Source organism: Pistacia vera, unplaced genomic scaffold, assembly GCF_008641045.1.
Source record: "Pistacia vera cultivar Batoury unplaced genomic scaffold, PisVer_v2 Contig430, whole genome shotgun sequence".
In the NCBI taxonomy this organism is placed as follows: domain Eukaryota; kingdom Viridiplantae; phylum Streptophyta; class Magnoliopsida; order Sapindales; family Anacardiaceae; genus Pistacia; species Pistacia vera.
Genome location: NW_022196258.1, coordinates 693,696 through 837,874, shown reverse-complemented (window position 1 = coordinate 837,874; position 144,179 = coordinate 693,696). Strand labels below are relative to the sequence as shown.

Sequence of the window (144,179 nt, the reverse complement as noted above, 5' to 3'; positions counted from 1 at the left end):
AAATATTAGCAAAGAAAATTGTGGCAAAAGTAGTAATGGTGTTGTTAATAAAGAAGAACATAAAGATATTCAGAATGATAAAGCAGAGGAAGTAGCAGAGGCAAAAGGGAAGCTTGTGCAAGAAGAAGAGAAAGGTAGAGTTGGGCTTTGGGTGTACTGGAAGTACATCACCACAGCATATGGAGGAGCCCTTGTACCATTTATATTGTTGGCACAGATTTTCTTTCAGGCCCTTCAAATAGGCAGCAATTATTGGATGGCTTTGACAACTCCTGTGTCTGAGGATGCAAAACAACCTGTTGGGGGCTTTACACTAATTACTGTCTATGTAGCTTTGGCTATTGGGAGTTCCTTTTGCATACTTTGTAGAGCCACACTTCTTGCAATGGCGGGATACAAAACTGCCAGTATTCTCTTTAATAAAATGCATCTGTGTATCTTCCGTGCCCCCATGTCCGTCTTTGATGCGACCCCGAGTGGACGAATACTAAACAGAGTAAGTTGATATATATCTATCTTTGTGACATCAGGTGACTTAACATGGGAATATTTGCTATTCAAGTTCTCTTCTCTGTTGTTAATAGAGGAACATTTTTCTGCGTTCTCTTACTGAATGTTGTTAATTCCAATATTATACCAAATATAATTTGTATGCTTTTGCTTGTATAGGCTTCTACCGATCAAAGTGCTGTTGATTTGAAAATTCCATCTCTAGTTGGGTCTCTTGCATTCTCGATTATCCAGCTTCTAGGAATCATTATTGTGATGTCTCAGGTTGCTTGGCAGGTGTTTCTTGTTTTTATCCCTGTGATTGCCAGCAGCATTTGGTATCAGGTAATCCGTGTCCACGGCTACTCTTCTAAGTTACACCAAATTATGGCTTCACATCAAATCTCCTATATAATCTTTAGTATTACCTCAGGTTTTTTGTATTGTCTTTTGTTTTGTTTTAGTTTTTCCACGAGAATTTTAGATGTTCTAGATCTTGCATCAAGTGGTACTTGCTTGTAAAGTTACTTTATAAGTTACAGAATTTTCGACATTCTATAGAAGAGTTAATATAATGTGATTATGTCAACTACACTCATTATCATATTGTTTAACATTTTCTGAAGGGTGATTTCTGACAGTGTTATAATTTTGCAGCAATANAATTTTCCAGCAAATTATCAATGCTTCAACAAAAACATCTTAACCTTTCCTACTCCAGCTTCTCTGGCCTATTTCCAACTGAAATCTTTCACCTATCTGAACTTGTTTCCATTGATCTTTCCAGTAATCTTGATCTTTTGGTAGTGATTCCCTTCAGTTTCCAGAACTAAGCCAACAGGTTTTTGGTAAACACTTGCAGAATCAAACAAAATTAAGTTATCTTCATCTTTCTGGTGTCAATATGTCTTCAGTTGCAGCCGACTCCTTTGCAAATATGTCTTCTACTCTCATATCTCTTGATCTCTAACACTTCTATGCAAGGCAGTTCCCAGAAGATGTTTTCCACCGTCCATTCCTCCAGCGACTAATTTTATCCCGCAATGAGTATCTCACAGGTAATTTACCGAAGTCAAATTGGAGCTGCACGAAACTCACTTACTTGGACTTGTCAGGCAATAATTTCATTGGCCAAATTTAAGCCTCACTAAACTTAGTGAGCTCACAAGTTTAGATGTCAGTCACAACAATTTTTCAAAGTAAATTCCGGGTGTTTTTGGTAACCACAGCAAATGAACTTGTCTAGATCTTTCATTCAATAATTTCAGTGGTCAGTTGCCATCTTCAGCATTCAACCTCAATCAACTTTCTTTTTTTAGACTTCTTCAGCAATCAAATTGAAGGCCATATTCCTTGTCAAGTGGCCTTTCACTTCTTTCTGATCTCTACATGTCTGATAACTTTGGCAGAGTACCATCTTGATTGTTTACTTTACCATCTTTGGTGTCATTAGACCTTAGCAACAACAAACTCACAGGTCCAATTGAGGAGTTCCATCAGGTTGTAGGTTCATTGGAGATATTTCTTTTGGGGAATAACAAGATTCATGGTCAAATTCCAAATTCCTTGTTTGATCTTAATACACCTTACAGAACTTGACCTTTCATCCAACAATTTGAGTGGCATTGTGAAGTAATCTCTCTTACAATTTTTTGACAAGTGTTAATTGTCTTGGAAACTTTTCAATGATGAATCTAATAGCTCTGGTGATGGCGGTTCATCGTTGAAAAGTTTAATGGGTTCATCATTGAAAAGTTTCCAAGACAATTAACACTTCATCGTCTCCTTCATGGTAGATGGCGTGGCTGTGACTTATGGACGGTATTGGTGATGGTGGTTCGTCATTGAAAAGTTGCCAAGACAATTAACACTTATCAAAAAATTGTAAGAGAGATTCAAATAGTTCATCTACCATGAAGGAGACGATGGTTCGAGCTGGTTTGATTGGAAAATCACTTTAATAGGTTACGGATGCGGATTGGTAATAGACTTATCTATGGAATACATTGTATTCACAATAGGAAAACCTCTATAGTTTATAATAATGTTTGAAAGATTAAGCCTCAGAATCATAACAAGAGTGAAGAGAACCCATCCAAGAAGAAGAAACTAGTAACTTCAAGAGTTGCTCTTAAGAGATGAGTGCTTTGGTTTTTACAGCCTATATTTTTATGCTTCTTCAAGAATCTGAATATAAACTCCACTATTAGTTTTCAACCTTCTCTTTCTTTTCAAAGCTAAGCACTTAACAAGAACAACCATTGAATCAGCATGGTCTATCTATTATCTTTAGCAATATGTTATTTTGCAAGTTTTATTTGTTCTAATTGGGCATCTCTATTTTTCTCAATAGATTTGGCTTTCCCTTGTTTATTCCCCAACCTCATGGTTAATGTCGTTCTGTAGGTTTTCCATGCTTTGCTGATGTTACTGTCTGAGCTCCATTTGACTTTGCAATGCTTCTAAGTCAGGCCAGTGGCATGGCTTTCCTTGGTACTTTACCCTGTGGGAAGAGTTGTTACATATCTATCAATGGGAATGCTAAAAGCTCTTGGTCTAAAAGGAAGAAGGTATGTCCTATCATGATCCTTTATTTTTTGGTGAAAAGATAATCATTGCTATATTTTTAATCTTTTTGTATCTTCAACATCATACTTCATTTGTTAACCATTTCCATGTGTTTGACCTTAGACAGCTCATTTGAATGAGCCCAACAGTTTTCAATTGTATTCAAGAAAGTATTTCTTGGCTAGCAAGAGAACAGGACACAAGGTTATGATATGATAATAAATTTGCTTTTTATCAAGTTAAATTTGTATGAAGTTATTCATATCATGTTTAAGGCTATGTAGAGAAGGAAGTTTCACTGAGAATGGGGCTGTAGGTTACTAGCAGTGAACCAGAGGTTTAAGTGGTAGTTATATATGTAATAAAAATAAAGTTTAATCCTTGATGTTTTATTAAATCACCTAATAACTAGAAGAGGAATTTCATTTGACTTTATTATGTTATTAAAACGGATTTAGGATTTTGTTTGAATGTTGCCCCTTAAGTATTGATCAGGCTATGCCCCAATGTCCTTTATATGAGGCAAATATTTTTATTAGTGAGGACATATTAATTGAAAGCGTCATTACTTAGTTTGTCGTAAATAATGTTCTATAACTATTTTTTCCCCATTATGTTATCTTTATCAGTGAGCTATAGTTATTGAAGATGAGTTGAAGTGATGTTGCCGGAGCAGAGTTGAGTGGGGCAATAGAGGAGGAAGCACGGTAATGAAAATGATGAATTAAATTTTCTTATATTTTCACGTTTTGATGTTAAATATGAGTCATTTGTTTTTTTCTGTAAGTCGTATACACAAACTGGAGTTTCACATGGAATTTTTCTTCACCTTGTGCCATATTGCCAATTTCTGGCAAATAGATGCTGACTAGTTAAATGTGATGATCGCAATGAATGACTCATTTTGATTATTTCACATTTTCTTGAAACTAACAAAAGGGGAATTTATTAAAACGAACTTAAACGTACAAACTAGTACCATCTTTGTGAATTTTTAACTACTCATTACCTCAAGAAATCATGTAAAACTTTCAAGAATTTTTTTTGTTTGTTTATGGTTCAAATGCTCTTTTCTTAAGAATTTTTTTGCAGGACAGATTGAAAATGTGTTAGAGATAAAGGATACACATGTTAAGAGTGATGACACCTCTTGTTGATGTAGTTGCATTGATGCCGGCATCTTGTTGATTTCATAGTTTGTGGGTGACTCTCATATTCAAGGTAAATAATTCTTGGTACTTTCACTTCAGCGAGTGCTATTCAAAAAGCTAAGAAGTTTGAGGATGTGTGTTTAGGGTGCCTGTGTTTGAGCAACATGTTGACAATATAGTGTCATTGCTTATGCATGGATCGCTGGATATGTTCAGAAGGTCAGGGGATTTCTATTCCTCTTCCTCCCTCTCTGAGGTTAATACCACTTTTTTAATTGATTTATGTGACAATCGAATTAGGATCTTTCTATGTTGAAGGTGGATCTCCTAGAAAGTACTAAAGTGGTAGACATGGCCCACAAACCTGCATACTTCATCCCTGGTAATCCTTAGAGCCAATTTCAAGTTGATGCTGTGTTTTTTTAATGAAATTTGTTGTATTATTTATTTTTCTGTGAATCTGTTGTTTATATTATCTGTCTGAATAAATAGGGTTTTGTTATTGGTTTGCAGATTCAATGACAGTTTGGAATCTTCTCAGACAGTTCCACATTAGGAAGGTTCCCATGGCTGTTGTTCTAAATGAGTATGGTGGAACTGTGGGGGTATATACACACTCATGTCTGAACCAAACTAAGTTAGAACTAGTTTTTCATTAAACATTTTGATGTTAAAGGGTTGCTTGGGTAACTCAATAAGTACCTTTGACCTTCAGTTTTGATGGCCTAATAATCTTTTTTTTTTTCCCCTAGATGAAGCAGGTTGTGAACCAAACTAAGAAATTGTTGGTGAAATCTTTGACGAAAATGATTCAAAAGTAAATCTCAATGTTAAATTTGTCTTTGTAATAGCATTGCTAAATGATATACATAATACAGGTTGTCAGTATGTTTTCATCATTATATTGATTTATTTGGATTGTCTGCCCTTTATCACTCATTAACAGGAGGAGATCCAGAAGAAAACTGGCTACATTGTGGTGCGAGCAGAGGGAATATATGATGTGGATGCAAATACATCTATTGATCAGCTCTCTGAAGACTTAAATATCAAAATGCCAGAGGTATGATGTTTCTTCAAGTAATGCTGTGTTGATGCCGTTGTTAATGCCACTGTGATGTTTATGTGGAAATGCATATTGATTAGCTAGCATGTGTAGTACTTACCGTGGCAGGATTACCTTGTCAGATTTACAATTGTGAAGTATAGTCAATTCCCTTTCCTATGTAGAGACCTGTTGATGGATAGAACCTTATTGAGAACACCCCGTTATCCCTATTAGTGGGGTTTTTTTTTTTTTGGGCCAGGGGGGGGTTGGTGTTGGTAGTTTAGTAATATTTCATTATGACTGAAAAGAATTTGATTAAGCACAGTAATACATGATATTTTTTGCTATGATTTGTGGACTGATCTGGGACTATTTAACTGCTCAGTTATGCATTGTTGTCAATGGGTAAAAGCTGTATTGCGACAGTCTTTGTCATGCATATTAGGGCTCCTAACTTATGCTTCAACTGAAGAAAGACTTGATTATATGTTGTTTTAAGTGCCCATGACTGCTTAATTTCACATATCTAATTACCTTTTCTTTCCTATTATTTTATAGGGTCATCAGTATGAGACGGCATCAGGTTTTATATGTGAGGCATTTGGATACATCCCAAGGACCGGTGAGCGTATGAAAGTGGTCCTTGAAAAGGAAAACCAGGAAGAAAACGAAGAACATTATGAGTCTGGATCTGACCGCCAAGAATTGAAGGAAAAGCATCTGATTTACAAAATTGAGGTATGGTCTTGATCCTTTTGTGCTACATTTACCCTTGTGGAAGCTCCATCACATTAAGTTGTGGTTATAAGTTCTCAAGGATAATTTCTAGAACCTTTACATTCTTACTTCTCTATCTGGCCTACTTCCCACCATAGATGTAGCCAGGAATATTATCTATTAAATCTTTAATATTCATTTATAATATTTTATTTAATCTATTTGTAGTTGTTTTTGATGCATTTTTGTATTTTAAAAATATACTATGATATACAACTTTTTATCAGTACCAAAAGAATCAACTATAGTTGTTACAAATTTGCAAAATTAAAATTTTGAGTAATAATTGTTTATGGTACGTACTAATTCAATTGGGAATATTATAATGCATTTACAAATTTACAAATGTTGTAAGTTGTGATATTTATTCAAAATAATAATTTATGGGGCATCTGGCTCTTGGGCTTTGCCCTGTTTCTTCAATGCGGGTAACTTCAGTTTTATAACAATTTTAAGTCATGAACCATGCCATGAGTAATTTAATTTGCCATCTTCAAAACATAACACCATTTCTTTATCATTCATCAGCATTTCTCTGTTTAGATTCGTGTGATGGAGAAGCACTCAAATCTTTGTAATTATGAGAATTTTAATAATTAATGAATTAAAATTGCTATAATATATGCCTATTTTTTCTCCATTTAAGGACCCATTTTATTCGGACGAAGGCAATTGCTTCTGTAAATTTTAGTTTTTATCATAAAGAAATAGGGGTTTAATAGATAAAACCAACTTGATCTCTTATAACATAGTTCGCCTATAATTAATGGATAAGCAAATAAAAGCACAATGCTCTTCTCTTGTAACAGAATGCCCTGTTTCTTGCTATGCAGGGGGCCGCAACATCCATCAGACTATCACCAAGGTGAAATTTCATATGTTTGTTCTTTCTATTGTGAACTTTTTAAGTTTTATGAAATGTTATAGCTTGTTAGAAAAATTCTGTGACGGTTGGCAAATTTAAATTTTCTCACAGTGCTAGACTTGTCTCAAAACCAACTCATGGGGCCCATTCCATAGGCAGTGTGCTTTGATACCTTCAGAAATACTTTATACACCGGAAACTTGGGTTGTGCGGATTTCCACTGTCAAAAGAATACAGAAGAGATGAGACAATACAACCAACCTCAAAATTGTAAGATGATACACTCCATACAAATGGATTTGATTGGAAATTGATGTTGATAGGCTATGGATGTGAAATGGTGTTTGGAATGATCATAGGATATGTTGTGTTCTCAACAGGAAAGCCTCGGTGGCTTGTAAGGATCGTTGAAGGAGGACACCGTCAAAAGGGGAGAAGGCCAAACAAGAGATAATGTGGAAGAAAAGAATAGTTCTTACAAGTTCTCCAGTGTAAGTATTGTTTCAAAATTGTAGAGGAATGTTTGTTATCATCAAATGCAAACTTTGTTATAGTGTTGACGAAATATGTGTTGTACCAATAGTTTTGAAATTTAATTTAGCTACTCTATTGCGAAACTCACTCCTGTTATTTTCCATTTTGCAGACTCCTAGGGATTTGATTCCATGGAATTGAAGAATCTGGGAGAGAGCGTTAACTTGGTATATGGTGAGCCCTGGTTTCCCACAATTTGGCAAAGTAAAATTAACTTGGTACTTACTGCATTTTGGTTTGAGATTATTGGAATATTATATCTTATACCAAAAAGAAAAGAAAATACCAGGATTAAAAAGTTAGAGCCACCAAAAAGAGGTTTAGTCAGAGTGTCGATTTGTGAGGCTTGTGAAAGACTTTTGTAATTTTTGTTCTTCTTCATAGTGAAATTCTGTAACAAAGTGGACGTAGCTCTCATACAGAGAGTAAACCACTATAAATCTTGTGTTTGTGTGTAGTTTATTTATTTGTTATTTGTTCGTTTTATTTTCATTTTCATAGGGATTTAGGATTTGTTAGCATCCAATTAAATCCCCACAAGAACGGCCTCAGGCCTTCAACGCATGATTGTTGGTGAACTCGAAGCTAGATAATATGTGTGTTAGCTACCATTTGTAGAAAAATAATAATAATAATGGCGCAAAACAGTCGGCCATTGCGTGAACCCTTGCCTTGTTTATTTCAGTACAGATAATTTTTTGTTCCAAATAGGGAATCTGATCTTAAACTAAGTCCTGGTTTATGAGGTGTAAGACTAATTTTATTCCCATTTTTTATTTTCCAACTTTTATTTGAGGGGAATAGTTGCAGAACAATAGAACACAAGAAGCTCTCTACGGATCTTTTATGAATTCGGATATTAATGTGCTTAGAATTTTACTTCTGAATTCATAATAATTTGAGAGCTAAACTATGAATGATACTGGTTTGATTTGAATATTTTATTTTGAGCAATTTTAGTTAGTCATTGCATGAGCCCTGTCATGTTTCTAAATCTTTGCTTAACATCTAAGAACACAGTTAACTTTCTCATTTCAAGCAAAAATCTATCTCATTCATTCAGTCATCAATAGTTTGGCCAAATGGTTACAATAATAAGATTTATTTCGCCTTTCACAAATTATATTCATAAACATCTCCAATCTGGAGAAAGTGGAATGGATAAAGCATCACGACTAGAGATTATAGTCAAGAAACTAGGAAAGTGAGCAATTATAGTAATACAAAACTTTCCAAATTGTATTAAATATGAACCATATATATATATATTCTAGTTTTCTAGACAACTTATCAACCAAGAAAGTGAGTTCTAGCTATAAATATCTATTTTTTCTTTTCCTATGATGACTTACCGAAATCGAAGAGAAAAAAAATAGAATAATGCATTTTAAAGTGATATTTTTTTTCTTCATATGGAACAATCTTTATATTAATATATTATAATTAATGTGAGTGTTGGAAAATAGACACATTAAATTATTGGAAAATAGACATTAGTGCTGAATAAATGATTGAAATAATCAATCCTCTACCCCCTTCCTCACTGCATGAGCTAAAAGGATTGTATGATTGTCAAATCAAAAGATCTATATATATTATTAGATGTACAAAATTTGTGATTGATTGTCAATAAATAAAATTGTAATAGAAGAGTAGGTCTTGACCATGCCTGAGTTAAAATACACATGTAATAAGATATTTTGAAGCTTATCCATGTAAATTCATATTGGAATATGATTCAAATTATCTCGAATATGACTTAGACAGTACGTTACATGTTTTCTTTTTTCCATGCATGGTAATTTGGTGATTTTCTATTTCAAACTTGCTTATTCTACACGGCGCATAAAATATATGTATTTCTGCTTTTTAACTTTTAATCGAAGGCATGTGGAAAATGAAAACATATGATCAAGACTTTTGTGTAAATTGGAGACCATTTTAGCACCAAAAATGACAATTTCAACTTCTACAGTGCAAGTGATGTTAAATTGTCAAACTGTTCATGTTCGAATAATGCAAAATTTAGTACCAAAAATTGAAATGAGACTAGACAGAGTGGAATTCATGTAATTTTAACATCATGTAATTTAGTATCGAAAATTGTCATATATTAATTTCCACGGCTACTTTCTTAAAGTAGAAATTATTCTGGCATAGTTAGTCAGTCTTGTGCAACTTGTAATTTTCTTTTGAATTGATTATGAAATGGTTGATTTAGGTAGAATTGTTTTGTCGAATATTTAATTTTATGGTCTCAAATGTACTTAGATGGGAATTAGTCAATACTCAAGTCTCTTTAGATACATTAACCTTACGTTTGTCATTAATTTCAGCAGAAAAATTACAAAATTATTTTTCTGTATAAAAATAAACAATATATTCCATAGAGAATGTGAGATTGGAAATTTGGACATTGTTGTTTTCTGGTTAGTAGACCAAGACTTCCTACATGGTGGTTAAATCACTAGGGAAGTCATATAGGCCTTTTTTCCACTGCATCAGCCAATTAATAAGCTATAATTTTCAAAATGCATGAGAAAATAAATTTAAACTAAAGAACATTAAACTTCATAAATTCCTACAGAAGATATATCTCCAGCAGCCTCACTTCACTCTAGTTAATGATAAGATTCCATATTTAAACTTTGATCTCCATTTTTTCTTGATTCTAGAGAGTTTGATTGCAGGGCAGCGTCGAGAGAGAGCAAAAGAACCTAACACATGTATCTTTAAACTTGATTTTAAGAGTTAAAATTTTCAAATTAAAGTTTTGAATTTTGAGGTTGAATAATTATGAGTTACAATTCCATAACACTCTCTAAAATTTTTAGAATTTCAGTTTATAGAAGTTGAAAATTTAGATATTTCTGTTAGATTAGAAGACTCTTCTGACAGAATTCCCTTCTTGCATATGCAAATAAAAGCATAATATCATTCTCTTGTGACAGAATGCTCGGTTTCTAGCAATGCAGAGGCCATAACATCCATCAGTTACCTTTGTTACGATTAAGATGGCTTATAATTTATATGTCAATAGTCAGATCATGTTCAACAGATTAACTTGAAAATTTTAATAAGAATTTGCAGTCACAGGAGTATGATCTATGACTCAGAAAATAGTTGCAAACAGGGGAAATATAGAAAAGATCTATAAAATCAGGAATGTCCACTGAATTTCAAGAAATAACAATAACCATATATATATCAACCTTTTCAAAACTGTTTATGTTCGAATGATACAAGTGGCCTTTCAGATCTAACTAAATTCAACTTATTTGATAATTTTCTAACTGGTAGGATATCAGATTGGTTGTTTACGCTATCGTCTTTGCAGTCAATAGACCTTTCTTCTAACTTAGCTCAATTCCCGAGTTTCTTAAGGACTGCCAAAAATTTGCAAATTTTGGACATTTCTAGCAACAAAATTTTTGGCCAAATTACCCAAATAGAATCAAAATTGTGGCAGAATTTGTATATCCTAAATCTTATCTCGCAATAACCTTACAGATAATACTCCATCATTATTTGAATACTCATAAGCCACTCCGTTGCAATAGCAGTGGCATCCATTTCTTGATAGAAATTCTCTGCTGATGAAATTTATCAAGAAAATTTCCTTACATTGTTTTTGAGGGAGAAGTTTTGCCAACCTTAACATTACTGTTAGCTCCTGAATCCAATCCATGTAAGACATTTGTGGTATTTTCTTATTAGAACGTAGAAAAAGAGCCCTTGGATGGTCAGGACTAAATCCAGTAGTGCCTCGTTAGTGCTTGACCAAAGACTTGATGGGGTAGACATCAATGCATGACCAAGACTTGGTGGTATGACAGATGTCTCTTTACAATAGCGAATCCCAGTTTGAATTTTGTTTCCAATTTATGCCAATCATGATATATGAATCATCTAATTCAAAGTCAATCATAATAAAATTCTACGTCCATGTACTAATTTGTTTGAACAATCTGGTTACATTTTTCTCTTTTTATTTATCTATATATACATAGACATTTCATCTTCATTTCTCATCTTTCTCATCAATTTTATGCAATTTCTTCTGTTTCCTGTGAAAAACAAGTGGAGACTATCATGGCACTCTCTACTCCCCTGCCTCTTCCTGCTGGACTTGAGTTTTCAAGCCATTTGCTCATCTCCTTATAACTCTTCTTCTCGTTCAATCAAACTTTGCTCCCCTGAACAAAGCTTTGCCTTACTCCATTTCAAGAGCACCTTAAAAATTGATAGTTCTTCTTCCTATCCTTGCAAAGAATATAATTATCCTAAGACAGATTCTTGGAAAGAGGGAAGTGATTGCTACTTATGGGATGGGGTCACTTGTGATAGCTACATAGGTCATGTCATTGGCCTTGAACTTTCTTCTAGTTTGATCCATGGCACTATCAAAGACAATAGTAGTCTCTTCCTCCTTCACAATCTCTAGAAGCTCAAGCTTGCTTGTAATGATTTCAGTGAATCCACAATCTCATCCAAGTTTGGTCAATTCACAAAATTAACACATCTTAAACTTTCTTTCTCCGAATTCCATGGCATAGTTCCAACTGAAATCTTTCACCTATCTAAACTTGTTGCGCTTGACCTCTCTGGTGCTACTTTTGCCCTTTGGTTACCTGAATTAAGCCAACATGTTTTTAATAAGCACTTACAGAATCTTACAAAATTAAGATATCTTCATCTTAATGGTGTGGATTTGTCTTCAGTTGCACCTGGCTCCTTGCTGAACTTGTCTTCTATTTTGATATCTCTTTTAGTTGGCGGTACTGGTCTTCAAGGCAGGTTGCCAAATGATGTTTTCCGCCTTCCATTCCTCCAGAAGTTGAGTTTCACTGGACATGAAGATCTTAGAGGTAATTTACCAAACTCTAACTGGAGCAGTTCCCTTAGATTTTTTGATCTCTCTATGACAAATTTCTCAGGACAATTACCTGACGCAATCAGCGATCTTATATACTTGAATGTATTGGATCTCTCTTTCACAAGTTTCTCTAGAAAATTGCCTAACAAAATTGGCAATCTTAGATACTTGAATGTATTGGGTCTTCGTTCGATTGGATTCACAGGTTCAATTCCAACATCACTTTGGAATTGCACGAATATCACTTCTTTGGATTTGGCAGGCAATTATTTTACAGGCGAAGTTGTAATGTCATTATCTAAACTCAGTCAGCTCAGAAGTTTATATCTCAGTTACAACAATTTTGCAAAACAGATTCTAGATGTTTTTGGCAACCTTAGTAAATTAACCGATCTAGATCATTCATTCAACAATTTTAGTGGTCAGTTTGAAAAGGAAACACAAAAACAGAGCAGAAAGTGCAGAGTATCGCAGAGAAAGAAAAATGTGAATGTACTGTTTTCGTTATTAAAGAGTAAAGTTGAGAGTACAGCTTTATATTAAGATGCTGCACAAACTGATTTCACAGTAATCAGTTTTTACAAGAAACGGCAGCGTATTGTCTTTTCACTTTTATAGTCAACATGCTCCCTCAAACGTGACTGTATACAATTTTATGATACTNCGGTTCAAAACCGATTGTATGAAGCCGGTGGGATTGCTTCAGCCGCTACCCATCCCTACTCAAATGTGGACTGATGTCTCGATGGACTTTATTGAGGGGTTACCATCTTCTAATGGATACACTGCCATCATGGTCGTCGCGATCGATTGACAAAATATGCTCACTTCGTAGCCTTGAAACACCCATTTACTATTGTAATTGTCGCCAAGGCATTTGTTGCCAACGTGGTTTGCCTGCACGGTATTCTGACATCAATCGTTAGTGACCGAGACAAGGTGTTCATCAACTCCTTTTGGTGCACATTGTTCTAGCTGCAAGGAACCAAGTTGTGTATGAGCTCAAGTTACCATCCCCAATCCAACGGCCAAACGGAAGTTATCAATCAAACCTTGGAGCAATATTTATGATGTTTTGCAGGGGACCAGCTGCGAAAATGGCTCGAATGGATTCCTTGGGCTGAGTTTAGCTACAACACTTCTACTCACTCCTCTACCAAGATGACACCCTTCGAAGCCGTTTACGGCATTCCGCCTCCAAGTCTACTAGCTTATGTACTGGGCACTTCCTGCATCCAAGTAGTCGATGAGTACTTGCGTGACCGAGATGCTATCCTACGTGAGCTGCGACATAACCTTTTGCTGGCTCAGGATCGGATGAAATATCAAGCGGACCAACACCAACGCAAGGTAGCATTCTTGGTGGGAGATTATGTGTATTTGAAACTCCAGCCATATAGACAGACTTCTGTGGCTTTCCGAGCATCCATGAAGCTCGCCCCACATTTCTTTGGTCCATACAAAGTCATTGAGAAGGTTGGTCCGGTGGCTTATAAATTGGCTTTGCCCCCTTGTTCTCAAATTCATGATGTGTTTCATGTCAGTTTGTTAAGAAAGCATTTGGGTCCAGTTACTCCAACCTCTACCCAACTTCCCCTTGTCTCAGATACTTTGATTGTCCTTCCACAACCTGAAGTTGTCTTAGATCGACGTGTGATCTGCAAGGGTAAATATCGCCCAAAATATGAAATCCTAGTGAAATGGGTCGATGCACCAGCAAAAGACGCATCCTGGGAGAATGAGTGGCGTTTCACCAAGTCATATCCTGATTTCATCCTTGTGGACAAGGATCCTTAAGCGGTGGGGAATGATATGTGCCACTTTACACTCACCAAACCAGTCCAAGAAGTCACAAAGTGTAGTGGCAAGATCATGAAGTCATGGAAGATCGCGAAGTCGCGAAGTCACGAAGTGTAGTGGCAAAATGGAACACGTGGTGGAAGACTTAGTCTAATTTGTGTTAGTCTTAAGTATTGTTGAGTCTGTTACATGGGTGCTATTCTTTAGCATTTAGTTGTTTGTGGAGTCTGTTACGTGGGTACTATTCTTTAGCATTTAGTTGTTTGTGGAGTCTGTTACGTGGGTACTATTCTTTAGCATTGTTGTTATTTTCCCTACTAGTTGTATGGCTATATATAGCCTGAGTGAGTCAATAAAGTTATGCAGTTTTATTCTCAAACAGTCCTTTCCTTCTTCTAATCCTTTCTCTTTTTAAATTTCTTTGTATCACAATTGGAATTGTTTCACAATTTATACCATTTGAATCTCTCTCACAATTTTCTAACAAGTTTTGTCCCTTTTGGAAAAGTTTCCATGATGGTTCTAGTTGTTCTTGACCTTCAATCCAACTTGCTCCAAGGCCCACTTGTGATGCTAGATGCACCTAATATGCACACCTTATTAGTTTCCAACAATATGTTGATGGGAGAGATCCCTCATTTCAACTTGAGCTTTATTCAATATCTTGATCTGTTTTACAATGGCTTGAGTGGAACAATTCCACAATCATTAGCTAATAACTTCATTCAATACCTTAACCTTAATGGTAATAAGTTGGAAGGGTCATTACCACGTACTTTGGTTAATTGTAGTAACTTGGAAGTTCTAAATGTTGGAAACGACATGATCAATGATACTTTCCCTTATTGGTTAGCAAACCTTCCAGAATTGCAAGTTCTGATATTGAGATCTAATAGATTCCATGGTTTCATTGGCGAACCCAAGACAAGATTAGCATTTCCTAAGTTGCGAATACTTGACCTCTCTCACAATCAATTCATAGGTATTTTGCCAACAAGATATTTTGAGAAATTTAATATGATGTGTGGTAAGAAGCATGAAGGTGAATTGGAATATATGAGAGAAGAGCTAGATACATTTAATGCACTCATTTGGAATATCCCGATTTATGCTCAAGACTATTCCGTTAGTTTGATGGTAAAAGGCGTTGATAGAAAAATAGACAAGATTCTAACCATTTTCGTAATGATGGATTTGTCAAGTAATCAATTTCAAGGGCAAATACCAACAGTCATTGGAAAGCTTAATTTCCTCCAAATCCTCAACCTTTCTCATAATAACCTTATAGGTCATATTCCACCATTATTGGAAAATTTGACAAGTCTTGAATCATTAGACCTTTCCTTCAACAAGCTTGTTGGAGAGAATCCTAGTCAGTTGGCAAGTCTGACATTTCTTTCTGTGTTGAACCTTTCATACAACCGACTTATAGGCCCTATACCTCAAGGAAATCAATTGAATACATTTCAAAATGATTCCTATATTGAAAACTTTGGGTTGTGTGGACTTCCGTTGTTAAAGAAATGTGTTGATGATGAGCCACCATCACCAATACCGTCCATCTACCATGAAGGAGACGATGATTCGAGCTGGTTTGATTGGAAAATCGTTTTGATGGGTTACGGATCTGGACTAGTGATAGGCTTGTCTATGGGCCTTTATGGTTTGTATTAATGGTTGAAAGAGTGAGGCTTAGAATCATAGCAAGAGTGAAGAGAACCCATCCAAGAAGAAGAAATTAGTGATTTCAAGCGCTACTCTTAACAAGGTGAGTGGTTCAATTTTTACAACGTATATTTGTATGCTTCTGTGAGAACTTGAATATAAACTCCACCATTAATTTTTCAGCATTCTCTTTCTTTTCAAAGCTAAGTACTTGACAAAAGCAAAGAGCATAACTGATTGAATCAGTATTGTCTATTTATTATATTTCAGCACTGTTATCAACATTTTCCAGAAAATCATAAATGAAAAATGCTTCAATTGTTACTGGGAAGAATAATTTGTTTATTATTATTTGTGTTGTAAAGTACTTCGAGTTGATGGTAAGCTTATATTTTTTCTACTCAACAAAATGCACTTTCTGCCAAATTTACTCATCCTATTGTAAGTGTTTTATTTTTAAGCTTTTGTATGTGGAGAACTTTTTGCCAGCTTGAACATTTGACTATTAAGCTCTTGAATTTTAATCTTTGCATTCATGGGAGTTTTTAGTCAATGAGTTGTACGAAGAAACTTTGTACTTTACATATTTATCTCTAAATCTTTAGTCCTCTTATGTTATGTTAATCCTGGTTTTTTTTTTTTTTAATTTAAAAAAGTAAGGTTATAGTTGTAATTTTAGAACTTACTCAGGGCAATCTTAGTAATTTATCACCCCCACTTGTCATTGCAATTTGTTACACAACACACTAAAACCCGTCCTTCAAAGTTCAAAATACCAAACCAAATAAATGGCAGTCTCTCCACTTACACTTTTGGGGTTGGCTGTGTTCTTTTCAATGGCTGAGATGTCTATCAACACGCTTTGGCCTTGGAAGGTATAAAATTCTTGAGCTACTCTGTGTTTGTATAATGTTTATGTAATTGTGTTGTCACAAATTATGCATTTAAGTGTTTGTTATCGTTCTGGTCTTGGAAGTGTATTAGCTTAGTTTGGTGTCATTTTGATGTTGGGGGTTTATGGAGTCTAGAATAATTTATTGCACATTGTGTTATTATTGTGAAGAGCAAATTATTTAATTTTATTTATTCTAGTGCTGCTTTATCATATGTAGTTATAAAAGTCCAATTATACTATATTGGGTATAACATTAGACTGTTCCATTGAGGTGTTGTGAATGCTCTTTCTTTTTTTGGGTTTTAGTTGTTTGAAGTTGAGGGATAGCCGAATGAGAATTCTAAACCATATTACCATCATATGGTATTTTTTGGTGCAAGTAGATGATTGCCATCTCTTCAAATAGTTTTATTTGTTCTAATTGACCATTTGATATTATTCTGATGCAGATGTGGGAATCGGCAGAAAAAGAGGCTGATAATGGTGACTTTAAAATGCTTTGCAGTGATGTTACTCGGTTTTTGACGACCATTTTCATTGGCACAACGTTCTACCCTCCCCTTTAATGTAAGTATAACTAATTCTTTTGTTTTCATATTGAGTTTGAAAATTAATTCTTTTATAGATTCTAGTTACGAATTCAGTGTGGCAAATATTGGAGCCACTACGTTAGTCACAGAGGCAGCAGCAGCTTTATTTGGTGAGGCTGGGGTCCTTGCAGCAGCAGGAGTAATGACTGTAAGTATAACTTTCTCTCTCTTTTAAGGACATGCATATATATCGACTTTGGATTCCCCCAATTTGTACCATTTGAATCTATCTTACAATTTTTTGACAAGTTTTGTCCCTTCTGGAAAAATTTCAGTGATGAATATGAATGTTCTTGACCTTTGTTCCCTTGCTCCAAGGCCCACTTACTATGCTAGATGCACCTCTTATGGAAATCTTATTACTTATCATATAGATTGACCGGAGAGATCCCTTCATACATTTGCAACATGAGCTTTATTATAATTATTGACTTCTAACAATAGCTTGAGTTGAACAATTCCTCATGCTAGGGAACTGTCGTAAGTTTTTATGTACACTTTCATTCTTGAATCTAAAAATAATTTCCATGGCAACAAATTAGAGGGTTCATTGCCACCTACTTTGGTTAATTGTAGTCGTTTGAAACTTCTAGATGTTGGGAACAATATGATTGAAGATACTTTTCCTCATTGGTTAGCGACCCTTCCCGAATTACAAGTTCTAATATTGAGATCTAATAGATTTATGGTCCCTTGGAAATCCCAAGACAAAAGTTATGTTTCCTAATCGCTAATACTTGACCTCTCTCACAATCATTTTCATTTTCTTGCCAAATGGTATTTTGAGAAATTTAATATGAGTGTGGGGATAATCATGAGATTATTCGGATTATATATGGGACAGTGACTTATGGGATGAAGGTTTTGTAGGTATGCTCAATATTATTCAATATTGACTGTAAACGGTGTTGATAGAGAAATAGATAGAATTATAAACATTTTCAAAATGATAGATTTGTCAAACAACCAATTCAAGGGGACATTCCAAAGTAATTGGAAAGCTTAATTCCCTCCAAGTCCTCAACTTTTCATGATACCTCACGGTGTCATATTCCACCAATATTGGAAAATTTGATACGATTTGAATCATTAGACCTCTCTTTCAATACCTTTTTAGAGATCCTAATCAATTGACAAGTCTGTCATTTCTTTTTGTATTGAACCTTTCATACAACCGACTCGTAGGTTTTATAACTCAAGGAAATCAATTGAATACATTTCAAAATGATTCCTATTGGAAACTTTGGGTTTTGTGGATTCCTTTTATCAAAGAGATGTGTTGATGATGAACCACATCACCAATACCATCCATCTACCATGAAGGAGACAATGATTCGAGCTGGTTCAATTGGAAAATCGTTTTGAAGGGTATATAGATCTGGATTGATAATAGGCTTGTCTATGAGATTATGTATTCCAACAAAAACCTTTATGGTTTGTATTGATGGTTGAAAGAGTGAGGCTCAGAATCAACAAGAGTGAAGAGAACCCATCCAAGAAGATGAAATTAGTGACTTCAAGCGCTGCTCTTAACAAGCTGAGTGCTTCGATTTTTACAGCATTTTTTTATGCTCCTTCAAGAATCTGAATATAAACTCCACCATTAATTTTTCAATATTCTCTTCTTTTCACAGCTAGTACTTGACAAAAGCAAGAACATACGATTGAATCAACATGGTCTATCTATTATCTTTCAATAGTTTTTATTAAATAAAAATGCTTCAAGTGTTGTTGGAAAGAACAATTTGTTTGTTATATTTGGATTGCGAAGTACTTCAAGTTGATGGTAAGCTCAACAAAAGCACTTTCTACTACATTTACTAGTCCTATTGTAAGTGTTTATTTCTAAGCTTTCACATGAGGAGAACTTTTGCATTCATAAGCATCTCCAATCTGCAGAAAGGGGAATGCATAAAGCATAGTGCACAGATTTGGTGCCTCCCAATTTAAATTATATACTAGAGAGACTACAATACATTGATTTCCAACTTCTTGTCTAATTCACAAATTTGACAGCTACAGATAGAACTTTGTACAGCAATCATAAATCCAGAAAAAAAGAAACCAATGGAGGAACCTTTTTGCAAAACTGTATCATCCATTAGCTAGTGCATGGCCAAGACTTTGATGGAGAAGTTTCTCACTAGTGCATTGAGACAAGAGTTATGTATAGTATCTCCACCGAAATGAGACAAGATTCAGTGGAATTCGCCTAAATTCGACCAAATGCAACATTCTAATGCAAGTTTCACAGTGCTTGAGAGAAAGCAAGTTAGGAACAAACTTTTTGTTCCTCATTGCATTATACCTAAGAACACATGACCATAATAAAAAATGAACACGGTAGAATTACACTGGACTTGGTCTAAATAAAAATTAAAAACTAAGAATATAAAACAACGTTATATTCTGAATCAAATATATCCTCCCTAGTAACATGAATTCCACTTTTCATTTCATCTGATGAAATTTAAAAAATGATATCTCGAAACAATAAGTCTACGGTGACAAAGAGTTCTTAGATTTTGCCCTCAACAGTGAAAACACAAAAGCAAAAATTAAAAAAATTAAGATATGAAAGGAGGACTAAATAATTGTTGAAGGGTATACAGAAATAGCGAAGAATGAGGCTGTTGACTCGGTAATTGTGTCATTTCTTGAATAGTTGTGTGGAAATGATGGTGGTTAAACATTTAGAATTCTATGGCTGCACAATTGTACGGCCAGGATGACTCACGGCGGTAAAGTTGTGATCTCATAAGGAAAGATGAGGTTCCTCAGACGGGCTTATTAGCTGCTCTCTGCAACACTCTGTTCTCATGACCAAGTTCTGCGCTGCGCCACTTTAGCAACAATATTCTTTCATTGATGATCCTCTTTCTATTTTGACTTGACTTTATGCAAAAAAATACTTTCTCCAAAAATGAAACCCACCATATTGTTATGGAAGATGTCCTTCTTATCCAAAAGCAATGTCTTGGAAAGAGGATACTGATTGCTGCTCATGGGACGGTGTCACCTGCTATACTTCAACTGGTTGTCATTGCCCTCACCCTCTTCAGGGAAACATTCCTTCGAACAGTAGTCTCTTCTCCTTCGTCACCTGCAAAAGCTAACCTTGCTCTCAATGATTTCAAACTCTCTCAAATTTCTTTTGATTTCAGTCAATTACGTAGTTTCTCTAACTCAAACTTCACTGTTCTAGTTCTATATGAGATATCCCACTTGTCTGACACGGTTTCTCTTGACCTCCAGTATCTGATTTATTTGAACAAATTTTTCCCATGAAAATTGAAAAAAACTTGTCTGGGAAGGGCTAGTTCAAAATTTGACTTACCTAACATAACTCTTCTTATTATGTGGACATGTCTGTCATAGTACCCAGTTCCATGGCCAGTCTATCTTATTCTCTGACTTCTCTAAGTCTTAGTTTTTGTGAGTTAACACATTTTCGTCTCATGGTTTTGGTCCACTACAGTCAAGGACAAACTGATTTTTCACTAACAGAGTAGTCCCTAAGACTGTAAGACATATGGATGTTTGTCTTAAACATGATGGGAAACATGGGGTTGTCTGGATCGCCATTGTCAAACAAATGTGCTAATGATGTACCACCATAGCCAATAACATCAATATTCCACGAAGAAGACAATGCTTCAGGCTGGCTCGATTGGAGTATCACTTTGATGGGTTACGGATGTGGATTGGTAATAGGCTTGTCTACGGGATATATTGCATTCGCAACGGAAAAACCACTATGGACCGATGGTTGAAAGTGTAAGGTTCAGAATCATGAGCAGAGTCAAAGAGTAAGCCAATTTTTTAGCTTTACATAATGCGCTTCAGTTGGAGCTACTGGTCATTATTGTAAGTGCTTTGTTTTTTTATAAATATATAAATGAATCGTGAAAAATAAAATCACTATTAAATTTTTGTTTGTTATTTTGGGGTCTGTTCAAGTTGATGACAAGGTAGTAAATTTTGCTCCATAAAATGGCCTTGCTGAATTTCCTAGTCCTATGCAGTGTTCTGTTTCTTATGATTGAATCTTGAATACTCATAAATCACCTCTTTGCAATAGCAGTGATATCCATTTCTTGATAAAAATACTCATAAATCACTCCTTTACATTTCTTGACAAGCTATGGGATATATTTATTGTATTAATATGCGCAAGAAAACAACAAACGAAGGTAAATGAGAAATAGAACAGAGGATGCAGAGAAGAAATAAGTATGCCGCAAGTGGTGCTCCTAATTAGGTGTCTTCCACTTTCCTGTTAACTTTGACTGTGTACCTCATAGATCTCATTAGTGGGATTTAATGATATTTATATGTCTAAAAATCTATTAACTAGTAAATTCATATCGTTGACTACAAGGACCTTCATACTAACTGCTTTTCTTTACCCTTTTCATCCGGCTCCGCAGCTAAAAGTATCAGGATAGAGGACACAAAGTTTATTACAGAAGTTGGGATATAGAAATGGTGGCTTAAGTAGCGTTTAAATAGTGCAAGATTATGTTCACTTTAACTCATGGCTCATAAATGCCATGCAATTTGTCTGCACATTCTTCACATTTTAAATGCTTAAGTTGAACTTCTTTGATGACATTTAATGCCACCGAATTGGAAGAACAATTTGTTCTTCATGCTTCTGAAACAATATCAACATTCTCAAGCAAAACTGTTGGCTGCAAGGTCTTAATCCCAGATTTAATTTCGTCCCTCAATTTCTGACATGCAATGGCCTCCAACACTATGACTATGAGCGCCACTTGCAAGAGAAACACAAGTGACTCACCTGTCTCTCAAACCATTCGAGAATACTAATTTTGAGAGTATTTTAAAGTGTGAGAGACCATTGGGTGTATGGGATTTCGGGTTTGTGACTATTTTAGACATTTGTGTTATTTTTTATTAGAAAGTAGGAAAAGAGCCCTGGATGACCAAGACTAAACTCCAGTAGTCCCTCGTTAGTGCTTGACCAAAGACTTGATGGAGTAGACCTCAGTGCATGATATTTGTATAGAAAATTTGTTCGAATGGATTCTAACTTGGAAATTGGCTCACTTTCCTTTTTTATTTATCTATACATACATAGACATTTCATCTTCACTTCTCATCTCTCTCAACAATTTTATGCAATTTCTTCCGTTTCCTGTGAAAAACATGTGGAGGCTATCATGGCACTATCAACTCCCCTGCCTCTTCCTGTTGGACTTGAATTTTCAAGCCATTTCCTCATCTCCTTATAACTCTTCTTCTCGTTCAATCAACTTTGCTCCCTGAACAAGGCTCTGCCTTACCCATTTCAAGAGCACCTTAAAAATTGATAGTTCTTCTTACTATCCTTGCGAAGATATCATTATCCTAAGACAGATTCTTGAAAGAGGGAAGTGATTGCTGCTTATGGGATGGGGTCACTTTGATAGCTACACAGCTCATATGATTGGCCTTGACCTTTCTATAGTTGGATCCATGGCATTGTCAATGACAATAGTATCTCTTCCTCCTTCACAATCTCCAGAAGCTCAAGCTCGCTTGTATTGATTCTGAATCAACAATCTCATCCAAGTTTGGTCAATTCATGAAATTAACGCATCTAACCTTTTCTTCTCCAGTTTCTATGGCTAATTCCACTGAAATTTTTCACCTATCTAAACGTTTTCGCTTGACCTCTCTGGTGTACTTATTCCCTTAAATTACCTGAATTGAGCCAACAGTGTTTTTAGTAACACTTACATCTTTTTCCAAAAAAGCGTAAATGAAAAGTGCTCCAGTCTTGCTGGAAAGAATAATTTATTTATTATTATTTGTGTTGTGAAGTACTTCAAGTTGATGATAAACTTATATCTTTTTTTTTATCAAGAAAATGCACTTTCTACTACATTTACTAGTCCTATTGTAAGTATTTTATTTCTAAGCTTTTGCATAAGGAGAACTTATGGCAGCCAGAACATTTGACTATTAGGCTCTTGAATTTTAATCCTTGTATTCATCAATGGATATATTAGGAACTTTGTGTGTTTACTATTTATCTCCAAGTCTGTTTACTCATTATTGTTTTATATAATCATGGTATTCATGGGAGTTTTTAGTCAATGAGTTATATTTGAAGAAACTTTGTTCTTTATATATTTATCTCTAAACTGTTAGTCCTATGTTATATTTTGTTAAAAAATGCACAAATCATTAAATTAATTAAGGAGCCTCCAATCCAAAATATTTTCCTTATTGTGTTATATTATCTTGATATTCATGGGAGTTTTTTATTACTGTATTTAAAAAATGTAAGGATATAGTTGTAATTTTAGAACTTACAGTCAGGGCAATCCTAGTAATTTACGACTCCCACAGTCCCAAAATCTTCCATTGAGAATGGAAGAGTAGAAGACTACACTTCTCAAAATCTTCCATTTCAACTATACCCAAAATCTTCTCCCTTTTTACCCTCTGAAAAACCATATTCCTTTTAACCCTTCTCCATTTTTCACTTCACTAATAAACTCAATCCAAAACCCATAAATTCTGTACATATCTCAATCTTCTTCATTTCTCAAATTTTGACCGAATTTCCTTTTATTCTGGGTTTTTTTTTTTTCTGTAGTTATTTTTGCTGGGATTTGCCAAAGTTTCAATTTTTATTCATTTTTGTTCATATTTATGGATTTTGCTCTTGAATCTTTGGTTTTCAATCGACCCACATTCGTTTCACAATAAAAAACTCGTTTTTCCTCCAGCAAATCGATGTTCGAAATTTTCTGTCAAGATTTCACCCAGAATTCATCGCTATCCAAGTGTCACGTTTTAGGGGCGATTGTTTATGGGGTTTGGTGTTTGGTTGCAAAAGAGTTTTTTTCCGTGGAGAGTGCAGTAAATGCAGGGTATGGAGATATTGGGCAGAGCATATTGTGTTGAAGAATGCTTGGATTAAGTTTCTCAGGTTTTGAGAGTATTCAAAGATTAAGGTTTGGTTTTGGTCGCGCTTTGGGTTTGTCTGCGTTCTCGTCAATGGCTGAGACGTCTATCACAATGCTTTGGCCTTGGAAGGTATAAAATTCTTGAGCTAGTCTGTTTTGTTTGGTGTTTATGTAATTTTATTGTCACAATCTATGCATTTAAGCGTTTGTTATTATTCTGGTCTTGGAAGTGTATTAGCTTAGTTTGGTGTCATTTTGATGTTAGTGGTTTATGGAGTCTGTAACTTTTATTGCACATTGTGCACTTATAAAGTCCGATTATTATGTTGGGTATGATATTAGACTGTGTTCAGTTGTGGTGTTGTGAATGCTTTTTCTTTTTTGGGTTTTAGTTTGCTGAAGTTGAGGGATAGCTGAATGAGAATATATGGACTAATCAAATAGCACAAGCTCTTTGAATTCTAAACCACTTACCTGTTTCAGTATAAAAGATGTTAACTGAAACTTCATATGGTAGTTTTTGTGTAAGTAGATGATTGCCATCTCTTCAAATAGTTTTATTTGTTCTAATTGGCCATTTGATATTTCTGAATCAGGTGCGGGAATTACAGATAAAGAGCCTGATAGTGGTGTCTTTAAAATGCTTCACTGTGATGTTACTCGGTTTTTGACGACTCTTCTCGTTGGCACAATGTACTACCCTCCCCTAATATTAGAGTAACTAATCTTTTCTTTCGTATTGATTGAAAATTAATTTTTTATACATTCTATTTACATATTCAGTGTGGCAAATATTGGAGCCACTGCGTTAGTCACAGAGGCAGCAACAACTTTATTTGGTGAGGCTGGTGTCAGTGCAGCAACAGGAATAATGACTGTAGGTTGCACAGGATATAGGTTGCCATCAAACTGAGTATTTGTCCTCATGAAACGAAGTTCATGTTGTCTATGGATTAAAAACTCATGTGGTTATGCACTAAGATGTCTATAACTTATTTCAATTGCTTTATCCAGTTTTCCATTTCTGAATGATATTAGGTGGCTGTATTTCTTTACACTGAAAGTACTCCAAAATATGTGCAGTTCATAATGCGACAGAGGTTGCTAGGTTTGTGGTAAGTTTAAAAATTATATTTTGATTTTTGTCAATTTAAATAAGGGAGTCTCTATTAATGCTTAATAGATGGCTTTCCCTTGTTTTTTCCCCAACCTCATGCTTAATGTAGTTCTGAGGTTTTCGTGCTCTGCTGATGTTACTGTCTGAGCTCTATTTGACTTTGCAGTGTTTCTAGGTCAGGCCAGTGGCATGTTTTCCATGATACTTTACGCTGTGGAAGAGTTGTTACATATCTATCAATGGGAATTCTAAAGGCTCTTGGTTTGAAAGGAAGAAGGTATGTTTGATCATGACTTTTTATTTTTTGGTGAAAAGATAATCATTGCTATTTGTATCTTCCATCATACTTCATTTGTTGGCTATTTCACCAAATGGTTTCAGTTGTATTCAAGAATATTCTTGGCTAGCAAAAGAACGCACAAGGTTATGATAATAAGTTTTTCTATTATGAAGTTATATTTGTATGAAGCTATCATATCATGTTTAAGGCTATGTAGAGAAGGAAGTTAGGGTTAGAATGGCGCAGTAGGTTACTAGTAACTAAGCAAGGTTCAAGTGGTTGTTATAGATGCAATAAAATAAGAGTCTAATCCTTGATGTTTTATTCAATCATCTAATATTCAAGAGGAATTTCATTTGACTGTATTATGTTATTTAACGGATTAGGATTTTGTAAGAATGTTGCCACTTAAGTATTGACAGGCTGTGCCCAATGTCCTTATGAGGCAAATATTCTTATTAATGAAGACATATTCATTATCTGTATCTAAAATGTTTTATTCGTTATCTGTATCTTAATATTAGTCATGTTTAGTTTCTGAAGGCTAGTGGTCAAAGAAATCTGTAAAGCCATTTACACATAACCGAAGTTTCACAATGAATTTTATTCTTCATCCTATGCCACATTGCCAATTTCTTGGCAGAAGAGATTGCTGACTAGGCAATGATATTGGCCCATTTTGATTATTTCACATTTTCTTGATAGTAACAAAAGGGGAATTTTATTAAACAGGCTTATGATGTACAAACTAGTACATCTCTTGTTGATTTCCACAGTTTGTGGGTAACCTCACAATTCAAGCAATAATTCTGGTACTTCACTCGGATCGCGGTGCATATTCAAAAAGCTAAGAAGTTTGAAAATGTGTGTTAAGGTGCCTGTTGTTGAGCAACGTGTTGACATATAATGAATATGCTTATGCAATGGATCTGCTGGATTATGTTCAAAGGTCAGGGGATTTCTTTCCCTTCCTCCCTTGTGAGGTTAATACCACGTTTTTTATTGATTTTATGTGACAATCTCATAGTGTGCAGAATTATGATCTTTCCTTTGAAGGTGGATCTCCTAGAAAGTACTCAGTGGGAGACATGGCCCACAAACCTGCATACTTCATCCCTGGTAATCCTTAGAGCCAATTTCAAGTTGATGCAGTGTTTTTTTAATGAAATTTGTTGATTTTTATTTTTCTGTTAATCTGTTGTTTATTTTATCTGTCTGAATAAATAGGGTTTTGTTATTGGTTTGCAGATTCAATGACAGTTTGGAATCTTCTCAGAGAGTTCCACTTAGGAAGGTTACATGGCTGTTGTTCTAAATGAGTATGGTGGAACTGTGGGGTATATCACACTCATATCGACCAAACTAAGTTAGAACTAGTTTTTCATTAAACATTTTGATGTTGCAGATTTGCTTGGGTAACTCAATAAGTACCTCTGACCTCAGTTTTGATGGCCTAATAATCATTTTTTTTTTCTGGATGAAGCAGGTAGTGACCCAGAAGATGTGGTTGAGGAAATGTTTGTGAAATCTTTGACACAAATGATTCAAAAGTAAATCTCACTGTTAATTTTGTCTTTGTAGTAGCATTGATAAATGATGGACATAATACAGGTTATCAGTAAGTTTTCATCATATATTGATGTATTTGCATTATCTGCCCTCCATCACTCAATAACAGGAGGAGACCAGGAGAAAACTAGCTACATTATGATGCAAGCAGAGAGAATATGTGATGGGATGCTATACTCTATTGATCAGCTCTCGAAGACTTAAATATCAAAATGCTAGAGGTAATCGTGTTGATGCTGTTGTTAATGCCACTGGTGATGTGTTGTTATAATGCATTTGATAGCTAGCATTGAAGTACTACCATGGCAGATTACCCTGTCACATTTATAATTGTGAAGTTATCATCAATTCCATTCATGTAGAAACCTGTTGGCGGATAGAACTTTATGAGAACAGCCCTTATCCCTATTGGGGGAGACCAGCACTGGTAAAGGCAAACATGTCTTATTATGATAGTTTAGTAATATTTCATGACTGAAAAGAGTTTGATTAACAGTAAGACACTTGATATTTTTTACCATGATTTGTGGCTGATCTGAGAGTATTTAACTGCTCAGTTATGCATTGCTGTCAATGGGTAAAAGCTATTTCCGACAGTCTTTGTCATGCATGTTAGGGCTCCTACTTATGCTTCAACTGAAGAAGTTAAGACTTTGTATATGTTGTTTAAGTGTCCATGATTGCTTAATTTCACATATCTATTTACCTTTCCTTTCCTATATTTTATAGGGTCATCAGTATGAGACAGTATCAGGTTTTATATGTAGGCCTTTGGATACATCCCAAGGACCAATGAGAGTAGTAAAGTATCCTTGGAAAGGAAAACCAGAAGAAAACGAAGAACATATGAATCGGATCTGACCGCCAAGAATTGAAGGAAAACCATCTGATCTACAAACTCGAGGTATGGTCTTGATCCTTTTGCGCTACTTTACTCTTGTGGAAGCTCCATCACATTAAGTTGTGGTTTAAGTTCTCAGGATCATTTCTGAACCTTTACATTCTTACTTCTCTATCTGGCCTACTTCCCACCATAGATGTAGCCAGGAATATGATCTATTAATCTTTAATATTCATTCAATATTTTATTTGTCCATTTATAGTTGTTTCTGATGCATTTTTGTATTTTAAAATACACTATGTATACAACTGTTATCAGTACCAAGAATCAACTATAGTTGTTACAAATTTACAAATTAAAATTTTGAGTAATAATTGTTTGTGGTACGTACTAATTCTGGGAATATTATAATGCATTTAGAAATGTTGTAAGTTGTGATAATATTCAAAATAATAATAATAGTTGGGCTTTGCCCTGTTTCTCAATGGCGTAGCTTCATTTATACATAGCCAGATTATTAACGCTTTATTATAACAATATTAAGTCATGAACCCTTGTAAGGATTGTTGAAGGACACCGTCAAAAGGGGAGAAGGCCAAACAAGAGACATGTGTAAGAAAAGTAAGTTTCTACAAGTTCTCATCAAATGCAAACTTGTTATAGTGTTGATGATGTGTTTGACCAATAGTTTTGAAATTTAATTCAGCTACTCTTATCATTTCCATTTGCAGACTTCTAGGGATTTGATTCCATGGAATGTGAGAATTTAACTTGGTATATATGACCCTGTCCCTTTCCCGCAATTTGGCGAAGTAAAATTAACTTGGCAGTTACTGCATTTTGGTTGTAGATAATTGGAATGTTATTTGGAAATTAAATTTTTGGAGTAGCTCATTGGGTAATCTTACTCAAATTAAATTAGCAATTTTCTTTTAATTAACTTTATTGTTTATTTCAAGTAAATTACCATAAAAAATAGATTTACAAAGAAATCGTTATAATTCTATAACAGTGATCGTAATACCAACACCATAAATGTTCTCATCTACTAACACTAACATTGCGGTTAATATTATTCAGTTAGAGTTATCAATCGGCTGACGTAACTGTTACTAACAGCCAAAGTCGTTACAGTCACTTGACATGTTTTCATTCACAATTAAATATGAGATAACACCGTACACCTAACTAGAATGTGACTAACTAAATAATTTAATTTGCCATCTTCAAAACATATCACCATTTCTTTATCAGATCTGCATAGAACTTCATCATTCATCAGCTTTTAATCATGTTTCTTCACTACACTTGAAGTTCCCATCTTTTTGCCATATTAATGGAAAATTTTCATCTTCTAAAATTGAGTATCTATACGCATGTATGAATAGCAAACTACTTGGTATTTTTTTTGTATAGAAAAACATCATTGGTGTGGTGACATCCGTGAGATCATAGAAAATTCTCCAACATTTCTGGAATATTCAAAGCAAGGACCAAGACTTGGTGCTATATTAATGATCCAGTAGTCTTCTGAATGAGATGAAAACAATCTATCACATAGGTAGTCCTTAAAACTTACGGTCTAATATTACAGCCTATATTAATTTCCACGCCTACTTCTCCTCCTATAAGGCCCCATGTTTGTTGAATTAGAAATTTCGTGGCATAATATTATAAGTCATCCTGTGCTTCACGGTGTCCAATGAACTTAGATGAGAATTAGTCAATACTCAAGTCTCTTTAGATACATATCCTTACGTTTGTCATTAATTGATGTAGAAAATGCCATAAAGACTCCTACGCTGTAGTTAAATTATTGGGAAGTCGTGTAGGCTGTTGCCCACTGCATCAACACATTAAGAAGCTATATTTTCAAACGCGTAAGAGACGAAGAATGATGCAGAAGATGAATAAACCGGTTTTACAAATGGGCTTGGACCACTTTGGCCTAATTCCATCCTCCCTCCACTTTGGTCCAATTCCATCCGTCCCTGTACTTTGGCCTAGGCCACTTTGGTCAGTTTTTCGATCATTCGGTTTTCGAGTTTTTTTTTCCACCCTAGTCATTTGGGCTTTTGCTTCAGCATGCGACTTCTGTTCAATTAAAAGTATCTCAATGTTGACCATACAATAGGAAAAGAAAATTTAAGTAAGAAAGTGATTCAAGCATTGCAAGATTTTTCCTATGTATGTGAGATTGGAAATTAATGTAGACATATAATTTCTAGTTAATAGACCAAGACTTTAATTAACTTGACATGTGTTGTTGCCCATTCCTCACTCAAGGCCCATGAAAGAAGCTAGAGTCTCCAAATACGTAAACAATAGTTGACTTCTCATAACAGAAGACGATGACTCCAGTAAGAATGAACATGCTAAATCAATAGCAGAGTGGAAGCGAAAACAACGACATTTTTGTTTCAAGCCAGTAGACCAAGACTTTATACACATTTTTGACGTGCATTAGCCCGGATTCAAGTCCCTTACATAGTTTACCATTGATTTCTACATCGTTCTCAAAACTACAAGGGAGATTAGCGAAAAAAAATAGTTATTTACTAAAATTTATCTTAGTGTTCACACATCAAAAGATTTATATATATTATTAGATGTGCAAAATTTGTGATTGATTGTTAATAAATAAAATGTAATGGAAGAGTAGGTCATGACCATGAATCAGTTAAAATACACATATAATAAGATACTTTGAAGTTTGCATGTAAATTCATATGGAACAGGATATAATAATCTTAATATGATTTAGATATGTGTTACACGTTTTCTCTTTCCATGAAAATTTGGTGATTTTCTATTTCAAACTTGCTACTCTACAACGTGTATAAAATATATCTCTACTTCTTTACTTATAATCGAAGGCATGTGGAAAACTACTTATAATCACGGCATTGAAAACTAAACTAGAATCAAGACTTTGTGGAATGGAGACAATTTTGCACCAAAAATGACAATTTCAACTTTACAGTGCAAGTGATGTTAAATTTTCAAACTGTTCATGTTCAATGATGCAACTTTCGGTACCAAAAGTGCAATGAGACAAGATTGATTGGAATATATCATGTAATTAAAAGTCTCTGAACGAGAGGAAAACAATATGTGACATAGATAGTCCTTAAAACTTATGGTCATAACATCATTGTTCATATATTTTTTCACACCTATTTTCTCTCCATATAAGGCCCCATGTTAGTGGATGTGGAAATTTTGATGGTATAATAAGTCAGTCATTTGCTACTTGCTAATTTCTTTGAATTTATCATAAAATGATTGATTTAGGTAGAATTGTTTTGTCGAATATTTAATTTTATGGTGTCAAATGAACTTAGATGAATTAGTCAATACTCAAGTTTCTTTAGATACTTAACCTTACTTTTTCATTAATTTCTGTAGAAAAAATGTTATGAAGACTTCCTACGTGGTAGTTAAGTTATTGAGAAGTCATGTAGGCCTTTCCCCACTATCAACCAATTAAGAAGATATAATTTTCAAAACATGTAAGAAGACGAAGACTGAAGCGAAGATGTATATCTGAGGTCAAAACCCAGCACTAGATTCGTATTTTTTTTGCACAAACCAAGTAACCAACATAGTGTGGCGTCAGGCTTATTTATATTTATAAATTTATGGGTTGAGAAAATAAATTTAAACTAAAGACACTTAAACTTCTATAATTCCTGCAGAATATCTCCCAGCGCCTCCTCACTCTAGTGATGTTAAATTTCAAATTGTTCATGTTCGATATGATGCAACTTTAGTATCAAAAAGGTGAAATGAGACAAGATTAAGTGAATTCACGCAATTTTAAGTCTTCTGAATGAGAGTGAAAACAATATGTGACATAGATAGTCCTTTAAAACTTAGGTCATAACATCATAGTCATATATTAATTTCCACGCCTACTTTCTCTCCTATAAGGCCCCATGTTAGTTGAAGTAGAAATTTGTTGGTTAATAAGTCTCTTATTCTACTTGCTAATTTTGCTTTGAATTTTTCATGAAATAATGGATTTAGGTTTTTGTCAAATATTTATTTGTGGTGTCCAAATACTAGATGGAAGTAGTCAATACTCAAGTCTCTTTAGATACATTAACCTTACGTTTGTCATTATTTCTGCAGAAAAATGTCATGAAGACTTCCTACGCAGTGTTAAATTATGGGGAAGTCATGTAGGCCTTTCCCCACTGCATCAGCCAATTAAGATGCTATAATTTTCAAAATGCGTAGAAGACGAAGGAGCTGAAGCAAAAGATGAATATACCGACAATCACAACACAGGCATGGATTCAGTAATTTTGTTGCATTTAACCAAGTAACCAACTATGGTGTGGCTCCAAGCTTATTTATATTTAATAAATTTATGCATTTGAGAAAAGATTTAACAAAGAATATTAAACTTCCTAATTCTACAAAGATATATCTCCAGCAGCCTCAATTCAGTCTGTCAATGATAAGATTCATATTTAAACTTTGATCTTCATTTTTTCCGTATTCCAACAGCCTCAATTCTCTATCCCGATATATCTATGTGATCTCAAAATAGATAGATCAGTACGGGAAATTTAAAAAAATCCACATTTTGAGTCACATTTTGCAGTCCCTAATGTCCACTAAATTTCAAGAACTAACAATACTCATATATCAGCATTTTCATCTTAATCATCCAAACTCCCCATTGCAACATTTGTGGTCATTGTGCTTTTCACTTCAGTGTGTGACTTACTACTCAAATTAGGTATCTAAATATGACCATACAATAGGAAGAAAAAAATTTAAGTAAGAAAGTGACTTCAAGCCTACAAGTTTTTTTTTTCTTTTTTTTAATATAATGTGAGATTGGAAATTATGTAGACAATATTATTTCTAGCTAATCCACAGACTTCTAATTAATTGACAAGTCTGTACCCATTCCTCACTTCAAGTCCAAGAACAAAGCTATAACTCTCCAAATACGTAAACAATAAGTTTGTCTTCTCTATACAAGAATGATAAATTATTTTTCAAAAGGTCATAGTAAAGATCACTTGATAAACACGTAAGGACCTCTTTTATTTGGACAAGGCAATTGCTTTCGTAATTTTCGCCATAAGAAAAAGGGTATTACTAGATAAAACCAATTGACTCTCTACACAGAATTCCCCTATCAAAGCAAACGAAGCACAATGTCTCTCTCTTGTAACTGAATGCCGTTACTATGCAGGGGCAACAACACCCATTAGACTATCACCAGGGTGAACTTTCATTGGTTCATTTTTTTTTTTTTTTATTGACTCAAGATTTGTAATTCTCACCGACCATACGAAAAGTTTAGATCATTCATTTTTAAAAAAAAATGGGGAAAAGAATAATGCTATGTTTTCTGCATAACCCTATCCTGTGTTTTGCCATCGAGACTTTACTTTTTGACGTGCATTAATCACGGTTCAAGTCTCCTTACATATGTAAACTTCACTTAAGTTTACATTGGATTTCTTTCAATTATAATAGGATTTATTATTTGCTTAATAATATCAGAATTTGTTGTATTTAAAAGGTATCATATAAATATAACTTTATATCGTTTCATGGTAATATTTTTTTTTTTTATTATTTGTATAATTTATTCATTTCGCTTGTTATTTTTAAACTTCAGTTTTCAAAGCATCAAACTTATATTCTACCTTGCAGCCAAAGCATTGGTTTAACGGCTATTCGATCATTTACCATAAATATTCCATTGATCCACCAGTCATTATATTCCTTTTCTTAATCTTCATTCATTAAATTTCTCCTTCTAATTACAACTAAATCAACCAAATCGAGCAATAAAATTAAAATAATTGCCTTTCGTTAACATCCATCAGCATAGTTAATTTTTTTAATTAAAATAAATTTTCATTCATTCAATAATTTAGATGTAGTTTTTTTTTTTTTTTCTTTTTTTTCTTTTTGGATAGGATTGTCCTGAGTCCTTGAATGATATTTTCTTGGAATCATACATAGCGAAGACCAAGTTTTGATCAATATTCATGAACTGTCCTCACGGTATGATTGAGAAAAGCATTTACTTTCTTACACGCATTAGCCACGATTCAAGTCTCATTACATGTTTTTATTGGATTCCTTCAATTTATAACAGAATATAAGTATTCATAAATATATAAGAATTATTGTTTTATTTATGTTGCTAATTAAACAACTACCGACACTACATATTAAGATGACTCAAAAAACATTTTTTATGTTATTAAAACTTTTAATATGATTTTTATAATTTCTATACATACTTTAGCAATTTTCTATGTATTTTCCAATAATCCCGTTGTATGCCTTGATTAATAATCTTGTTCAAAGTTTATATACTTCCTTACAAATTATTGTGATATACGAACTAAAAAAAAAAATCATTATTCATATGTATTCTTTCTTCAATTTTGAGATAAAATGTTATTAAAAATTCATTAGCTAGTGCATGACCAACTTTGATGTAGTAGTGGATGACCAAGACTTTGTTTTTACTGAGTCATTACGGATTTGACAAGGTAATTATTTAATTTAATTTACTGATTCCCTTTATAATTGTTCATCTATATATATAGATTGATATCATCTTCACTTCTCATCTGTCCCAACAATTTGAATTGCAGTTTTTTTGTTTCCACTGAAAAAATGTGGAGGTTATTATGCCACAATCTCCTACTCCCCTTCCTCCCTTCTTCAACTGAATTTTCAAGTTTTTTTCTCATCCCCTTTTAACGCTTCTTCTCCTTCCCAAAACTTTGCTCTCCTGAACAAAGCTTTGCCTTACTCCATTTCAAGGATAGCTTTACAATTGATGCTTCTCTCTGTCCATGTGACTTGTGACCATCTCTTATTACTAGCAGACTCCTGGGAAGAGGGTAGTGATTGCTGCTCATGGAAGGCGTCACTTGTGATCGCTTCACAGGCCAAGTAATTGAACTTGACCTAGCTTCAAGTGGACTGATGGCTCAATATCTGACAAAGTAGTCTCTTCCTCCTTCACCATCTCCATAAGCTAAATCTAGCTTGCAATGATTTCAGCCATCCTCAATGTCATCCAAGTTTGGTCAATTCATGAAATTAACACATCTTAACCTTTGTATTCCAATTCTCTAGCCATTACCAACTGAAATCTTTCACCTATCTGAACTTGTTTCCATTGATCTTTCTGTTATCTTCATTTCCCTCCAATTCCAGAACTGAGCCACAGGTTAGTAAACACTGCAGAAATCAAACAAAATAAGTTATCTTGATCTTTCTGGTGTGAAATGTCTCAGTTGCAGCCGTCGCCTTTGCAAACTGTCTGCTACTCTCATATCTCTTGATCTCAGTACACTGCTCTGCAAGGCAAGTTCCCAGAAGATGTTTCCCACCTCTTCCTCCAGCGGTCAATATTTTATCCGCACATGTGATACTCACAGGTATATACCGAAGTTCAAATTGGAGCTGCATGAAACTCACTCACTTGGACTTGTCAGCAATAACTTCATTGGCCATTGATGCCTCACTATCTAAACTAGTGAGCTCACAATTTAGATCTCAGACAACAATTTTCAAAGCAGATTCCGGATGTTTTTGGCAACTCAGCAAATTAACTCATCTAGATTCTTCATCAAAGTTTCAGTGGTCAGTTGCCATCTTCAGCATTCAACCTCATACAACTTTCTCTTTTAGACTTCTCCAGCATCAACTTGAAGGCCATATTCCTTGTCAAGTAAGTGGTCTTTCACTTCTTACTCATCTCTACATGCTGATAACTTTCTAAGTGGCAAGTACCATCTTGGTTGTTTACTTTACATCCTTGGAGTCATTACACCTTACAAAACAACAAACTCACGGTCATTGAGGAGTTCCATCAGGATATAGGTCCATTAGAAGCAATTTTTTAAGAATAATAAATTCATGGTCAATTCCAAATTCCATGTTGATCTTTTACACCTTACAGATCTTGACCTTTCATCCAACAATTTGAGTGGCACGTGAAGTTAGACATGTTGTCCAACCTCAAAAATCTCAGTTATATTAGCCTTTCCCTAACCCCTGTATTATCTTATCTCAAAAAGCCAACTTTACCTTGCCCAATCTTTTCAGGTCAATTTCTCTTCTTGCAACATAACCCAATTTCCAATTTTCTTAAGAACTCAAAAAGTTGACACTTCTAGACCTTCAAACAATAGAATTTCTGGCAAGCTTCTCAACACAATTGGAATTGCTTCAACATTTGAACATGAATCTCTCTTAAATTTTTGACAAGATTATTTGTCCTGTAAATTTTCGATGGGAATCTAGCGATTTTTGATCTTCATCCAACTTGCTCCAAGGCCATACCTGTGATGCCAGATGCACTTTATCTGCGAATTTTATCACTTTCCAATATATTTTACGAGAGATCTCTTCATCATTGCAATTCATTTATTAAGTTCTGACTTGTCTAACAATAGCTTGAGTGGAACATTCCTAAATGTCTAGGGAACATGTATGATCTATCAGATCTTGAATCTGAGAAACACAATTTCCATGGTAGCATCCCCCAAACCATCCCAATTGGATCTATCATACCTAACCTTAATGCAACATGTTAGAGGGTTGCTGCCACCTACTTTGGTTAATTGTAGTTATTTGAAAGTTTCTAGATGTTGGGACAATATTAAAGATACTTTTCCCATTGGTTAGCGACCCTTCCAATTACAAGTTCTAATATTGAGATCTAATAGATTTCATGGTCCATTGGAAATCCCAAGACAAGAGTATCGTTTCCTAAGTACGAATACTTGACCTCTCTCACAATCAATTCACTGGTTTTTGCCAACCAGATATTTTGAAAATTTTAATATGAGCGTTGGGATAATCATAAGGTTATTTGGATATATGATGAAGTGATAGTATTGAGGACTTGGGTATTTTGTTTATTTCATCAATATTATTCAATTATTGACAGTAAAAGGTGTTGATAGAGAAATAGATGAACTAACCATTTTCATGATGATGGATTTGTCAAACAATCAATTTCAAGGGCGAATTCCGGAGTAATTGGAAAGCTTAATTCCCTCCAAGTCCTCAACTTTCTCACAATAACCTTACAGGTCTATTCCACCAATATTGGAAATTTGACAGGACTTGAATTAGACCTCTCTTAATAGCTTTGTTGGAGAGATCCCCAATTGGCAAGTCTATCATTTTCTTTCTGTTGAATCTCTATAAACCGATTGGTAGCTCTATACCTCAAGAAGTCATTTAATACATTTCAAAATGATCATACATTGGAAACTTTGGGTTGTGTGACTCCGTTGTCAAAGAAATGTGGGGATGATGAACCGCCATCACCAATACCGCCCATCTACCTGAAGGAGCATGGTTCAAGCTGGTTCGATTGGAAAATCGCTTTGATGGGTTACGGATGCGGATTGGTAATAGGCTTGTCTATGGGATACATTGTATTCACAATAGGAAAACCTCTATGGTGTTTAATAATGGTCGAAAGATTGAGGCTCAGATCTTAACAAGTGAAGAGAAACACATCAAGAAGAAGAAATTAGTGACTTCAACGTTGCTCTAAGAGGTGAGTGCTCGTTTTTACATCATATTTTTATGCTTCTTCAGAATCTGATATAAACTCCACTATTAATTTTCAACACTTTTCTTTCTTTCAGAGCTAGGCACTTGACAAGAGCAATCGATTGAATCAGCATGGTCTACTATATCTTCAGCAGTATGTTATTTGCAAGTTTCATGGTAAAGCCACATTTTCCAGAAAAAAGCATAAATCAAAAGTGCTTCAAGTGTTGTTGGAAAAAAAAAAAAAATGTTTGTTATTTATGTTGTGAAGTACTTCAATTGATGGTAATCTTATGTTTTCCTGATACATTTATTAGTTCTATCTAGTGTTTATTTTTTAAGCTTTGCATGAGAACTTTTGCCAGCCTGAATATTGACTAAGGCTCTTGAATTTAATCCTTGCATTCATGGGTTTTTAGTGAATAAGTTATGTATTGAAGAAACTTGTGCTTTAATATTATCTCTAATTCTGTTTAATCCTATTGTTTTTATAATCGGTGATTCAGAGAAGTTTTTTATATTATTTAAAATAAGTAGGATATAGTTGTAATTTTAGAAATACTCAGGGCAATCCTAGTAATTTATCGCAACACACTTGCCATGGTTATGGAAGCGAGTTCCCATTTCACTTCTCTAAATCTCCCATTTCAGCAGATATACCAAAAGGCCCAAAATCTTCTCCCTCTCTTACCTCAGCAAAACCCTATATTCCTTTATATCCTTCTTCATTTTCACTTCACTAATAACTCATCCAAAAGGGCCAAACCCATAAATTCTTGTACATATCTCAATCTTTTCATTTCTCAATTTTGACCGAATTTCCCATTAATTCTTGACTTTTAATTCTGGGTTTCTTTTTCCTTAATTATTTTGCTGGATTTATCAAAGTTTCAATTTTTATTCGTTTTTGTTCATATTTCATGGATTTTGCTCTTGAATCTCGTTTTCAATCGACCCACGTTCGTTCCAACAATAAAAAACTCTTTTTCTCCCAAAATCGATTTTCTAAATCTCCTGTCAAGATTTCACCCAGATTCATCACTATCCAAAGTTTCACATTTCTAGATTGCCCAAAAACAAAATTTTCGACACTAGAACCCACGTGAAACCAAAAACAAAGTCATGCAAACTGGGTCGTGAAAAAAATGAAGTTTTGGATTCAAATGTAGAGAAAATTAAGATTTTGATAAGGAGGGAGTCGTTTTAGGGGCGCTTGCTTGTGGGGTTTGTGGTGTTTGGTTGCAGAGAGTTTTTGCTTGAGAGTGCAGTAAATGCAGGGTATGGAGTTATTGGACAGAGCATATGTTGTTGAAGAGTGCTTGGCCTAAAGTTTCTCAGGTTTTGAGAGTGTTTAAGAACAAGGTTTGTTGTTGGCTGCGTGATGATATATGCGTTGTACAAGCTAGTTTTGTAATTTAATTCAGCTAGATTTGAGATCATGGCTACTCTATTGAAAACTCACTCCTTTTATTTCCATTTTGCAGACTTTTAAGGATTTGATTCCATGGTATTGAAGAGTTTGGGAAAGAGCGTGCAGTAGAAATCAATCTGTAGAATCTTTTGAATAAGTTGGGATATTCAACATCTTGGAGTCTTTACATGGTCTTATCATAGGATTTCTGAATATTATTGGAGTTAGAATTAGCAGCTATAATGTAGGCTTTAATATCCTATTTTGTTGAATTTCAGTTTAACAAATGTTGTAAGTTGTGATATTTATTCAGAATAGTAATTTATGGGGCCTCTGGCTCTTCAGCCCTGCTCTGTTTCTTCAGTGCAGATAACTTGTGTTTAATAATATAGCCAGATTATTAACTGCTTTATTATAACAATATTAAGTCATGAATCATGGCATGAGTAATTTAATTTGCCATCTTCAAAACATAACACCATTTGTTTATCAGATATATAACTTCATCATTCATCAGCTCTTATAACATACTTCTCAGTTTTATTAGAAAGATAGCGTTGGTTGACCACCACAAGATAAAAGAAAGTTGTCAATTACATTTTCTAGAATATTAAAAGCTATTCTTCTCAACAGGAAACCCTTAGTTCCCTTTTTGTGTTAGAAGAATGCAGCTATAGTTACTTGGTCTTGATGAGCAGTCAGTAGCCTAATTACTCATCAGTTTCAATTGTAATGTACTTTATCAAATGATTATTTATGTTATTAAGTAGATTGGCTCTTTATTGAATCTTCCTCTTTTCTGTTTTTATTTTTAATCTTCGATAATATAAGAAACCTCTACTCTGGGAATTCTTTGTTCTTATTCATCGCTCGAGTGCAGCAAATGATGTATGGGTCTGTGAATGGGACATTCAATTTGTGTTATTGAGAAATATCAAATATGATGATTTTGTTTGTTGTTAGGCATTGAAGTATGAATGTTTATATATATGATTTTATAACCCTGCTAATAGGAATACAAATGCTCTTTTGTCTATTATTAGTCTCTGTTAGATTTGGGCTGCTTTGGTTCCCTGCACCCTTTGATTTTATTCTGAAATTACACTTGTTCTTAGGTTCAACGAATCTCTTCATACGAAAGATGGTTTTGCAGTGTTCATTCTTAGGGAGAGCATTTTTTATTTTTTTATTTCCTCTTTTTCTCTCCTTTATGTTTGGTGTTGAGGGTTTACTAGAGACTACAACCAACAATGTTACTTTAAGCCATACAGTGATTTCCAGCTTCTTCTCTGATTCACAAATTTGACAGCCAGGGAGAGAAAGGAGAATAGTTGAATAACAAATGTTTGTGTTAAAAGACAAATTGTAAAGGAATCTTTAAATTCAGGAAAAAAAAGTAATTGAGGAATTGTTATGCATAACTACTGTGTTCTCCATTAGCAAGTGCATGACCAAGAGTAATTTAATGGAGTAATTCTCACTACTGGATGACCAAGGCTTGATTTTCTAACTGTGTCATTATTTTACATCATTCTGGCTTTGAATTCGTTACTTCAACTGGTTAGGAAAATTCATAGCAGTTGACAAGATTAAACATTCTTCCAAGTAAATGTGGCTTTGTGTAAATTTCCTTTGTCAAATAAATGTGGCTTTACGTGATAGGACACTGCAAACCACCATCATCAATAGTGGACGATGATGCAGAGTCCTTAAATGGATTTGGATGGAAAGGTTTAGTCATAGGATATGGAAGTGAAGTGGTGTTAGGAGTGATGATGGGACTCATTTAATTTCCATATATACCAATTTTTTTCTCCATTTAAGAACTCATTATTTGGACAAAGGCAATTGTTTCTGTAATTTTCGCCATCTTCAGCATTCAACCTCATAAAATTTCTTTTTTAGAATTCTCCAGCAATCAACTTGAAGGCCATATTCCTTGTCAAGTATGTGGTCTTTCACTCCTTACTCTTCTCTACATGCTTGATAACTTTATAAATGGCAGAGTACCATCTTGGTTATTTCCTCTATCACCTTCGGAGTCATTAGACCTTGGTAACAACAAACTCACAGGTACTGTTGATGAGTTCCATCAGGTTGTAGGTTCATTGGAAGAAATTTATTTATGGTAACAAGATTCATGGTCAAATTCCAAATTCCATGTTTGATCTTTAAAACCTTTTAACACTTGACCTTTCATCTAACAATTTGAGTGGCATTGTGAAGTCAGACATGTTGTCCAACCTCAAGAATATCGGTTACATTAACCTTTCCCATAACCCCTTGTTGTCATTAGTTACTCACAAACCCAACTTTACCTTGCCCAATTTTGAGATGTTTGATTTCTCTTCTTGTAACATAGCCGAATTCCCAATTTTCCTAGAAATTCAAGAAAATTTGAGGTATCTAGACCTTTCAAACAATAGAATTCCTGGCCAGATTTCTCAACGACTATTGGAATTCCCCAATTTGTACCATTTGAATCTATCTTACAATTTTTTGACAAGTTTTGTCCCTTCTGGAAAAATTTCAGTGATGAATATGAATGTTCTTGACCTTTGTTCCAACTTGCTCCAAGGCCCACTTACTATGCTAGATGCACCTCTTATGGAAATCTTATTACTTTCCAATAATAGATTGACCGGAGAGATCCCTTCATACATTTGCAACATGAGCTTTATTATAATTATTGACTTGTCTAACAATAGCTTGAGTTGAACAATTCCTCATGTCTAGGGAACTGTCGTAAGTTTTTATGTACACTTTCATTCTTGAATCTAAAAAATAATTTCCATGGCAACAAATTAGAGGGTTCATTGCCACCTACTTTGGTTAATTGTAGTCGTTTGAAACTTCTAGATGTTGGGAACAATATGATTGAAGATACTTTTCCTCATTGGTTAGCGACCCTTCCCGAATTACAAGTTCTAATATTGAGATCTAATAGATTTTATGGTCCCATTGGAAATCCCAAGACAAAAGTATTGTTTCCTAATCTGCTAATACTTGACCTCTCTCACAATCAATTCATTGGTTTCTTGCCAAATGGGTATTTTGAGAAATTTAATATGATGTGTGGGGATAATCATGAAGATTATTCGGATTATATGGGACAAGTGACTTATGGGGATGAGGGTTTTGTTAGGTATGCTCAATATTATTCAATTATATTGACAGTAAAAGGTGTTGATAGAGAAATAGATAGAATTATAAACATTTTCAAAATGATAGAATTGTCAAACAACCAATTTCAAGGGGACATTCCAAAAGTAATTGGAAAGCTTAATTCCCTCCAAGTCCTCAACTTTTCTCATGATAACCTCACGGGTCATATTCCACCAATATTGGAAAATTTGATACGATTTGAATCATTAGACCTCTCTTTCAATACCTTTGTTAGAGATTCCTAATCAATTGACAAGTCTGTCATTTCTTTTTGTATTGAACCTTTCATACAACTGACTCGTAGGTTTTATAACTCAAGGAAATCAATTGAATACATTTCAAAATGATTCCTACATTGGAAACTTTGGGTTTTGTGGATTCCTGTTATCAAAGAGATGTGTTGATGATGAACCACCATCACCAATACCATCCATCTACCATGAAGGAGACAATGATTCGAGCTGGTTCAATTGGAAAATCGTTTTGAAGGGTATATAGATCTGGATTGATAATAGGCTTGTCTATGAGATATATTGTATTCACAACAGGAAAACCTTTATGGTTTGTATTGATGGTTGAAAGAGTGAGGCTCAGAATCATAACAAGAGTGAAGAGAACCCATCCAAGAAGATGAAATTAGTGACTTCAAGCGCTGCTCTTAACAAGCTGAGTGCTTCGATTTTTACAGCATTTATTTTATGCTCCTTCAAGAATCTGAATATAAACTCCACCATTAATTTTTCAACATTCGCTTTCTTTTCACAGCTAGGTACTTGACAAAGCAAGGAACATAACCGATTGAATCAACATGGTATATCTATTATCTTTCAATAGTTTGTTATTAAATAAAAAATGCTTCAAGTGTTGTTGGAAAGAACAATTTGTTTGTTATTATTTGGATTGCGAAGTACTTCAAGTTGATGGTAAGCTCAACAAAATGCACTTTCTACTACATTTACTAGTCCTATTGTAAGTGTTTTATTTCTAAGCTTTCACATGAGGAGAACTTTTGCATTCATAAGCATCTCCAATCTGCAGAAAGGGGAATGCATAAAGCATAGTGCACAGATTTGGTGCCTCCCAATTTAAATTATATACTAGAGAGACTACAATACATTGATTTCCAACTTCTTGTCTAATTCACAAATTTGACAGCTACAGATAGAACTTTGTACAGCAATCATAAATCCAGAAAAAAAGAAACTAATGGAAGAACCTTTTTGCAAAACTGTATCATCCATTAGCTAGTGCATCACCAAGACTTTGATGGAGTAGTTCTCACTAGTGCATTGACCACTAGTGAGACAAGAGATTATGTATAGTTATCTCCACCGAAATGAGACAAGATTCAGTGGAATTCGCCTAAATTCGACCAAATGCAACATTCTAATGCAAGTTTCACAGTGCTTGAGAGAAAAGCAAGTTATAGGAACAAACTTTTTGTTCCTCATTGCATTATACCTAAGAACACATGACCATAATAAAAAATGAACACGGTAGAATTACACTGGACTTGGTCTAAATAAAAATTAAAAACTAAGAATATAAAACAACGTTATATTCTGAATCAAATATATCCTCCATCTAGTAACATGAATTCCACTTTTCATTTCATCTAATGAAATTTAAAAAATGATATCTCGAAACAATAAGTCTATGGTGACAAAGAGTTCTTAAATTTTCCCCTCAACAGTGAAAACACAAAAGCAAAAAATTAAAAAAAATTAAGATATGAAAGGAGGACTAAATAATTGTTGAAGGGTATACAGAAATAGCGAAGAATGAGGCTGTTGACTCGGTAATTGTGTTCATTTTCTTGAATAGTTGTGTGAAATGAATGGTGGTTAAACATTTAGAATTCTATGGCTGCACAATTGTACGGCCAGGATGACTCACGGCGGTAAAGTTGTGATCTCATAAGGAAAGATGAGGTTCCTTAGACGTGCTTATCAGCTTCTTTGTCTACAATTATTTTGTTTTAATATTTTCAAAATTCTGCAACACTCTCTTCTCATGACCAGAGTTCTGCACTGCTCCACTTTAAGCAACAATATTCTTTCATTGAAGATCCCTCTTTCTATTTTGACTGTGACTTTATGCAAAAAAATTCTATCTCTGAAAATGAAACCCGACCATATTGTTATGGAAGATGTCCTTCTTATCCAAAAGCAATGTCTTGGAAAGAGGATACTGATTGCTGCTCATGGGACGGTGTCACCTGCTATACTTCAACTGGTCATGTCATTGCCCTCAACCATTCTTCAGGGAAACATTCCTTCGAACAGTAGTCTCTTTCTCCTTCGTCACCTGCAAAAGCTAAAACTTGCTCTCAATGATTTCAAACTCTCTCAAATTTCTTTTGATTTCAGTCAATTACGTAGTTTCTCTAACTCAAACTTCACTGTTCTAGTTCTATATGAGATATCCCACTTGTCTGACACGGTTTCTCTTGACCTCTCAGTATCTGATTAATTATTTGAACAAATTTTTCCCATGAAAATTGAAAAAACTTGTCTGGGAAGGGCTAGTTCAAAATTTGACTTACCTAACATAACTTCTTCTTTATTATGTGGACATGTCTGTCATAGTACCTAGTTCCATGGCCAGTCTATCTTATTCTCTGACTTCTGTAAGTCTTAGTTTTTGTGAGTTTAACACATTTTCGTCTCTATGGTTTTGGTCCGCTACAGTCAAGGACAAACTGATTTTTCACTAACAGAGTAGTCCCTAAGACTGGAAGACATATGGATGTTTGTCTTAAACATGATGGGAAACATGGGGTTGTCTGGATCGCCATTGTCAAACAAATTTGCTAATGATGTACCACCAAAGCCAATAACATCAATATTCCACGAAGAAGACAATGCTTCAAGCTAGCTCGATTGGAGTATCACTTTGATGGGTTACGGATGTGGATTGGTAATAGGCTTGTCTACGGGATATATTGCATTCGCAACGGAAAAACCACTATGGACCGATGGTTGAAAGTGTAAGGTTCAGAATCATGAGCAGAGTCAAAGAGTAAGCCAATTTTTTTAGCTTTACATAATGTGCTTCAGTTGGAGTTACTGGTTATTATTGTAAGTGCTTTGTTTTTTTATAAGTATATAAATGAATCGTGAAAAATAAAATCACTATTATAAATTTTTGTTTGTTATTTTTGGGTCTGTTCAAGTAGATGACAAGGTAGTAAATTTTTGCTCCATAAAATGGCCTTGCTGAATTTCCTAGTCCTATTGCAGTGTTCTGTTTCTTATGATTGAATCTTGAATACTCATAAATCACCTCTTTGCAATAGCAGTGATATCCATTTCTTGATAAAAATACTCATAAATCACTCCTTTACATTTTTTGACAAGCTATGGGATATATTTATTGTATTAATATGCGCAAGAAAACCACAAACGAATGTAAATGAGAATATAGAACGGAGGATGCAGAGAAGAAATAAGTATGCCGCAAGTGGTGCTCCTAATTAGGTGTCTTCCACTTTCCTGTTAACTTTGACTGTGTACCTCATTAGATCTCATTAGTGGGAGTTAATGATATTTATATGTCTAAAAATCTATTAACTAGTAAATTCATATTCGTTGACTACAAGGACCTTCATACTAACTGCTTTTCTTTACCCTTTTCATCCGGCTCCGCAGCTAAAAGTATCAGGATAGAGGACACAAAGTTTATTTACAGAAGTTGGGATATAGAAATGGTGGCTTAAGTAGCGTTTAAATAGTGCAAGATTATGTTCACTTTAACTCATGGCTCATAAATGCCATGCAATTTGTCTGCACATTCTTCACATTTTAAATGCTTAAAGTTGAACTTCTTTGATGACATTTAATGCCACCGAATTGGAAGAACAATTTGTTCTTCATGCTTCTGAAACAATATCAACATTCTCAAGCAAAACTGTTGGCTGCAAGGTCTTAATCCCAGATTTAATTTCGTCCCTCAATTTCTGACATGCAATGGCCTCCAAAACACTATGACTATGAGCGCCACTTGCAAGAGAAACACAAGTGACTCACCTGTCTCTCAAACCATTCGAGAATACTAATTTTAGAGAGTATTTTAAAGTGTGAGAGACCATTGGGTGTATTGGGATTTCGGGTTTGTGACTATTTTAGACATTTGTGTTATTTTTTTATTAGAAAGTAGGAAAAGAGCCCCTGGATGACCAAGACTAAATCCAGTAGTCCCTCGTTAGTGCTTGACCAAAGACTTGATGGAGTAGACCTCAGTGCATGATATTTGTATAGAAAATTTGTTCGAATGGATTCTAACTTGGAAATTGGCTCACTTTCTCTTTTTATTTATCTATACATACATAGACATTTCATCTTCACTTCTCATCTCTCTCAACAATTTTATGCAATTTCTTCCGTTTCCTGTGAAAAACATGTGGAGGCTATCATGGCACTATCAACTCCCCTGCCTCTTCCTGTTGGACTTGAATTTTCAAGCCATTTCCTCATCTCCTTATAACTCTTCTTCTCGTTCAATCAAACTTTGCTCCCCTGAACAAGGCTCTGCCTTACTCCATTTCAAGAGCACCTTAAAAATTGATAGTTCTTCTTACTATCCTTGCGAAGAATATCATTATCCTAAGACAGATTCTTGGAAAGAGGGAAGTGATTGCTGCTTATGGGATGGGGTCACTTGTGATAGCTACACAGCTCATATGATTGGCCTTGACCTTTCTTATAGTTGGATCCATGGCATTGTCAATGACAATAGTAGTCTCTTCTTCCTTCACAATCTCCAGAAGCTCAAGCTCGCTTGAAATGATTTCAGTGAATCAACAATCTCATCCAAGTTTGGTCAATTCATGAAATTAACGCATCTTAATCTTTCTTTCTCCAGTTTCTATGGCGTAATTCCAACTGAAATTTTTCACCTATCTAAACTTGTTTCGCTTGACCTCTCTGGTGTTACTTATTCCCTTAGATTACCTAAATTGAGCCAACATGTTTTTAATAAGCACTCACAGAATCTTACAAAATTAAGATATCTTCATCTCGATGAGGTGGATTTGTCTTCAGTTGCACCTGGCTCCTCGCTGAACTTGTCTTCTACTCTGATATCTCTTTCAGTTGGAGATACTGGTCTGCAAGGCAGGTTTCCAAATGATGTTTTCCGCCTTCCGTTCCTCCAGAAGTTGAGTTTGACCACAAATATACAGCTTAGAGGTAATTTACCAAACTCTAACTGGAGCAGTTCCCTTAGATTCTTGGATCTCTCTTTGACAAATTTCTCAGGACAATTACCTGACGCAGTCAGTGATCTTAGATGCTTGAATGTATTGGATCTCTCTTTCACAAGTTTCTCTGGAAAATTGCCTGACAAAATTGGCAATCTTAGATACTTGAATGTGTTGGATCTCTCTATGACATATTTCACAAGTTCAATTCCAACATCACTTCGGAATTGCACGAATATCACTTCTTTGGATTTGGCAGGCAATTATTTTACAGGCGAAGTTGTAATGTCATTATCTAAACTCAATCAGCTTAGAAGTTTAGATCTCAGTTACAACAATCAAAACAGATTCCAGATATTTTTGACAACCTTAGCAAATTAACCGATCTAGATCATTCATTCAACAATTTTAGTGGTCAGTTGCCATCTTCAGCATTCAACCTCCCACAGCTTTCAGCTTTAGACTTTTCCGAAAACCAATTTGAAGGTCTTATTCCATATCAAGTAAGTGGTCTTTCAAATCTGCTTTCTCTCGACCTATGTGATAATTTTCTCGATGGAAGAGTTCCATCTTGGTTGTTTACTCTACCATCTTCGGCATCATTGGACCTTAGCAATAACAAACTCACAGGTCCGATTGAGGAGTTCCATCAGCCTGGTTCTGTGACATTTGTTTCTTTACTGAATAACCAAATTCAAGGTTCAATTCTGAATTCCATGTTTGAACTTTTAAACCTTACAGACCTTGACCTTTCTTTCAACAATTTGAGTGGCATTGTGAAACCAGAAACGTGTCCAAGCTCAAAAATATAGTAACAATTGACCTTTCCCACAACACTACTATCTTTAGTTACCTCCAAAAAGGCCAACATTACTTGCATACCTTTTGGTGTTCAGTTCTCTTCTTGCAGCATAACTGAATTCCCTATCTTCTTAAGAACCTCAGAAGACTTAAGTATTATAGACCTTTCAGACAACAGAATTCCGGCCAGATTTCTCAACAACAATTGGAATTGTTTCAAAATTTACACTATTTGAATCTCTCTCACAATGTTTTGACAAGTTTTGTCCCTTTTGAAAAGTTTCCGTGATGAATCTAGCTGTTCTTGACCTATCCAACTTGCTCCAAGGCCACTTGTGATCTAGATGCACCTAAGATGGTTGCCTTATTAGTTTCTGACAATATGTTGATTGGAGAGATCTCCATTCATTTGCAACTTGAGCTTATTCAATATCTTGATCTGTCTTCAATAGCTTGAGTGGAACCATCCCGCAATCATTAGCTAATAACTTCATCAATACCTTGACCTTCTGGCAATAAGTGGAAGGGTCATTACCACATACTTGGTTAATTGTAGTCGCTTGGAACTTCTAAATGTTGGAAACAACATGATCAACGATACTTTTCCTTATGGTTAGCAAACCTTCCGGAATTGCAAGTTTTGATACTGAGATCTAATAGATTTCATGGTTTCATTGGCGAACCCAAGACAAGATTAGCATTTCCTAAGTTGCGAATACTTGACCTCTCCACAATCAATTCACAGGTATTTTGCCAACAAGATACTTTGAGAAATTTAATATGATGGGTGGTAAGAATCATAAAGGTGTATTGGAATATATGAGCAAAGGTATAGAGGGATATGTTTCACAGTATTGGAAAATGCCGATCTATGTTCGATACTATTCCAGTTTGACGGTAAAAGGCGGTTGATAGAAAAATAGACAAGATTCTAACCATTTTCGTAATGGTGGATTTGTCAAGCAACCAATTTCAAGGGCAAATACCAACAGTAATCGGAAAGCTTAATTTCCTCCAAATCCTCAACTTTCTCATATAACCTTAGAGGTCATATTCCACCATTATTGGGAAATTTGACAAGTCTTGAATCATTAGACCTCTCCTTCAACAAGCTTGTTGGAGAGATTCCTAATCAATTGGCAAGTTTGACATTTCTTTCTGTGTTGAATTTTCATACAACCAGCTTGTGGGATCTATACCTCAAGGAAATCAACTCAATACATTTCAAAATGACTCCTACAAAGGAAACTTGGGGTTGTGTGGATCCCCATTGTCAAAGAAATGTGGCAATGATGTACCATCATCACCAATACCGTCCTACATGAAGAAGTCGATAATTTGAGCTGGTTTGATTGAAAATCGTTTTGAGGGGTACGGATCTGGATTGGTAATAGGCTTGTCTATGGGATACATTGGTTCACAATAGGAAAACCTTTATGGTTTGTATTAATTGTGAAAGAGTGAGGCTCAGAATCATAGCAAGAGTGAAGAGAACCATCCAAGAAGAAGAAATAATGACTCAAGCGTTGCTCTTAACAAGGTCAGTGGTTCGTTTTTACAACTATATTGTATTCTTTTATGAGAATCTGAATATAAACTCCACCATTAATTTTTCAATCTTGTCTTTCTTTTCAGAGTTAGGTACTTGACAACAGCAAAAAGTATAATGATTGAATCAACATGGTCTATATATATCTTTCAGCACTCTGTTATTTACAAGTTTTCATGGTAAAGCGCATTTTCCAAAAAGCATAAATGAAGTGCTTCAAGTCTTGCTGGAAAGAATAAATGTTTATTATTTTTGTGTTGTGAAGTGCTTCAAGTTGATGGTAATCAACAAAATGCACTTTCTGCTACATTACTAGTCCTATTGTAAGTATTTATTTCCAAGCTTTGCATGAGGAGAACTTATGGCAGCTTTTACATATATTTATCTCCAGTCTGTTACTCATTATTGTTTTTATAATCATGGTATTATGGGAGTTTTAGTCAATGAGTTATATTGAAGAAACTTTGTTCTTTACATATTGATCTCAAATCTGTTTAGTCCTATGTGTTATATTTGTTAAAAAATGCACAAATCATTAAATTAATCAAGGAGCCTCCAATCCACAAAATATTTTCCTTATTGTGTTTATTAATCTTGATATTCATGGGAGTTTTTTATTACTGTATCTAAAAAATGTAAGGATATAGTTGTAATTTCGGAACTTACAGTCAGGGCAATCCTAGTAATTTATGACTCCCACAGTCCCGCTTGCCATTGAAAATGGAAGAGTAGAAGACTTCCAGTCTCCACTTTCACTTCGTCAATCTTCCATTTCAACTATATCCCAAAATTCTCCTCTCTTTTACCCTCTGAAAAACCCTATATTCCCTTATATCCCTTCTCCATTTTTCACTTTCACTAATAAACTCAATCCCGAAACCCATAAATTCTTGTACGTATCTCAATCTCTTCATTTCTCATATTTTGACCGAATTCCTTTTAATTCTGGGTTTTTTTTTTTTTTTTTCTCTAGTTATTTTGCTGGGATTTGCCAAAGTTTCAATTTTTATTCATTTTGTTCATATTTCATGGATTTTGCTCTTGAATCTTCGTTTTCAATCGACCCACGTTCGTTTCAACAATAAAAAACTCGTTTTTCCTCCAGCAAAATCGATGTTCGAAATTTTTGTCAACATTTCACCCAGAATTCATCGCTATCCAAAGTGTCACGTTTAGGGGCGCTTGCTTGTGGGGTTTGGTGTTTGGTTGCATGAGAGTTTTGCCGTGGGAGAGTGCAGTAAATGCAGGGTATGGAGATATTGGGGCGGGGCATATGTTGTTGAAGAATGCTGGATTAAAGTTTCTCAGGTTTTGAGAGTATTAAAGAGCAAGGTTTGGTTTTGCTGCGCTTTGGGTTTGTCTGCGTTCTGTCAATGGCTGAGACGTCTGTCACAACGCTTTGGCCTTGAAAGGTATAAAATTCTTGAGCTAGTCTGTTTTTGTTTAGTGTGTAATTGTATTGTCACAAACTATGCATTTAAGCGTTTGTCAATTCTGGTCTTGGAAGTGTATTAGCTTAGTTTGGTGTCATTTTGATGTTAGTGGTTTATGGAGTCTGTAACCTTTTATTGCACATTATGCACTTATAAAGTCCGATTATTATGTTGGGCATGATATTAGACCGTGTTCAGTTGTGGTGTTGTGAATGCTTTTCTTTTTTTTGGTTTTAGTTCGCTAAAGTTGAGGGATAGCGAATGAGAATATATGGACTAATAAAATAAGCACAAGCTCTTTGAATTCAAACCACATTACCTTGTTTCAGCATAAAAGATGTTAACTGAAAAATGTATGGTACTTTTGGTGTAAGTGATGATTGCCATCTCTATTTGACTTTGCAATGTTTTAGGTCAGGCCACTGGCATGGTTTTCCATGATACTTTACCTGTGGGAAGGTTGTTACATATCTATCAATGGGAATGCTAAAAGCTCTTGGTTTGAAAGGAAGAAGGTATGTTTGATCATGATTTTTTATTTTTTTTGGTAAAAGATAGTCATTGCTATTTGTATACACATCATACTTCATTTGTTGGCTATTTCCAAAAGGTTTTCAGTTGTATTCAAGAAAGTATTTCTGTCTAGCAAAAGAACACGGCACATGGTTATGATAATAAATTGCTATTTATGAAGTTATTGTATGAAGCTATTCATATCATGTTTAGGCTATGTAGAGAAGGAAGTTAGGGTTGAATGGGGCAGTAGGTCACTATAACAAAGCAGAGGTTCAAGTGGTTGCTATAATGTAGTGAAAATAAGTGTTCATCCTGATGTTTTATTCAGTCATCTAATAATTGCAAAAGGAATTTCATTTGACTGTATTATGTTATTTTAACGGATTTAGGATTTTGTTTGAATGTTGCCACTTAAGTATTGACAGGCATGCCACAATGTCCTGTATATTAGGCAAATATTCTTATTAATGAAGACATATCGTTATCTGTAATTAATATGTCTATGTCTTTAGTTTCGAATGCTAGTAGTCAAAGAAATCTGTAACGCATTTACACATAACCAGAAGTTTCACAATGAATTTTATCTTCATCCTATTGCCTCATTGCCAATTTCTTGGCAGAATAGATTGCGACTAGTTAAATGTGATGGTTGCAATGATATGGGCCATTTTGATTATTTCACATTTTCGATAACTAACAAAAGGGGAATTTTATTAAAACAGGCTTACGATGTACAAATTGTACCATCTCTTGTTGATTTCCACAGTTGTGGGTAAATCATCAATATTCAAGGCAAATTAATTCTTGGTACTTTTGCTTCAGCGAGTGCATATTCAAAAAGCTAATAAGTTGAGAAATGTGTGTTTAGGGTGCCTGTGTTTGAGCAATGTGTGTGACAATATAGTGGGCATTGCTTATGCAATGTATCTGTTGGATAATGTTCAGAAGGTCAGGGGATTTCTATTCCTCTTCCTCCCTCTTGAGGTTAATACCAGGTTTTTTATTGATTTATGCGACAGTCTCATAGTGGCAGGATTATGATCTTTCTATTTTAAGGGGGATCTCCTAGAAAGTACTACAGTGGGAGACATGGCCACAAACCTGCATACTTCGTCCCGGGTAATCCTATAGCCAATTTCAAGTTGATGCTGTATTTTATAATGAAATTATTGTATTATTTATTTTTCGTGAATCTGTTGTTTATATTATCTGCCTGATTAAATAGGGTTTGTTATTGGTTTGCAGATTCAATGTCAGTTTGGAATCTTCTCGGAGAGTTCTGCATTAGGAAGGTTAACATGGTTGTTGTTCTAAAAGAGTATGGTGGAACTGTGGGGGTATATACACACTCATGTCTGAACCAAACTAAGTTGAACTAGTTTTTCGTTAAACATTTGATCTTAGAAGGGTTGCTTGGGTAACTCAATAAGTACCTTTGACCTTCAGTTTTGATGGCCTAATAGTCATTTTTATTTTACTGGATGAAACAATAGTGACCGGAAGATGTGATTGAGGAAATTGTTGGTGAAATCTTTGACGAAATGATTCAAAGTAAATCTCACATTAATTTTGTCTTGTAATAGCATTGCTAAATGATAACATAGTACAGGTTGTCAGTATGTTTCATCACTTATTGATTTATTTGGATTGTCTGCCCTTTATCACTCAATAACAGGAGGAGATCCAGAAGAAAACTGGCTACATGTGATGCAAGCAGAGGGATATATGATGTGGATGCTAATACATGTATTGATCAGCTCTCTGAAGACTTAAATATCAAAATGCCAGAGGTTTGATGTTCTTCTAGTATGCTGTGTTGATGCTGTGTTAATGCCACTGTGATGTTTATGTTAAAATGCATATTGATTAGTCTAGCATGCGAACTACTTCCGTGGCAGGATTACCCTGTAACATTTATAATTGTGAAGTATCCTCAATTCCCCTTAACTGTAGAAAACTTGTTGATGGATAGAACTTTATTGAGAACACACCTTTATCCCTATTGGGGGGACCAGTTCTGGTGAAGGCAGAAGTGTCATTATATGATAGTTTAGTAATATTTCAATGACTGAAAAGAATTTGACTAAGCACAGAATAACTTGATATTTTTTACCATGATTTGTAGACTGATCTGGGACTTTAATAGCTCAGTTATGCATTGCCGTCAATTGGTAAAGGCTGTATTGCGACAGTCTTTGTCGTGCATATTAGGGCTCCAACATTGCTTCGACTGGAGAAGTTAGACTTGTTAATGTGTTTTTAAGTGTCCATGATTGCTTAATTTTGCATATCTAGTTACCTTTCCTTTCCTATTTTTTATAGGGTCATCAGTATGAGATGGTATCAGGTTTATATGAGAGGCCTTGGATACACCCAAGGAACGGTGAGAGTACGAAAGTGATCCTTAAAGAAAAACAGGAAGAAAAGAAGAACATGATGATCTGGATCTGACCACCAGGAATTGAGGGAAAAGTATCTAATTTAAAAACGAGGTATGGTCTCGATCCTTTTGAGCTACATTTACTCTGTGGAAGCTATACATTAGTTGTGGTTACAAGTTTATTATATTTTCTAGGAATAGCTTAGTTTCTGAATCATTGTGTCCTAGTTCTCAAGGATCATTTCTAGACTTATACATTCTTACTTCTCCATCTGGCCTACTTTCGATCATAGACGTAGCCAGGAATATGTTTAGGAGAGGCCAATTTAAACGATCATAAAATTTTACAAATATAACATTATTAAATCTTAAATATTCATTTATAATATTTTATTTAATGTATTTGTAGTTGTTTTGATCCATTTTCGTATTTTAAAAATTTACAAGCTAGTTTTTATAGCATTTTATTATCAAATGCAAACTTTTTTTTATCGTATTGATGATATATGCGTTGTACAAGCTAGTTTTGTAATTTAATTCAGCTAGATTGAGATCATGGCTACTTATTGAAAAATCACTCTTTTATTTCCATTTGCAGACTTTTAAGGATTTGATTCCATGGTATTGAAGAGTTTGGAAAGAGGTGCGTAGAAATCAATCTGTAGAATCTTTGAATAAGTTGGGATATCAACATCTTGGAGTCTTTACATGGTCTATCATAGGATTTCTGAAATTATTGGAGTTAGAATTAGCAGCTATAATAGGCTTTAATATCCTATTTTGTTGAATTTCAGTTTAACAAATGTTGTAAGTTGTGAATATTATTCAGAATAGTAATTTATGGGGCCTCGGCTCTTCAGCCCTGCTCTGTTTCTTCAGTGCAGATAACTTGTGTTAATAATATAGCCAGATTATAACTGCTTTATTATAACAATATTAAGTCATGAATCATGAAATGAGAAATTTAATTTGCCATCTTCAAAACATAACACCATTTGTGTTATCAGATATATAACTTCATCATTCTCAGCTCTTATAACATACTTCTCAGTTTTTAGAAAGATAGCGTTGGTTGACCACCACAAGATAAAAGAAAGTTGTCAATTACATTTTCTAGAATATTTAAAGCTATTCTTCTCAACAGGAAACCCTTAGTTCCCTTTTTGTGTTAGAAGAATGCAGCTATAGTTACTTGGTCTTGATGAGCAGTCAGTAGCCTAATTACTCATCAGTTTCAATTGTAATGTACTTTATCAAATGATTATTTAGTTATTAAGTAGTTGGCTCTTTATTGAATCTTCCTCTTTTTCTGTTTATTTTTAATTGATAATATAAGAAACCTCTACTCTGGGAATTCTTGTTCTTTTCATCGCTCGAGTGCAGCAAAGTGTATGGGTCTGTGAATGGGACATTCAATTTGTGTATGAGAAATATCAAATATGATGATTGTTTGTTGTTAGGCATTGAAGTATGAATTTATATATATGATTTTATAACCCTGCTAATAGGAATACAAATGCTCTTTTGTCTGTATTAGTCTTATTAGATTTGGGCTGCCTTGGTTCCTGCACCCTTTGATTTTATTCTGTGTCTTAGGTTCAACAAATCTCTTCATACGAAAGATGGTTTTGCAGTGTTCATTCTTAGGGAGAGCATTTTTATTTTTTTATTTCCTCTTTTTCTCTCCTTTATGTTTGGTGTTGAGGGTTTACTAGAGACTACAACCAACAATGTTACTTTAAGCCATGCAGTTATTTCCAGCTTCTTCTCTGATTCACAAATTTGACAGCAGGAAGAGAAGGAGAATAGTTGAATGACAAATGTTTGTGTTAAAAGACAAATTGTAAAGGAATCTTTAAATTCAGAAAGAAAAAAAAAAAAAAAAAAAAAAATGTAATTGGCGAATTGTTATGCATAACTACTGTGTTCTCCATTAGCAAGTGCATGACCAAGAGTAAGTTAATGGAGTAATTCTCACTAATGGATGACCAAGGCTTGTTTCTAACTGTGTCATTATTTTACATCATTCTGGCTTTGAATTCGTTACTTCAAATGGTTAGGAAAATTCATAGCAGTTGACAAGATTAAACATTCTTCAAGTAAATGTGGTTTGTGTAAATTTCCTTTGTCAAATAAATGTGGCTTTACGTGATAGGACACTGCAAACCACCATCATCAATAGTGGACGATGATGCAGAGTCCTTAAATGGATTTGGATGGAAAGGTTTAGTCATAGGATATGGAAGTGAAGTGGTGTTAGGAGTGATGATGGGACTCATTTATTTCCATATATACCAATTTTTTCTCCATTAAGAACTCATTATTTGGACAAAGGCAATTGTTTCTGTAATTTTCGCCATCTTCAGCATTCAACCTCATAAAATTTCTTTTTAGAATTCTCCAGCAATCAACTGAAGGCCATATTCCTTGTCAAGTATGTGGTCTTTCACTCCTTACTCTTCTCTACATGCTTGAAACTTTATAAATGGCAGAGTACCATCTTGGTTATTTCCTCTATCACCTTCGGAGTCATTAGACCTTGGTAACAACAAACAATCACAGGTACTGTTGATGAGTTCCATCAGGTTGTAGGTTCATTGGAAGAAATTTATTTATGGTAACAAGATTCATGGTCAAATTCCAAATTCCATGTTTGATCTTTAAAACCTTTAACACTTGACCTTTCATCTAACAATTTGAGTGGCTTGTGAAGTCAGACATGTTGTCCAACCTCAAGAATATCGGTTACATTAACCTTTCCATAACCCTTGTTGTCATTAGTTACTCACAAACCCAACTTTACCTTGCCCAATTTTGAGATGTTTGATTTCTCTTCTTGTAACATAGCCGAATTCCCAATTTTCCTAGAAATTCAAAAAATTGAGGTATCTAGACCTTTCAAACAATAGAATTCCTGGCCAGATTTCTCAACGACTATTGGAATTCCCAATTTGTACATTTGAATATCTTACAATTTTTTGACAAGTTTTGTCCCTTCTGGAAAAATTTCAGTGATGAATATGAATGTTCTTGACCTTGTTCCAACTTGCTCCAAGGCCCACTTACTATGCTAGATGCACTCTTATGGAAACTTATTACTTTCCATAATAGATTGACCGGAGAGATCCCTTCATACATTTGCAACATGAGCTTTATTATAATTATGACTTGTCTAACAATAGCTTGAGTTGAACAATTCCTCATGTCTAGGGAACTGTCGTAAGTTTTTATGTACACTTTCATTCTGAATCTAAAAAATAATTTCCATGGCAACAAATTAGAGGGTTCATTCCACCTACTTTGGTTAATTGTAGTCGTTTGAAACTTCTAGATGTTGGGAACAATATGATTGAAGATACTTTCCTATTGGTTAGCGACCCTTCCCGAATTACAAGTTCTAATATTGAGATTAATAGATTTTAGGTCCCATTGGAAATCCCAAGACAAAAGTATTGTTTCCTAATCTGCAATACTTGACCTCTCTCACAATCAATTCATTGGTTCTTGCCAAAGGGTATTTTGAGAAATTTAATATGATGTGTGGGATAATCATGAAGATTATTCGGATTTATATGGGACAAGTGACTTTGGGGATGAAGGTTTTGTTAGGTAGCTCAATATTATTCAATTATATTGACGTAAACGGTGTTGATAGAGAAATAGAAGAATTATAAACATTTTCAAAATGATAGATTGTCAAACAACCAATTTCAAGGGGACATTCCAAAAGTAATTGGAAAGCTTAATTCCCTCCAAGTCCTAACTTTTCTCATGATAACCTCACGGGTCATATTCCACAATTTGGAAAATTTGATACGATTTGAATCATTAGACCTCTCTTTCAATACTTTGTTAGAGATCCTAATCAATTGACAAGTCTGTCATTTCTTTTGTATTGAACCTTTCATACAACCGACTCGTAGGTTTTATAACTCAAGGAAATCAATTGAATACATTTCAAAATGATTCCTACATTGGAAACTTTGGGTTTTGTGGATTCTGTTATCAAGAGATGTGGATGATGAACCACCATCACCAATACCATCCATCTACCATGAAGGAGACAATGATTCGAGCTGGTTCAATTGGAAAATCGTTTTGAAGGGTATATAGATCTGGATTGATAATGGCTTGTCTATGAGATATATTGTATTCACAACAGGAAAACCTTTATGGTTTGTATTGATGGTTGAAAGAGTGAGGCTCAGATCAAAACAAGAGTGAAGAAACCCATCCAGAAGATGAAATTAGTGACTTCAAGCGCTGCTCTTAACAAGCTGAGTGTCGATTTTTACAGCATTATTTTTATGCTCCTCAAATCTGAATATAAACCCACCATTAATTTTTCAATATTCTCTTTCTTTTCACAGCTAGTACTTGACAAAAGCAAGGAACATAACCGATTGAATCAACATGGTCTATTATCTTTCAATAGTTTGTTATTAATAAAAAATGCTTCAAGTGTGTTGGAAAGAACAATTGTTTGTTATTATTTGGATTGCGAAGTACTTCAAGTTGATGGTAAGCTCAACAAAATGCACCTTCTACTACATTTACTAGTCCTATTGTAAGTGTGTTTTTCTAAGTTTCACATGAGGAGAAATTTGCATTCAAAGCATCTCCAATCTGCAGAAAGGGGAATGCATAAAGCATAGTGCACAGATTGGTGGCTCCCAATTTAAATTATATACTAGAGAGACTACAATACATTGATTTCAACTTCTTGTCTAATTCACAAATTGACAGCTACAGATAGAGAATTTGTAGCAATCATAAATCCAGAAAAAAAGAAACCAATGGAGGAACCTTTTTGCAAAACTGTATCATCCATTAGCTAGTGCATGCCAAGACTTTGATGGAGAGTTCTCACTAGTGCATTGAGACAAGAGATTATGTATAGTATTCCACCGAAATGAGACAAGATTCAGTGGAATTCGCCTAAAATCGACCAAGCACATTCTAATGCAAGTTCACGTGCTTGAGAGAAAAGCAAGTTATAGGAACAAACTTTTGTTCCTCATTGCATTATACCTAAGAACACGACCATAATAAAAAATGAACACGGTAGAATTACACTGGACTTGGTCTAAATAAAAATAAAAACTAAGAATATAAAACAACGTTATATTCTGAATCATATATCCTCCATCTAGTAACATGAATTCACTTTTCATTTCCTCTATGAAATTTAAAAAATGATATCTCGAAACAATAAGTCTACGGTGACAAAGAGTTCTTAGATTTTGCCCTCAACAGTGAAAACACAAAAGCAAAAAATTAAAAAAAATTAAGATTGAAAGGAGGACTAAATAATTGTTGAAGGGTATACGAAATAGCGAGAATGAGGCTGTTGACTCGGTAATTGTGTTCATTTTCTTGAATAGTTGTGTGAAATGAATGGTGGTTAAACATTTAGAATTCTATGGCTGCACAATTGTACGGCCAGGATGACTCACGGCGGTAAAGTTGTGATCTCATAAGGAAAGATGAGGTTCCTCAGACGGGCTTATTAGCTGCTCTCTGCAACACTCTGTTCTCATGACCAAAGTTCGCGCTGCGCCACTTTAAGCAACAATATTCTTTCATGATGATCCTCTTTCATTTTGACTGACTTTATGCAAAAAAATACTTTCTCCAAAATGAAACCCGCCATATTGTTATGGAAGATGTCCTTCTTATCCAAAGCAATGTCTTGGAAAGAGGATACTGATTGCTGCTCATGGGACGGTGTCACCTGCTATACTCAACTGGTCATGTCATTGCCCTCACCATTCTTCAGGGAAACATTCCTTCGAACAGTAGTCTCTTTCTCCTTCGTCACCTGCAAAAGTAACTTGCTCTCAATGATTTCAAACTCTCTCAAATTTCTTTTGATTTCAGTCAATTACGTAGTTTCTCTAACTCAAACTTCACTGTTCTAGTTCTATATGAGATATCCCACTGTTGACACGGTTTCTCTTGACCTCTCAGTATCTGATTAATTATTTGAACAAATTTTTCCCATGAAAATTGAAAAAACTTGTCTGGGAAGGGCTAGTTCAAAATTTGACTTACCTAACATAACTTCTTCTTTATTATGTGGACATGTCTGTCATAGTACCAGTTCCATGGCCAGTCATCTTATTCTCTGACTTCTCTAAGTCTTAGTTTTTGTGAGTTTAACACATTTTCGTCTCCATGGTTTTGGTCTACAGTCAAGGACAAAACTGATTTTTCACTAACAGAGTAGTCCCTAAGACTGTAAGACTATGGATGTTGTCTTAAAAATGATGGGAAACATGGGGTTGTCTGGATCGCCATTGTCAAACAAATGTGCAATGATGTACCACCATAGCCAATAACATCAATATTCCACGAAGAAGACAATGCTTCAGCTGGCTCGATTGGAGTATCACTTTGATGGGTACGGATGTGGATGGTAAAGGCTTGTCTACGGGTATATGCATTCGCAACGGAAAAACCACTATGGACGATGGTTGAAAGTGTAAGGTTCAGAATCATGAGCAGAGTCAAAGAGTAAGCCAATTTTTTTAGCTTTACATAATGCGCTTCAGTTGGAGTAATGGTATTGTAAGTGCTTTGTTTTATAAATATATAAATGATGTGAAAAATAAAATCACTATTATAATTTTTGTTTGTTATTTTGGGGTCTGTTCAAGTTGATGACAAGGTAGTAAATTTTTGCTCCATAAAAGGCCTTGCTGAATTTCCTAGTCCTTTGCAGTGTTCTGTTTCTTATGATTGAATCTTGAATACTCATAAATCACCTCTTTGCAATAGCAGTGATATCCATTTCTTGAAAAAATACTCATAAATCACTCCTTTACATTTCTTGACAAGCTATGGGATATATTTATTGTATTAATATGCGCAAGAACAAACAAACGAAGGTAAATGAGAATATAGAACAGAGGAGCAGAGAAGAAATAAGTATGCCGCCAGTGGTGCTCCTAATAGGTGTCTTCCACTTCCTGTTAACTTTGACTGTGTACCTCATTAGATCTCATTAGTGGGATTTAATGATATTTATATGTCTAAAAATCTATTACTAGTAAATTCATATTCGTTGAACAAGGACCTTCTATAACTGCTTTTCTTTACCCTTTCATCCGGCTCCGCAGCTAAAAGTATCAGGATAGAGGACACAAAGTTTATTTACAGAAGTTGGGATATAGAAATGGTGGCTTAAGTAGCGTTTAAATAGTGCAAGATATGTTCACTTAACTCATGGTCATAAATGCCATGCAATTTGTCTGCACATTCTTCACATTTAATGCTTAAAGTGAACTTCTTTGATGACATTTAGCCACCGAATTGAGAACAATTGTTTCTGCTTCTGAACAATATCAACATTCTCAAGCAAACTGTTGGTGCAAGGTCTTAATCCCAGATTTATTTCGTCCCTCAATTTTGACATGCAATGGCCTCCAAAACACTATGACTATGAGCGCCACTTGCAAGAGAAACACAAGTGACTCACCTGTTCTCTCAAACCATTCGAGAATACTAATTTTAGAGAGGTATTTTAAGTGTGAGAGACCATTGGGTGTATTGGGATTTCGGGTTTGTGACTATTTTAGACATTTGTGTTATTTTTTATTAGAAAGTAGAAAAAGAGCCCCTGGATGACCAAGACTAAATCCAGTAGTCCCTCGTTAGTGCTTGACCAAAGACTTGATGGAGTAGACCTCAGTGCATGATATTTGTATAGAAAATTTGTTCGAATGGATTCTAACTTGGAAATTGGCTCACTTTCTCTTTATTTATCTATACATACATAGACATTTCATCTTCACTTCTCTCTCTTCAACAATTTTATGCAATTTCTTCGTTTCCTGTGAAAAACATGTGGAGGCTATCATGGCACTATCAACTCCCTGCCTCTTCCTGTGGACTTGAATTTTCAAGCCATTTCCTCATCTCCTTATAACTCTTCTTCTCGTTCAATCAAACTTTGCTCCCCTGAACAAGCTCTGCCTTACTCCATTTCAAGAGCACCTTAAAAATTGATAGTTTTCTACTATCCTTGCGAAAGATATCATTATCCTAAGACAGATTCTTGGAAAGAGGGAAGTGATGTGCTGCTTATGGATGGGGCACTTTGATAGTACCAGCTAAATATGATTGGCCTTGACCTTTCTTATAGTTGGATCCATGGCATTGTCAATGACAATAGTAGTCTCTTCCTCCTTCACAATCTCCAGAAGCTCAAGCTCGCTTGTATTGATTTCAGTGAATCAACAATCTCATCCAAGTTTGGTCAATTCATGAAATTAACGCATCTTAACCTTTCTTTCTCCAGTTTCTATGGCGTAATTCCAACTGAAATTTTTCACCTATCTAAACTTGTTTCGCTTGACCTCTCTGGTGTTACTTATTCCCTTAAATTACCTGAATTGAGCCAACATGTTTTTAGTAAGCACTTACATCTTTTTCCAAAAAAGCGTAAATGAAAAGTGCTCCAGTCTTGCTGGAAAGAATAATTTATTTATTATTATTTGTGTTGTGAAGTACTTCAAGTTGATGATAAACTTATATCTTTTTTTTTTATCAAGAAAATGCACTTTCTACTACATTTACTAGTCCTATTGTAAGTATTTTATTTCTAAGCTTTTGCATAAGGAGAACTTATGGCAGCCAGAACATTTGACTATTAGGCTCTTGAATTTTAATCCTTGTATTCATCAATGGATTATATTGAAGGAACTTTGTGTGTTTACATATTTATCTCCAAGTCTGTTTACTCATTATTGTTTTATATTAATCATGGTATTCATGGGAGTTTTTAGTCAATGAGTTATATTTGAAGAAACTTTGTTCTTTATATATTTATCTCTAAATCTGTTTAGTCCTATTATGTTATATTTTGTTAAAAAATGCACAAATCATTAAATTAATCAAGGAGCCTCCAATCCACAAAATATTTTTCCTTATTGTGTTATATTAATCTTGATATTCATGGGAGTTTTTTATTACTGTATCTAAAAAATGTAAGGATATAGTTGTAATTTTAGAACTTACAGTCAGGGCAATCCTAGTAATTTACGACTCCCACAGTCCCAAAATCTTCCATTGAGAATGGAAGAGTAGAAGACTACACTTCTCAAAATCTTCCATTTCAACTATATCCCAAAATCTTCTCCCTCTTTTACCCTCTGAAAAACCCTATATTCCCTTTATAACCCTTCTCCATTTTTCACTTTCACTAATAAACTCAATCCCAAAACCCATAAATTCTTGTACATATCTCAATCTTCTTCATTTCTCAAATTTTGACCGAATTTCCTTTTAATTCTGGGTTTTTTTTTTTTTCTGTAGTTATTTTTGCTGGGATTTGCCAAAGTTTCAATTTTTTATTCATTTTTGTTCATATTTCATGGATTTTGCTCTTGAATCTTTGGTTTTCAATCGACCCACATTCGTTTCAACAATAAAAAACTCGTTTTTCCTCCAGCAAAATCGATGTTCGAAATTTTCTGTCAAGATTTCACCCAGAATTCATCGCTATCCAAAGTGTCACGTTTTAGGGGCGATTGTTTATGGGGTTTTGGTGTTTGGTTGCAAAAGAGTTTTTTTCCGTGGAGAGTGCAGTAAATGCAGGGTATGGAGATATTGGGCAGAGCATATTGTTGTTGAAGAATGCTTGGATTAAAGTTTCTCAGGTTTTGAGAGTATTCAAAGATTAAGGTTTGGTTTTGGTCGCGCTTTTGGGTTTGTCTGCGTTCTCGTCAATGGCTGAGACGTCTATCACAATGCTTTGGCCTTGGAAGGTATAAAATTCTTGAGCTAGTCTGTTTTTGTTTGGTGTTTATGTAATTTTATTGTCACAATCTATGCATTTAAGCGTTTGTTATTATTCTGGTCTTGGAAGTGTATTAGCTTAGTTTGGTGTCATTTTGATGTTAGTGGTTTATGGAGTCTGTAACCTTTTATTGCACATTGTGCACTTATAAAGTCCGATTATTATGTTGGGTATGATATTAGACTGTGTTCAGTTGTGGTGTTGTGAATGCTTTTTCTTTTTTTGGGTTTTAGTTTGCTGAAGTTGAGGGATAGCTGAATGAGAATATATGGACTAATCAAATAAGCACAAGCTCTTTGAATTCTAAACCACATTACCTGTTTCAGTATAAAAGATGTTAACTGAAACTTCATATGGTAGTTTTTGGTGTAAGTAGATGATTGCCATCTCTTCAAATAGTTTTATTTGTTCTAATTGGCCATTTGATATTATTCTGAATCAGGTGCGGGAATTAACAGATAAAGAGCCTGATAGTGGTGTCTTTAAAATGCTTCACTGTGATGTTACTCGGTTTTTGACGACTCTTCTCGTTGGCACAATGTACTACCCTCCCCCTTAATATTAGAGTAACTAATTCTTTTCTTTTCGTATTGAGTTTGAAAATTAATTCTTTTATACATTCTATTTACATATTCAGTGTGGCAAATATTGGAGCCACTGCGTTAGTCACAGAGGCAGCAACAACTTTATTTGGTGAGGCTGGTGTCAGTGCAGCAACAGGAATAATGACTGTAGGTTGCACAGGATATAGGTTGCCATCAAACTGAGTATTTGTCCTCATTGAAACGAAGTTCATGTTGTCTATGGATTAAAAACTCATGTGGTTATGCACTAAGATGTCTATAACTTATTTCAATTGCTTTATCCAGTTTTCCATTTTCTGAATGATATTAGGTGGCTGTATTTCTTTACACTGAAAGTACTCCAAAAAATATTGCAGTTCATAATGCGACAGAGGTTGCTAGGTTTGTGGTAAGTTTAAAAATTATATATTTGATTTTTGTCAATTTAAATAAGGGAGTCTCTATTAATGCTTAATAGATTGGCTTTCCCTTGTTTTTTCCCCAACCTCATGCTTAATGTAGTTCTGTAGGTTTTCCGTGCTCTGCTGATGTTACTGTCTGAGCTCTATTTGACTTTGCAGTGTTTCTAGGTCAGGCCAGTGGCATGGTTTTCCATGATACTTTACGCTGTGGGAAGAGTTGTTACATATCTATCAATGGGAATTCTAAAGGCTCTTGGTTTGAAAGGAAGAAGGTATGTTTGATCATGACTTTTTATTTTTTTGGTGAAAAGATAATCATTGCTATTTGTATCTTCCACATCATACTTCATTTGTTGGCTATTTCCACCAAATGGTTTTCAGTTGTATTCAAGAAAGTATTTCTTGGCTAGCAAAAGAACGGCACAAGGTTATGATAATAAGTTTTCTATTTATGAAGTTATATTTGTATGAAGCTATTCATATCATGTTTAAGGCTATGTAGAGAAGGAAGTTAGGGTTAGAATGGCGCAGTAGGTTACTAGTAACTAAGCAGAGGTTCAAGTGGTTGTTATAGATGCAGTAAAAATAAGAGTCTAATCCTTGATGTTTTATTCAATCATCTAATAATTGCAAGAGGAATTTCATTTGACTGTATTATGTTATTTTAACGGATTTAGGATTTTGTAAGAATGTTGCCACTTAAGTATTGACAGGCTGTGCCACAATGTCCTGTATATGAGGCAAATATTCTTATTAATGAAGACATATTCATTATCTGTATCTAAAATGTTTTATTCGTTATCTGTATCTTAATATTAGTCATGTTTTTAGTTTCTGAAGGCTAGTGGTCAAAGAAATCTGTAAAGCCATTTACACATAACCGGAAGTTTCACAATGAATTTTATTCTTCATCCTATTGCCACATTGCCAATTTCTTGGCAGAATAGATTGCTGACTAGGCAATGATATGGCCCATTTTGATTATTTCACATTTTCTTGATAAGTAACAAAAGGGGAATTTTATTAAAACAGGCTTATGATGTACAAACTAGTACCATCTCTTGTTGATTTCCACAGTTTGTGGGTAACTCATCAATATTCAAGGCAAATTAATTCTTGGTACTTTCACTTCAGCGAGTGCATATTCAAAAAGCTAAGAAGTTTGAAAATGTGTGTTAAGGGTGCCTGTGTTTGAGCAACGTGTTGACAATATAATGTAAATTGCTTATGCAATGGATCTGCTGGATTATGTTCAGAAGGTCAGGGGATTTCTATTCCTCTTCCTCCCCTTGTGAGGTTAATACCACGTTTTTTATTGATTTTATGTGACAATCTCATAGTGTGCAGAATTATGATCTTTCTATTTTGAAGGTGGATCTCCTAGAAAGTACTACAGTGGGAGACATGGCCCACAAACCTGCATACTTCATCCCTGGTAATCCTTAGAGCCAATTTCAAGTTGATGCAGTGTTTTTTTAATGAAATTACTTGTATTATTTATTTTTCTATAAATCTGTTGTTTATATTATCTGTCTGAATAAATAGGGTTTTGTTATTGGTTTGCAGATTCAATGACAGTTTGGAATCTTCTCAGAGAGTTCCACATTAGGAAGGTTCACATGGCTGTTGTTCTAAATGAGTATGGTGGAACTGTGGGGGTATATACACACTCATATCTGAACCAAACTAAGTTAGAACTAGTTTTTCATTAAACATTTTGATGTTGCAGATTTGCTTGGGTAACTCAATAAGTACCTCTGACCTTCAGTTTTGATGGCCTAATAATCATTTTTTTTTTCTGGATGAAGCAGGTAGTGACCCAGAAGATGTGGTTGAGGAAATTGTTTGTGAAATCTTTGACACAAATGATTCAAAAGTAAATCTCACTGTTAATTTTGTCTTTGTAGTAGCATTGATAAATGATGGACATAATACAGGTTATCAGTAAGTTTTCATCATTATATTGATGTATTTGCATTATCTGCCCTCCATCACTCAATAACAGGAGGAGATCCAGGAGAAAACTAGCTACATTATGATGCAAGCAGAGAGAATATGTGATGTGGATGCTAATACATCTATTGATCAGCTCTCTGAAGACTTAAATATCAAAATGCTAGAGGTAATGCTGTGTTGATGCTGTTGTTAATGCCACTGTGATGTGTATGTTAAAATGCATATTGATTAGCTAGCATTGAAGTACTTACCATGGCAGGATTACCCTGTCACATTTATAATTGTGAAGTATCATCAATTCACCTTCATCTGTAGAAACCTGTTGGCGGATAGAACTTTATTGAGAACAGCCCTTTATCCCTATTGGGGGAGACCAGCACTGGTAAAGGCAAACATGTCATTATTATGATAGTTTAGTAATATTTCATTGACTGAAAAGAGTTTGATTAATCACAGTAAGACACTTGATATTTTTTACCATGATTTGTGGACTGATCTGAGAGTATTTAACTGCTCAGTTATGCATTGCTGTCAATGGGTAAAAGCTATATTCCGACAGTCTTTGTCATGCATGTTAGGGCTCCTATCTTATGCTTCAACTGAAGAAGTTAAGACTTGATTATATGTTGTTTTAAGTGTCCATGATTGCTTAATTTATATATCACATATATAAACTTGTTTCGCTTGACCTCTCTGATGATTTTATTTCCATCATTACCTGAATTGAGCCAACATGTTTTAATAAGCACTTACCGAATTTACAAAATTAGAGATATTCATTCGATGGTGTGAATTTGTCTTCAGTTGCACCTGGTCCTTGCTGAACTTGTCTTCTACTCGATATCTCTTTCAGTTGGCGGTACTGGTCTGCAAGGCAGGTTTCCAAATGATGTTTTCGCCTCATCCTTCAGAAGTTGAGTTTGACCAAAATATAGATCTTAGAGGTAATTTACCAAGTCTAATTGGAGCAGTTCCCTTAGATTTTGGATCTCTCTGCTACAAGTTTTTCAGACAATTACCTGACGCAATCAGAGCTCTTATATATTGAATGTATTGGATCTTCTTCCTCAAATTTCTCTGGAAAATTGCTGACAAAATTGGCAATCTTAGATACTTGAATGTGTTGGATCTTCATTCCAATCATTCACAGGTTCAATTCCAACATCACTTTGGAAGTCACGAATATCACTTCTTTGGATTTGTCATCCAATAATTTACAGGCGAAGTTGCAAGTCATTATCTAAACTTAGTCAACTCAGAAGTTTAGATCTCAGTTTCAACAATTTTTCAAGGAGATTCCAGATGTTTTGGCAACCTAGCAAATTAACCGATCTAGATCTTCATCAACAATTTCAGTGGTCAGTTGCCACCTTCAGCATTCAACCTCCCACAACTTCGTTTTAGACTTTCCGATAACCAATTTGAAGGTCATATTCCATATCAAGTGGGCTTTCAAATCTATTTTCTCTAGCCTATGTGATAATTTGCTAGATGGAAGAGTTCCATCTTGGTTGTTTACTCTACATCTTTGGTGACAATAGAACCTTAGCTACAACAAACTCACAGGTCCGATTGAGGAGTTCCATCAACCTGCCTCTGTGAATTTGTTTCTTTAATGAATAACCAATCAGGTTCAATACAAATTCCATGTTTGAGCTTTTAAACCTTACAGACTTGACCTTTCTTTAACAATTTGAGTGGCATTGTGAAACCAGAAACGTTGTCCAAGCTCAAAAATATAGTAACAAGACCTTTCCAAACACCTTACTATCTTTAGTTACCCCCAAAGGCCAACATTACCTTGCCTAACTTGGGTGTTCAGTTTCTTTCTTGCAGCATAACCGAATTCCTTTCTTCTTAAGAACCTCAGAAGACTTAAGATTATAGACCTTTCAGACAATAGAATTCACGGCCAGATTTCTCAACAACAATTGAATTGTTTCAAAATTTATACTATTTGAATCTCTCTCACACAATGTTTTGACAAGTTTTGTCCCTTTTGGAAAAGTTTCCATGATGAATCTAGCTGTTCTTGACCTTCAATCCAACTTGCTCCAAGGCCCACTGTGAGTGCTAGATGCACCTAAGATGGTGCCTTATTAGTTTCTGACAATATTGATTGGAGAGATCCCTCCATTCATTTGCAACTTGAGCTTATCAATATCTTGATCTGTTTCCAATAGCTTGAGTGGAACCATCCCACAATCATTAGCTAATAACTTCATTCAATACTTGACCTTCAGCGAATAAGTTGGAAGGGTCATTACCACATACTTTGGTTAATTGTAGTCGCTTGGAAGTTCTAAATGTTGGAAACAACATGATCAACGATACTTTCCTATGGTTAGCAAACCTTCCGGAATTGCAAGTTTGATATTGAGATCTAATAGATTCATGGTTCATTGGCGAACCCAGACAAGATTAGCATTTCCTAAGTTGCGAATACTTGACCTCCACAATCAATTCACAGGTATTTTGCCGACAAGATACTTTGAGAAATTTAATATGAGTGGTGGTAAGAATCATAAAGTTGAATGGAATATATGAGCAAAGGTATAGAGGGATATGTTTCACAATATTGGAAAACAGGGAGCTATGTTCAATACTATTCCATTAGTTTGACAGTAAAAGGCGTTGATAGAAAATAGATAAGATTCAACCATTTTCGTAATGGTGGATGTTCAAGCAACCAATTTCAAGGGCAAATACCAACGTAATCGGAAAGCTTAATTTCCTCAAATCCTCAACTTTTCATAATAACCTTAGAGGTCATATTCCACCATTATTGGGAAATTTGACAAGTCTTGAATCATTAGACCTCTCCTTCAACAAGCTTGTTGAGAGATTCCTAATCAGTTGGCAGTCTGACATTTCTTTCTGTGTTGAATCTTTCATACAACCAGCTTGTGGGATCTATACCTCAAGGAAATCAACTCAATACATTTCAAAATGACTCCTACAAAGGAAACTTGGGGTTGTGTGGATCCCCATTGTCAAAGAAATGTGGCAATGATGTACCATCATCACCAATACCGTCCTACCATGAAGAAGTCGATAATTTGAGTGGTTTGATTGGAAAATCGTTTTGATGGGTTACGGATCTGGTTGGTAATAGGCTTGTCTATGGGATATATTGTATTCACAATAGGAAAACCTTATGGTTTGTATTAATTGTTGAAAGAGTGAGGCTCAGAATCATAGCAGAGTGAAGAGAACCCATCCAAGAAGAAGAATTAATGACTTCAAGCGTTGCTTAAAAGGTAGTGGTTCGATTTTTACAACATATATTTGTATCTTTTATGAGAATCTGAATATAAACTCCACCATTAATTTTTCAATCTGCTTTTTTTCAGAGTTAGGTACTTGACAACAGCAAAAAGTATAATGATTGAACAACATGGTCTATATATTACTTTCAGCATCTGTTATTACAAGTTTTCATGGTAAAGCCGCATTTTCCAAAAAAGCATAAATGAAAAGTGCTTCAAGTCTTGCTGGAAAGAATAATTTGTTTATTATTATGTGTGTGTGAAGTGCTTCAAGTTGATGTAATCAACAAAATGCACTTTCTGCTACATTTACTAGTCCTATTGTAAGTATTTATTTCCAAGCTTTGCATGAGGAGAACTTATGGCAGTTTTACCTATTTATCTCCAAGTCTGTTACTATTATTGTTTTTATTAACATGGTATTATGGGAGTTTATGTCAATGAGTTATATTGAAGAAACTTTGTTCTTTACATTTTATCTCAAATGTTTAGTCTATTGTGTTATATTTTGTTAAAAAATGCACAAATCATTAAATTAATCAAGGAGCCTCCAATCCACAAAAATTTTCCTTATTGTGTTATATTAATCTTGATATTCATGGGAGTTTTTTATTACTGTATCTAAAAATGTAAGGTATAGTTGTAATTTCAGAACTTACAGTCAGGGCAATCTAGTAATTTTACTCCCACAGTCCCACTTGCCATTGAAGGAAGAGTAGAAGACTTCCAGTCTCCACTTTCATCTCTCAATCTTCCATTTCAAAACTTCCCAAAATCTTCTCCTCTCTTTACCCTCTGAAAAACCCTATATTCCTTATAACCCTTCTCCATTTTCATCATAATAAACTCATACCCAAAACCCTAAATTCTTGTACGTATCTCAATCTTCTCATTTCTCAAATTTTGACCGAATTTCCTTTTAATTCTGGGTTTTTTTTTCTCATTATTTTTGCTGGGATTTGCCAAAGTTTCAATTTTTTATTCATTTTTGTTCATATTTCATGGATTTTGCTCTTGAATCTTCGGTTTTCAATCGACCCACGTTCGTTTCAACAATAAAAAACTCGTTTTTCCCCAGCAAAATCGATGTTCGAAATTTTCTGTCAAGATTTCACCAGAATTCATCGCTATCCAAAGTGTCACGTTTTAGGGGCGCTTGTTTGTGGGGTTTTGGGTGTGTTGCATGAGAGTTTTTCCGTGGAGAGTGCAGTAAATGCAGGGTATGGAGATATTGGGCAGGATATTGTTGTTGAAGAATGCTTGGATTTAGTTCTCAGGTTTTGAGAGTACAAAGAGCAAGGTTTGGTTTTGGCTGCGCTTTTGGGTTTGTCTGCTTTCTCGTCAATGGCTGAGACGTCTGTCACAACGCTTTGGCCTTGAAAGGTATAAAATTCTTGAGCTAGTCTGTTTTTGTTTAGTGGTTATGTAATTGTATGTCACAAACTATGCATTTAAGCGTTTGTCATTATTCTGGTCTTGGAAGTGTATTAGCTTAGTTTGGTGTCATTTTGATGTTAGGTGTTTGGAGTCTGTAACCTTTATTGCACATGTGCACTTAAAAGTCCGATTATTATGTGGGCATGATATTAGAATGTGTTCAGTTGTGGTGTTGTGAATGCTTTTCTTTTTTTGGGTTTTAGTTTGCTAAGTTGAGGGATAGCCGAATGAGAATATATGGACTAATAAATAAGCACAAGCTCTTTGAATTCTAAACCACATTACCTGTTTCAGATAAAAGATGTTAACTGAAACATCGTATGGTACTTTTGGTGTAAGTAGATGATTGCCATCTCTATTTGACTTTGCAATGGTTCTATGCTTATTCTACACGGTGCATAAAATATATCTATGCTTTTTTACCTTTAATCGAAGGCATGTTTAAAACTAAAACATAGAATCAAGTCTTTTTGTGTGAATTGGAGACCATTTTAGCACCAAAAATGACAACTTTAACTTCTACAGTGCAAGTGATAATAGATTTTCAAACTGTTTATGTTCAAATGATGCAAGTGGCCTTTCAGATCTAACTTAATTCAGCTTATCTGATAATTTTCTAACTGGTAAAATACCAGATTGGTTGTTTACGGCTTTACGCTACCGTTTCTGCAATCATTAGAACTTACCAACAAAAAACTCAATGGTTCTCTTTACCAGTTCAAGTTCTCAGCTCCATTGCGTTATCTATCTCTGGAGAATAATCAAATTCAAGGTCCATTTCCTGATGCCATTTTTGAACTTCTGAATCTTACTGTTCTTGACCTGTCAATAAACAACTTCAGTGGCACTGAAACTTAAACATCTTGAAGCACTTCAATTTTCCTATAATAGCCGACCAAAGTTGACCCACAACAATCTCAAGTTTACCTTGTTTTTCGGTTTCCTTTCTTCTAACTTAACTCAATTCCCGAGTTTCTTAAAGACCGCAAAAATTTTCCAAATTTTGGACATTTCCCGCAACATAATTTCTGGCCAAATTACCTAAATGGAATCAAAATTGTGGCAGAATTTGTATATCCTAAATCTTATCTCGCAATAACTGATAGAATTTGCAATCAATATGTTGCCTGGTAATGTTATATTGGTACAGGTTTTGTTGGGTTTTCAATCGAATAAACGCAGAATAAAACAACAATTTTATTCGATTTTAACCCGATTCCCATGATCAGGATTGAATCTTGAATACTCATAAATCACTCATTTGCAATAGCAGTGGCATCCATTTCTTGATAGAAATTCTTTGCTGATGAAAATTTCTTTACATTTTTTTTGGGGAGAAGTTTTGCCGACGTTAACATTACTGTTTGCTCTTGAATCCAATCCATGTAAGAGTAAGTCTTAAAATTTCTTGGTTTGTCTTCTCTATGGGATATATTTATTGTATTTAAAATTGAACTTCTTTGATGACATTTAATGCCACCGAATTGGAAGCACAATCTGTTCTTCATGTTTCTCAAACAATATCAACATTCTCAAGCAAAACTGTTGCCTGCAAGGTCTTAATCCCAGATTTAATTTCGTCCCTCATTTTATGACATGCGATGGCCTCCAAAACACTATGAATATGAGAGCCACTGGCAAGAGAAACACAAGTGACTCACCTCTCTCTCAAATTCAAGAATACTAATTTTAGAGATAGAGAGAGTATTTAAACATTGGGTGTATTGGGATTTGGGTTTGTGAGTTACCACCAATTTGCATCCATTTAGTCAAATTCTTCTTTTATCTTTACCCATAGATGTAGGCTAAAAGCCGTTTCTATTACCAAACTATTTTTTCTTAGAGACGGACCTATCACAAAATTGGAGTTGCAAACCGGGATTCAGATAATTTGTAGAGAAATTGGTCTATGTATGTGAGTGGAAGTGTTTACGTTTTTGTGATTATTATGAGTTAAAAATACTCAGATTTAAATCTCAGCTTTCGTCACGACCAGCCTGCTTGCCAAGCATGCTGCACGTTGCTTACGATAAGTATACTCAGGGTGAAGCAGACTAAGAGCTAAGTTAACTAGGAGCTAGTAACGAGAAGCAGCTAGGTCGACGGACTAGCACCTTTTTTTCCAAGGTTGCTCCATACTCGACACCCACGAGGTTCGTTTCCAAGGCTGCACCATGCCCGACACCTAGGGTTTTCTGATGCTGGAACTGTGAGCTATCAGTAGTTAATTGAGGTGCTTGAGCCTATAATAGGCAACTGCCACCATGTAAATCAATGAATGAATCCAGCAATACACAGAGTTTATATTCTTACTACTTCTCTCTAGTTCAATACTGCTTGTGAGCGTTAGGGCTTAGCTCATTCCGACGAGTTAAGGGCAGCACGAATTAGCAAGAGAGTTAAGTGCGTGACAAGTGGTATCAGAGCCTCGGTAGCATAACCTCGGTTTTCATTCAATGGCAAAAGATACTGTCGCTTCCAAGGAACCAAGACGACAGAGATGGAGGCTTCCAGGAACGTGGGCGTCGGAGAAGTCGACCCAACCCAAACCCTCAAAGGCAGAGAGGTACGTCCAAAGATGTCTTTCCAGTTTGACTCAAGCTTACTCGTGTAGAGAAGAAGGGTGAGCACGCAGCGAAGGATCAGATCATCGAGTGGATGATCTAGAGTCGGAGGTTCGAAACTACACATGTCGTGAAAGCATGCTGCTTCAAATGGAAGAGTCGCTAAGGATGAAAGGGGGAGCAATCCGTGAGGAGTTGTGGGGGAGCTTGCAAAACCGTCATGGGTTTCCAAGCCGAAATCAACAGCACGCTCGTAGTTTAGACGAGGGTCAGGCTGAGTTAGCGCGATGCAAGCGCGGAATGGTACTAGGAACTGGCAGCAGCGTATTGAAAGCCAAAGGATGACGTCCCTAGGCATAGAAGTTTTGGTGGCTCACGCAAGGGCACAAGAGGTTGACCAACTTCCGTGGGGACTAGACAAGTACTTCGGGCCATAGGCGTACGGAGGAAAGCTCGAGGATTGAAAACTGCAGTCTATCTCACAGACACCGCAAGGTTGTGGGTGGAGGAGACGAGAAGGAGACCATCGAAACAAGGTATTTGCACTACTCTACTTTTGATGATTTTAAAAGAGAGCTAAACGCAGTTTTACCCGGAGAATGCGAGGATGAAGCAAGAGCTCGCTTGCGACGGATCCAGCAAACGGGACGATCCATGATTATATCAGGGATTTCACTGACTTGATACTGGAGATCCGGAGATGTCCGACAGGACTCGTCTTCAATTTCATGGAGGGTGTGCAAACATGGGTGAAAACAAGAGCTAAGGCGTTGGGGAGTGACAAGTCTTGCCACAGCAATCAGTTGGGAAAGTTTGATGATCAGCACCAAAAGAATTCCAGCAGCAAATCCAAAGATAAAGAGGGGCGGCTTTGTAAAAGGTGCGGGGAGACAGGGGGCAATCTGAAAGAAAGCAACCGAGCACACCGCCAAGGTACTCATCATCAAGGCAAAGACAAGGGCAAACGTTGGGACAAGGGCTCCAAACCCGCACAATTGCTTTATTGCAGGGCCATTGGTAGAAACTGCCGGAGAAGACATCTTACTCCCTCAATTGCTCAAGATCAGGAGGGCAAAGCCAGCCGAAAGTAGTAGTGATGCGCACATATGGGATCGATGCAACAACAAATCAATGGAATCCAGTCCGCCACCAAAACCCAACACCAAGGGTGCTCTATGTTGATTGGGCCATCAAGGGAAGGACACATAAGCCAGTGGAGAACAGGGTGTTCACATAACTTCATTCAGTAAGTGAAGCACGTCGGCTAGACAGCAGGCTTCAGGAGGTGGAGACGGACCATCAAGGCAGTCAACATGCAGGGCACAACCGATACGGGAGTGGCTCGGCATATCAGAACCACGATGGGAACTTGGTCGGCTACTTGATTTCCAGTGGCACCGATGGAGACTACAGGTTGTTCTTTGGTAGAGTTCATGGAAAGAAGGGCATTTCCCTGTGCCGTCAACCACACCATGTGTATCAGGACGGGAGAGCAAGTGGTGTTGCACTAGCCGCTACCAAGCCAGAGGGACAGCAACACTCCGGCTATGCAGTTCAAGAAAAAGCCAATGGAAAGGAAAGCGTACTTGGCCATCCTAAGAATCGACGACGAGGAGCCAATCCCGCCAGAGGCAGGGCCAGGGAGTGGGGGGTAGCAACAAGTATCGCGAGGCAGTTGATGTCTCACCAAAAAGAGTGCCAAAGGAGCTCCACCTAGAAGGGAGGTAGACCACAGATTGGCTGGAACCAGGCGCCAAGCCACCTGCCAAGGGTCCTTCCGTATGGCACCACCGGAGCTTGCGGCACTAAGGAGGCAGTTACGGAACTACTAGATGCAGGGTTCATCAAGCCACCCAAAGCTCCCTATGGCGCACCAGTTCTGTTTCAAAGGAAGAAGGATTGTTCTTGCGCATGGTGCATCGACATACGAGCACAGACAAGGTATTGTTAAAAAGCTATACTATTTCCTTGATTGCCGACCTTTTGATCAGCTCTGGGGCATGCCCGACTTAACCAAAACTGGATCTGCGATCAGGTTATATATCAAGTGCGCCAAGCCGAAGGCGACGAGCCAAAGACCACCTGTGTTAAAGTGTAGGGGTCTTACGAATTTTGGTATGCCATTGGGCTAACAAATGCACCAGCCACATTGCACCTTGATGAATAAGGATATCCATCCATACTCGACGGTTGTGGTTCGACCTTGACGACATAGTGGTGTATAGCAAACCGGGAGGAGCATCATGCGGCACCTCAGGGAAGTGTTCCAAGTCTTGAGGACAACAAGCTGTATATTCAAAGAAAGAGAATGCTCTTTCGCCAAGCCGGAGGTAAGGTCTTGGGTCACAAGATCAGGGATGGCAGCTTATTATGGAGGATAGCAAAGTGCAGGCCATTCAAGAGTGGGAAACACCCACCAAAGTGCGAAGTTTCGATCCTCCTTGGATTAGTTAAAACTACTACCGTCGGTTATCAAGGCTACTCAGCAAAGGAAGCCCGTTGACAGACTTATCTCAAGAAGAAAACAGCCGTGGGACTGGACTGAATGAGTGTCAAGTCCGCTTTGAGGAGTTGAAAGCTGCAATCAGCAAGAACCTGTGCTTGCCTTGCAGACCATACTCAGCCATGAAGTGCCAGGACGGAATCCGACTTGCCACGGGGAGGGAGTACTCATGCAGAATGGGGCATCCGATTGCTTACGAGAGTCGGAAAGCTCAATGAGGAGACGGCGTTACACTGTGCAAGAAAAAGGGATGACAGCCATCATCCATTGTCTTAGAGTATGGCGACAACTCGCTTGGGTCCAAGTTTGGATACTTTGACCGCCACAACGTCGCGACAAGCACGTCCGACCAAATAGAAGTTGGAGTACGAAGCAGGCACGAATGCAGGACGTTCTTGTTGTGAGTTGATTGTCCTGGAGTACAAGTCGGCAAGACCAATGTAGTGGCAAATGCAATAAGTCGCAAGGCGAGTTGGCGAGCACAGTCAAGTCACAAGCGCATTGGATGGATCAAAAAGCAGGGACTCTACAGCATGAGCCATTGGCTCGTAATCAGTGCCTTGGTGGAAGAAGGGAAAACCGGAGGTTTTGGCTGACTGACGGATCCTACTTACACCAAAGGCAACCGCCTCTCTACAACCAAGAGGGGACAATTGAGGAAAAGACTGATCAAGGAGGTCATGATCCTGTGGGCAGGCCATCAGGTATGAGACGCACCTGCTCTCTTAAAATCTGCCTATATGGCCTGGGAGCAGGATAGCATGAGGGGTATGTGCGAACGTGCCTTGTTGCCAGCAAGACAAGATAGTACAACAAACAACGGCCAGGCGTGCTACAAACATGCCCGTGCCGAGAGACCATGGGAAAGTGTCTCAATGGACTTACACGTGTTGCCAAAGTCGGGGCGTCGAGCATCATAGTTGTTGTGGACAGATTTAGCAAGGATGCCACTTCATCCTGCATCCACCGATGCACAGCAGAGAAGAAAACCAAGCTTTTCTTCCGCAAATCATCATCAAGTTATGGGCATTCCGACAGATAAGTCAGTGATCGGATCCTTGGTTCACCCGGGAGATTTGGACAGAGTTATTCAAGATGCTAGGATCAACCCGATGACTTCTCGACAGCTTATCCCCAAACTGATGGCAGACTGAGCGGCAAGCAATGTTAGAGCTGTATTGGGCACTACGTGAGCGCTAGTCAGAGGATTGGGCAAAGCTTCTGACACAGCACCCAATTCTCATTTAACTTACAACGGAGCGAGGCAACCAACAAAAGTCCCTTCGAGATCATCATGGGACGACAACCAAACACACCTCTTTCCTAGCCACACCTATGATGGAAAGAGCCGGCAGCCTTAGGTAGCAAGTCTGGCACGAACAAACCGAACTTGCTCGTGACGCCTACACAAGGCAGCAAAGAGAATGAAGAAGTGGGCTGACAAGAAGAGAAGGCATGTTGAGTTCAAGAGGGTGATCTTGTTCTTGTAAGTCTGACCCAACAGTTCAAGACATTGAGAAAGTGCACAAGGCTCGTGCGCAAATACGAAGGGCCCTTTCAAGTGATTCAACGCATTGGCAAAGGTTTCGTAGCGACCTCCAACTCCCTCCGAAACTGAAGATACACCGGTCTTTCATGTAAGCTTACTGAAGCCATTCATGAGACCGGAGGAGCCATCCCGAGGAGTTCAAAACGACACCAACGGCAGTTGTAACATCATTGATAAGGAAATCGAAGAAATACTTGCCGACCGAGTCGTCCGCGCACGTGGTGTGCCAAACTATCGGAAACTTCATAAATGGAAGGGACTTCCTGATACCGAAGCATGTGGGAGGAAGAAATCATTGTGGCAATTCCAAGATTCAGTCCTGCGCTATAAAGACAATGCGACGAGGGCGTCGCAGCATTAGGTGCGGAGAATGTCACGACCAGCCGCTTGCCCAAGCGCTGCCACTTGCTTAACCGATTAAGTAACTTCAGGGTGTGAAGCAGACTTAGAGTAAGTTAACTTAGGAGCTAGTTAACGACTCAGCAGCTAGGTCGACGACTAAGCACCTTTGTTCCAAGGTTGCTCCAATACTCGACACCCACGAGCTTTCGGTTCCACGGCCAGCACCAATGCCCACACCCAGGGTTTTCTATGCTGAGCATGTAGCTTAGCATAGTAATGGAGGTGCTTGAGGCCTATAATAGGCAAAGCCACCTGGTAAAAATCAGATAATACTTGAATTCCAGCAATACACAGAGTTTATATTTTCTCTATACTTCTCTCTCATTAATATACTGTTAGCATGTGAGCGTTAGGCTGCTTAGCTCATTTCCGACGAGTTAAGGCCGCACGAACTTAGCAAAGAAGTTAAGTGCGTGACATTACGGTGTTAGTTACAGTGGAGAAAATAATAATGAGGCGAAACGGTTGACCATTGCATAAGCCCTGCCCTGTTTCTTTGTGCAAGAATATTGGCCCTGTAGACATTTGTGTTATTTTATTATTAGAAAGTGGAAAAAGAGCCGCTGGATGATCTAGACTAAATCCAGTAGTGCCTCATTAGTGCTTGACCAAAGACTTGATGGAGCAGACCTCAGTGCACGAACAAGACTTGGTGATATGACAGCTGTCTCTTTACAATAGTGAATCCCACTTTGAATTTTGTTCCCAATTTATACCAATCATGATGTAGGAATCATCTAATTCAAAGTCATCGTAATAAAATTCTAAGTCCATGGAGTAGACATCAGTGCATGACCAAGACTTGGTTACATTTTTCTCTTTTTATTTATCTATATATGCATAGACATTTCATCTTCACTTCTCATCTCTCTCAACAATTTTATGCAATTTTTTCTGTTTCCTGGGAAAAACATGTGGAGGCTATCGTGGCACTATCTACTCCTCTGCCTCTTCCTGTTGGACTTGAATTTTCAAGCCATTTCCTCATCTTCTTATAACTTTTCTTCTCGTTCAATCAAACTTTGCTCCCATGAACAAAGCTCTGCCTTACTCCATTTCAAAAGCACCTTAAAAATTCATAGTCCTTCTTACTATCCTTGTGGAGAATATCATTATCCTAAGATAGATTCTTGGAAAGAGGGAAGTGATTGCTGCTCATGGGATGGGGTCACTTGTGATAGCTACACAGGTCATGTCATTGGCCTTGACCTTTCTTCTAGTTGGATCCATGGCACTGTCAATGACAATAGTAGTCTCTTCCTCCTTCACAATCTCCAGAATCTCAAGCTTGCTTGCAATGATTTCAGTGAATCCACAATCTCATCCAAGTTTGGTCAATTCACGAAATTAACACATCTTAACCTTTCTTTCCCTAGATTCCATGGCGTAGTTCCAACTGAAATCTTTCACCTATCTAAACTTGTTTTGCTTGACCTCTCTGGTGGTTTTTCCCTTAGATTACCCTTACTGCACCAACATGTTTTTGGTAAGCACTTACAGAATCTTACAAAATTAAGATATCTTCATCTCGATGAGGTGGATTTGTCTTTAGTTGCACCTGGCTCTTTGCTGAACTTGTCTTCTACTCTGATATCTCTTTTAGTTGGTTATACTAGTCTGCAAGGCAGGTTTCCAAATGATGTTTTCCGCCTTCCGTTCCTCCAGAAGTTGAGTTTGACCAGAAATGAAGATCTTAGAGGTGATTTATCAAAGTCTAACTGGAGCAGTTCCCTTAGATTCTTAGATCTCTCTGATACAAGTTTCTCAGGACAATTACCTGACACAAACAGCGATCTTATATACTTGAATGTGTTGGATCTTCATGGGAATGAATTCACAGGTTCAATTCCAACATCACTTTGGAATTGCACGTATATCACTTCTTTGGATTTGTCAGGCAATAATTTTACGGGCGAAGTTGCAATGTCATTATCTAAACTTAGTCAGCTCAGAAGTTTAGATCTTAGTGGCAACAGTTTTTCAAGACAGATTCCAGATGTTTTTGGCAACCTTAGCAAATTAACCTACCTAGATCTTTCATTCAACAATTTCAATGGTCAGTTGCCATCTTCAGCATTCAACCTCCCACAACTTTCGGTTTTACGCTTTTCCAAAAACCAATTTGAAGGTCATATTCCATATCAAGTAAGTGGTCTTTCAAATCTACTTTCTCTTGGCCTATCTAATAATTTTCTAGACGGAAGAGTTCCCTCTTGGTTATTTACTCTGCCATCTTTGGAGACAGTGGACCTTACAAATAAAAACTCACAGGTCCGATTGAGGGGTTCCATCAGCCTAGTTCTGTGAGAATTGTTTCTTTAATGAATAACCAAATTCGAGGTTCAATTCCAAATTCCATGTTTGAAATTTTAAACCTTACAAAACTTGACCTTTCTTTCAACAATTTGAGTGGCATTGTGAAACCAGAAAATTTGTCCAAGCTCAAAAATATAATGAGGATTGACCTTTCCCATAACACCTTACTATCTTTAGCTACCCCAAAAAAGGCCAACATTACCTTGCCTAACCTTGACGAGTTCATATTCTCTTCTTGCAACATAACCGAATTCCCTTTCTTCTTAAGAAGCTCAGAATACCTTAGAATTTTAGACCTTTCAGACAATAGAATTCACAGCCAGATTTCTCAACAACAATTGGAATTGTTTCAAAAATTTTACTCTTTGAATCTCTCTCACAATCTTTTGACAAGTTTTGTCCCTTTTGGAAAAGTATCCATGATGAATTTAGCTATTCTTGACCTTCAATCCAACTTGCTCCAAGGCCCACTTGTGTTGCTAGATGCACCTATTATGGACACCTTAATAGTTTCCAACAATATGTTGAATGGAGAGATTCCTCCGTTCATTTGCAACTTGAGCCTTATTATATATCTTGATCTGTCTTACAATGGCTTGAATGGAACCATTCCTCAATGTCTAGGAATAAACTCTCCTAGGCTTGCAGTCTTGGATCTACAAATGAACAATTTCTGTGGTACCATCCCAAAATCATTAGCTAATAACTATATTCGATACCTTGACCTTAATGGCAATAAGTTGGAAGGGTCATTACCACATACTTTGGTTAATTGTAGTCACTTGGAAGTTCTAAATATTGGAAACAACATGATCAATGATACTTTTCCTTATTGGTTAGCAAACCTTCCGGAATTGCAAGTTCTGGTATTGAGATCTAATAGATTTTATGGTTTCATTGGCGAACCCAAGACAAGATTAGCAAATCCTAAGTTTTGAATACTTGACCTCTCTCACAATCGATTCATAGGTATTTTGCGAACAAGATATTTTGAGAAATTTAGTATGATGTATGGTAAGAATCATGAAGGTGAATTGAAATATATGAGAGAATATCCGATCCATATTTTTACTGCTTTTGGAATAGGCCGTGGTATGTTCAATACTATTCCATTAGTTTGACAGTAAAAGGCGTTGATAGAAAAATAGACAAGATTCTAACCATTTTTGTAATGATGGATTTGTCAAGCAACCAATTTCAAGGGCAAATACCAACAATAATTGGAAAGCTTAATTTCCTCCAAATCCTCAACTTTTCTCATAATAACATTAGAGGTCATATTCCACCATTATTGGGAAATTTGACAAGTCTTGAATCATTAGACCTCTCTTTCAACAAGCTTATTGGAGAGATACCTAATCAGTTGGCAAGTCTGACATTTCTTTCTGTGTCTAATCTTTCATACAACCAGCTTATGGGATCTATACCTCAAGGAAATCAACTCAATACATTTCAAAATGACTCCTACAAAGGAAACTTGGGGTTGTGTGGATCCCCATTGTCAAAGAAATGTGGCAATGATGTACCATCATCACCAATACCGTCCTACCATGAAGGAGACAATAATTTGAGCTGGTTTGATTGGAAAATCATTTTGATGGGTTACGGATCTGGATTGGTAATAGGCTTGTCTATGGGATAAATTGTATTCACAATAGGAAAACCTTTATGGTTTGTATTAATTGTTGAAAGAGTGAGGCTCAGAATCATAGCAAGAGTGAAGAGAACCCATCCAAGAAGAAGAAATTAATGACTTCAAGCGTTGCTCTTAACAAGGTGAGTGGTTCGATTTTTACAACATATATTTGTATTCTTTTATGAGAATCTGAATATAAACTCCACCATTAATTTTTCAATCTTGTCTTTCTTTTTAGAGTTAAGTACTTGACAACAGCAAAAAGTATAATGATTGAATCAACATGGTCTATATATTATCTTTCAGCACTGTTATTTGCAAGTTTTCATGGTAAAGGCACATTTTCCAAAAAAAGCATAAATGAAAAATGCTTCAAGTCTTGCTGGAAAGAATAATTTGTTTATTATTATTTGTGTTGTGAAGTACTTCAAGTTGATGGTAAGCTTATATTTTTTCTAATCAACAAAATGCACTTTCTGTAAGTATTTTATTTCTAAGCTTTTGCATGACGAGAACTTATGACAGCCTTAACATTTGACTATAAGGCTCTTGAATTTTAATCCTTGTATTCATCAACGGATTATATTAAAGGAACTTTGTGTTTTACATATTTATCTCCAAGTCTGTTTACTCATTATTGTTTTGTATTAATCATGGTATTCATGGGAGTTTTTAGTCAATGAGTTGTATTGAAGCAACTTTGTTATTTACATATTTATCTCTAAATCTGTTTAGTCCTATTGTTAAAAAATGCACAAATCATTAAATTAATCAAGGAGCCTCCAATCCACAAAATATTTTTCCAATCCAAAGATGGCCGTCGTTTCAGCCTTCTCCATTTTTCACTTTCACAGTCTAATAAACTCAATCCCAAAACCCATAAATTCTTGTACATGTCTCAATCTTCTTCATTTCTCAAATTTTGACCGAATTTCCTTTTAATTCTGGGTTTTTTTTTTTTTTTTTCCCCTCTAATTATTTTTGCTGGAATTTGCCAAAGTTTCAATTTTTTATTCATTTTTGTTCACATTTCATGGATTTTGCTCTTGAATCTTCGGTTTCAATCGACCCACGTTCGTTTCAACAATAAAATCTCGTTTTTCCTCCACCAAAATCGATGTTCGAAATCTTCTGTCAAGATTTCACCCAGAATTCATCGCTATCCAAAGTGTCACGTTTTGGGGGCGCTTGTTTGTGGGGTTTTGGTGTTTGGTTGCAAGAGAGTTTTTGCCGTGGAGAGTGCAGTAAATGCAGGGTATGGAGATATTGGGCAAAGCATATTGTTGTTGAAGAATGCTTGGATTAAAGTTTCTCAGGTTTTGAGAGTATTCAAAGAGCAAGGTTTGGTTTTGGCTGCCCTTTTGTGTTTGTCTGCGTTCTCGTCAATGGTTGAGATGTCTATCAGAACGCTTTGGCCTTGGAAGGTATAAAATTCTTGAGCTAGTCTGTTTTTGTTTGGTGTTTATGTAATTGTATTGTCACAAACTATGCATTTAAGCATATCGTTATTATTCTGGTCTTGGAAGTGTATTAGCTTAGTTTGGTGTCATTTTGATGTTAGTGGTTTATGGAGTCTGTAACCTTTTATTGCACATTGTGCACTTATAAAGTCCGATTATTATGTTGGGTATGATATTAGACTGTGTTCAGTTGTGGTGTTGTGAATGCTTTTTCTTTTTTTGGGTTTTAGTTTGCTAAGTTGAGGGATAGCCGAATGAGAATATATGGACTAATAAATAAGCACAAGCTCTTTGAATCTAAACCACATTACCTGTTTCAGCATAAAAGATGTTAACTGAAACATCGTATGGTACTTTTGGTGTAAGTAGATGATTGCCATCTCTATTTGACTTTGCAATGTTTCTAGGCAGGCCAGGCATGGTTTTCCATGATACTTACCTGTGGGAAGAGTTGTACATATCTATCAATGGGAATGCTAAAAGCTCTTGGTTTGAAAGGAAGAAGGTATGTTTGATCATGATTTTTTATTTTTTTGGTGAAAAGTAATCATTGCTATTTGTATCTTACACATATACTTCATTTGTTGGCTATTTCCACCAAATGGTTTCAGTTGTATTCAAGAAAGTATTTCTTGGCTAGCAAAAGAACACGGCACAAGGTTATGATAATAAATTTGCTATTTTAGAAGTTATATTTGTATGAAGCTATTCATATCATGTTTAAGGCTATGTAGAGAGGAAGTTAGGGTTAGACTGGGGCAGTAGGTCACTAATAACAAAGCAGAGGTTCAAGTGGTTGCTATATATGTAGTGAAAATAGTGTGCTAATCCTTGATGTTTATTCAGTCATCTAATATTGCAAAAGGAATTTCATTTGACTGTATTATGTTATTTTAACGGATAGGATTTTGTTTGAATGTTGCACTTAAGTATTGACAGGCTAGCCACAATGTCCTGTATATGAGGCAAATATTCTTAATGAAGACATATCCGTTATCTGTATCTTATATAGTATGTCTTTAGTTTCTGAATGCTAGTAGTCAAAGAAATCTGTAAAGCCATTTACACATAACCGGAGTTTCACAATGAATTTATCTTCATCCTATTGCCACATTGCAATTTCTTGGCAAATAGATTGCTGACTAGTTAAATGTGATGGTTGCAATGATATGGCCCATTTTGATTATTTCACATTTTTTGATAACTAACAAAAGGGGAATTTATAAAACAGGCTACGATGTACAAACTAGTACCATTCTTGTTGATTTCCACAGTTCGTGGGTAACTCATCAATATTCAAGGAAAATTAATTCTTGGTACTTTTGTTCAGCGAGTGATATTCAAAAAGCTAATAAGTTTGAAAATGTGTGTTTAGGGTGCCTGTGTTTGAGCAATGTGTGACAATATAGTGGGCATTGCTTATGCAATGTATCTGCTGGATAATGTTCAGAAGGTCAGGGATTTCTATTCTCTCCTCCTTCTGAGGTTAATACCGTGTGTGATAGCGATATAGATCTTCTATTTGAAGGGGGATCTCTAGAAAGTACTACAGTGGAGACATGGCCACAAACCTGCATACTTCGTCCCGGGTATCCTTATAGCCAATTTCAAGTTGATGCTGTATTTTATTAATGAAATGGTAGTGTATATGTATTTTTCTGTGAATCTGTTGTTTATATTATCTGCCTGAATTAAATAGGGTTTTGTTATTGGTTTTGCAGATTCAATGTCAGTTTGGAATCTTCTCGGAGAGTTCTGCATTAGGAAGGTTAACATGGTTGTTGTTCTAAATGAGTATGGTGGAACTGTGGGGGTATATACACACTCATGTCTGAACCAAACTAAGTTAGAACTAGTTTTTCGTTAAACATTTTGATCTTAGAAGGGTTGCTTGGGTAACTCAATAAGTACCTTTGACCTTCAGTTTTGATGGCCTAATAGTCATTTTTATTTTACTGGATGAAACAGATAGTGACCCTGGAAGATGTGATTGAGGAAATTGTTGGTGAAATCTTTGACGAAATGATTCAAAAGTAAATCTCACTGTTAATTTTGTCTTTGTAATAGCATTGCTAAATGATATACATAGTACAGGTTGTCAGTATGTTTTCATCACTATATTGATTTATTTGGATTGTCTGCCCTTTATCAATCAATAACAGGAGGAGATCCAGAAGAAAACTGGCTACATTGTGATGCAAGCAGAGGGAATATATGATGTGGATGCTAATACATGTATTGATCAGCTCTCTGAAGACTTAAATATCAAAATGCCAGAGGTATGATGTTTCTTCTAGTAATGCTGTGTTGATGCTGTTGTTAATGCCACTGTGATGTTTATGTTAAAATGCATATTGATTAGCTAGCATGCAAACTACTTACCGTGGCAGGATTACCCTGTAACATTTATAATTTTGAAGTATCCTCAATTCCCCTTCATCTGTAGAAACTTGTTGATGGATAGAACCTTATTGAGAACACCCCTTTATCCCTATTGGGGGGGACCAGTTCTGGTGAAGGCAAAAGTGTCATTATTATGATAGTTTAGTAATATTTCATTATGACTGAAAAGAATTTGACTAAGCACAGAATACACTTGATATTTTTTACCATGATTTGTGGAATGATCTGGGACTATTTAACTGCTCAGTTATGCATTGCCGTCAATTGGTAAAGGCTGTATTGCGACAGTCTTTGTTGTGCATATTAGGGCTCCATCTTTTGCTTCGACTGGAGAAGTTAGACTTGATTATATGTTGTTTTAAGTGTCCATGATTGCTTAATTTTGCATATCTAGTTACCTTTCCTTTCCTATTTTTTTATAGGGTCATCAGTATGAGATGGTATCAGGTTTTATATGTGAGGCCTTTGGATACATCCCAAGGACCGGTGAGAGTACGAAAGTGATACTTTACAAGGAAAACCAGGAAGAAAGCGAAGAACATGATGATCTGGATCTGACCACCAGGGATTGAGGGAAAAGTATCTAATTTACAAACTCGAGGTATGGTCTCGATCCTTTTGAGCTACATTTACTCTTGTGGAAGCTCCATCACATTAAGTTGTGGTTACAAGTTTATTATATTTTCTAGGAATAGCTTAGTTTCTGAATCATTGTGTGTCCTAGTTCTCAAGGATCATTTCTAGACCTTTACATTCTTACTTCTCCATCTGGCCTACTTTCCATCATAGTCGTAGCCAGGAATATGTTTTAGGAGGGGCCAATTTAAACGATCATAAAATTTTACAAATATAACATTTATTAAATCTTAAATATTCATTTATAATATTTTATTTAATGTATTTGTAGTTGTTTCTGATGCATTTTTGTATTTTAGAAATTTACAAGCTAGTTTTTATAGCATTTTTATTATCAAATGCAAACTTTTTTTATCGTATTGATGATATATGCGTTGTACAAGCTAGTTTTGTAATTTAATTCAGCTAGATTTGAGATCATGGCTACTCTATTGAAAACTCACTCCTTTTATTTCCATTTTGCAGACTTTTAAGGATTTGATTCCATGGTATTGAAGAGTTTGGGAAAGAGCGTGCAGTAGAAATCAATCTGTAGAATCTTTTGAATAAGTTGGGATATTCAACATCTTGGAGTCTTTACATGGTCTTATCATAGGATTTCTGAATATTATTGGAGTTAGAATTACGAGCTATAATGTAGGCTTTAATATGCTATTTTGTTGAATTTCAGTTTAACAAATGTTGTGATATTTATTCAGAATAGTAGTTTATAGGGCCTCTGGCTCTTCAGCCCTGCCCTGTTTCTTCAGTGCAGATAACTTCTGTTTAATAATATAACCAGATTATTAACTGCTTTATTATAACAATATTAAGTCATGAATCATGGCATGAGTAATTTAATTTGCCATCTTCAAAACATAACACCATTTGTTTATCAGATATATAACTTCATCATTCATCAGCTCTTACAACATACTTCTCAGTTTTATTAGAAAGATAGCGTTGGTTGACCACAGAAGATAAAAGAAAGTTGTCAATTACATTTTCTAGAATATTTAAAGCTAGTCTTCTCAACAGGAAACCTTTAGTTCCCTTTTTGTGTTAGAAGAATGCAGCTATAGTTACTTGGTCTTGATGAGCAGTCAGTAGCCTAATTACTCATCAGTTTCAATTGTAATGTACTTTATCAAATGATTATTTATGTTATTAAGTAGATTGGCTCTTTATTGAATCTTCCTCTTTTCTGTTTTTATTTTTAATCTTCGATAATATAAGAAACCTCTACTCTGGGAATTCTTTGTTCTTATTCATCGCTCGAGTGCAGCAAATGATGTATGGGTCTGTGAATGGGACATTCAATTTGTTTTATGGAGAAATATCAAATATGATGATTTTGTTTGTTGTTAGGCATTGAAGTATGAATGTTTATATATATGATTTTATAACCCTGCTAAAAGGAATACAAATGCTCTTTTGTCTGTTATTAGTCTCTATTAGATTTGGGCAGCTTTGGTTCCCTGCACCCTTTGATTTTATTCTGTGTTCTTAGGTTCAACGAATCTCTTCATACGAAAGATGGTTTTGCAGTGTTCATTCTTAGGGAGAGCATTTTTTATTTTTTTATTTCCTCTTTTTCTCTCCTTTATGTTTGGTGTTGAGGGTTTACTAGAGACTACAGCCAACAATGTTACTTTTAGCCATGCAGTGATTTCCAGCTTCTTCTCTGATTCACAAATTTGACAGCCAGGAAGAGAAAGGAGAATAGTTGAATGACAAATGTTTGTGTTAAAAGACAAATTGTAAAGGAATCTTTAAATTCAGAAAAAAAAAAAAAAAAAAAAATGTAATTGGCGAATTGTTATGCATAACTACTGTGTTCTCCATTAGCAAGTGCATGACCAAGAGTAAGTTAATGGAGTAATTCTCACTACTGGATGACCAAGGCTTGATTTTCTAACTGTGTCATTATTTTACATCATTCTGGCTTTGAATTCGTTACTTCAACTGGTTAGGAAAATTCATAGCAGTTGACAAGATTAAACATTCTTCCAAGTAAATGTGGCTTTGTGTAAATTTCCTTTGTCAAATAAATGTGGCTTTACGTGATAGGACACTGCAAACCACCATCATCAATAGTGGACGATGATGCAGAGTCCTTAAATGGATTTGGATGGAAAGGTTTAGTCATAGGATATGGAACTGAAGTGGTGTTAGGAGTGATGATAGGACTCATTTAATTTCCATATATACCAATTTTTTTCTCCATTTAAGAACTCATTATTTGGACAAAGGCAATTGCTTCTGTAATTTTCGCCATCTTCAGCATTCAACCTCATAAAATTTCTTTTTTAGACTTCTCCAGCAATCAACTTGAAGGCCATATTCCTTGTCAAGTAAGTGGTCTTTCACTTCTTACTCATCTCTACATGTCTGATAACTTTCTAAATGGCAGAGTACCATCTTGGTTGTTTACTTTACCATCTTTGGAGTCATTACACCTTCACAACAACAAACTCACGGGTCCTATTGAGGAGTTCCATCAGCCTGTAGGTCCATTGGAAAAAATTCTTTTGAGGAATAACAAGATTCATGTTCAAATTCCAAATTCCATGTTTGAACTTTTAAACCTTTTAGAACTTGACCTTTCATCCAACAATTTGAGTGGCACTGTGAAGTCAGACATGTTGTCCAACCTCAAAAATCTCAGTTATATTAGCCTTTCCCATAACCCCTTATTGTCATTAATCACTCAAAAAGCCAACTTTACCTTGCCCAGTCTTGTCGGGGTCTATTTCTCTTCTTGCAACATAACCCAATTTCCAATTTTCTTAAGAACTCAAGAAAAATTGTTGAATCTAGACCTTTCAAACAATAGAATTTCTGGCAAGATTTCTCAACGACAGCTGGAATTGCTTCCCAATTTGAACTATTTTAATCTCTCTGACAATTTTTTGACAAGTGTTAATTGTCCTAGAAACTTTTCAATGATGAAACTAATGGTTCTTGACCTTCTATCCAACTTGCTTCAAGGCCCAGTAACTATGATGCCAGATGCACTTGATATGCGAATCTTATCACTTTCCAATAATATTTTTACTGGAGAGATCTCTTCATACATTTGCAAATTAAGGTTTATTAAAGTTCTTGACTTGTCTAACAATAGCTTGAGTGGAACAATTCCTAAATGTCTAGGGAACTTTTATTATCTATCATTCTTGAATCTGAGAAACAACAATTTCCACGGTAGCATCCCCCAAACAATCCCGATTAGATCTATTCAATACCTTAACCTTAATGGCAACAAGTTAGAGGGTTCGCTGCCTGCTTTGGTTAATTGTAGTTATTTGAAAGTTCTAGACGTTGGGAACAATATGATTAAAGATACTTTTCCTCATTGGTTAGCGACCCTTCCCGAATTACAAGTTCTAATATTAAGATCTAATAGATTTCATGGTCCCATTGGAAATCCCAAGACAAGAGTATTGTTTCCTAAGCTGCGAATACTTGACCTCTCTCACAATCAATTCACTGGTTTTTTGCCAACAAGATATTTTGAAAATTTTAACATGATGCGTTGGGATAATCATAAAGATTATTTGGAATATATGGGAGTGACGATTGAAGGGGAAAATTTCATTAATAACTCTGTTCAATATTATTCAATTATATTGACAGTAAAAGGTGTTGATAGGGAAATAGATAGAATTCTAACCATTTTTATGATGATGGATTTGTCAAACAATCAATTTCAAGAGCGAATTCCAGAAGTAATTGGAAAGCTTAATTCCCTTCAAGTCCTCAACTTTTCTCACAATAACCTTACAGGTCATATTCCACCAATATTAGAAAATTTGACAGGACTTGAATCATTAGACCTCTCCTTTAATAGCTTTGTTGGAGAGATTCCTAATCAGTTGACAAGTCTATCATTTCTTTCTGTATTGAATCTTTCATACAACCGATTGGTAGGCTCTATACCTCAAGGAAGTCAATTGAATACATTTCAAAATGATTCTTACATTGGAAACTCTAGGCTGTGTAGACTCCCGTTGTCAAATAAATGTGGGGATGATGAACCACCATCACCAATACCGTCCATCTACCATGAAGGAGACGATGGTTCGAGCTGGTTCGATTGGAAAATCGTTTTGATGAGTTACGGATGCGGATTGGTAATAGGCTTGTCTATGGGATACATTGTATTCACAATAGGAAAACCTCTATGGTTTGTAGTAACGGTTGAAAGATTGAGGCTCATAATCATAACAAAAGTGAAGAGAACCCATCCAAGAAGAAGAAATTAGTGACTTCAAGAGTTGCTCTTAAGAGGTGAGTGCTTCGGTTTTTATAGCATATATTTTTATGCTTCTTCAATAATTTGAATATAAACTCCACTATTAATTTTCAAAATTTTCTTTCTTTTTAGAGCTAGGCACTTGACAAGAGCAACTGATTGAATCAACATGGTATATCTATTATCTTTCAGTAGTACGTTATTTTGCAAGTTTTTATGATAAAGCCACATTTTCCAGAAAAAAGCATAAATCAAAAGTGCTTCAAGTGTTGCTAGAAAAAAAATATTTTGTTTGTTATTATTTGTGTTTTGTACTTCAAGTTGATGGTAAGCTTATATTTTTCTGATACATTTATTAGTTTTATTGTAAGTGTTTTATTGTGTAAGTGATTTTGATGAAAGAGGGAGTCGTTTTAGGGGCGCTTGTTTGTGGGATTTTGGTGTTTGGTTGCAAGAGAGTTTTCACTGTGGAGAGTGCAGTAAATGCAGGGTTTGGAGTTATTGGACAGAGCATATTGTTGTTGAAGAATGCCTAGCCTAAAGTTTCTCAGGTTTTGAGAGTGTTTAAAGAACAAGGTTTGGTTTTGGCTGCGCTTTTGGGGTTGTTTGCGTTCTGTTTAGTGGCTGGGACGTCTATCACCACGCTTTGACCTTGGAAGGTATAAAATTCTTGAGCTAGTCTGTGTTTGTTTAATGTATATGTAATTGTGTTGTCACAAATTATGCATTTAAGTGTTTGTTATTANAAAAAATGAAGTTTTGGATTCAAATGTAGAGAAAATTAAGATTTTGATGAAAGAGGGAGTCGTTTTAGGGGCGCTTGTTTGTGGGGTTTTGGTGTTTGGTTGCAAGAGAGTTTTTGCTGTGGAAAGTGCAGTAAATGCAGGCTATGGAGTTATTGGACAGAGCATATTGTTGTTGAAGAATGCTTGGCCTAAAGTTTCTCAGGTTTTGAGAGTGTTTAAAGAACAAGGTTTGGTTTTGGCTGCGCTTTTGGGGTTGTCTGCGTTCTGTTCAGTGGTTGAGACGTCTATCACCACGCTTTGACCTTGGAAGGTATAAAATTCTCGAGCTAGTCTGTGTTTGTTTAATGTATATGTAATTATGTTGTCACAAATTATGCATTAAGTGTTTGTTATTATTCTGGTCTTGGTAGTGTATTAGCTTATTTGGTGTCATTTTGATGTTGGTGGTTTATTGCACATTGTGTTATTATTCTGGTCTTTGTAGTGTATTAGCTTATTTGGTGTCATTTTTATGTTGGTGGTTTATTGCACATTGTGTTATTATTTTGAAAAGCAAATTATTTTATTTTATTTATTCTATGCTGCTTTATCATATGTACTTATAAAGTACAACTATATAATGTTGGGTACAATATTAGACTGTGTTCCGTTGAGGTGTTGTGAATGCTTTTTTTATTTTTTTTGTGTTTTAGTTGGCTGTAGTTTAGGGATAGCCGAATGAGAGTTTAATAAAATAAGCGCAAGCTCTTTGAATGATAAACCACATTACCTGTTTGGTAGTAGCTTTATTTGGTGAGGCTGGTGTCAGTGCAGCAACAGGAGTAATGACTGTAAGTATAACGTTCTCTATCTTTTAAGGACATGCATATATATTATGAACTCATATTGAAATGCCAGGCAGTGGTTACAGTCGACATCTAAGTTATGGTTGCCCAGGATATAGATTGCCATCAAACTGAGTATTTGTCCTCATTGAAACAAAGTTCATGTTGTCTATGGAATAAAAACTCATGCAGATACACACTATGATATCTATACCTTATTTCAATTGCTTTAACCAGTTTCCCATTTCCTGAATGATATTAGGTGTCCGTATTACTTCTCACTGAAATTACTCCAAAAAGTATTGCTGTTCATAATGCCACAGAGGTTGCTAGGTTTGTGGTAAGTTTAAAAATTATATATTTCATTTTCATCAATCTAATCTATTTTTCTTAATAGATTTGGCTTTCCCTTGTTTTTTCCCCAACCTCATGCTTAATGTCGTTCTGTAGGTTATCCATGCTTTGCTGATGTTACTGTCTGAGCTCTATTTGACTTTGCAATGCTTCTAGGTCAGGCCAGTGGCATGGCTTTCCTTGGTACTTTACTCTGTGGGAAGAGTTGTTACATATCTATCAATGGGAATGCTAAAAGCTCATGGTCTGAAAGGAAGAATGTATGTCTTATCATGATCTTTTATTTTTTTGGTGAAAAGATAATCATTGCTATTTTTTTTTTTAATCTTTTTGTATCTTCCACATCATACTTCATTTTTTAACCATTTCCACAAGTTGTGACTTTAGACAACTCATTTGAATGAGCCAAACAGTTTTCAGTTGTATTCAAGAAAGTATTTCTTGGCTAGCAAAAGAACAGGACACAAGGTTATGATAAGAAATTAAATTTGCTTTTTATCAAGTTATATTTGTATGAAGTTATTCATATCATGTTTAAGGCTATGTAGAGAAGGAAGTTTGAGTGAGAATGGGGCAGTAGGTTACTAGCAGTGAGAAGGAAGTTTAAGTGGTAGTTATATATGTAATAAAAATAAGAGTTTAATCCTTGATGTTTTATTCAATCATCTAATAATTACAAGAGGAATTTCATTTGACTGTATTATGTTATTAAAATGGATTTAGGAATTTGTTTGAATGTTGCCCCTTAAGTATTGATCAGGCTATGCCCCAGTGTCCTTTATATGAGGCAAATATTCTTATTAGCGAGGACATATTAATTGAAAGCATCATTACTTAGTTTGTCATAGATAATGTTCTATTAACTTTTTTTTCCCCTTTAGTTATATATATGTATCTTCTTTAACAATGAGCTATACGTTATTGAAGATGAGTTGAAGCTGATGTTGCGTGGAGCAGAGTTAAGTGGGGCAATAGAGGTGGAAGAACAGGTAATGAAATTGATGAATTAAAATTTTCTTATATTTTCACGTTTTGATGTTAAATATAAGTCATTTTGTTTATTTTCTATTAAGTCATATACATATAACAGGAAGTTTCACATTGAATTTTATTCTTCACCCTATTGCCATATTGCCAATTTCTTGGCAGAATAGATTGCTGACTAGTTAAATGTGATGATAGTAATGATATGGCTCATTTTGATTATTTCACATTTTCTTGATAACTAACAAAAGGGGAATTTTATTAAAACGAATACCATCTCTTTGTGAATTTTTTAACTACTCGTTACCTCAAGAAATCATGTAAAACTTTCTAAGAATTTATTTTTGTTTGTTTTATGGTTCAAATGCTCTTTTCTTAAGAATTTTTTTGCAGAACATGATTGAAAATGTGTTAGAGATAAAGGATACACATGTTAGAGAGGTGATGACACCTCTTGTTGATGTAGTTGCAATTGATGCAAGTGCCACTCTTGTTGATTTCCATAGTTCGTGGGTGACTCATCAATATTCAAGGTAAATTAATCCTTGGTACTTTCACTTCAGCAATTACATTTTCAAAAAGCTAAGAAGTTTGAGGATTTGTGTTTAGGGTGCCTGTGTTTGAGCAACTTGTTGACAATATAGTGTGCGTTGCTTATGCAATGGATCTGCTGGATTATGTTCAGAAGGTCAGGGGATTTCTATTCTTCTTCCTCCCTCTCTGAGGTTAATACCACGTTTTTTATTGATTTTATGTGACAATCTCATTGTGTACAGAATTATGATCTTTCTATTTTGAAGGTGGATCTCCTAGAAAGTACTACAGTGGGAGACATGGCCCACAAACCTGCGTACTTCATCCCTGGTAATCCTTAAAGCCAATTTCAAGTTGATGCTGTGTTTTTTTAATGAAATTTTTTGTATTATTTATTTTTCTGTGAATCTGTTGTTTATATTATCTGTCTGAATAAATAGGGTTTTGTTATTGGTTTGCAGATTCAATGACAGTTTGGAATCTTCTCAGAGAGTTCCACATCAGGAAGGTTCACATGGCTGTTGTTCTAAATGAGTATGGTGGAACTGTGGGGGTATATACACACTCATGTCTGAACCAAACTAAGTTAGAACTAGTTTTTCATTAAACATTTTGATGTTAAAGGGTTGCTTTGGTCACTCAATAGTACCTTTGACCTTCAGTTTTGAGCCCAATAACCTTTTTTTTTTTTTTTTTTTTTTTTCTGATGAAGCAGGTTGTGAACCAAACTAAGAAATTGTTGGTGAAATCTTTGACGAAAATGATTCAAAAGTAAATCTCACTGTTATTTGTCTTTGTAATGCATTGCTAAATGATTACATAATACAGGTTGTCAGTATGTTTCATCTATTATATGATTTATTTGGATTGTCTGCCCTTTATCACTCATAACAGGAGGAGATCCAGAAGAAAACTGGCTACATTGTGTGCGAGCAGAGGGAATAATGATGTGGATGCTAATACATTATTGATCAGCTCTCTGAAGACTAAAATATCAAAATCCAGAGGTATAATGTTTCTTCAAGTAATGCTGTGTTGATGCGTTGTTAATGCCACTGTGATGTTTATGTTAAAATGCATATTGATTAGCTAGCATGCGAAGTACTTACCGTGGCAGGATAGAACTTTATTGAGAACACCCCTTTATCCCTATTAGGGGGGACCAGCACAGGTAAAGGCAAAAGTGTCATTATTATGATAGTTTAGTAATATTTTATTATGACTAAAAAGAATTTGGTTAAGCACAGTAATACACTTGATTTTTTTTACCATGATTTATGGACTGATCTGGGACTATTTAACTGCTCAGTTATGCATTGCTGTCAATGGGTAAAAGCTGTATTGTAACAGTATTGTCATGCATATTAGGGCTCCTATCTTATGCTTCAACTGAAGAAAGACTTGATTATATGTTGTTTTAAGTGTCCATGATTGCTTAATTTCACATATCTAGTTACCTTTTCTTTCCTCTTATTTTATAGGGTCATCAGTATGAGACGGTATCAGATTTTATATGTGAGGCCTTTGGATACATCCCAAGGACGGGTGAGAGTATGAAAGTGGTCCTTGAAACGGAAAACCAGGAAAGAAAACAAAGAACATTATGAATCTGGATCCGATTGCCAAGAATTGAAGGAAAAGCATCTGATCTACAAACTCGAGGTATGGTCTTGATCCTTTTGTGCTACATTTACTCTTGTGGAAGCTCCATCACATTAAGTTGTCGTTATAAGTTCTCAAGGATCATTTCTAGAACCTTCACATTCTTACTTCTCTATCTGGCCTACTTCCCACCATAGACGTAGCCAGGAATATGATCTATTAAATCTTTAATATTCATATTTATAATATTTTATTTAATCTATTTATAGTTGTTTTTGGTGCATTTTTGTATTTTAAAAATATACTATGATATACAACTTGTTATCAGTACCAAAAGAATCAACTATAGTTGTTACAAATTTACAAAATTACAATTTTGAGTAATAATTGTTTATGATACGTACTAATTGCTTTATTATAACAATATTAAGTCATGAACCATGCCATGAGTAATTTAATTTGCCATCTTCAAAACATAACACCATTTCTTTATCATTCATCAACATTTCTCTGTTTAGATTCGTGTGATGGAGAAGCACTCAAATCTTTGTAATTATGAGAATTTTAATAATTAATGAATTAAAATTATTATAATATATACCTATTTTTTCTCCATTTAAGGACCCATATTAGTTGGACGAAGGCAATTGCTTCTGTAAATTTCAGTTTTCACCATAAAGAAATAGGGGTTTAATAGATAAAACCAACTTGATCTCTTATAACAGAGTTCGCCTATAATTAGTGGATAAGCTAATAAAAGCACAATGCTCTTCTCTTGTAACAGAATGCCCTGTTTCTTGCTATGCAGGGGGCCGCAACATCCATCAAACTATCACCAAGGTGAACTTTCATATGTTTGTTCTTTCTATTGTGAACTTTTTAAGTTTTATGAAATCTTATTGCTTGTTGGAAAAATTCTGTGGCAGTTGGCAAATTTAAATTTTCTTAGAGTGCTAGACTTGTCTTAAAACCAACTCACGGGGCCCATTCCATAGGCAGTGCGCTTTGATACCTTCGGAAATACTTTATAAACTAGAAACTTGTGGTTGTGCGGATTTCCACTGTCAAAAGAATACATAAGAGATGAGACATTACAACCAACCTCAAAATTGTAAAATGATACACTCCATACAAATGGATTTGATTGGAAATTGATGTTGATAGGCTATGGATGTGGAATGGTGTTTGGAATGATCATAAGATATCTTGTGTTTTCAACAGGAAAGCCTCGGTGGCTTCTAAGGATCGTTGAAGGAGGACACCATCAAAAGGGGAGAAGGCCAAACAAGAGACAATGTGGAAGAAAAGAATAGTTCTTACAAGTTCTCCAGTGTAAGTATTGTTTCAAAATTGTAGAGGAATGTTTGTTATCATCAAATGCAAACTTTGTTATAGTGTTGACGATATATGTGTTGTACCAATAGTTTTGAAATTTAATTTAGCTACATTGCGAAACTCACTCCTGTCATTTCCATTTTGCAGACTCCTAGGGATTTGATTCCATGGAATTGAAGAATGTGGGAGAGAGCATTAACTTGGTATATGATGAGCCCTGGTTTCCCGCAATTTTGCAAAGTAAAATTAACTTGGTACTTACTGCATTTTGGTTTGAGATAATTGGAATATTATATTTTGTACCAATTAAAATTACCTATAAAAAGGGGTTAAATCCTAGAGTTAAACAATTGAGTACAATAAAAGACAATACCAAGATTAGAAAGTGAGAGCCACCAGAAAGAGGTTTAGTGAGAGTGTCGATTTGTGAGGCTTCTGAAAGACTTTTTTAATATTTGTTTCTTCTTCATAGTGAAATTCTGCAACAAAGTGGACGTAACTCTCATACAGAGAGTGAACCACTATAAATCTTGTGTTTGTGTGTGATTTATTTATTTGTTATTTGTTTGTTTTATTTTCGCTTTCATAGGGATTTAGGATTTGTTAGCATCCGATTAAATCCCCACAAGAACGGCCTCAGGCCTTCACCGCATGATTGTTGGTGAACTCAAAGCTAGATAATTTGTGTGTTAGCTACCATTTGTAGAAAAATAATAATAATAATGGCGCAAAACAGTCGGCCATTGCGTGAACCCCTGCCCTGTTTCTTTCAGTACAGTTAATTTTTTGTTCCAAAAAGGGGATCTGATCTTAAACTAAGTCCTGGTTTATGAGGTTTAAGACTAATTTTATTCCCCTTCCTTATTTTCGAACTTTTATTTGAGGGGAATAGTTGCAGAACAATAGAACACAAGAAGCTCTCTATGGATCTTTTATGAATTCGGATATTAATGTGCTTAGAATTTTACTTCTGAATTCATAATAATTTGAGAGCTAAACTATGAATGATACTGGTTTGATTTGAATATTTTATTTTGAACAATTTTAGTTAGCCATTGCATGAGCCCTGTCCTGTTTCTAATACTTTGTTTAACATCTACCAACACAGTTAACTTTCTTCTTTCAAGTAAAAAATTATCTCATTCATTCAGTCATCAATAATTTGGCCAGGATGGTTACAATAGTAAGATTTAATTTATCTCTCACAAATTATATTCATAAACATCTCCAATCTAGAGAAAGTGGAATGGATAAAGCATATGGCTTACGACTAGAGATTATAGTAATACAAAACTTTCCAAATCTTATCAAATATGAACTACACACACACACACGTGTATATATATATATTCTAGTTTTCTAGACAACTTATCAACCAAGAAATTGAGTTCTATAAAGATCCATTTTTTTTTTTTCTTTCCTATGATGACTTACTGAAATCTAAGAGAAAAAAATAGAATAATGCATTTGAAAGTGATATTTGTTTTCTTCATATGGAACAATCTTTATATTAATATATTATAATTAATGTGTGTGTTGGAAAGTAGACACATTAAATTATTGTAGTAGTAGACCAAGACATTAGTGCTGAATAAATTATTGAAATAATCAATCCTCTACCCCCTTTCCTCACTGGATGAGCTAAAAGGATTGTATGATTGTCAAATCAAAAGATCTATATTTATTATTAGATGTACAAAATTTGTGATTGATTGTCAATAAATAAAAATGTAATAGGAGAGTAGGTCTTGACCATGCATGAGTTAAAATACACATGTAATAAAATATTTTGAAGCTTATCCATGTAAATTCATATCGGAATAGGATTCAAATTATCTCGAATATGACTTAGACGGTACGTTACATGTTTTCTTTTTTCCATGCATGGTAATTTGGTGATTTTCTATTTCAAACTTGCTTATTCTACGCAATGCATAAAATATATATATTTATGCTTTTTAACTTATAATCGAAGGCATGTGGAAAACTAAAACATAGAATCAAGACTTTTGTGTAAATTGGAGACCATTTTAGCACCAAAAATGACAATTTCAACTTCTACAGTGCAAGTGATGTTAAATTTTCAAACTGTTCATGTTCAATGATGCAACTTTTACTACCAAAAAGTGCAATGAGACAAGATTGATTGGAATATATTCATGTAATTTTAAAGTCTTCTGAATGAGAATGAAAACAATGTGTACATAGATAGTCCTTAAAACTTATGGTCATAACATCATAGTTCATTTATTAATTTCCACGCCTATTTTATCTCCATATAAGGCCCCATGTTAGTGGAATGTAGAAATTTTGTTGGTATAATAAGTCAGTCTTGTGCTACTTGCAGTTGATTTAGAGATGAAATGTAAACCTAATGAGCTGAAAAGAAACAGAGCAAGTGAAGAAGAAGACTGAAATTTTCGTTTTTTTCTTATTAAAAGCTTTCACTGTTTACAAGCCTTTTATAATACAAGGCAAGGGTAAATCAGTAAATCCCAGGCAAGGGTAAATCAGTAAATCCCAAACTACTTTAATATTCTAATACTTGCTAATTTTCTTTTGAATTGATCATGAAAATGATCATTGATTAAGGTAGAATTGTTTTGTCGAGTATTTAATTTTATGGTGTCAAATGAACTTAGATAGGAATTAGTCAATACTTAAGTCTCTTTAGATACATTAACCTTACGTTTGTCATTAATTTCTGTAGAAAAAATGTCATGAAGACTTCCTACGTGGTAGTCAAGTTATTGGGGAAGTCATGTAGGCCTTTCCCCACTGCATCAACCAATTGAGAAGCTATAATTTTCAAAATGTGTAAGAAGACAAAGACTGAAGCGGAAGATGAATATATACCGAGTTCAAAACGCAGGCACTAGATTCAGTAATTTTTCTTGCATCAAACCAAGAAACCAATATAGTGTGGCGTCCAAGCTTATTTATATAAATTTATGCGTTTGAGAAAATAAATTTAAACTAAAGAACATTAAACTTCGTAAATTCCTACAGAAGATATGTCTCCAACAGCCTCAGTTCAATCTAGTCAATGATAAGATTCCATATTTAAACTTTGATCTCCATTTTTTCCTAATTCCAAAGAGTTTGGTTGCAGGGCAGCGTTGGGAGAGAGCAAAAGAACCTAACACATGTATCTTTAAATTTGATTTTAAGAGTTAAAATTTTCAAATGAAAGTTTTGAATTTTGAGGTCGAATAATTATGAGTTACAATTGCTATAACACTCTCTAAAATTTTTAGAATTTCAATTTATAAAAGCTGAAAATTTAGATATTTCTGTTAGATTAGAAGACTCTTCTGACAGAATTCCCTTCTTGCATATGCAAATAAAAGCATAATATCATTCTCTTGTGACCAAATGCTCGTTTTCTAGCAATGCAGAGGCCGTAACATCCATCAGTTACCTTTGTTATTATTAACATTGCTTAGAATTTATATATCAATAGTCAAATCATTTTCAACAGATTAACTTGAAACTTTTAAGAAGAATTTGTAATCATAGTAGTATGATCTATGACTCAGAAAATAGATGCAAACAGGGGAAATATAAAAAGATCTATGAGATTAGGAATGTCCACTGAATTTCAAGAAATAACAATAACCAAACATATATCAAGTTATCAACCTTTTCAAAACTATTTATGTTCAAATGATGCAAGTGGCCTTTCAGATCTAACTAAATTTAGCTTATCTCGCCAAATTACGTAAATGGAATCAAAATTGTGGCACAATTTGTATATCCTAAATCTTATCTCACAATAACCTTACAGATAATACTCCATCATTATTTGAATGCTCATAAATCACCCTTTTGCAATAGCAGTGGCATCAATTTCTTGATGGAAATTCTCCGCTGATAAAATTTAGCAAGAAAATTTCTTTACATTTTTTTAGGGAGAAGTTTTGCCAACCTTAACATTACTGTTACCTCTTGAATCCAATCCATGTAAGACATTTGTGTTATTTTATTATTAGAAAGTAGAAAAAGAGCCGTTGGATGATCCATACTAAATCCAGTAGTACCTCGTTAGTGCTTGACGAAAGACTTGATGGAGTAGACCTCAGTGCACGACCAAGACTTCGTGATATGAAAGCTGTCTCTTTACAATAGTGAATCCCACTTTGAATTTTGTTCCCAATTTATACCAATCATGATATATGAATCATCTAATTCAAAGTCATCATAATAAAATTCTAAGTCCATGGAGTAGAGATCAGTGCATGACCAAGCCTTGGTTACATTTTTCTCCTTTTATTTATCTATATATACATAGAAATTTCATCTTCACTTCTCATCTCTCTCAACAATTTTATGCAAGTTCTTCTGTTTCCTGTGAAAACATGTGGAGGCTATCATGGCACTATCTACTCCCCTGCCTCTTCCTGTTGGACTTGAGTTTTCAAGCCATTTCCTCATCTCCTTATAACTCTTCTTCTCGTTCAATCAAACTTTGCTCCCCTGAACAAAGCTCTTCCTTACTCCATTTCAAGAGCAAGAGCACCTTAAAAATTGATAGTTCTTCTTACTATCCTTGCAAAGAATATCATTATCCTAAGGCAGATTCTTGGAAAGAGGGACGTGATTGCTGCTCATGGGATGGGGTCACTTGTGATAGCTACACAGGTCATGTGATTGGCCTTGACCTTTCTTATAGTTGGATCCATGGCATTGTTAATGACAATAGTAGTCTCTTCCTCCTTCACAATCTCCAGAAGCTCAAGCTCGCTTGTAATGATTTCAGTGAATCGACAATCTCATCCAAGTTTGGTCAATTCATGAAATTAACGCATCTTAACCTTTCTTTCTCCAGTTTCTATGGCGTAATTCCAATCGAAATTTTTCACCTATCTAAACTTGTTTCGCTTGACCTCTCTGGTGTTACTGATTCCCTTAGATTACCTGAATTGAGCCAACATGTTTTTAATAAGCACTTACAGAATCTTACAAAATTAAGATATCTTCACCTCGATGCTGTGGATTTGTCTTTAGTTGCACCTGGCTCCTTGCTGAACTTGTCTTCTACTCTGATATCTCTTATAGTTGGCGATACTAGTCTGCAAGACAGGTTTCCAAATGATGTTTTCCGCCTTCCATTCCTCTAGAAGTTGAGTTTGGCCGGAAATGAAAATATTATAGGTAATTTACCAAACTCTAACTGGAGCAGTTCCCTTAGATTCTTGGATCTCTCTGTGACAAATTTCTCAGGACAATTACCTGACACAATCGGCGATCTTATATACTTGAATGTATTGGATCTCTCTGTGACAAATTTCTCAGGACAATTACCGGACACAATTAGCGATCTTATATACTTGAATGTATTGGATCTCACTGCTACAGGTTTCTCTGGAAAATTGCCTGACAAAATTGGCAATCTTAGATACTTGAATGAGTTGCATCTTGGGTCAAATAACTTCACAGGTTCAATTCCAACATCACTTTGGAATTGCACGAATATCACCACTTTGGATTTGGCATACAATAAGTTTACAGGCAAAGTTGCAATGTCATTATCTAAACTTAGTCAACTCAGAAGTTTATATCTCAGTTTCAACAGTTTTTTAGGACAGATTCCAGATGTTTTTGGCAACCTCAGCAAATTGACCAATCTAGGTCTTTCAGACAACAATTTTCGTGGTTAGTTGCCATCTTCAGCATTCAACCTCTAACAACTTTCGGTTTTAGGCTTTTCCAAAAACCAATTTGAAGGTCATATTCCATATCAAGTAAGTGGTCTTTCAAATCTAACTTTTCTTGACCTATCTGATAATTTTCTAGATGGAAGAGTTCCATCTTGGTTGTTTACTCTACCATCTTTGGAGACATTGTTCCTTAGCTATAACAAACTCACAGGTCCGATTGAGGAGTTCCATCAGCCTGGTTTTGTGAATGTTGTTTATTTAATGAATAAACAAATTCAAGGTTCAATTCCAAATTCCATGTTTGAAATTTTAAACCTTACACAACTTGACCTTTCTTTCAACAATTTGAGTGGCATTGTGAAACCAGAAATGTTGTCCAAGCTCAAAAATATAGTTATGATTGACCTTTCCCATAACACCTTACTATCTTTAGTTACCCCCATAAAGGCCAACATTACCTTGCCTAACCTTCGAGAGTTCAGATTCTCTTCTTGCAACATAACCGAATTCCCTTTCTTCTTAAGAAACTCAGAAAACTTGACAAATTTAGACCTTTCAAACAATGGAATTCTTGGCCAGATTTCTCAACAACAATTGGAATCGTTTCACAATTTATACTTTTTGAATCTCTCTCACAATTTTCTGACAAGTTTTGTCCCTTTTGGAAAAGCTTCCATGATGAATCTAGCTGTTCTTGACCTTCAATCCAACTTGCTCCAAGGCCCACTTGTGATGCTAGATGCACCTAATATGGAAACCTTATTAGTTTCCGACAATATGTTGATTGGAAAGATCTCTCCGTTCATTTGCAACTTGAGCTATATTATACGTCTTGATCTGTCTTACAATGGCTTGAATGGAACCATTCCTCACTGTTTAGAAATAAACTCTCCTATCTTTCAATCTTGCATCTACAAATGAACAATTTCCATGGCACCATACCACAATCATTAGCTAATGACCTCTTTCAATACCTTGACCTTAGTGGCAATAAGTTGGAAGGGTCATTACCACATATGTTGGTTAATTGTAGTCGCCTGGAAGTTCTAAATGTTGGAAACAACATGATCAATGATACTTTTCCTTATTGGTTAGCAAACCTTCCGGAATTGCAAGTTTTGACATTGAGATCTAATAGATTTCATGGTTTCGTTGGCAAACCCAAGACAAGATTAGCATTTCCGAAGTTGCGAATACTTGACATCTCTCACAATCAATTCACAGGTATTTTGCCAACAAGGTATTTTGAGAAATTTAGTATGATGTGTGGTAAGAATCATGAAGGTGAATTGGAATATATGAGAGAATATCCAAAAACATATGCTTCACGCTATTGGAATGCGCCGATCTATGTTCAATACTATTCCATTAGTTTGACGGTAAAAGGCATTGATAGAAAAATTGACAAGATTCTAACCATTTTTGTAATAATGGATTTGTCAAGCAACCAATTTCAAGGGCAAATACCAACAGTAATTGGAAAGCTTAATTTTCTCCAAATCCTCAACTTTTCTCATAATAACCTTAGAGGTCATATTCCACCATTATTGGGAAATTTGACAAGTCTTGAATCATTAGACCTTTCCTTCAACAAGCTTGTTGGAGAGATTCCTAATCAGTACGTAAGTCTGACATTTCTTTCTGTGTTGAATCTTTCATACAACCAGCTTGTGGGATCTATACCTCAATGAAATCAATTCAATACATTTCAAAATGACTCCTACAAAGGAAACTTGGGGTTGTGTGGATCCCCATTGTCAAAGAAATGTGGTAATGATGTACCATCATCACCAATACCGTCCATCTACCATGAAAGAGATGATGATTTGAGCTAGTTGTTAGAGTCATGAAAGTGACTCTATTTTGGTGAGAAAATACCCCATTTGTGATTAAATTGAAGTATATTGAGACAATTAAAGAATTTATGAATTTATTCACGAAAATCGCTTCCTAATATTTTTCTTATGAATTTAACGTGTTTGGAATGATTTTGGAAAGTATATGAGTTGATATTGGGTTGTGGTTTATGGATTAAGGGTGATTTTGTCTCATTTATGCTGTTTAGGGGGTAAAATGTCATGTTTTAAGGGGCTGATTTTGTCACTTTTCAATTGTGTAGGGGACTACAAACTTAAATTTGCAATTTGTTCTATAAAACAAAAAGTGCAGATCGCGTCCGGGGGGGGGGGGGGGGGGGGGTGTTCACCCAGTTTTCCGGTGACAATTCGTCCCTCCGGTGACCCTGGTTCTCCGACGACGATCCATCTCCCAAGCACCGATCCACCATCTGCCACCGTGAAACGCCACACAACACCACGACGATTCGACTTCCACCACCGCGTCATTTTGTCTTCCGGCCAGTTTTGGCCGTTTTCCGGCGACGTTCCAGCTCCCCAAGGGTAGATCTTCATTCCCCACAGCCAAATCTACACTTCCCTTGCTTAGCTACCGCGAAAACCGCGGAACGCGATTTAGCCGCCGCAACTCTTCATCTTCCAGGCCAGATCCTGCTCATTTTCGGCGACTTCTCACTCCCAGGACCTGATCTGAAATCCCCATCACCAGAGCTTTCCATCGGTACCTTTGGATCATTTCCGCCACCGTTTTCCGGAGACCGCCGGAAAATTAAAGTTTTTGGCGAACCGCGGCTGTTCATATTCCGGGCTGTCCGTTGCTCGTTTTCGGCCCTTCTTCGCATCATATCGCTGTCGGTTACCTCCTCTTCGCCATGATCAGCTCCGTTTCCACTGTTTCAGCCTCCGTCATCACCACATGAGCGGCTGAGTTCCGGTTGTCCGTTACGGTGGAGGGAGATCGAGATTGACTCCACTGATCTCTCATCAGCTCTCGACTAGTTGGATGAGCCTGAATGTTGGATATTGGTTAAGTTTTGTATTCAGATATTATTTATTTTCGTTTCAGTTTGTTTGCGATACTTTAATATTATTGATGCTCGACGTGTTGAATTGTAATGTCCATTGAGAACGTTATTGATATATAACTTTTCGCATAATTGAATGTCGGTTTGAGATTATTGAATGTTGATTATGACTTTAAATTGCTTCGGTACTGATTGCAATCAAGTTGTAATAGCGTTAATATCATTTCTACTAGGAATGCATTTATTGTGTAATAGTTGATTGGATGATACAGGTTAGTAGGTTGTACTGTTAACATTGTACCAACAGTGGTGTTTAAGGGTTTAACATTTTTCGGTTAGTCAACGATAGTCTTTAACCAATCGATCTGTAACTAAGACGACGGGGAGACAGGATAGATTATACCTAGATTGCCGAGAGATACTTTTATTGATTTGCCTAGCCTTGTAGGTTTAGGAAATTGAAGAGCGAGGAGAGGAATTGTGAGAGTTGGTCTTGAGTCAAACCGAACCCGTAGCGACAACGCTTTTAATATTGTGTTTTAGTTAGCAATTTATTTAATGCTTTTAATTTCCTGCAAGTAATTAGTTTCTTTAGTTTTAATCAATCATTCTGCCAATTTCTCTTTCATTAACTCAAAAATACATTAGGTCATTAGTCTTGCTCACTGTGGATTCGACCTTGCTTACCGCTAACTACGGTATTTAGGTTTAATTTTGTGACCGTGACGACCGGTCTAACACTGGTTTGATTGGAAAATCGTTTTGATGGGTTACGGATCTGGATTGGTAATAGGCTTGTCTATGGGATATATTGTATTCACAATAGGAAAACCTTTATGGTTTGTATTAATGGTTGAAAGAGTGAGGCTCAGAATCATAGCAAGAGTGAAGAGAACCCATCCAAGAAGAAGAAATTAATGACTTCAAGCTAGGGGTGTTATCGAGCCGAGCCGAGCCGAGTTTTCGGCTTAACGAGCTCGACTCGTGAAAGAGGAAAATTTAACGAGCCGAGTACGAGCCGAGCCGAGTCATATATTATATGGCTCGGCTCGGCTCGTTAATGATTTTAATATATTTCGAGCCGATTCGCGAGCCGGCTTATCGAGTCGAGTTTGAGTCGGCTCGCGAGCCAACTCCAAATAATTCAATTTTTTAATAAAAAATTCAAATTTTTTTCTTTTTAAATTTGTTGGGCAGCAGTGTGCATTTATTGTCAAATTTTTTAATAAAAAATTCAAATTTTTTTCTTTTTAAATTTGCTGGGCAACAGTGCGCATTTATTGTCAAATTTTTTAATAAAAAATTCAAATTTTTTTCTTTTTAAATTTGCTGGGCAGCAGTGCGCATTTATTGTCAAACTGATTTATTTCACTTCTCTAGACTCTTTGGGGAGAAATCAACGGATGAGGGAAGGCTACCACTATTTAGGGTCCCACTTGATGGAGTAGATGCACATGAACTCTTTGGTGACCTGCTACAGCATCTAATTTCTTCTACCTGTCTCAACTGTGTACCACAACACAGATTATATTAACACATTATAATCAACAGACAGGATCCGTCGATTATTATCTGGCTTTAAAGCACTTACCATGTTCTCTAAACGATCTAAGCGAGAGAGAATCAGTGTATCAGCAACAACCATTGTTTTTCCTTGTTCTTTTCACTGGAAACAAACGGTTACTATCACTTTCGTAGCTTCTCAAATTTGTTTTTCTTTTTGATGTCGAAAGAATGATGAAGATCCGACGAAGATGACGAAGCTCGGACGAAGATGATGAAGATCTGACGAAGATGATGAAGCTTCGACGAAGATGACGAAGATCCCACGAAGATGACGAAGATCCCATGAAGATGACGAAGATCCCATGAAAACCCGACGGAAATTTTGTGCTGATGATGGAGAAGAAAATTGTGGGTTTGGGAGGAGTTTCAAGTTTGAACTATTACGGCGAGGGTTCATCTGGCGAAGGAATTCGACGATTTGGGGATTTTAACAATGGGGGGCATTTTGTTATTTTTTTAAAACTTGTATTGCATAATTTTCAATTAAATCCCAGTAGTTCAGAAAACCTCAAAAAACCCCCCGATATTTCGAGCCAGACTCGGCTCGCGAGCCTAACAAGCCGAGCCAAGCATGGCTCGAACTCGGCTCTTTCTGTCTCACGAGCCGAGTCGAGTCAGCTCGTTATCAGAAGAACCGAGCCGTTAACGAGCCGGACTCGAGCCAAGCCGGCTTGCGAGCGGCTCGGTTAGTTAACCAGCCCTACTTCAAGCGCTCCTCTCAACAAGGTGAGTGGTTAGATTTTTGCAGCATATATTTTTATTCTTTTATGAGAATTTGAATATAAACTCCACCATTAATTTTTCAGCAAAAAGTATAATCGACTGAATCAACATGGTTTATATATTATCTATCAACACTCTGTTATTTGCAAGTTTTCATGGTAAAGCCACGTTTTCCAGAAAAAGCATAAATGAAAAGTGCTTCAAGTCTTACTGGAAAGAATAATTTGTTTGTTATTATTTGCGTTGTGAAGTACTTCAAGTTGATGGTAAGCTTAGATTTTTTCTTATCAACAAAATGCACTTTCTGCTACATTTACCAGTCCTATTGTAAGAATTTTATTTTTAAGCTTTTGCATGAGGAGAACTTTTGGCAGCCTGAACATTTGACTATTAGGCTCTTGAATTTTAATCCTTGTATTCATCAACGGATTATATTGAAGAAATTTTGTGTTTTACATATTAATCTGCAAGTCTGTTTAGTCCTATTGTTTTATATTAATCATGGTACGAAGTTTTTAGTCAATAAGTTATATTGAAGAAACTTTGTTCTTTACAAATTTATCTCTAAATCTGTTTAGTCCTCTAATGTTATATTTTGTTAAAAAATGCACAAATCATTAAATTAATCAAGGAGCCTCCACTCCACAAAATATTTTTCCTTATTGTGTTATATTAATCTTGATATTAATGGGAGTTTTTTATTACTGTATTTAAAAAATCTAAGGATATAGTTGTAATTTTAAAACTTACAGTCAGGGCAATCCTCGTAATTTATAAGTCCCACAGTCCCACTTGCCATTGAAAATGGAAGAGTAGAAGACTCTCCAGTCTCCACTTCTCTAAGTCTTCCATTTCAACTATATCCCAAAACCTTCTCCCTCTTTTACCCTCTGAAAAACCCTATATTCCCGTTATAACCCTTCTCCATTTTTCACTTTCACTAATAAACTCAATCCCAAAACCCATAAATTCTTGTACATATCTCAATCTTCTTCATTTCTCAAATTTTGACCGAATTTCCCTTTAATTCTGGGGTTTTTTTTTTTCTCTAATTATTTTTGCTCGGGTTTGCCAAAGTTTCAATTTTTATTTATTTTTGTTCACATTTCATGGATTTTGCTCTTGAATCTTCGGTTTTCAATCGACCCACGTTCGTTTCAACATTAAAAATCTCGTTTTTCCTCCACCAAAATCGATGTTCGAAATTTTCTGTCAAGATTTCACCAAGAATTCATCGCTATCCAAAGTGTCGCGTTTTGGGGGCGCTTGTTTGTGGGGTTTTGGTGTTTGGTTGCAAGAGAGTTTTTGCCGTGGAGAGTGCAGTAAATGCAGGGTATGGAGATATTGGGCAGAGCATATTGTTGTTGAAGAATGCTTGGATTAAAGTTTCTCAGGTTTTGAGAGTATTCAAAGAGCAAGGTTTGGTTTTGGCTACCCTTTTGGGTTTGTCTGCGTTCTCGTCAATGGCTGAGACGTCTATCACAACGCTTTGGCCTTGGAAGGTATAAAATTCTAGAGCTAGTCTGTTTTTGTTTAGTGTTTATGTAATTGTATTGTCACAAACTATGCATTTAAGCGTTTGTTATTATTCTGGTCTTGGAAGTGTATTAGCTTAGTTTGGTGTCATTTTGATGTTAGTGGTTTATGGAGTCTGTAACCTTTTATTGCACATTGTGCACTTATAAAGTCCGATTATTATGTTGGGTATGATATTAGACTGTGCTCAGTTGTGGTGTTGTGAATGCTTTTTCTTTTTTTGGGTTTTAGTTTGCTGAAGTTGAGGGATAGCCAAATGAGAATATATGGACTAATAAAATAAGCACAAGCTCTTTGAATTCTAAACCACATTACCTGTTTCAGCATAAAAGATGTTAACTGAAACATCATATGGTACTTTTTGTGTAAGTAGATGATTGCCATCTCTTCAAATAGTTTTATTTGTTCTAATTGGCCGTTTGATATTATTCTGAATCAGGTGCGGGAATTGGCAGATAAAGAGCCTGATAATGGTGTCTTTAAAATGCTTCACAGTGATGTTACCCGGTTTTTGACGACTATTCTCACTGGCACGATGTACTACCCTCCCCCTTAATGTTAGTGTAACTAATTCTTTTCTTTTCATATTGAGTTTGAAAATTAATTCTTTTATACATTCTATTTACATATTCAGTGTGGCAAATATTGGGGCCACTGCGTTAGTCATAGAGGCAGCAACAACTTTATTTTGTGACGCTGGTGTCAATGTAACAATAGGAATAATGACTGTAGGTTGCACAGGATATAAGTTGCCATCAAACTGAGTATTTGTCCTCATTGAAACAAAGTTCATGTTGTCTATGGATTAAAAACTCATGTGGATATACACTAAGATGTCTATACCTTATTTCAATTGCTTTATCCAGTTTTCCATTTCCTGAATGATATTAGGTGGCTGTATTACTTCTCAATGAAATTACTCCAAAAAGTATTGCAGTTCATAATGCCACAGAGGTTGCTAGGTTTGTTGTAAGTTTAAAAATTATATATTTCATTTTTGTCAATTTAAATAAGGGAGTGTCTATTAATGCTTAATAGATTGGCTTTCCCTTGTTTTTCTCCAACCTCATGCTTAATGTAGCTCTGTAGGTTTTCCGTGCTCTGCTGATGTTACTGTCTGAGCTCTATTTGACTTTGCAATGTTTCTAGGTCAGGCCAGTGGCATGGTTTTCTATGATACTTTACCCTGTGGGGAGAGTTGTTACATATCTATCAATGGGAATGCTAAAGGCTCTTGGTTTGAAAGGAAGAAGGTATGTTTGATCATGATTTTTTATTTTTTTTGGTGAAAAGTTAATCATTGCTATTTGTATCTTCCACATCATACTTCATTTGTTGGCTATTTCCACCAAATGGTTTTCAGTTGTATTCAAGAAAGTATTTCTTGGCTAGCAAAAGAACACGGCACAAGGTTATGATAATAAATTTGCTATTTATGAAGTTATATTTGTATGAAGCTATTCATATCATGTTTAAGGCTATGTAGAGAAGGAAGTTAGGGTTAGAATGGGGCAGTAGGTTACTAGTAACTAAGCAGAGGTTCAAGTGGTTGTTATATATGCAGTAAAAATAAGAGTCTAATCCTTGATGTTTTATTTAATCATCTAATAATTGCGAGAGGAATTTCATTTGACTGTATTATGTTATTTTAACGGATATAGGATTTTGTTTGAATGTTGCTACTTAAGTATTGACAGGCTATGCCACAATGTCCTGTATATGAGGCAAATATTCTTATTAATGAAGACATATTCGTTATCTGTATCTTAAATATTTTATTCGTTATCTGTATCTTAATATTAGTCATGTTTTTAGTTTCTGAATGCTAGTAGTCAAAGAAATCTATAAAGCTATTTGCACATAACCTGAAGTTTCACAATGAATTTTATTCTTCATCCTATTGCCACATTGCCAATTTCTTGGCAGAATAGATTGCTGACCAGTTAAATGTGATGGTCGCAATGATATGGCCCATTTTGATTTTTCCACATTTTCTTGATAACTAACAAAAGGGGAATTTTATTAAAACAGGCTTACGATGTACAAACTAGTACCATCTCTTGTTGATTTCCACAGTTTGTGGGTAACTCATTAATATTCAAGTCAAATTAATTCTTGGTACTTTTGCTTCAGCGAGTGCATATTCAAAAAGCTAAGAAGTTTGAAAATGTGTGTTTAGGGTTCCTGTGTTTGAGCAACGTGTTGACAATATACTGGGCATTGCCTATGCAATTCAAGTAAATTGTTGGTGAAATCTTAGATGAAAATGATTCAAAAGTAAATCTCACTGTTAATTTTGTCTTTGTAATAACATTGCTAAATGATAGACATAATACAGATTGTCAGTATTTTTTCATCATTATATTGATTTATTTGGATTATCTACCCTTTATCGCTCATTAACAGGAGGAGATCCAAAAGAAAACTTGCTACATTGTGATGCGAGCAGAGGGAATATATGATGTGGATGCTATTACATCTATTGATCAGCTCTCTGAAGACTTAAATATCAAAATGCCAGAGGCATGATGTTTCTTCAATTAATGCTGTGTTGATGCTGTTGTTAATGCCACTGTGATGTTTATGTGGAAATGCATATTGATTAGCTAGCATGTGAAGTACTTACCGTGGCAGGATTACCTTGTCAGATTTATAATTGTGAAGTATACTCAATTCCCTTTCATATGTAGAGACCTGTTGATGGATAGAACTTTATTGAGAACACCCCTTTATCCTTATTGGGGGGGACCAGCACATGTATAGGCCAAAGTGTCATTTTTATGATAGTTTAGTAATATTTCATTATGACTGAAAAGAATTTGATTAAGCACAGTAATACACTTGATATTTTTTACCATGATTTGTGGACTGATCTGGGACTATTTAACTGCTCAGTTATGCGTTGCTATCAATGGGTAAAAGCTGTATAGCAACAGTCTTTGTCATGCATATTAGGGCTCCTATCTTATGCTTCAACTGAAGAAAGACTTGATTATATGTTGTTTTAAGTGTCCATGATTGCTTAATTTCACATATCNGATTATCACTTTGGATAAATTGTTTCAACAACTCCACGTTTCCTTCTCTTGCAGCCTTGTACAGCATGCAATCCATAGCTTTTCAGATTTCCGTTTCTCTTTCTGAAAGAAAACTGAGGTTCAAGGTGAGTGGTATTTGCTCTCTACGTTTCACAGGAAAAGTAAAAGGATGGACTCTAGTAATCTACTGTGTGTTCATTTTGCATTAAGAACAGCACATTGGCAGCTGCAAGTTATTCCATGTATTAAATAGTTTGTTAAACATCCTTTTCATAAACTGCTCACTGATCAATTTGCTCTCCTATCCTCTTTTGTAAAAGAGAGTGCATGACTGCTTTAAACAAAAAATAAAAATAAAATCTGTTAAGAGTTTATAAAAACAATAAAATTTCCATATTGATTCACCGACACAATTTTAACCAAGTTGGATGCTAGGGAATCTTTTCTTGCTGATTACCACATTCGGAATTAAGCAGTAAAGGGAAGATCGTCACTTTCGTAAAAAGAATGAGGAGCAAGCGCTGTAAGAGCATTTGATCTTCCATTGTAGCTCAAATCCTTTAATACCAATATGGTAAAATGATATTGACAGAGAGGATGAGTTAATTGTTTTCTTTTTATTCATTTAGATTTTTTTTTCCGGTGTTATGAAAGTTGGGTGTGGAAAACGAATTGATGAGTGCCAGTTGGGACTACCACCATGTGTCAGTTTTGGTCCCCTTCAACATTAAAGAAAACCGATGGAGGATGAGTAACTGTTCGACCTAACTGAGCTAACAAATTTCTCGAAAAGAGCAAGTAGAGGACTAGGGGAAACAATGAGAAGTTTTCTTAAAACATCTCATGGATGAATTCTTGAAGAAGGTTGGGTGTCAGAAACCTAAACGCAGATAAACCGATTTAAAATAGTCATAACTTTTTATTTAAAAAGATTTACGAGACTTATATTATATCAACAGAAAGTTTGTTTCGAGTTCGACGATGTAGCAACCGATTACCTCAGTTGAGGATCGTTTTTTGGCCCAAAATCCATTTGAGATTGTTTAAATTTTCTGTGCACTTTTTCTTATTTTTATTTAGGATCTCTTTTAAAAAAAAAAATAATTAATTTAGATTTTATTTCCTTATTTATTGAGAATTTTATTAGGGTTGATTGTTACCACCTTACATAAATATATTATTTGTTTCTAAAAATTATTCAAATTTTTCAACAACTTTATGATCTAAGTTTATGTGATTATACTTAAAATCTAAACTTGTTTCTTGAACGTCATCCATGATACAACGACTTGCGTACTTTTGTAATAATGAATAAAACCAGATGTGGGTTCCCCCACACCAACGCGTGGAGTGGATTGTCACCCTTTGAGATTTGATGGAAATATAATATTAATTAGGGGAAACCAACCTGGGCAACCTATATTTTCATGGGATGATAATCCAATCTTATAAACTTTTTTCCATAGCTATGATATAACAGTTCATAATTAGTTAGTTCATAATTAGATAAACAAGATTCATTGTTGGACAGATAAGATATATTACGAGTTGATTAATTGTGAACTATCATATTAAAGTTGTGAGAGAAAGTTTGTAAGATTCACACGTTCTCTGTAAGATCTAATGGATTGATTTATTTGAGCTGGTCTTCTCTATATTTAATTTATTTTATCAACATCTATATTCCTTAAAAAGTTATAATGATGCTATACATAGAAACTTCAATCATTATTTTATGATTAACAAATTAAATAAATAAAAAAAATTACATAATAGCAATCCTGTTATAATCTAAATTATATTTTACAAATATATAACACTTATGAAAACAAGGTCCTAAAAGAACTTTTAGAGAAGGGTATTAGGATTACAATATACACATGATATTAAAAGAAGAAAACAGAATGGTCTTGCCAAATAGATTAATTAGTACCAGCGAGGTGACTTGGTTTGACTGAATCCATAACTAATATTAAGATTAGAACGCCTTCTTCCAGGGCTGTAGGAGATCACGGGTTTCTTCATTGTTCCCTTGAGATATTTTATAACAAGAGGGGATGAAGTGGAAGACTTGCGGCGCAAAAATTTGATGAGAAATGGAACACTGGAGCCCATGATAATGACAATGATGGCTAACCATCTACTCTGAGGTGATATTACAGTGTACAATCCAGTTATAAAGGCGACCAACGTTCCCAAAAGGGCGATATTCAGCAAGTTCCTGCTGTATATAATTGCTGACCGCAAAAAGGCAGTGTCACCAACCATTGCTAGAATTAGGAGAAACACCACTGTCATGGAGCAGCACATTGCAACTGAATCAGCCAACACAAATACCTTAAGTGATAGTTTCTTTATGAGGATTGAAGAACCTACTAGGGTTTTATTTTTATCATTTGTTGAATATTTCTGTATTTCTTTATCATCAGCATGGTAGCCCCCTGGTAATGTAAAAGCAGCAGCGAAAGTTAACGTAGCAAGAAGTGCAGCAACCACTGACATTGTGTTCGCTAAATTTTTTAAGTCTGCGTTAGGGTGGTTTAATGCGTTCTTTGATTTTTGATTGATCTTCCAATAATTATAGGGCTGTCTACCTCGGGGTGCATTTTGCCCTCTCAGGAATGTATGGAGAGAATTCTGCAATAATATCAAGAAGGGAAAAATTTCAGCCATCGCCCATCTATGAAGGTGAAATAGAAAATTGAACTCTATCATCAACGTGGTACATTGAATAGAATGACAATATCAGGTTGCTCCCAAATAGTTTTATAAGAAATAAAGCAATAAAGAAAGTGAGAGACAATAAAAAGTCAAATTCAAATTTAACATGAAACCTGTCTATAAGAAAGATTCCAGTCGGACTCGCAGATGTCTAGAGCTGTGAGGCCTCTATTGTTCTTGGTTCTCAAGTCCGCACACTTAGTTTCCATCAGTTTTCTCACCAACTTGTAGTTCTCGTTCTTGACAGCTAAATGCAAGGGTGTGTTGCCTTCCTCGTCAGGTTCATTCACAAGCTCCTTAATCTCTAGCAAATGCAAGAATTCCCTAACATTTTGCATCGTGTTGTTGAGCACAGCAAGATGAAGTGCGTTCTGGCCAGTCGGGTCACAGAGCTCGATAGTGTCTGGACAGTGTTGGAGTATCTCCTGAAAGACATCAAAGTTTCCTGAGCTGGCAGCTTCCAGTAATGGCGTCCGGCCATTTCTGTCTCGCAGATATGCAGATGAGGTACTTCTCTTAAGCAACTCACGTGTAATATTTATCTCTCTGGCTTCTGTTGCAAAGTGAAGGGCAGTCTTTCCACTAACGTCAGGTTGATTAATGAGTTTCAAAATATCTTCATCTTCTAGTAGATAACCAATGCATTCTATTGCAAGACAATAAAGAGAGAACATATATAATATCAATGCAAATTTCCTGATAGTTTAAAAAGGCTTCTAAGATAGCTCAAACTATCGTATATAAGTCAGATCTCCCTTCCCTTAATCAATCAACCTGTCCCCATATTTAAGTCGTTTGGATTATCCAGTTCAAACTGATCTTATCTTCAGGGTTTTTTAAGGCTATATATATATCCTTCACACACCACAAATTGGAATAACTCATTTGTTTGACCAAATATTGTTTATTTTAGATGAATGGAATACATACAATTCTTTTATTTTTTGTCTTTTCACCTATTTTTACTGTATGGGTTCATTTAACTTGGATTTTATTTATTTATTCTATTGATAGAAGATGTTGTGACTTGTCATACATTGCAACTAATAACTTTAGATTATAAACGTGTGACAGATATTTTTAAAGAAAAAAGAGTATGATATTCATACCAGTGCTTCCTGCAAGGACTGCGGCATGCAGAGGATTCTGCCCATCTGGGCCTCTAACAGCATCACGCAAGAGATCGACTCTCTCTGAATTTAGTCTTAAGAACATTAAAATCCTCGGCACTACTGCTTCACACCTTGATTCAGAAGCTAAATATAGAGGGCTCTCACCTAAACTAGTTACAACTCCAGCCATTTCTCGGTCTAGTTCCCACAAACAAAGTGCAACGTCCTCGTGTCCATTCCTCAAAGCCTCATGCAAAGCCAAGCTTTGAACCTTATTTTTCATCCTCCACAGCTTTGGAACTCCACTCTGTCCCTCTTCCATTTCTCTCAAAACAGTTGTACCCGGAGTTTCAGTTGAGTCAACTCTAAACACATCTCTTCTTATTTTGTCTTTGAGGAGAAGTTTTACCACAGCAATATGGCCAGCTCTCGCCGCGACATGTAAGGGAGTGTCACCCTTTGAGTTTATATGACTTGCAAGGAAGGGAGATGTTTGGAGAGCCTCATGAATAAATGGTTCATGACCCAATTTTGCAGCTATGTGAAGAATATTGTTCTCCTGATTTGTATGCAAGAGAAGATGGTTGTGATTATCACTTTGGATAAACTGTTTCAAGAACTCCACGTCTCCTTCTCTTGCAGCCTTGTACAGCATGCAATCCATTGCTTTTAAAAACTGAGCTCTTTTTCTTTCTGCAAGAAAACAAATTAAGGTTGAAATTTAGTAGTATTTGCTCTATACTTTTTACTGAAAAACGGAACAAAAAGCTGAAGTAGAAGGAAGGACTCTCGTGAACAGTGCGTTGATTTTGCAAGTAGAACAAGACCTTGGCACTTGGCAGCTGCAATTTAGACCTGAGGTTCAAGGTGAGTGGTATTTGCTCTCTACGTTTCACAGAAACAGGGAAAAATAGTTAAGTAAAAGGATGGACTCTAGTAATCCACTGTGTGTTCATTTTGCATTAAGAACAGTACATTGGCAGCTGCAAGTTATTCCAGGTATTAAATAGTTTGTTAAACATCCTTTTCATAAACTGCTCACTGATCAATTTACTCTCCTATCCTCTTTTGTAAAAGAGAGTGCATGACTGCTTTAAACAAAAAAAATAAAAATAAAATCTGTTAAGAGTTTATAAAAACAATAAAATTTCCATATTGATTCACCGACACAGTTTTGGATGCTAGGAAATACAGTTTAATAAGATAGCCAGATTAAAACATCATTGGTTGGCGGCGTTTGTGAGATCATCTTCAAAACATAACACCATTTCTTTATCATTCATCAGCATTTCTCTATTCAAAAGCACTCAAATCTTTGTAATTATGGGAATTTTAATAATTAATGAATTAAAATCGTTATAATTCTATTAACAGTGATGGTTACCAACTAACCATAAATGTTCTCATCTGCTAACATTGCAGTTAATTAACAGCCAAAGTGGTTATCCGTCACTTGACATGTTTCATTCACAATTAAATAATGGCAATAACAACAGTTACCTAACGAGAATGTGACTATAAAACATCATTGGTTGGCGGCGTTTGTGAGATCATAGAATGTTCTTTAATGTTTATTGGAATATTCAAAGAAAGGACCAACTCTTGGTGCTATATTAATGGTAGAATAGTCTACTAAACAAGAATGAAAACAATATGTGACATAGATAGTCTTTAAAACTTATGGTCATAACATCATAGTCATTAATTTCCATGCCTACTTGCTCTCCATATAAGTGAGTCTTGTGCTACTTGCTAATTTTCTTTTGAATTGATCATGAAGTAATTGATTTAAGTAGAGTTGTTTTGTCAAATATTTAATTTTATGGTGTCAAATGTACTTAGATGGGAATTCGTCAATACTCAAGTCTCTTTAGATACATTAACTTACTGCACAACGCGTATATATGTGATAGAATTCATAATTTTGGGTGAGTATCCAGATGATTTAATGACTTCACCCTTCTTATATATTAAATCTTAATCAAAACAATGTCATCGTGCTAATAGTTAAGTGGCGCCCAGATGATTTAATGACTTCACCCTACTTATATATTAAGTCTTAATCAAAGCAATATCATGGTGATAATAGTTAAGTGGCGTTAATATAGGAAATCTCAATAAAATGATTATTTTGCAAGAAACCAGAAATTTTGTTTAATTTATTCTATTTCTATGAACCAGTACAAGCATGAAGCAACTTGATTTATTGGACAGAATTTTGATTGCTAATTAGGCCTCAGCTAATTCCAGATTTAATCCAAATGGACTGAATTTTAGGTAATAATATTACACACTTGATGGAGTACTACTAGTTCTTTTGATATATCAGGTAATAAGACTAAGAGTACTTTTCTCTTCACATTCTCAGTACAAACATCATGATATTCTACTCTACAATATTATGCTTTAAAGAATTTCTTTTGATTCCTTCACAACAACCTTAGGTCTGGACAGATAATTCCATCACAACCACCAAAAATCCTTCTTTCAATCAAAGTGAAGGATGAATAAGGTTTGTTTTATCGAAGTGAGAAATTGAAGAACAAGATGAGGGCAAGTTCATTCTTAAATATTAAAGGATGGGTTTGGTTTGAATGAATTAAGAATTCAACTGCAGTGCTGGTAGTGTCAGTGTGAGTGCCATGGCCATCAACATCATTACTTGGAGATTTTGATTCTTTGCTTTCATCAATATGATGAAAAGCAGATTTTAAAGCATTGAGAGAATGGAAAAGCAGCAGCTGGGACTATCTTTGAAGTAAATTTGGTCTTCATTACACTGTGCACAAAGGGAGCAAATGATGTTCAATATGAAATATACAATTAATTCTTAGAATTGAATTGAACTTGTTAAAGAGAAATGTTATAGAAGATCTATTGTTTATTGCCCAATTATGCTGCATATCTCAAATATGGTCAACATGATGTGTTACACATGATAAGAGCTTGAAAGTATATATTTTGTTAGTGATTTAATTGGATTATTTGTGGAAAAATGTGCTTAATTTGTGGAATTTGAATTAATTATTTCATAAATATCTTTTACGGGATCACGGGTGTATTGTGAGTATTTTTAGGTTCAAACCGATATTTGAAAGAAAAAGAATGATGTCAATGGAATTCGTGACAAGTAGGAACAAACGGTGCAAGAATCGGAGTTGAAATGAGAAAGTTGTGACGCGTCAAAAATACAACGTAAAACTGGAAATCCTTCAAGACAAGCATACGTCGATGTTTCTATCATAACTTAAGCTGTAGAAATCAGAATTCAAAGATTCTTATGGCGTTGGAAAGATTATTCAGAGAGCTACAAAGTTTGTATTGATGACTTTACCAAATTCTAAAGATCATGGACTCGTGGGATAGAAAGAACGATCACCGCAGCGACTGTTTCTGATCGCTGCAGCGATGGGTCACGGGCATGTTTGGGTTATTACATTCTCCTAGTCCTAATCTGAATGTGTTAAGACATTTAATTCTTTCCTAAGTAACCTCCAAACCCTAGCACTATAAATAAGGGTCTTTAAGTAGTTTTTAGGAGTATAGAGAAGGAGAAATGACGGCTACTATTTTGGAGATTGGAATTCTTGCAGTTCTCATTCACCAATTAGAGAAGTTTTTAGATTTTTCTTTCTTGAACTCATATTATTGAATACAATGGTTTTTTTTTTTTATTACTACAATTATGAACTAAATCTCTTTTCTAGGGCTAAAGATGTAGCCCAATTTATGAATATGTGTTGACTTTATTGTTGTTAATTCTTATTGAGCATTGATTCTAAGTTTTATTATTGTGTGTAATGCGTTTAATTCTTAAGGATCTGAGGGTTGAATGATATCATGGGTTGGGTTGAGATCGAGAGATGAAACCTGATTTGTTTAAGGTAATAAAACCATAGATTGAGCGAACGCTAGAGATAGGTTACCGTGATTTATGAGGCTCTAGTAAATTCTATAGAACGTAATGATCTCTTAGCTCCTAAATCCAACTTAAAGATATTTTGGGTTGTTGCTTAAGGGTTAATTCGCTAACTGTTTGAGAGAAAGCTAGTGAAATATCAGGGAGTTTGGCTTTTAGAATAAGCTTAATTAGGTTAGCAATAATTGTCAATGCATAGGATTAAATTGGTGTGAAATCTGTGCCCTAAGTTTAGTCATATTGATCTATTTACCAAGTATTCATAAAATTTTGCTTTTGTTTAGTTTTTAGTTTGTTATCTTTTTCATTAAATTCATTCTTAAAATTTTGTTTCATCAAATAGTAACAAAATAGACTAGTTTGCTACTTGGTAGGTAGTTCTCTTGGGATTCGACACTCGTTTATTCGAGCTTTATTACTTGCGCAATTTCATACACTTGCGAATTGTAACAACTACTGAAAGTTAATACAATGCATGCATAATAACAATAGAAAATTGGGCCCAAAAACTTTCTTTTCATTAAAAGTCATATGTCTTTTATACACAAAGAGTATTGTTTACAAAAGTCATTTTAAAAGACAAAACAGGAGAAACAGTGTAGCTATTGCTCTTCGCTTGCCGACGTCCCTCCGACTGCATCATCACCTAGATCCTGCATCCACAAAGGAAAAATAACAGGGTGAGCACAAAATAATGCTCAGTAAGTAAAAACCCTCTATCTGTCGGTCCCTGTATGTATTACTCTTAATTCTTTTCTTATACTATTTCTGTTTCTATTTCTGTTTCTACTAAATGTCATGGCCTCATGTTACCGGAGGTACGGCCGGATGGCGTTCACACAGCACCATCTCACTCTCGATGACTATCGGGTGGAATTCACACAGTACCAACCCGTTCTTAGTTACTACCGAGTGGGGATCACGAAGCACCTACTCGGTTTTTCGTAACTATCGGGTGGAGACCACCTAGCACCTACCCGTTCTTCATAACTTCCAGGTAACGATCACCAAGCATTAACCTGTCTCTAAGCACTGTCAGGTGATGATCACAAAGCATCAACCCACTTCTAATAAATGTCGGATGATGATCACAAAGCATCAACCCACCTCTCTAAAAACTAACCGGGTGGTGGTCACAAAGCATCCACCCGTTTCTAATACTTATCGGGTGACGGTCACAAAGCATCAACCCATCTCTAATGGCTATTCAGGTGGTGATCACAAAGCATCAACCCGATTCTCATAACTGTCGGGTGATGATCACAAAGCATCAACCCATTTCTACTACTCGTCTCATTCACTCTATTCTAGCATTTTTTCATTCGTTCTACCTAGGTAGTTGCTCCACCAAGTTCTCTATCTAGAGTAATTGCATACACAAAGTTTCCTACTCTTCCTTAGGTCACTTTTCAATGCACAATTAGTGCCTATGGATGTTCCTCCCTAATGCACTTATGAAATGCTACATGCAATGTTGCAAAATTAAGGTTCACTACCTATACCAAACCTCTATTAGGCATTTCATCAAACAACTCAAGTGCATTATAAAACTCCACTATAGCATGATTCTAAATCTTTTCTAACCATCCAAAATGGGAAGAACCCCCTCACATACCACATAACCTGCCCAAGAAAGCACTCTCCAAAATGATTTCTCAATATCCTTAATCAATCTCAACCTACTTTCTAACCCACAAACTCCACTTCTTATATTTGAAAGGCATAAACATCCCAGCCATAGAAATCTCTATTAAGCCTCAATACATGGCATATAACACGTATATACACATACACACATAGTGCTATCAAAACCCAAATCAGAAATTCCCAAACCTCAACTTGTTTGGGGTTATACTTACCTTGTTATGGAGAGACTTCATTAACTCTTCCTTTCACTTGGTTACTTGACTTTCTCCTACTCTCTCCAACAAATGAACAAAACTCCACACCAATATATACAAACTCACAAGACTTCACAACCAAAGCAAGAATCCTTACCTTAGGATGCCTTAGGTTGATTTTCTACCCTTAATCACTCCAAAACCCTAAAAACTCCTGATCACAAGAAAGAGAAATTGAGAGACAAGAGAAGAAATGGTGTTCGAGAAGAAGAAAGGGGTTTGCAATGTCTTAATTCCTTTTAATGACATTTTACTCAAGCCTTCCCATTTTGCCCTTACTCTTCTTTGGAAATTCCATCTAATCCTTTGATTCATTACAAACACACCCTCATATCAACATATCCTCCATGAAAATCCCTTATTTTTACTCCCCACTTTTCCTATTAGGGGTAGAATGGTCAATATGCCCTTAGGGAAGAAAATATCAAAACTTAATAATTATGGTCGGCGTCGCCGCGCGCGGGAAAACCTGTCGCCACGGCGAAACTGTCTACACAGTTTCCCCGTGTGCTTCACACACCTTTTTGCTACGCCGAAGATTCTTCTTCGCTCCGGCGAAGACTGAAACACTAAACTCTTCTATTTTCCACCAAATTCAGCGAAATACAACATAACACTCAATCAAAGGTCACCAAACAATATTACTAGAAACCAACCAATAAGAGCAAAAGAAGGAACAACAACTACGTACCAAGTGGGGTGTTACACGAATAGCCTGTCAACACATCTATAAATCAAACTATACACGTGTTTCTAACCTGCTGTCTCACACGAGCAGAGCGATATCTACTTTCTGGACTTTACCATTGACACAGTGAAAAACTATACCATATTGAATCATACTAGTTTTGTGAAATTGACACTAAAAGTAAAGAATGGACACAGTAAAGTGCCCTTATTGACTAAAGGTACAGACTGGCTTTGGTTCATTATATATATTTTCTTTCATCATCTGTATGCAAAAATGTGGGGGTTATACTGCCAATTATCTATTCCCTGCCGATTCCGTCCTTGTTTTTGCATTTTCAAGTAGTCCTTTCATCCTCTTTTAACTCTGTCTCCATCAGTGACAATTTTCTCTCCTCAACAATGCCATGCCTTACTCCATTTCAAAAACACCATTTAAGTTCATAGTTCCGCTTCTAGTCACTGTGATGAATATTCTTATCCTAAGACAAACTCTTGGAAAGAGGGTAGCTATTGCTGCTCATGGGATGGGGTCACTTGTGATAATGTCACGCCCCCTCCTGGGCGTCCCTATCCCACAAGATCTAGGCGCTCGGGGGACTCAGGATCCCAAGAGGAGGTGAATGGTTAGAAAACATTTCACAAAAATCCATTTGTGAAACATAAGTAAAGAATAATACAAACTAAAATGTATAATTTTGAAGTTTTGAAAACAAAAGTTACAAATTTCCAATTATATAAAACTAAATCAATGTGCGCTAGAAAATTTTCAAATCATGTTGATAATCATGCATCAATGACTAACCTAGAGTGTAGAGTATGCTTTGCACGAATATGGTCTACAATCCTAAGAAGGGGGAAAACATAAAACGGTGAATTGAAGAGCACAACGGGTGGATAATATATTTAATACGGAAGATAGTTTTTTACTTATAAAATATGCATGTAAATTGTTCATTTGCAGACCATATTTGTCATAGATATTCATTTAGTCCCAAACTTTTTAAACCTTATCAAAACCCTGATCTTTTAAATTCCTCCGACAACCCCCTGACCTTTGAAATCATTTCAGTCAACTCCCTGCCTCTGCTTCAATATTGGCAAAATGACAATCTGCCCCCTGGGAATCCTGCCGTGGCCGAAATGCTCCGGCCAGACTTTTTAGTCTTTTCCATTCATAACCACCAATTTCACATTTTAAGAACCAATACCCAACATTCCGTATATATACAATAAATCAAAGTTTAATAAATAGAAATAAATTTTTTTATTCAATTTAACAATTAATAAAACAACAAAGAAATTTTAATTCCAAACCTTCACTTCCCCATATAACATCTATTCTCTATTCACCACATTTAATTCAACAATACACAAGCTCCCAGCTTCAAATTAAACCAACCAGCCCACCTATTTGCTGGACTTCTTTCCCATTTCCCTAGCCAAGTTATTTACACAATGTCCATATATATATATATATATATAACCTACACACTTGTATTAATTTAACTGCCCACTTCGTCTACACGTGGCACACTTGCATTGGCTTATTAATCAACAATAAATATAACATATTTCCAGCACTCCTACAAGACCCAATTTAACCGAAAATTGTCACCAACATTCCTCAATTTATGGAACTTGTAGGTACACATAAGCAAGCTTTGTCAGCTCTTGATTCCATAGAGGGTGGGCATGTTTCTGAAAAAATAAGTACTAGCAAAGAAAAGGGTAGCACAAGTAGTAACGGTGGTGTTGTAAGAATGAAAAACATCAAGATGTCAGATGATAAAGCAGATGAAGTAGCGAGGCAAAAGGGCGTTGTGCCGAAGAGAAAGAGAGAGAGAAGGTAGAGTTGGGTTTTCAGTGTACTGGAAGTATATCACTCAGCATATGGGGAGCGCTGTGCCATTTATATTGTTGGCACAGATTCTCTTTCAACCCTTCAAATAGGCAGCAATTATTGGATGGCTTGGGCAACCGTGTCTGGGATGCAAAACCACCTGTGGGGGCTACACTAATAATTGTGTACGTAGCTTTGGCTATTGGCAGTTCCTTTTGCATCTTGGCAGAGCAACAACTTCTTGTAACGGCTGATACAAACAGCCGTATTCTCTTTAATAAGATGCATCTTGCATTTTCGTGCCCCCATGTCCTTCTTTGAGCAACCCCTAGTGGACGAATTATAAACAGAGTGAGTGTTTATAATATCTTTTTTTGTGATATCAGGTGATTAACATGGCGTAATTGTTTTCAAAATTGTCTCTCTGGTTGCAACAGAGTAATGTTTTCTGTGTTTTCTAATTTTTTGAATACAATTTATACCAAATATGAAAATTTGAATATTCTTAATTTTTGTGCTTTGGTGTATAGGCTTCTACCGATCAAAGTGCGTTGGACTTGAACATTCTGTTTCAGATGGGGCTTTTGCATTCTCAATGATCCAGCTTCTAGGAATCATTTAGTGAGTCTCAGATGCATGGCAGGTTTTCTTGTTTTTTTTGTTTTTATCATGGTATCAGGTAATCCTTCTGCTGTTGGCGACTCTTCTAAGTTATGCCAAATTATGGCTTCGCATCAAATCTCTTATGCAATCTTGACTATTACCTCATGTTTTTTTTGTTATATTTAGTGTTCTATGAGAATTGTTGATTTTCTGGATTATGCATCTAGTTATATTGCGTATAAAACATATTTATTAAAAATGCTCTTGGTCATATCTGTATTCCCTTATTTTCCAAGTTACAGAATTTCCACAGAAGAGGTAATATAATGTGAATTGTGAAGTCCGTTCATTGTCATGTTTTTACCATTTTCTGATGGTTGCTTTCTGACAGTGATATAATTTTGGCAGCAATATTACTTACCTTCAGCACGAGAACTTTCACGTTAATTGTGGTAATAGTAGGAAGTGCTACTATGTATAGTTATAGATTTTTTTAAAATTAATTATCTTTTTTACAATAATTTGAAGTTTTTTCACCAACGTTGTATATGTCACATTATTAATTTAATTGTGAAAAATGGTATGAAAACAATTATAGATAATATTGATAGAATTAGGGATTCTTTAGCTTGGATTACTAGTAGTAATAAAAGAAATGTTAAATTTCAAGATGCTTGTATAAAATCAAATATGTCTCCTAGAGTTTTTGCATTAGACATGTCTGTTAGATGGAATAGTACTTATTTAATGTTTGATTCATGTTTACCTTATGTAAATTTAATTAGTTATTTTGTAGCAAATAATAGAGATCCTCATTATTTGGTAGAAAATGATTGGTATATAGCTAAAATATTTCATTATTTTCTTAAAATTTTTTACCAATCCACTTTACAATTTTTTGGTGTGTATTATCCTACTAGTCCATTGATAATACATACAATTATAAAAATTTCAGAGTTATTTAGAAAAAAACAAAAACAATAAAATTTTAGGGGGACAAATAAAGGCAATGTAATTTTTTTTTTTTAAATATTGAAAACTCATTCCTTTTCTTTATTGTTTAGGGGCTATATTTTATCATAGAATTAAAGTAGCAGGTTTAGAAAATGGTTTAGACACATTAACTGAAAATTTACAAAACGAAGCATATGCCAATTAACTAAGAGAGGTAAGAGAGTACTGTCTTGCAGAGGTATATTTGCAATATGAAAATATGTATGGGAACCATCAAAGAGGCATAATATCTAGGGAAGTTGCATCAGAAGAAACAAATGAAGACTTCTACTCTTGGAATGCACTTAATAGACCGAAGAGGACTCGAACCCGAAGGAAAAACCTCCTCTTTAGAAGCACTAACAACAAATATACTGTTCTCTATGCAGTCACAGAGTAATGAGCTTCAACAATATTTGAGAACCCTCTAAATGTTACCAATAGATCCACAACAAAGAGCCAACTTTGATGTCTTAGAACATTAGAAAACCAGAAAATGTATTTTTTTCAATATTATCAAGATTTGTCTTGGATATTTTCGCTATTCCTATCTTAACCGTCTCATCCGAACAAAAATTTAGTGCAAGTGGAAGAATTTTAAATGAAATGAGAACTAAACTTTCACAAAAATGATTGAAGTCCTCACATGTCTTCGAGAATGGGAACGCTCGCGCCATCAAGATCGGTACGAGGTTGTCGACGATACTTTAATAGAATCATTTCAATTTGTAATATAGATAATACAGATGAGGGAGGTCTTAGTCAACCCCCAAATTAGTTATTTTGTAAATTGTAATTTATAAATTAATTGTCAATTATTGCACTCTTTTTTCTTTACCAAGTTTTTGTCCCATTGAGTTTTTCTTGGTGAGGTTTTTAACGAGACAATAATTTTTTTGATAAATGAATAAATCTAATTTTTCTTATATTACAATTTTATTGTATTAAAATTGAATTAATATTTGAAATATTAACAAAAAAAATTAATTTAATTGAATTAATATTTGAAATATTAACAAAAAAATTAATTTAATTGAATTATTGATATTTGAAAAGTTAACTAAAAACAATTACGCATAACTTGTCAGGTTAGGGTTGGAGAGCTGGGCTGGGTTAGCCTTCTTGGCCAAGTGACGGGCCAGGTTAGGTCTGACCCGCCAAAACCCCTCACCTGCCGCGGGCGGGCGGGTTACTTTTCCAAACCTTCACCATGGTGAAACCATGATGTTGTCCAAGAGTTTGACACGTGGGTCAACTTCTCCCTCCTTTCTGCCTCTCGTGACTTAGGGGTGGGATAAATAATCTGAAAGCTGAACCGAGCCGGTAACCAAACCAAAACCGAACCAAAAATTAAATTTTTTTACAAACCGATTCGGTTTTCGGTTTGTGAAATTCTAAAAACCGGTTCGGTTTGGAAAAAATTACAAACCGGTTTTACCTCACATATAAAAGCAAAAAAAATTTTTTTACTCCTCATGCAGTCACGCTACTCCATCAACATTCGTCTTTCTCGGCCTCCATTCTCCAAATCTGAAAATTTCACATCTCTACACTTCGTCAATCATCCGTTCGTCACTCTAAAGTTCCAGACTCCAGTTCGCCGGTAGTTCCAGCCTTCCACACCGTGACTCCATCCACAGTCCACACCGAAAATTGTTTCCTTTTGCTCCAAGTAGGTACCAGTTCATACAGCCACTCAAGCTTTTCAAAGAAACAAATTTAATAAAATGAAAATGCATGCACATTATTATTTAAAAAATCTAATCATCCAAAAAGCCAAATCAAGATGATTCCATCGTGTAATGTTATTTACAGAAGGAAAAAGGTGAAATGTGAGACAATGCAAGTAGTACCAGGGAAATTTCAGAGGCGAGAGAGTCGTGATCGTGAGCATCAGATGAAAAGAACAGCGGTCAACACTAGCCGAAGCAGAAGAAAATAAACTAAAATTGGATTCAAGAGTAAAAATAACGGAGTCAGGACTAGCATCACGTGCTCTAAAGCCTGATCTCATCGACCTCTGATCCTGAAACCCTAGCTCCGGCATTGCAAAGTTTACATTCACATTCACATAAGCGTCTGACTCTGAGGTGAGGTGAGTGGAGTGATGAAGATTGGAGATTCGGATTAGCTTATAAAATGTGATTTTAATTGTTAATTAAAGAATCGCTTATGACTTATGATTATATAAACAAACAAGTAGATTTTCGATTGTGATTNCTAACATACGTATTTTGTCGTTATTAAACAGACATTTAATAGTTGTGAAATAACAAAGGCTCATTGACCATTCCCTAACAAAAACGTCATGTTGTAATCTTTATATTATAATCATTTTGGGATTTTGACATATATTGTCGTTATTAAACAGATATTTAATAAATGGACATTTAATAGTCGCGAACTGACAGAGGCTCATTGATCGTTTCCTTGCAGACGTCACGTGGAAATCTTTATATTATAATCATTCTCGGATTTTTGGATTTAGACTTATGTTGTCGTTATTAATTAAACGGACATTTAATAGCTGTGAACTAACATAGGCTCATTGAATTTTTCTTAGCGAACGTCACGTTGAAATCTTTATCTTATAATCATTCTAGGATTTTGGGATTTAGAATAGGGAGAACGACTTACACGTATCCAAGGTTTATCATAACGAGAATTGGTACATAAAAAGTTTTGAAATAACAAATAAGTACTTTTCGTCATGTTCTGTTAGTGATTTCTGTTTATTACTGTTTATTAATAATGAAAAGACTAAATTGTCCTTAAAAGTTTAAATTTTAGTTTTTTATAAATTTAAAAATTTTTAAAAAACCCCCTAAGTTTACAAATTTAACTAAATACCCCAGTATATAAAAATTTTGTAAAATAACAAAAACACTCCCACTACCCGCAGTGCCAGACTCCGGCCACCACCGCCGGAATCTGGTCGGAAAGTTGCGTTATGACACAGACCCGTCGGATCTATGTCGTAACGCGTCGATCTGGCCTTTTCCGGCTAGATCTGGCCGTCGACACCGCAAAACTCCATCTGCGGCGTCGACGGCCAGATCTGGCAGTAGATCTGGCCTTTTCCAGCCAGATCAGCCACGAATCTGGCCGAAAAAGGCCAGATCGACACGTTACGACACAGATCCGACGGATCTGTGTCGTAATGCAGTTTTCCGGACAGATTCCGACGATGGTGGCCGGAATCTGGCAAGGGGGGTGGTGGGGGTGTTTTTGTCATTTAACAAACTTTTTATATATGGGGGTGTTTAATTAAATTAGCAAACCTAGGGGGTTTTTTAGAAATTTTTAAATTTATAAAAAACTAAAATTGAAACTTTGAAGGGCATTTTAGTCTTTTCACTATTAATAAACAAAAATCACTAACAGAACACGACAGAAGGTACCTATTTGTCGTTTCAAAACCTTTTGGGTACCAACTTGTAGTTACGGTAAACCTTGGGTATGCACAAGTCGTTCGGCCTTTAAAATAATCCGAGACTTACAAATTTTGGGTTTTTTTTTCAAAGATAAAACTCAAACCCAAAAGTTAACTCAAAAAAGGATGAAGTCTAATCACACATATACAATATAAGAGTTCACCAATTTGGTAATGTGGGACAAATATAACTTCTAATTCTTATCCTTATCTCACCAAACAATAACTTAATAATTACATTCATATGCATCTCCAATTTGCGGAAAGTGGAATGCATAAAGCATAGTACACAGTTTTGGTGCCTCCCAGTTTAAATTATATAGTAGAGAGACTAAAATACATTGATTTCCAACTTTTCTAATTCACAAATTTGACAGCCACAGATAGAAGTTTGTACAGCAATCACAAATCCAGGAAAAAAAAAAATTTATTGAAAAACTGCATTCTTCATTAGCTAGTGCATGACCAAAACTTTGATGTAGTTCTCACTAGTAGATGACGAGGACTTTGTTTTATAACTGAGTCCTTGTTATACATCAATCCGGCTTTGAATTCGGTAATTTATTTAATTTACACTGCTCCAGGCTTAATTTTGATTCGTATGGAAATTCATATTAATTTAAACAAATATTAATTCAGTGGATTTCGCATAATTTCAACCAATGCAACATTTTAACGCAAGTTTCAAAGTGCTTGAGAGAAAAGCAAGTCATGGCAGAGAGGGGAAATAAATGCTAATAATTATCGGGAATGGGTTGCACAAATGGACCAGAATATTGCATATCTCAAATGGGACGGAACAGTCTTCTTATCTGAATGTTTAAATTAATTTCTGAATGATTGACAATAAATAAAAATGTAATAGAAGAGTAGATCTTAACCATATATTGAGTTAAATTACACAGATAATAAGTTCCTTCAAAGCTTATGTATGTAAATTCATATCATAAAATTATTTAAATTCATCTCGAACATGGCTTATAGTGTGTTACACATTTTCTCTTTTCTATGATAATTTTGTGCTTTTCTATTTCAAATCAGCTTATTCTATGGATACATAAAATATATCTCTGTTATTTTACTTTAATTCGAATGCAGTTGGAAAACTAAAATAAAGAATCAAGACTTTTCTGTGAATCTAGCACAATTTAGCAGATAAATTGAAAATTTTCATTCATCCAATTATTAAAATTTGGAAAACTTTTCTGCAAAACTATGTCCACCATTAGCTAGTGCATGACCATGACTTTGATGGAGTAGTGACTGAACAAGACTTTGTTTTATAATTGAGTCATTAATTTATTATACATCAATTCGGCTTTGAAAAGGTAATTAATTTAATTTACACTACTGCACTGAAATGAGAGAAGATTTAGTGGAATTTACCTAATTTTGACAAAATGTAATATTTTAACAACAGTTTCATTGTGGTTAAGTAAGAGAGAATTGAACATTTTATTTCTGGAAAGTAAGTCATGGTGGAAAGGAGAAATAAATGTTAATAATAATAGCTAATGTATTGCACATTGTAATATTTTTAATGAATCCTTGTATAATTGTTTTTCTATATATGTATAGATTGATATATCATCTTCACTTCTCATCTGTCCCAACAATTTGAATTGCAGCTTTTTCGTTTTCCGCTGAAAAATATGTGGAGGTTATTATGCCACAATCCGCTACTCCCCTTCCTTCTCTTCTTGAACTTGAATTTTCAAGTTATTTTCTCATCCCGTTTTAACTCTTCTTCTCTGTCCGCAAAATTTTGCTCTCCTGAACAAAGCTTTGCCTTACTCCATTTCAAGGGTAACTTTACAATTGATGTTTCTGCTTCTACGTCATGTAAAGACAATGGTATTCCATTTAAACCCTTTTCTTATTATCCTAAGAGAGACTCCTGGCAAGAGGGTAGTGATTGCTGCTTATGGGACGGTGTCACTTGTGGTAGCTTCACAGGCCAAGTAATTGAACTTGTACCTAGCTTCAAATGGACTTTTTGGCTCAATATCTGACAATAGTAGTCTCTTCCTCCTTCACCATCTCCATAAGCTCAATCTAGCTTGCAATGATTTCAGCCTATCCTCAATATCATCCAAGTTTAGTCACTTCATGAAATTAACACATCTTAACCTTTCTTACTCCAGCTTCTCTGGCCTATTACCAACTGAAATCTTTCACCAATCTGAACTTGTTTCCATTGATCTTTCTGGTAGTGATACCCTTCAGTTTCCAGATTTGAGCCAACGGGTTTTCAGTAAACACTTGCAGAATCTAACAAAATTAAGTTATCTTCATCTTCATGATGTTGATATGTCTTCAGTTGCAGCCAGCTCCTTTAAGAACTTGTCTTCTACTCTCATATCTCTTGATCTCAATGACACTGCTCAGCAAGGAAAGTTCCTAGAAGATGTTTTCCACCATCCATTGCTCCAATGGCTAAATTTATCCAACAATGAAAAGCTCACATGTAATTTACGAAAGTCTAATTAGAGTAATTGCGTTAGATTCTTGGATCTCGGTTTTACAAGTATCTCAGGAAAATTGCCTGACAAAATTGGCAATCTTAAATACCTAAGTTTGTTGAGTCTTGCTGGCTCCAGTATCGAAGGGTCAATTCCAACATCACTTTGGAACTGCACGAAAATCACTTATCTGGATTTGTCAGGCAATAACTTCATTGGCCAAATTGACGCCTCACTCTGTAAACTTAATGAGCTCAACAATTTTAGATCTCAATCACAACAATTTTTCAAAGCAGTTTCCGGATGTTTTTGGCAATCTCAGCAAATTAACTCATCTAGATCTTTCATTCAATAATTTCAATGTCAGTTGCCATCTTCAGCATTCAACCTCAGCAAATTACCTCATCTAGATCTTTCATTCAATAATTTCAGTGGTCAGTTGCCATCTTCAGCATTCAACCTCATACAACTTTCTGTTTTAGACTTCTCCAGCAATCAACCTGAAGGCCATATTCCTTGTCAAAGATGTGGCCGTGAAACGTCATAGATCATGTTATCATCAAATTTCTTGGTTGTTTCAGATTCAAACAATTTCTTTGAGTGCAAATTGCTGCAAGGTTTTTTCAACAAATGAGTGTTATTGCTCTTCAATTGTATTTGTCAAGTTCAACAATCTTTTTTTAATATATTCAATGAAACAATGATTCCACCAACTTTTTTTTTTAATCATAATATTACCTCGCCCAACATTTATTTATTTATTTATTAGGGATATTTTGTTTTATTTATTTAGTTTGGCTCAACATCTTCTTGTCTAGGCCCTAATTGTAACATAATATATATTTTCTTTTTATCTCTACTGAGGTATAAGATTTCCTAAAATAATAAGACGATCTTGATCATTGTTATAATATAACTTTTAGGTAGCATTTGATTCGGGGTAATATAAGATTAATCATGTAATCTTCGTTTAATTTTTAAGATTTCCTCATTTGGTTGTTAAGTAATAAAAGATTACGTAATCTTTTATTGCAAATATTGTGTACTGTTGGTAATATTGGGGGTAATCAGATTACATTCCCAATGGGAGTTTTGATCCTATCTTGCCCTTAATCTTTTATCATTTCGGACACATTTGCCCTCATATGTCTACCAAATAGCAATTAGCCCAGACCCTCTACATTTGAGAATTTAGCTAAAACACCTCCGTCACAAAAAAGTTTAAAAGTTAACAAAATACCTTCAACCACCAAAGACCACTGTCGGCCACTAGCCACCACAACTAACCACCGGCAAAAGTCGTCATATCGACACAAAACTGGTAGGATCTTACCAGTCGTGTGCCTATAAGGACGTTTTCGGCCATGGATTTGTGATCCATAGTCGGAAACGACCAGATCTGGCCGTTTTATGGCCAAAGATGTGGCCGTGAAACGCCATAGATCTGGCCGTGAAAAGGCCAAATTTTTGGCCTTGAAATGGTCATCGTTTTACAACCAAAGATCTGGCCTTTTCACAGCCAAATCTGTGGCTATTTCACGGCCATATCTTTGGCCATGAAATAGCCATATTCACGGCCAGATATGGCCGAATTAGGCCTTGTCGGCGCACGACCAATCAGATCTAGCCAGTCATGCGCCATTATGGCAGCTGTCGGCAGTGGTGGCTGGCTGCCAGCGGTGGCTTAAGGTGAGTGGGGGTGATTTTATTACAAATTAAAATTGTATATGGTTGGGGTATTTTAGTAAAATTTCAAATATACGGGGGTTAAAAGACATAGCTTAAAAAATAATAGAATAAAATAATAATAAAAATAATATTATATTATTATTTAAAAAAGAAGGCAATTTAACAATCTATATAACATACCCACTCATTTATCCTCCCAACCATACATATTATTATAACGTACCCACTAATTTATTTCAACTGATCAAACACATTTCTCTAAAGATTCTTTAGTAATCTATCTTTTTAGCAATACAACATTCCTCAGTAATATAACATTCCTTGAACCAAACATACCTTTAATGGTTTTTAGGATTCCGGTAATCCTATAAACCAATAGTAATTACTATTGGTTATATAGGAAGTAATCTAATAACCTTCATTTTTTTAGGTATTTTAAGATTACTTAGTAATCTTATTTTTGTTACAGCTTTACCTTAATTATTAAAATTTTTGAACAATAATACCATTGTTTTGAAAAATTTTACAAAAAAATTCAAGAACTATTTTATTCTTATATACAAAAATTTTAAGACGAATATACCTTGAAAAATATTACGCATGACTGGTGGCAGGATCTAGCCACCACTACCGGCAACTGGCCACCCCCCTCAACGACAAGCTGGAGGCATCGAAACAATGCACAACCAGTCGGATCTAGCTGGTCATGCAATGATATGGTCATTTCTGGCCACATTTATGGCAAAAAATGGCTAGATCTATTCTACCCAATTATGCACCATTTGGTAGCCGATGGTTGGCGATAAGCGGTGGTGGCTGGGTGCGTAGGGGAGTCTTCGTTAATTTTTAAACTTTTATTATGATGTGTTTTAGCTAAATTTTTAAATGTTGGGGGTTAAAATAATCTAAATAATAATAATATTAAAAAATGAGGGTAATTCAGTAATTTATATAACATACCCTCTATTTATTCTCCCAACCAAACATATTAATATAAAAATACCACCAATTTATTCCTCTCAGCCAAGTAATCTATCTTCCTCTTAGAGGCGTTTGGATGGAGGTAATGGAAGATTACTAGAGTTCTGTCATCTTATATTACTTGATTACCATGTTTGGTTGTCAAATAATATAAGATTCCAGTAATCTTGCATTACCAATACTCTAATAGTTGTTACTGTTGGTAATGTTGAAGGTAATTTGATTACCTCCATTTTCTTAGGTATTGTAATATTATAAGATAATCTTATTTTTGTTACAATTCTATCCCTTATTAATAAAAATTTTGGACAATAATGCCCTATTTTAAAATAAATTTATATTAATATATCATTTCAATTTTACCCTTGTTTAATTAAATTTTTGAACAATAATGCCCTTCTATTTAAAACAATTTACAAACCACCACTGCCACCCAACCACCACCGCCAACAGCGAGCCAACCACCATGGACTACCACAGAAAAATCATCGGAGTCCCTAAAAAAGACCGAGATTTAGTGAGAGGCTCCGGGAGACTTCTATATGGCCGTTTTCGGCCATAAATATGGCCGAAAATGGCCATATCAAGCCATATCTGGCTGATAATGGTCAAGGATCTAGCCGTTAACGGCCAGAACCATTGATCTGGCCTAATATGGCCGTTTTCGGCCATCAATATGGTCAGAAACGGCTATATCGGAGCCTTGTGGTGACGGTGAGCTACTCACGTCGGCTTTCGAAGACTTTCGATGGTGGTTTGCAATGACGGCAAGCGGCGGTAGGGGGTGGGGGTGATTTCATTAAAAAATAAAGTTTTATATAAGCGGGGGTGTTTTAGCTAAATCTAAAATATTGGGGGTTAAAAAAATTATTCAAAAATTAATAATAAAAATAATATTATATTAATATTTAAAAAGGGGACAATTTAATAATTTAAATATACCTACCAATTTATTCCTTTTAACCAAGCATATTAATATAACATATCCGCCAACTAATCAAACACATTTCCCTAAAGATTTCCAGTAATCTTCAAGATAATATAAGATTATAGTAATCCAACATTCTCTGAACCAAACGCCCTCTTAATATAACATTCTTAATAATACAACATTCCCTGAACCAAACACCCCAGAGCAATTACGCATTAATTTTGTTATCTTTTCATTTTATTTTATTTCAATTTTTGTAACAAGGAATCTTCAGTATGATAAGACTCATTGACAATATACATTAATAAGGCATGTCTTACTTTTAATCAATAAGTTTCCACAATTTCACTGAGCTTAAAAGAAAAAAAAAAAAAAAAATACTATACAGAATTTTATTATCATCTTATTTGGTCCTTCATTAAACATAAAATAAAAGTTATTAATTAGCCATTAATTTTGTAAACTATACATAATCTTTTATCTACTGAGATAATGACAAAAGGTAATTAGCGGTTCAAATTTACAAATTTAGAGACTTATCTAACAACCTCCAACCCTTATCTAATCCTTGGTTAATCAACCTAGTTATTTAACTAAAGATTGAATTATAACTTTTATTTCTTTCATTTAACCCCCATTTAATTTTAGCCATGATGAAGCTTGAAGCTTTTGTACCAATGTTGCTCTTTCTTGTTTTCTCATTACCCTTGGCCAATGCTCACAGTGCTGCTGCTCAACCACTAGCTGCTTCAGCCCCATCTGCGTCACCACAGCTCGCCGACGGACCTGCTAAAAAATGGGTGGCGGTTCCGGACCTGAAACAGCTGCCTTTTCAGTGGGGCAAACCCGAAATCTTTGCCCATGCCAATGACCCCAAAGTGAAGAAATGTTTGGCTGAATCTTCTGGTTATTATTCTTGTAGTAATAACCTTGTAACATCATTTTTGAAGCATGAGGTTTCCCTCAAGCCGGAGTGCTGCAAGGCCATTCAACAGCTCGATGCTCGTTGCTCGTCTGCAGTGTTTGCCGTGTTCAAGAATCAATATTTTCGAGTTGCAGTAAAGAATCAATGTGCCAAATCTCACAGTTCTTGATCATGCTTTTTCATTGGTGTTTGGTTAGAAATGTTTGGTGTTCTTTGAATGTTCTTTTAGACTCGGAATTTAACAGTTAGCATAATAAATTTATTTTGTTTTTTTAACCATGACGATTGAATGAAACAAGAAGCTCGTGAATTTCTTTTTGATGCTTTTGTTCTCTCTTTCTGGGGACTGCGAAGCTTCAACAGCTGAAGCCTGAAATAACTTAAAACTGTAAATAGTATAAGTCGAAAAATTTGTTGAGAATCCTACAAGATTCATACAATTTTTTTTCTCTTAACAGATGGTCAAAACTTCATGTGGGTTCGAAGTCCTACTGATAAATGCACCAGAGATAAAATATTATTAAAAAAAAAAAAAAATTGATGTTTCTTTTGGTCCTTCCAAAACGATCAAAAAAATAGAGTAATAATTTTGCAAGATATAGATTTATTCTATTATTAATTATTTAACTTTGCAGCAAGTTCTCTGCATTTGCAAGATAAGACCATTAGAAGTCAGAGCATTGTATATGACTAATCTTATAATTACAGCATCATATGAAAAATCTCCGCACCTTTTCTAGGAACTTTCATTGCCGAAAGGTTAAAAGTAAACTCTTTTAAGTTTTTTCTGATAAAAGAATTATAAAACCTCCTCACTGAAGATAAAACTGAGAATGGCAGATTTCTTGCATATGTTATGTCTTATCCTTATACCCAATACCCCCATCTAGCTTTTATAGCTATTTGTCTTCTGTTTTTGATCACCTGTTTCCTTTGTTTGATCCTAAGTCATATCTTCAGATTCTTCAAACTTCTAACTCAGATATCGAAGTTTACATTTCAGGATCTTCAGGGTCCAACATTTGAGCTCTTGAAGGAACCAATGAAACTTCTGGAGCTGCATAATTGAATCTTTGGCCACCAAACCAATAAGCTTGAAGCTTCTTGTCGACACAGAGAGGAATCAAGTTCTCTATGTGGAGTCCAGTGCAGAATTGTTGACTTCCTGTTCAGTTTCCTCACACTACCAATGGGAACTGTTATAAGACTCACTAATCAGAAATCAGGAATAGGTTCAATGGCTGAGTTGTATAAAACTGTTCGGAGTTCAGACACTGGACGACTGCTGCTTTTACATGCAAGCATGCAGGACGATGCCGCTTGATCCTGTAAGCGCTTATGGCATCGAGTGCAAGAATTTAGCCATAAAGTTGGACAGAAGAGAACCCTCTAAGTACAACAAATGTGCAAACTAAAAATTGCAAGAATAAAGCGGGTTTTAGATTAGTTAGCATCATCAAGGATCCCATGTGCATTTGTTTAGAACTAATGGACAAAGAGGTGCCTGTGAAGTATGAGGACAAAATTGATGATACAAATGGTGTTTTCATGAAAGAAAAAGACAGATCTATAATAAGTGATGATTTGCAGGTATTACTGATATCTATAGCTAATACTTGATTGATCCTTGAGCCGTTAGGAGTACCTGATGGGGCCGTTCAGGAAGAGACAGAAATCAAGCTTAGGGTCAAGGAGGTGAGTCACTTTTCAACCTTCTGCAAGTTATAGAACACAACTGATTCAATCTGAGATAATTGGAACTTTTTGCCCTTCAACTAAAGTGCTTTTGATATTGAATCATTAGTTCTAACAATTAGGGAGACAATTTTATTAAATCATCACAATCAAGAAACTGCAATTGAAAAATCGAAGCCACAAGGAGAAAATTCCAACCTGTTAATATAAGGGGTTCTGAAATTAGAAAATAAAATCTCAAAAACATGCTCAAGTGATTTCCAGATCGAGAATGACAATAAGTGAGATCAAATTTAAGCAAAATATCATCACCAATGTATCAAAGATTCAAAATGAAATGGCAGTTAGCCACAATAAACTCAACTCCTACACTACGCATCATGACTTAATTTAGAATCTAAAGTAAGCTCAATTGCTCAACTCTTTGATCTAAAATGCCACTTTAAAATTTATTACACAATGATGGTGTGTCAAATATCAGCACATAAGGAGTGGTCTCTCTTCATCACCTAGTCTCATCGTGCACTCATAAGCAGGTGCAGTCATTGAATTAACTAAATTATCATCAAATTATGCCTGACATTACTACAAAGGATATGCTACATACGTCTTAACGAGTAGAAAAGTCCTAAACACATGATTTCCATCACATTTTACACAGCAATTTTCAAGATCATTATGATGCCACTCAATTTGAATAGGCTCACGTTTGCTATGTGATTTCTACTCAGGTTTTGCATCCACTTATGCGTTCAATGCTCTCCAAGTCAGACTTCACAGATGTCTTTTTATCGGATGAAAAAGACCTTTATAACAGATTACTATTAGAACCATTAGGCATACAAAATAACCATCAAATGAAGAAACCTGCTTCCCATAAGATGAAAATAAATCTCTTGTGTAGCAAGTCCAACAAGAGGGTGTTGTTTGCTGAAGCTAAAGAAGATTTTGTCGATATGTTGTTCTCTTTTCTCACATTTCCAATAGGTTCCATTGTAAAGCTATTAAATGGACACTTTTTTCATAGGACGCATAGCTAACTTGTACCAAAGTGCAATGAACTTGGAAGCAAACAACTACATGAAGTCCACTAGAGTTGCAAATACAATACGCAGCCCTAAGCTTGCAAGCAAGTTCGGTTGCAGAAATCAACTGCTTCCTATTGAAGAAGAGGCTCCAATGCAATTCAACAGTTACAAATGTTATGCTTGTTTCTCTAGGATGAAACGTTGCATTCATACACAATCTGAAGAGCTAGCAATTATGAATCCAAAACTTCCCAGCATTACCAAAAAAGGAGGTGGATTTGTAAATAGAGAAGGATTACTTTTGGTTACTGATGATCTTGTAATTAAACCCCTATCACGGGTCTCTGACATGCATCATCTCAACAAACTTAAGTTTCCATTAAGTGACCTGGAAGAAAAAGTTGTTGAAGTAGATGAGGAAGAGGTAAAGTCGAATCATCTCCAAGGTGTCTAAAATTCTAAGATATTCACTTAAAGTAGTTTCTAAAAGATCATTCATATGATCTTGACAGATTTTTTTGCATATGCATCAGAAAATTATAGTACTTTTAAGAAATTAACGCCAATTTTAACTTAAGCTTAATTGTTTGTATTTTTTCCACTGCAGGCTTTGGTGCAATATAAGCTCTTATTGTTATGTAAATTAGTCTCTACAAACAAGAATCTGATTGTATAAAAACTTAATCAACTGAACTAGAAAAGCAAGCTTCATGTTCGTCGTAATTTTCTACTTCCACTATTAATAGTTATTATACTAACTTTCTTTACCACTTAAAATCACGCACTCATGCACCGAAATTAAAAATGTATACACTCAGATGCACATGATCGTCACACAAAGTCTTGCTCAATTTCTCAGTATCACATTGAGTATCTCCAAAGAGACTTACTATACACATTTATGCCACAAATCTCCAAATGTAACAAATTCTTATAATACTAATTGGCATCAATATCTAAATCCTCATACAGAAAAAACAAATCTTTATATCTAGTTGTAGAATTGGGTGTTTTTGACCATATCTCATAACTCAATCCAATGCCTTCAAAATTATTACTTTATAACTTCCTTCTCATAACAATTACACTAGTTTTGATAAAGAGCTATCATAAGATGTCAACACAACAAAATTAACAAAGAAGCAAAAATCACAACTTGCAAAATCAATCATCAGAATAACACTTCCAAACACACCCTTAAATCCAAAGTTTTAATAAATAACTAAATTTACAATAATTACTTAAATATTTGTTCATTCATTTAAAATCCTAGAGTTCTGCCACGTGTCCCATCTCTTTGAGAGATGAAAAATATAACTTTTTTCCATATACATAAAATAAAAATATCATAAAAAAGATTAATTCACTCTCACTAACCAGACAAGCTAAGATAAATAGAAGTGGCGACACCCACTGCGTAGACTCCAATCGCGGCCCCAATAAGATCTTTCCCAGACCGAGTCATGGCTCCGATTCCGGCAATTCCCGCCACTCCAATCGGAATTCGACTCATTAAAGCCTTCCCGACATTATCCACTACGGCGTCCGCGTACAAAACCACAGCCCATTTCTTGAACCGGGCCGGCCCGATGACGTCCAAGTCCCCGTCCTCGGGCAGGTGCCAGTGGAGGGTGACTTTCTTGAGGGCCGAGTCGACCAGGGTCCGACTCGGGGGGTGCGGCACCCACTTGAGGATGAGGGGATGCGAGCGGTGAGAGAGGAGGGTTTGGTGGATGTGATCGGAGGCAGTCAAGAGCTGGTAAGGGAGGACGCCGGGAAAGGCGTGTTGAGTCAGGGAGAGGCAGTGAGAGTAGGCCGAGTTGCAGGCTGAGTCGAACTCGGTTGAATTGGATAAGGAGGTCTCGACTCGCTTCGAAGATGTTAAGCCCATTAGAGTTGAGTTTCTTTGCCTCGTACTTGTCTCTTAACACAATTTATAATGTTACTGGGATAGTTTTTTGAACCCCCTAACGTTTATCCATATTAAAAACCCTCTCAGATACTATTTGTTACATACACGTTAAAGTTTTCACAGGTGGGGTAAAACGATCATAATACATGCCTGAGTGGATGTTTTGGATTTCGGAAAACCTCGAGGGTTTCATAAATTATCCATTTCTTTGTTATAAGATTTAAGGGGCATTGGTCGGAGGTTATTGGAGATTACTGAGATTAAGTCATCTTATATTACTTGATTACTATGCTTGTTATTAAGTAATATAGATACTGATATCTTCAAATACCAATAGTGGTTACTATGATAATATTGGAGGTAATCTAATTGTCTCCATTTTCTTAGCTATTCTAAGATTACCAGGTTTTTTTTTTTTTTTTTTGTTACATTCTTCCTTTATTAATAAAATTTTAGGACAATAATGCCCTTATTTTTTAATTTATTTACATGAATATGACTTTTACTATTTCACCCTAATTAATTAACTTTTTGGGCAAAATTACCCTTGAATTCAAAACAAATTGCAGCCCACTCAAGCCACCACCCCCACTCACTTGTTGCCGCGACCGCCACCGGAACAACGCACGGAAGGCCGAATCTGAGCCATTGACGGCCAGATCTGTCACATCTGGCCATTTCCAGCTGGATCTTTGGCCGGAAATGGCCATACGGCGCACAGAGGCCATTTCCTTCCTTCCGTGTGCCGTTAGGTTGTCGGCTATTGGCGGACTACGGTGGTTGCCGACGGCTGACAGTGGCTGGGTTGGTGGGGGTGCTTTGTTGTTTTTCCAAACTTTTATTATGTGGTTGTTTTTGCTAAGTTTTTAAATGCAGGGGGGTTGTATAATCCAAATAATAATTAATATTACCCACAAATTTATTCCTCCCAACCAAACATATTAATATAATACACCCACCAATTAACCAAACACATTTTCCTTAAAATTCCCAGTAATCCTCAAGGTAATCTAACTTTCCAGTAATCCAATATTCCCTAAACTAGATGCCCCTAAGGGGGCGTTTGGTTCAGAAATATTAGATTACTGGGAATGTTGGATTACTGGAAAGATAGATTACCTTGGAAGATTACTAGGAATATTTAAAAAAATATGTTTGGTTAGTTGGTGGGTATGTTATATTAATATGTTTGGTTATGGGGAATAAATTGGTGGATATGTTATTTAAGTTACTAAATTGTCCTCCTTTTAAATATTAATATAATATTATTTTTATTATTAATTTTTGAATAATTTTTTAACCCCCAATATTTCAGATTTAGCTAAAACACCCCCGCTTATATAAAACTTTAATTTATGATAAAATCACCCCCATCTCCTGCCGCCACTGCGAACCACCGCCGAAAAATTGTCGGAGTCCCTAAAAAAGAAGAAAATTATGTGGGAGGCTCCAGGAGGCTTTGATATGGTCGTTTTCGGCCATATTGATGGCCGAAAACGGCCATATCAGGCCAGATCTAATCTAGCCATTTTCGGCCGGCCGCATCCCTAGCCATTATCGGCCAGATCTGGACCAGATAGCCGGAATAGATCTGGCCGTTAACGGCCATGTTTGTGGCAGTTAACGGCCAGATCTGGTCCAGACCTGGCCGTTAGCAGCCAGATCGGAAATGGCCAGAAATAGATCTGGCCATTTTTGGCCAGATTTGGCTTGATATGGGCTTTTTCGGCCATAGCGAAGCCTCCCACAGAATTTTCTTCTTTTTTAGGGACTCCGGCAATTTTTCGGCGGTGGTCTGTGGTGGTTGGCCCATTGTCGGCGGTGGTGCTGGGTGGCAGTGGTGGTGGTGGTGGTGGCTGGGTGGCAGTGGTGATCTGTAAATAATTTTAAATATAAGGGCATTATTGTCCAAAATTTTTATTAAACAAGGGTAAAATTGAAATAGGATATTAATGTAAATTTGTTTTAAAGTAGGGGTATTATTGTTCAAATTTTTTATTAATAAGGGATAAAATTGTAACAAAAAAAGATAACCTTGGTAATCTCAGAATACCTAAGAAAATGGAGTTAATCAGATTACCTCATATATTACAAATAGTAACTACTATTGGTATTTGAAGATTACCGGTATTTTATATTACTTGACAACCAAACATAATAATCAAGTAATATAAGATGACATTACCCTAGTAATCCAACTTAACCCCCAACCAAACGCCCCCTAAGGGGTAAAAATTGACAATCATGTTAACGTCTGACAGACAGCGAGAGAGTTTTACATCATTACTAATACTTGACTAGAATTTGGGGAAATCTTGGGGGATTAAATTAATTATCCCTATTGTGCTTTTTTTTTGGCCACGTGGCATGGATCATTAGAAATATCAAAAAACTTT

The 144,179-nt window shown here is 35.4% G+C and overlaps 11 protein-coding genes, 2 long non-coding RNA genes and 3 pseudogenes across 18 annotated transcripts; 14 read left to right on the top strand and 2 right to left on the bottom strand.

Annotated features, from left to right (window-relative positions):
* Nucleotides 1-2,088, top strand: part of LOC116143618 — a 9,681-nt pseudogene extending 7,593 nt beyond the window's left edge.
* Nucleotides 2,089-14,624: 12,536 nt separating this feature from the next.
* Nucleotides 14,625-15,782, top strand: LOC116143459 (receptor-like protein 54). Its single transcript, XM_031428921.1, has one exon. The coding sequence runs from the start codon at nucleotides 14,625-14,627 to the stop codon at nucleotides 15,780-15,782; it is 1,158 nt and encodes a 385-aa protein (XP_031284781.1).
* Nucleotides 15,783-24,008: 8,226 nt separating this feature from the next.
* Nucleotides 24,009-27,351, top strand: LOC116143457 (annotated as a pseudogene).
* Nucleotides 27,352-46,962: 19,611 nt separating this feature from the next.
* Nucleotides 46,963-48,146, top strand: LOC116143456 (receptor-like protein 9DC3). The gene is made up of 2 exons (XM_031428920.1): nucleotides 46,963-47,593; nucleotides 47,767-48,146. The coding sequence occupies exons 1-2, from the start codon at nucleotides 46,963-46,965 to the stop codon at nucleotides 48,144-48,146; spliced, it is 1,011 nt and encodes a 336-aa protein (XP_031284780.1).
* A 4,355-nt stretch (nucleotides 48,147-52,501) lies between these two features.
* Nucleotides 52,502-52,948, top strand: LOC116143525. Its single transcript, XR_004130132.1, has 3 exons — nucleotides 52,502-52,581; nucleotides 52,667-52,752; nucleotides 52,879-52,948. It is a non-coding gene; the product is annotated as an uncharacterized LOC116143525 (long non-coding RNA).
* A 10,165-nt stretch (nucleotides 52,949-63,113) lies between these two features.
* LOC116143522 lies at nucleotides 63,114-66,785 on the top strand (annotated as a pseudogene).
* A 10,249-nt stretch (nucleotides 66,786-77,034) lies between these two features.
* LOC116143455 (receptor-like protein 9DC3) lies at nucleotides 77,035-80,787 on the top strand. Its single transcript, XM_031428919.1, has 2 exons — nucleotides 77,035-77,233; nucleotides 79,325-80,787. The coding sequence occupies exons 1-2, from the start codon at nucleotides 77,035-77,037 to the stop codon at nucleotides 80,785-80,787; spliced, it is 1,662 nt and encodes a 553-aa protein (XP_031284779.1).
* A 4,668-nt stretch (nucleotides 80,788-85,455) lies between these two features.
* Nucleotides 85,456-87,682, top strand: LOC116143524. The gene is made up of 6 exons (XR_004130131.1): nucleotides 85,456-85,481; nucleotides 85,614-85,705; nucleotides 85,861-85,925; nucleotides 86,055-86,171; nucleotides 86,718-86,896; nucleotides 87,397-87,682. It is a non-coding gene; the product is annotated as an uncharacterized LOC116143524 (long non-coding RNA).
* Nucleotides 87,683-89,297: 1,615 nt separating this feature from the next.
* LOC116143454 (receptor-like protein 19) lies at nucleotides 89,298-92,212 on the top strand. The gene is made up of 4 exons (XM_031428918.1): nucleotides 89,298-91,043; nucleotides 91,118-91,200; nucleotides 91,787-91,824; nucleotides 91,923-92,212. Exons 1-4 carry the CDS (start codon nucleotides 89,298-89,300, stop codon nucleotides 92,210-92,212), a joined length of 2,157 nt encoding a protein of 718 aa, XP_031284778.1.
* LOC116143453 (putative DUF21 domain-containing protein At3g13070, chloroplastic) lies at nucleotides 91,918-97,522 on the top strand. Its single transcript, XM_031428917.1, has 11 exons — nucleotides 91,918-92,221; nucleotides 92,998-93,075; nucleotides 93,246-93,349; nucleotides 94,017-94,078; nucleotides 94,467-94,606; nucleotides 94,683-94,761; nucleotides 94,874-94,937; nucleotides 95,069-95,160; nucleotides 95,323-95,378; nucleotides 95,502-95,614; nucleotides 97,431-97,522. The coding sequence occupies exons 4-11, from the start codon at nucleotides 94,031-94,033 to the stop codon at nucleotides 97,520-97,522; spliced, it is 684 nt and encodes a 227-aa protein (XP_031284777.1). The 5' UTR covers nucleotides 91,918-92,221; nucleotides 92,998-93,075; nucleotides 93,246-93,349; nucleotides 94,017-94,030.
* Nucleotides 97,523-101,902: 4,380 nt separating this feature from the next.
* Nucleotides 101,903-104,125, top strand: LOC116143452 (receptor-like protein 6). The gene is made up of 3 exons (XM_031428916.1): nucleotides 101,903-102,627; nucleotides 102,727-103,199; nucleotides 103,341-104,125. The coding sequence occupies exons 1-3, from the start codon at nucleotides 101,903-101,905 to the stop codon at nucleotides 104,123-104,125; spliced, it is 1,983 nt and encodes a 660-aa protein (XP_031284776.1).
* On the top strand, nucleotides 104,122-104,895 carry LOC116143451 (receptor-like protein 33). The gene has a single exon (XM_031428915.1). It carries the CDS (start codon nucleotides 104,122-104,124, stop codon nucleotides 104,893-104,895), a length of 774 nt encoding a protein of 257 aa, XP_031284775.1.
* Nucleotides 104,896-107,480: 2,585 nt separating this feature from the next.
* Nucleotides 107,481-110,540, top strand: LOC116143523 (DUF21 domain-containing protein At1g55930, chloroplastic-like). Of its 2 annotated transcripts, XM_031428970.1 has the most exons (3): nucleotides 107,481-108,377; nucleotides 108,458-109,876; nucleotides 110,350-110,540. In XM_031428970.1, the coding sequence occupies exons 2-3, from the start codon at nucleotides 109,484-109,486 to the stop codon at nucleotides 110,464-110,466; spliced, it is 510 nt and encodes a 169-aa protein (XP_031284830.1). In that variant the 5' UTR covers nucleotides 107,481-108,377; nucleotides 108,458-109,483; the 3' UTR covers nucleotides 110,467-110,540. The 2 variants fall into 2 exon arrangements, with proteins under 2 accessions (XP_031284830.1, XP_031284829.1); XM_031428969.1 differs by having other exon boundaries at nucleotides 107,481-109,876.
* Nucleotides 110,541-114,773: 4,233 nt separating this feature from the next.
* LOC116143601 (protein ACCELERATED CELL DEATH 6-like) lies at nucleotides 114,774-117,704 on the bottom strand. The gene is made up of 4 exons (XM_031429061.1): nucleotides 117,609-117,704; nucleotides 116,779-117,474; nucleotides 115,783-116,315; nucleotides 114,774-115,585 (listed from the first exon to the last, which is right to left on the bottom strand). Exons 2-4 carry the CDS (start codon nucleotides 117,443-117,445, stop codon nucleotides 114,875-114,877), a joined length of 1,911 nt encoding a protein of 636 aa, XP_031284921.1. The 5' UTR covers nucleotides 117,446-117,474; nucleotides 117,609-117,704; the 3' UTR covers nucleotides 114,774-114,874.
* A 14,307-nt stretch (nucleotides 117,705-132,011) lies between these two features.
* On the top strand, nucleotides 132,012-132,650 carry LOC116143450 (receptor-like protein Cf-9 homolog). Its single transcript, XM_031428914.1, has 2 exons — nucleotides 132,012-132,121; nucleotides 132,305-132,650. Exons 1-2 carry the CDS (start codon nucleotides 132,012-132,014, stop codon nucleotides 132,648-132,650), a joined length of 456 nt encoding a protein of 151 aa, XP_031284774.1.
* A 5,128-nt stretch (nucleotides 132,651-137,778) lies between these two features.
* LOC116143402 lies at nucleotides 137,779-141,804 on the bottom strand. 5 transcript variants are annotated; one of them, XR_004130126.1, is made up of 3 exons: nucleotides 141,249-141,802; nucleotides 140,171-140,259; nucleotides 138,351-138,863 (listed from the first exon to the last, which is right to left on the bottom strand). XR_004130126.1 is itself a non-coding variant. In XM_031428849.1 (2 exons), the coding sequence occupies exons 1-2, from the start codon at nucleotides 141,760-141,762 to the stop codon at nucleotides 138,157-138,159; spliced, it is 702 nt and encodes a 233-aa protein (XP_031284709.1). In that variant the 5' UTR covers nucleotides 141,763-141,804; the 3' UTR covers nucleotides 137,779-138,156. The 5 variants fall into 5 exon arrangements, 4 of the variants coding, with proteins under 4 accessions (XP_031284709.1, XP_031284712.1, XP_031284713.1 ...); XM_031428849.1 differs by lacking the exons at nucleotides 138,351-138,863; nucleotides 140,171-140,259 and adding an exon at nucleotides 137,779-138,344 and having other exon boundaries at nucleotides 141,249-141,804; XM_031428852.1 differs by lacking the exon at nucleotides 140,171-140,259.
* Nucleotides 141,805-144,179: the final 2,375 nt, after the last annotated feature.

Bases quoted from the DNA above. Each gene is read 5' to 3' on its own strand.
- LOC116143459 (XM_031428921.1), top strand. From the start codon at position 14,625: ATGGTTCTAGTTGTTCTTGACCTTCAATCCAACTTGCTCCAAGGCCCA.
- LOC116143456 (XM_031428920.1), top strand. From the start codon at position 46,963: ATGAAATTAACGCATCTTAATCTTTCTTTCTCCAGTTTCTATGGCGTA. The intron at 47,594-47,766 runs GCAATTATTTTA...TGCCATCTTCAG, and splicing joins CACTTCTTTGGATTTGGCAG to CATTCAACCTCCCACAGCTT.
- LOC116143455 (XM_031428919.1), top strand. From the start codon at position 77,035: ATGGATCAAAAAGCAGGGACTCTACAGCATGAGCCATTGGCTCGTAAT. The intron at 77,234-79,324 runs GTATGAGACGCA...ATATATGCATAG, and splicing joins TCCTGTGGGCAGGCCATCAG to ACATTTCATCTTCACTTCTC.
- LOC116143454 (XM_031428918.1), top strand. From the start codon at position 89,298: ATGTCTGATAACTTTCTAAATGGCAGAGTACCATCTTGGTTGTTTACT. The intron at 91,044-91,117 runs GTAATAGGCTTG...AACGGTTGAAAG, and splicing joins TGAGTTACGGATGCGGATTG to ATTGAGGCTCATAATCATAA. The intron at 91,201-91,786 runs GTGAGTGCTTCG...CGTTCTGTTTAG, and splicing joins TCAAGAGTTGCTCTTAAGAG to TGGCTGGGACGTCTATCACC.
- LOC116143453 (XM_031428917.1), top strand. From the start codon at position 94,031: ATGTTGCGTGGAGCAGAGTTAAGTGGGGCAATAGAGGTGGAAGAACAG. The intron at 94,079-94,466 runs GTAATGAAATTG...ATTTTTTTGCAG, and splicing joins CAATAGAGGTGGAAGAACAG to AACATGATTGAAAATGTGTT. The intron at 95,615-97,430 runs GTATAATGTTTC...TGTTTTCAACAG, and splicing joins TAAAATATCAAAATCCAGAG to GAAAGCCTCGGTGGCTTCTA.
- LOC116143452 (XM_031428916.1), top strand. From the start codon at position 101,903: ATGTGGAGGCTATCATGGCACTATCTACTCCCCTGCCTCTTCCTGTTG. The intron at 102,628-102,726 runs GTTTCCAAATGA...TAACTGGAGCAG, and splicing joins GATACTAGTCTGCAAGACAG to TTCCCTTAGATTCTTGGATC. The intron at 103,200-103,340 runs GTTAGTTGCCAT...ATAATTTTCTAG, and splicing joins TTCAGACAACAATTTTCGTG to ATGGAAGAGTTCCATCTTGG.
- LOC116143451 (XM_031428915.1), top strand. From the start codon at position 104,122: ATGAACAATTTCCATGGCACCATACCACAATCATTAGCTAATGACCTC.
- LOC116143523 (XM_031428970.1), top strand. From the start codon at position 109,484: ATGGATTTTGCTCTTGAATCTTCGGTTTTCAATCGACCCACGTTCGTT. The intron at 109,877-110,349 runs GTATAAAATTCT...ATTCTGAATCAG, and splicing joins CAACGCTTTGGCCTTGGAAG to GTGCGGGAATTGGCAGATAA.
- LOC116143601 (XM_031429061.1), bottom strand. From the start codon at position 117,445: ATGGATTGCATGCTGTACAAGGCTGCAAGAGAAGGAGACGTGGAGTTC. The intron at 116,316-116,778 runs GTATGAATATCA...GTCTTGCAATAG, and splicing joins AGTCCTTGCAGGAAGCACTG to AATGCATTGGTTATCTACTA. The intron at 115,586-115,782 runs GTTTCATGTTAA...ATATTATTGCAG, and splicing joins GGAATCTTTCTTATAGACAG to AATTCTCTCCATACATTCCT.
- LOC116143450 (XM_031428914.1), top strand. From the start codon at position 132,012: ATGGTATTCCATTTAAACCCTTTTCTTATTATCCTAAGAGAGACTCCT. The intron at 132,122-132,304 runs GTAATTGAACTT...TTCTTACTCCAG, and splicing joins GTGGTAGCTTCACAGGCCAA to CTTCTCTGGCCTATTACCAA.
- LOC116143402 (XM_031428849.1), bottom strand. From the start codon at position 141,762: ATGGGCTTAACATCTTCGAAGCGAGTCGAGACCTCCTTATCCAATTCA. The intron at 138,345-141,248 runs GTTAGTGAGAGT...GTCTTATAACAG, and splicing joins TATTTATCTTAGCTTGTCTG to TTCCCATTGGTAGTGTGAGG.